The sequence below is a fragment of the Oncorhynchus masou genome, chromosome 18 (genome assembly GCF_036934945.1).
Source record: "Oncorhynchus masou masou isolate Uvic2021 chromosome 18, UVic_Omas_1.1, whole genome shotgun sequence".
NCBI classification, from domain to species: Eukaryota; Metazoa; Chordata; class Actinopteri; order Salmoniformes; family Salmonidae; genus Oncorhynchus; species Oncorhynchus masou.
This window is the reverse complement of record NC_088229.1, coordinates 39,537,412-39,675,901: the sequence shown is the minus strand read 5'-3', so window position 1 is coordinate 39,675,901 and position 138,490 is coordinate 39,537,412. Positions and strand designations below refer to the sequence as shown.

The window sequence follows — 138,490 nt, the reverse complement described above, 5'->3', positions numbered from 1 at the left end:
AATCCCCCAGTCCCTGTCGCTGAAAAACATACCCACAGCATGATGCTGCCACCACCATGCTTCACCGTAGGGATGGTATTGACCAGGTGATGAGTGGTTTCCGGTTTCCTCCAGATGTGACACTTGGCATTCAGGCCAAATAGTTCAATCTTGGTTTCATCAGACCAGAGAATCTTGTTTCTCATGGTCTGAGAGTATTTAGGTGCCTTTTGGCAAATTTCAAGCGGGCTGTCATGTGCCTTTTATTGGGAGTGGCTTCCGTCTGGTCACTCTATCATGAAGGCCTGATTGGTGGAGTGCTGCAGAGATGGTTGTCCTTCTGGAAGGTTCTCCCATCTCAACAGAGGAACTCTGGAGCTCTGTCAGTGACCATCTGGGTTTTGGTCACCTTCCTGACCAAGACCCTTCTCCCCCGATTGCTCAGTTTGTCTGGGCGGCCAGCTCTAGGAAGAGTCTTGGTGGTTCCAAACTTCTTCCATTTACGATTGATGGAGGCCACTGTGTTCTTGGGGACCTTCAATGCTGCAGAAATCTTTTGGTACCCTTCCCCAGATCTGTGCCCCGACACAATCCTGTCTCGGAGCTCTACGGACAATTCCTTCCACTTCATGACATGATCTTTGCTCTAACATGCACTGTCAACTGTGGGACCTTTTATCGACAGGTGTGCACCTTTCCAAATCAAGTCCAATCAATTGAATTTACCACAGGTGGAAACCAATCAAGTGGTAGAAACATCTCAATACACACCCGAGCCAACCCAGGTGTGTATTGACAGTAAATCAACTTTGGATTTGATTATTGTATCAGATCAAGAGAACGTCTGTCTGTCAGGAGTCTTAAATATTGGTTTATGTGATCATATGGTAACCTACTGTACCCTGAAATAAATCCAAAATGCTATTAGAGCCAGGTAATAAATACATGGTAGGTACGGTCTATGAAACAATACTCAAAAGGACATTTTGTAGAAGTACTTGGAATTTTGGATTGGCCTCATGTGCTAAACTGTGATGATATTGATCAAGCTTGTTGATCAAGATATGTTTTTGTCTGCACTCGACTCTCTGGCTCTGATGAAACAAAGTTGTATCAAACAGCGGTCAGGGAAATGGATCACTTCCGAGATCTTAGACCTCGTAAGGAAAAGGGAATAGCTACCTGGTCAGATTCAAAAGGACCTAATCAACAACAAGATTATGACGGTTATATTAACTGTAGAAACCAGGCCAGATACAAAATGGATAAGGTCAAATCCAAACACTATATAGGCGTCGTTAATGACAGCTTACATCGCCCTTGTGAACTGTGGAAAATGTTAAAGGACATTGGCTCAAAAACTCCCCCATAAGGTAAAATCCTGTAGTATTGGCCTGGATATTGAGGATGTTTTATGTTATGAACAGGCAAAGGTTGCAAATTATTTTACCACATTTTTTTTTACCACTATAGCCTCATCTCTGGTTAAGAAGTAACCCACCTGCTCTGGACACTATGGCCAGTCTTTCATTTACCATAGCAAAGGTATCACAAATGATTTGTTTGAGCTGTGCATGGTAACAGAGGACAATGTTTCCAGTCTACAATGCTTAAGGAGCAGAAACAAAGAAACTGGGCTGGATAACCTTCCTGCGAGATTCATAAAGGAATCTTGTGTGTCACTGCTAAAATGATAACGCGTATTGTAAACCTTTCTCTTAGTAGTGGTACATTTCCCAAGGATCTCAAAACAGCCCGGGTGGTTCCACTCAACAGGACGAGCAGTAAAACAAACGTAGGAAACTACAGGCCTGTGTCGATGCTCAGCACCTTATCCAAAGTTGTTGTAAGATTCCTTTTTTTTTAAATCAACTTGAGGGATACTTTCTCGAGCGAACACTTCTTTATGAACTACAATCTGGCTTTAGAACAGCTCATTCCACTGATACTTCCTTATCCACCATTTTGACCACATTAAGCAGGAAAGTGAGGAGGGGAACTGTACAGGTGTGGTCATGTTAGACTTGCAGAAAGCTTTTGACACTGTGGACCATGATATTCTCCTGATGAAACGGAAATGGATGGGTCTAAATTATATAGCAGTGAATTGGTTTAGGTCTCATCTGACCAACAGAACACAAGTACAGTTGAAGTCTGAAGTTTAAATAACACTTAGGTTGGAGTGATTAAAACTTGTTTTTCAACCACTTCAGAAATCTCGTGTTAACAAACTATAGTTTTGGCAAGTCGGTTAGGACATCTACTTTGTGCATGACACAAGTAATTTTTCCAACAATTGTTTACAGACAGATTATTTCACCTATAATTCACTGTATCACAATTCCAGTGGGTCAGAAGTTTACATACACTAAGTTGACTGTGCCATTAAACAGCTTGGAAAATGCCAGAAAATGATGTCTTGGCTTCTGATAGGCTAACTGACTTAATTTGAATCAAATGGAGGTGTACCTGTGGATGTATTTCAAGGCCTACCTTCAACCTCAGTGCCTCTTTGCTTGACATCATGGGAATATCAAAAGAAAGACCTCAGAAATATAATTGGAGACCTCCACAAGTCTGGGTCATCCTTGGGAGCAATTTCCAAACACCTGAAGGTACCACGTTCATCTGTACAAACAATAGTACGCAAGTATAAACACCATGGGACTACACAGCCGTCATACCGCTCAGGAAGGAGACACATTCTGTCTCCTAGAGATGAACGTGCTTTGGTGCGAAAAGTCAAATCAATCCTAGAACAACAGCAAAGGACCTTGTGATGATGCTGGAGGAAACAGGTACAAAATGATCAATATCCACAGTAAAACAAGTTCTATATCAACATAACCTGAAAGGCCGCTCAGCAAGGACTCAGTTACACCAGCTCTGTCAGGAGGAATGGGACAAAATTCACCCAACTTATTGTGGGAAGCTTGTGGAAGGCTTCCCGAAACGTTTGACCCAAGTTTAAAATTTTTTAAAGGCAATGCTACCAAATACTAATTGAGTGTATATAAACTTCTGACCCACTGGGAATGTGATGAAATAAATAAAAGCTGAAATAAATCATTCTCTCTACTATTATTCTGACATTTTTGCTGATTGCTGCTAAAATTCTACATTCACCCGATTGCTGCTAAAATTCTTTCTAAAATGGCAAATAAATTGAAATGTTTGTATTGTAACTCTAGATATTTTAACATTAATGTTAAGAAACTGCTTGTCTCAACCTTGATATAATGTTATCAGGTATATGCTGAATATCATACGGGTACAGGAGTTCCAGGAGATGGGCTTGCTGCCTTTGGAGTCCAGAGTGGACCAACTTAAACTTAATAATACGTTTAACATCTTAAATAATCATGCCCCAGGTTACATGAAAAACCACATTGACATGGTCTATAACCAACACAGTCACAATACCAGACCTGGTGTTATGTCTTGTAAAATCTCAAGAGTAAACAGTACTGCGAGGAACATGTTTTTCCCATACGGGCATTTGTCTGTGGAATTGTCTTTCCTTGGAGATCAAGCAAAGAAAAAAAGTAAAAATAGCTTTAAAAAGCAGGCAAATGTTTTCATTTGGACAAGGTTGTCTGAGTAAGAGAAACCACTCCACTGCCCCTTATACACCCTACTGCTTGGTCAGGTGTTTCATTTTTTATTATGATGTGAAATGAATAGATTGTTTTAATGTGAAATGAATATGGATGATTTTTAAGGTTAGGGAGAAGTGCAGCGAATAGTGCCACTTTATAGCATGTCAATATAAAATAATGTATTTATGGTTGTTTGTCATTTTGACTGGCCTTTTAAATCATTATATGTGTCATTGTTTTTACCATGGAGGACCACTTTAGAAACAAGCATTTTAATTAATACTTTCAAGTGATATCCTCTAGGTCCACATTATACATTTGTTGTATATGTCTGTTACCCAAAATAAATTCAATTCAATTCAATGGAAACAGGATACAATTTCGAGTCTCACAGCAAAAGATCCGAATACTTATGTAAATGGGGTAATTCTGTTTTATATTTGTAATAAATTTGCTAAACTTTCTAAAAACCTGTATTCACTTAGTCATTATGGGGTATTGTGTGTAGATTGATGAGGTTTTTATTTGTTTTATTTCATCCATTCTGGAATAAGGCTGTACCGTAAAAAAATAAATGTGGGAAAAGTGAAGGGGCCTGAATACTTTCCTAATGCACTGTCGGTCTACCACAGCCAATAGCTCATCAAAATAACTGTTGGTGTCTTGAAGACACAAGGACAAATACTCACTTATATGTGTATTAAAGTAGTCCAACGTGTATAATTAATGGACATTTTTGTAGGGGTTTAAATACACTACAAGTTTGCCTTTCCTGCTGTAAAGGGAAATTCTCAGAAGCAAAAGAATGATCAAATTATGATCCTACAGCTGCATAGCGGTACAGTGAGCTACAAAAGTATTGGGACAGTGACACATTATTTGTTGTTTTGGCTCCGTACTCCAGCACGTTGGATTTGAAATAATACATTACTATGAGGTTAAAGTGCAGATTGTTAGCATTAATTTGAGGATTGTTCATACTGGATGAAACCGTTTAGAAACTACAACACCTTTTATGGGTCCTGTGTGGCTCAGTCGGTAGAGCATGGCGCTTGCAACGCCAAGCGTCGTGGGTTCGATTCCCGCTGGGACCACCCATATGTAAAAGTAGTGGCCCCAGCCGACTTGTAAGTCGCTTTGGACAAAAGCGTCTGCTAAATGGGATATATATTATTTATACATAGTCCCCCCATTTTAAAGGACCACAAGTATTAAAGTAGTCCAAAGTGTAGTATTTGGTCCTATATTCCTAGCACACAATGATTGCATCAAGTTTGTGACTCTTTAAACTTGTTGGATGCATTTGCTGTTTTGGTTGTGTTTCAGATTATTTTATAAAAACGTATTGTGTTATTTTGGACACAAATAAGAATAGAATGTTTCTAAACACTACTACATTAATATGGATGCTACCATGATTGCGGATAGTTCTGGATGAATCGTGAAAAATGATGAGTGAAAAGGTTACAGACGCACAAATGTCATACCCCTTGTTATTGTAACGGTGAGAGGTTAACATGTTTTGGGAGTATGATATGTATGCGTCTGTAACTGTGCTGCCCTCTCATGACTACTATGGGTACAGCCTTGAGAATGTACACAGCGTCCATTTTCCCTTTACCTGTTTTGATATTATTACAAGGGAAATGTTTCAAAGTTAAATCAAGAAAACTGAAATGGCTTGACTTTTTGGGGGGTTGAGTTGGCGTCATCGTCTAGCAAGGGTGGTTGACTTGCTAGCATATCTATTTAAGATATTAATAGTATTGTTCATATGAATTACTTTATTAATGTGTAGAAAAGGCCCATGGAGTTGGTGGAATAAGCCTTTAATTCATTGCCATTTACTCAGCAGGGCCAGGGGCGCTTTAATTAGGTCAGGTGGAAATGTCCGACCGATCTCAACTCCATAAAAGGAGGAAATTGCCATCGCCTGATCTCGCTGCTTTCTCTTCCTTAACACCATCTGATCCAGAAGTTCTGTGCGTCCATGAATCCACGTAAGTCCACCGACTCTTACCTTTCATCTGAATTATCTGTGGCGATCGGGAGAGTGGGCCATTCAGTTATTGTTTATAGTTATCACCGCGGAGCGCGGCTTGGAGCGCACGCTTCAAACATATTTTGTAATGTGAATTGTCAATGATTACATCCCTACGGATCGTCATAGGCCAATTATGCAATCGATATGGTTCATGTGTATGGAAATTAATTATATGGACACATGAAGACAATTGAAAGAGTGAAATGAGAAACGTCATTGTTTGCTAACTGATTGACTTTGATAATGGGATTATATTTTGTATTGTATTCACTGTTTGTATTATTTCATGATTTATGATAAATAGTTACGAGCCTAAATGACTCGCGGATGATTACTATTGACTTCTTAATGAACTGGACTGTTGAATTCCCTAAATGATGTTAATAATGGATGATATGATTTGATCTTTGATTATGAATTTGATTGGATACATGTTATCTGTTTCCTTTGTGATGCAGCACAGACTACTCAGTAAATATACCACTTTATGGTTAAAGGAATTCCTGCCCCAGTCTCATCCATTCCTGACACGTGACCACCTGTTCACCTTCACTGTCAGTCATCCTACCTGTCCAGCTACCCACACAGATTCCACTAATCTTCATAATGAGTGTATTTTCCCCTGCTTAAATACTATTCGGTCATGATTTTCAATGATGTAACAGTAGGGCATGATGTAGAATGGATAGAACAATCTAAATACTATGTTCATGGTTTGCTGATGATGTCACAAAACATAATGCCATAGTTGTCATGGGGAAAGAACCTAAAGAATTAGAATGCAAGAGCTTTGATAGTGGGGAACAGACAGAGACAGACAGTTGAGTGGCGGATTTTGGTGAGTAGACAGTTATATTTATCAAAATTATCTGTGTGACCATAGACTGTAGAAGTGTCGTAATTGCAACTTTCTGACTCCAAAGTATAAATGCAATTGTAAAAAGACACTGGGTACGCCGCAAGTAAAAAAGAAGAGGTTCAAATGGGTGTTTTTATGAATAGGCCCATGGTCCTAGTAAATAATGGAAATTGGTAGAAGCGATCAGTGTGGGTGTGGCCATGAGGGTCAAGTTTTAGGATTAGAGGTGGCGGTAACCATGGAAATAGAACGAATAGAAAGGTCATCCCCATTCAAGTCAATGGCCATTTCTCAATTGAATTTGCTAAACTCCTGTGTCCTCTCTCCTCCATCCTCTCTTGCCTCCTTTTGAAAAAGGTCAAAGGCAATCTAGGAGAGGCGACGGGGAGAGGGAACGTGGATGAAAATTCCCTTGTGCGAAATGAGACTGTCCTCCACTCGCACATCATCAGGCAAATTAGGTTTACTGGGGTGGATCCCAAAATAAATGTGTAAAGTGATAAAAACAAATAGTTAGTTGTGCAAGACATTTTATACTATTCTTTTACGTAGCAAGAAGCACATTGTTTTTAAACATGTGCATGCATTTCTCCTCTGACAAAACAAAAGCTGAATCAAAGAGGGTGTGGCAGATTTAAAAACTCTTCCGCGAAGGACTCAGTCATGTGTAGGCTATCCTACCTATCTCAATGAATGTGGCTATCAAGAAGGGAAGGACACTCTTCCGTTCGCCTATGAACTGAACGAATTGACATTTCCTCTGAGATATAAAACACTATTTTCTATGAACAGAAATTGGATTTCTATGTTTTACAGAATTAAGAATGGCGGATAAAGTGAACGATCTTGACCCGTGGGTCAAAGGTCAAAATGTATTTAAGAACGGACCAGTAAGAACAAAGACCATCACTGCAAAGCTCAGGTGCAAGTGTAACAACTTGCTGCACAAAGAATTGGAGAGGTGTGAGTAGAGAGCGAGCGAGGTAGAGCGCTTGAGTGACGAACTCTGTCAAATGGAGGAGGAACGAGAAGGAGAGAGAGTGCAGGAGGCCAGGAGAAGCCTAACTGAAAGGTGCAAGTGAAGGATCCAGAGAGAGAGAGGGAGATGGCGAAAGAAAAGGAGACCCAGAGAAAAATGGCAAGGAAGATGGAGATAGTTCTAAGGAAGAAGATCGAGATTGGAGAAAGAGAAACGCTTCAGGGGAGACAGAGAGCAAGAAGGATGCAGAGATGGAATTCAAAACTCTTCTGCCGGGAAGACCAGAACATGAAAGGCTACGAATATCAGCTCAAAATGACTACGATGAACAAAGCCTCTAGAAAGAAACAGCAGCCGTTTGAGAGAATGAGACGGTCTCAGGTGAGGCAGATATTATGATAGGATTATCATTAGCAGCAGCAGTATTATAGTAGTAGTAGATGGTAGTTGTAGCATTGTGATCGTTAATAAAGTGTGTAAAACATATTTACAGAAACAGAGTGGGGTCATGAGAAGCCCTGAATCAGAGAGAGTTGCCGGTAGAGGATGGTGAGACGGGCCACGAGGACATGGAGAAACAGGCAGAGAAGGGAAGTCGTCAGATGCAATACTGCAGGCTTATTTCTTTGAATTGTGATGCTGTTATTATAGCTTGAGAATAATAGCTGAGTTAACAGCTCAGCTGTAGAGTCCAAGAGTGTCCTTGTGTAATTACTCAGTGTTCGCATTCAAAGGACAAAGAGAGGGAGAGAGAGAGAGAGAGCCGGAGAATGAAAGGGAGAGAAAGAAAAAGCTGGCTCAAAGAAGGAACGACAGGCAGAAGAGCTGAGGCTTTGGAGAAAGAGGCGGAGGAGGAGGAGGAGGAGAGAGAGGTAAGGAAGAGCAGAGGCATCATCAGGTGGAAAACCAGTGGGATGAGAGACTGAGGGAGACCGTTGTAATGACAGAGGGAGAGACCCACTTGGCCGTGAAACAGCAGGATAGATTGAGGGAGTTCAACAGACTCAGAGAGATGGAGAGTCTTACCAACCTGGACAAAAACAGGTTTGTATGTATTGTCTGTATATGTTTGGATTTGTCAGTGTGTATGCTTGATGATGATGTGTAATAAAGTCATTGTCTTGTCTAGCAGAAGATGGCAGAGGATAGAACGGTTGGAGAGGAAAGGCAACAGAGGAGGGAGGACCCCTGGGAAGGGATGTAATCTGGAGAAGGCGCAGAATAAGGTGCAGAATGAGAACAAGAAGTGGGAGCCGGCTGTGGCTGTTCCCATGTCCAGGTTCATTGTTTGCAAGGGAAGGTCTCAGGCCGACCTCACATCTGACTCTTGACTCCAGACCCAGAATGACCCAGATCTAGAGTCCAACCAAAATCCCGAGCCCAGCCAAGCTCCAGAGGCCACGATGGCTGCTGCTGAGGCTCAATGTTAAGTACGGGACATTGAGTTTGATGAGAGAGAAAGTGTCGATGTAGATGTGGTTTACAGGGGACGGATCATTCCCCTTGAAGAGCTCCGAGAGGCTAAGCAGCGGCTCCTCCAGGAGGCTGGGGACACTGAATTCCAGGCCGAGGCCAAACCCTACGAAACTCAATGCAGGAACTACATTGACCAGCTGAAGAGGAACTCAAAGTCCTTCCTAGTGATAGAGGAGGAAGAGAGAGTCCAGTGGCAGCGAGAGCTCCAGCCTCAGTGGTGAGACTAAGAAGATGGAGGCACGTGCCAATGAGGAGGAGGGGAAGGACCTCAGAGAGGAAGAAGGAAGTGAAGAGCCCAATAAGTAGAAGGGCAATGAAGGAAGGTGATTCGCAGGGTGAACGAAAAGGTTAAAGACCGCAACCAGAAGAGGTTTGAGCAAACCCATTACAACGAGGAGCAGAATGGGGTACTAGGGCATGACATCACCCACACAGAGCAGGAGCAAATTAACCGGGCAAGGCTGCTGAACATTACATTTTACATTTAAGTCATTTAGCAGACGCTCTTATCCAGAGCGACTTACAAATTGGTGGATTCACCTTCTGACATCCAGTGGAACAGCCACTTTACAATAGTGCATCTAAATCATTAAGGGGGGGGGGTGAGAAGGATTACTTGTCCTATCCTAGGTATTCCTTGAAGAGGTGGGGTTTCAGGTGTCTCCGGAAGGTGGTGATTGACTCCGCTGTCCTGGCGTCGTGAGGGAGTTTGTTCCACCATTGGGGGGCCAGAGCAGCGAACAGTTTTGACTGGGCTGAGCGGGAACTGTACTTCCTCAGTGGTAGGGAGGCGAGCAGGCCAGAGGTGGATGAACGCAGTGCCCTTGTTTGGGTGTAGGGCCTGATCAGAGCCTGGAGGTACTGCGGTGCCGTTCCCCTCACAGCTCCGTAGGCAAGCACCATGGTCTTGTAGCGGATGCGAGCTTCAACTGGAAGCCAGTGGAGAGAGCGGAGGAGCGGGGTGACGTGAGAGAACTTGGGAAGGTTGAACACCAGACGGGCTGCGGCGTTCTGGATGAGTTGTAGGGGTTTGATGGCACAGGCAGGGAGCCCAGCCAACAGCGAGTTGCAGTAATCCAGACGGGAGATGACAAGTGCCTGGATTAGGACCTGCGCCGCTTCCTGTGTGAGGCAGGGGCGTACTCTGCGGATGTTGTAGAGCATGAACCTACAGGAACGGGCCACCGCCTTGATGTTAGTTGAGAACGACAGGGTGTTGTCCAGGATCACGCCAAGGTTCTTAGCGCTCTGGGAGGAGGAAACAATGGAGTTGTCAACCGTGATGGCGAGATCATGGAACGGGCAGTCCTTCCCCGGGAGGAAGAGCAGCTCCGTCTTGCCGAGGTTCAGCTTGAGGTGGTGATCCGTCATCCACACTGATATGTCTGCCAGACATGCAGAGATGCGATTTGCCACCTGGTCATCAGAAGGGGGAAAGGAGAAGATTAATTGTGTGTCGTCTGCATAGCAATGATAGGAGAGACCATGTGAGGTTATGACAGAGCCAAGTGACTTGGTGTATAGCGAGAATAGGAGAGGGCCTAGAACAGAGCCCTGGGGGACACCAGTGGTGAGAGCGCGTGGCGAGGAGACAGATTCTCGCCACGCCACCTGGTAGGAGCGACCTGTCAGGTAGGACGCAATCCAAGCGTGGGCCGCGCCGGAGATGCCCAACTCGGAGAGGGTGGAGAGGAGGATCTGATGGTTCACAGTGTCGAAGGCAGCCGATAGGTCTAGAAGGATGAGAGCAGAGGAGAGAGAGTTAGCTTTAGCAGTGCGGAGCCTCCGTGATACAGAGAAGAGCAGTCTCAGTTGAATGACTAGTCTTGAAACCTGACTGATTTGGATCAAGAAGGTCATTCTGAGAGAGATAGCGGGAGAGCTGGCCAAGGACGGCACGTTCAAGAGTTTTGGAGAGAAAAGAAAGAAGGGATACTGGTCTGTAGTTGTTGACATCGGAGGGATCGAGTGTAGGTTTTTTCAGAAGGGGTGCAACTCTCGCTCTCTTGAAGACGGAAGGGACGTAGCCAGCGGTCAGGGATGAGTTGATGAGCGAGGTGAGGTAAGGGAGAAGGTCTCCGGAAATGGTCTGGAGAAGAGAGGAGGGGATAGGGTCAAGCGGGCAGGTTGTTGGGCGGCCGGCCGTCACAAGAAGCGAGATTTCATCTGGAGAGAGAGGGGAGAAAGAGGTCAGAGCACAGGGTAGGGCAGTGTGAGCAGAACCAGCGGTGTCGTTTGACTTAGCAAACGAGGATCGGATGTCGTCGACCTTCTTTTCAAAATGGTTGACAAAGTCATCTGCAGAGAGGGAGGAGGGGGGAGGGGGAGGAGGATTCAGGAGGGAGGAGAAGGTGGCAAAGAGCTTCCTAGGGTTAGAGGCAGATGCTTGGAATTTAGAGTGGAAGAAAGTGGCTTTAGCAGCAGAGACAGAGGAGGAAAATGTAGAGAGGAGGGAGTGAAAGGATGCCAGGTCCGCAGGGAGGCGAGTTTTCCTCCATTTCCGCTCGGCTGCCCGGAGCACTGTTCTGTGAGCTCGCAGTGAGTCGTCGAGCCACGGAGCGGGAGGGGAGGACCGAGCCGGCCTGGAGGATAGGGGACATAGAGAGTCAAAGGATGCAGAAAGGGAAGAGAGGAGGGTTGAGGAGGCAGAATCAGGAGATAGGTTGGAGAAGGTATGAGCAGAGGGAAGAGATGATAGGATGGAAGAGGAGAGAGTAGCGGGGGAGAGAGAGCGAAGGTTGGGACGGCGCGATACCATCCGAGTAGGGGCAGTGTGGGAAGTGTTGGATGAGAGCGAGAGGGAAAAGGATACAAGGTAGTGGTCGGAGACTTGGAGGGGAGTTGCAATGAGGTTAGTGGAAGAACAGCATCTAGTAAAGATGAGGTCGAGCGTATTGCCTGCCTTGTGAGTAGGGGGGAAGGTGAGAGGGTGAGGTCAAAAGAGGAGAGGAGTGGAAAGAAGGAGGCAGAGAGGAATGAGTCAAAGGTAGACGTGGGGAGGTTAAAGTCGCCCAGGACTGTGAGAGGTGAGCCGTCCTCAGGAAAGGAGCTTATCAAGGCATCAAGCTCATTGATGAACTCTCCGAGGGAACCTGGAGGGCGATAAATGATAAGGATGTTAAGCTTGAAAGGGCTGGTAACTGTGACAGCATGGAATTCAAAGGAGGCGATAGACAGATGGGTAAGGGGAGAAAGAGAGAATGACCACTTGGGAGAGATGAGGATCCCGGTACCACCACCCCGCTGACCAGAAGCTCTCGGGGTGTGCGAGAACACGTGGGCGGACGAAGAGAGAGCAGTAGGAGTAGCAGTGTTGTCTGTGGTGATCCATGTTTCCGTCAGTGCCAAGAAGTCGAGGGACTGGAGGGAGGCATAGGCTGAGATGAACTCTGCCTTGTTGGCCGCAGATCGGCAGTTCCAGAGGCTACCGGAGACCTGGAACTCCACGTGGGTCGTGCGCGCTGGGACCACCAGATTAGGGTGGCAAAGGCCACGCGGTGTGGAGCGTTTGTATGGTCTGTGCATAGAGGAGAGAACAGGGATAGATAGACACATAGTTGACAGGCTACAGAAGAGGCTACGCTAATGCAAAGGAGATTGGAATGACAAGTGGACTACACTTATCGAATGTTCAGAACGTTAAGCTTACGTAGCAAGAATCTTATTGACTAAAATGATTGAAATGATACAGTACTGCTGGAGTAGGCTAGCTGGCAGTGGCTACGTTGTTGACACTACACTAATCAAGTCGTTCCGTCGAGTGTAATAGTTTCTACAGTGCTGCTATTCGGGGGCTAGCTGGCTAGCTAGCAGTGTTGACTACGTAACGTTACGTTAAAAGAACGACAATAGCTGGCTAGCTAACCTAGAATATCGCTCCAGACTACACAATTGTCTTAGATACAAAGACAAATCAAAACCGTAGTACTGTAATGAAGTGAAATGAAAATGTGATACTACCTGTGGGGCGAGGCGGAATGTTGACCGGGTTGTTGAAGTTCAATTCGGAAGACGTTGGCTAGCTGTTGGCTAGCTAGCTAGCAGTGACTCCTACGTTAAGGACGACAAATAGCTGGCTAGCTAACCTCGGTAAATTAAGATAATCACCCAGAATGACCCACTCTAAGTCTACACACTCTAAGCTACACAATTACCTTGGATACGAAGACAGCAAAGACAACTATGTAGCTAGCTAACACTACACTAATCGAGTCATTGAGTGTAATAGTTTCTACAGTGCTAGTGGACGTTAGCTAGCTGCTGTGCTAGTGGACGTTAGCTAGCTGCTGGGCAGAAAGCAGTGTAGACTACGTTAGGACGACAAAATACGATCAGCAAAGACAACTATGTAGCTAGCTAACACTACACTAATCGAGTCGTTGAGTGTAATAGTTTCTACAGTGCTAGTGGACGTTAGCTAGCTGCTGGGCTAGTGGATGTTAGCTAGCTGCTGGGCAGAAAGCAGTGTAGACTACGTTAGGACGACGAAATACGATAATTACGCAATTATCTTTGATACAAAGACGGCTATGTAGCTAGCTAAGAAGAAATTGCTAAGATTAGACAAATCAAACCGTTGTACTATAATGAAATGTAATGAAAAGTTATACTACCTGCGGACCGAAGTGTAGATGCGACCGCTCGCTCCAACCCGGAACCGGAACTTGAACAGAAGAGGCAGACGCTGGAGGACCGCTGGACAGGGTGGGAGAAGGAGAGAGCGTAGAAGAAAGAGGCCAGGAAGCTCAAAAAGAGGGAGAAGGAAGGTTCCAATTCTAGAGACAACATCAGCACATTGAAAATGGCCAGGGTGGGCCTCCCGGGTGGCGCAGTGGTTAAGGGCGCTGTACTGCAGCGCCAGCTGTGCCATCAGAGACTCTGGCTTCGCGCCCAGGCTCTGTCGTAACCGGCCGCGACCGGGAGGTCCATGGGGCGACGCACAATTGGCCTAGCGTCGTCTGGGTTAGGGAGGGCTTGGCCAGGAGGGATGTCCTTGTCTCATCGCGCACCAGCGACTCCTGTGGAGGGCCGGGCGCAGTGCGTGCTAACCAAGGTTGCCAGGTGCACTGTGTTTCCTCCGGCTGGCTTCCGGGTTGGATGCACGCTGTGTTAAGAAGCAGTGCGGCTTGGTTGGGTTGTGTATCGGAGGACGCATGACTTTCAACCTTTGTCTCTCCCGAGCCTGTACGGGAGTTGTAGAGATGAGACAAGATAGTAGCTACTAAAACAATTGGATACCACGGAAAAGGGGTAAAATTAAAATATATATATTTAAAAAAAAGAAAATGGCCAGGGTAAATATTGAGCTGCGCTGAAAGGACATTGGGGACGAGTAAAATGAGGGGAGGTGTTTTAAGTATTTGAGATGAAGGTCAAAGTTTTCTGTACATCACTTATTTTGCTTTAATTCTTCCTCCCGGGGAAGGACTGCCCGTTCCATGATCTCGCCATCACGGTTGACAACTCCATTGTTTCCTCCTCCCAGAGCGCTAAGAACCTTGGCGTGATCCTGGACAACACCCTGTCATTCTCAACTAACATCAAGGCGGTGGCCCGTTCCTGTAGGTTCATGCTCTACAACATCCGCAGAGTACGCCCCTGCCTCACACAGGAAGCGGCGCAGGTCCTAATCCAGGCACTTGTCATCTCCCGTCTGGATTACTGCAACTCGCTGTTGGCTGGGCTCCCTGCCTGTGCCATTAAACCCCTACAACTCATCCAGAACGCCGCAGCCCGTCTGGTGTTCAACCTTCCCAAGTTCTCTCACGTCACCCCGCTCCTCCGCTCTCTCCACTGGCTTCCAGTTGAAGCTCGCATCCGCTACAAGACCATGGTGCTTGCCTACGGAGCTGTGAGGGGAACGGCACCGCAGTACCTCCAGGCTCTGATCAGGCCCTACACCCAAACAAGGGCACTGCGTTCATCCACCTCTGGCCTGCTCGCCTCCCTACCACTGAGGAAGTACAGTTCCCGCTCAGCCCAGTCAAAACTGTTCGCTGCTCTGGCCCCCCAATGGTGGAACAAACTCCCTCACGACGCCAGGACAGCGGAGTCAATCACCACCTTCCGGAGACACCTGAAACCCCACCTCTTCAAGGAATACCTAGGATAGGATAAAGCAATCCATCTCACCCCCCCCCCTAAATGATTTAGATGCACTATTGTAAAGTGGCTGTTCCACTGATGTCAGAAGGTGAATTCACCAAATTGTAAGTCGCTCTGGATAAGAGCGTCTGCTAAATGACTTAAATGTAAATGTTAATTAACTAGGCTAACACTCATTTGCCCTTTTCTGACCTGTTGTCCTTGTGCTTGGAGACTCTTATGGAATTCAACTCCAGACCACCTCCTCCACCACATGACCTTTCGTTTATTTCCTCGTTTGTTTCTCCTCTACTATCTTCTTCTTACTACATGGTAGTAGTAGTACTTCTAACTATGGTTTCTAATAAGTATTGCTCATTTGTGGCTGATGAAAGTCAATATAGCTAAGTCTATTGTTTCTTTGTCTCTTTGAGAAGCCAATTAACCAGACCTATTAATATTGTCTCTCCACGTCACATCTTACGGTAGAATAGCATACAATCAATCGCCAAATTGACCCCATGGTAAGGGCAGAAGGAATTATGCATTTTAAATGCCAGGCTTTTGGTTGTCGACTACGTATGTCCTTTTTCATAATCATAGGGCCTTGGCGCCACCATGTGGCTTAGACTCCCCAGTGGCCAACCCCATTTGAGCCAAAGTGCAACTAAATTAATTTACCGAAGGGCGTCGCTGTAAGACTGGAAGTGGAAAATAAGAAAAGCGTTTGCAGACCGTCCCAAAACCACCCCCTATTCGTGCACTCGTAGATAAAGAAATGGGTGACTGAACTAATTGTCTTGGGACTGGGCAGTGGGCACAGGATTTGCATTATCTTGGCTTCGTGGTTGCACGAGATTGGTGACAATAAGGGATCACTGTCTTTTACCCATGTCCCTCACCTGTGGAGTTCAAAATCATTTACAATAATAATAAGACATAACATGCTAATCGATCATAAACCATTCAAATGTACCTACTGATGGCAAATGTAATTTTGTCTTGTGCTGAACTTCATTTTGAAGCATTTGACATTTTAGTCGTTTCGCGGACGCTGTTATCCAGAGCGATTTACAGTAGTTATGCTTGTTACCTGTTACCTGCGCTGGTGGACAAAGGACAATTCAATGTCGAACAAGAATGTCGCACATCAAGGCCACGTCTTTATCTTTTTTCTTTACAGCCCTTTGGAATGGGTTATTGGAGAAACTTATCAGACTTGTAGGTAGTATGCGTTATAGGGCTAGGCCTACTACATTCTAGGAATGTGAAATGGAATTTGCAGAGGGATGATAGCACTAGGTCAACAGAACAACGCTCGAGTCAATTGTGTGTGAGATAGACTGTCTAGAATGCACACTGATGTGATGGGTTATCTGATCAATTGTTGCAATTTCTAATCTAGTTTTACTGTTATTATAGGGTGTAGCATATGTCAAGGCCAGAAAGAGCAACCTATTAGGTAAAAACAAGCCGAGACATCCGGATCCTTTTTTTTTTGTAACGGCTCTTCACTGAGTCATTTGTGGGTTGACAGATTGGAGGTGACTTCGATACACTGTGGGTACGGACCATCGTCTTGGCTTTCCAGAAGCAACAAAGTGTCATAAAAAATAGTTCAGACCAAAAAACCTGACCATGGGTATGGTGTTTTTCATCTGGGCGAGTCCCAAAACATTTTTGGCGCCGATGAATCACTGCAAAGCAATCCGTGTCGTTTCGGAAATATATTAAACACTGGGCAGGTCGAGCAGCCACTCACAGCAGATAGGCCTTACTCGTCGTTTAACCCGCCTCCAAACTACCCCTCCCCCTCATTGGGCGGCCCAGAGAAAGATGAGCTCATATTGGTTAAAAATAGTTTCACTCTTTGAGGCTAAAAATAGCCCGGTATATAAAGCCGCAGTTTGACTCTACAGTGCGCTACTACCAAGCTGGCCTCGGTCGGTGGAGGCTGAGATGAGAGAACAGACCGAGAATGACTAGGCGGCAACGGAGGCTTTTTCTGCTCGAGCCTCTTGGCCACGGCTCTTCTCAAGCCTTGCACAAGAAAGAGTGACGCTGTGCAATACATCAGCCTTTCTCGAGATGGGTGTTTGGGTGTAACCGGCTGAGAGTGGGGGCTCGGTGACGGGTTTCCTTCCTTTTTAGCAGCCGTGTCAGATTTTGCTGCCTCAAATGGTTATCCGTTGTTTTTTCAGTTGCAGTCTTGACAGCAGACAAATATTGAAGCTCCGCAAACAGAATGACTCGTCTCAAACCTGGCACGAAATATTTTGTGCCAGCTATGAAGTTGTAATTTATAAGCCAATTGTCACAATGTAAGGGGCTAGAAGCTTGACCTTCTTACAAACAGCATAATTGATTAATATTCGACAAGAATAATTGTATATATAAAAAAAATATATTTTAAAACTTGGAATCCTTATTGACCCCAAGCGTATGTCAAAAAGAATAGCCAACTCAGATTTGGACTGGTCACCACTGAATCTGGGCACTCCAGGTTTCTTCTTTCGAGGCTAGGGAGTATTTCCTGACCACTGTGCTTCTGCATGGATTGCTCTTATGGGTATATGTTAAGCGTTTTGTAACAACCACTGATCGAAAAGGGGTTTTGTCAAATAAATTAAGATTGTTGTCAGGTGGTTCTCAACCTTTAACATCCCAGAAAAACATCCTCACTAGTGCAGTCATTCAATTCTCACACCACAAAAAAAAAAAGGAAATGTGTTAAAGAATGTAATTTATTACACAATGTAACTAAGGCTAGTTTAAAAATACAGTTTCCAGTTATGTACGTGTGTACATATGAATATACCCATGCCTTATATTTACAGATTTGCATACATCATGTTTTCCTGTTTATTTGTTTCAACACTTACTTTACGGTTTCACATCCAAAAACTAAGAATGATTTGTACATAACAGAGACTACAATTTAAAGCAGTTATCAGCCCTGTTTGTGTTCCAAACAAACTGAAAGCAGCCAACAGAGTCCAGGCAGAGCACTTAACTGGCAGTCCCGAGGCCAGCCCTTCTCCCGACAGGCCCAACAACAGCATTTGGAAGGTGAAAGATTTCAAGGTAAAGCATTTTAAAACAAAAAGCAGTCCCAGGTTCTCCCCTCACCTCCAATTTAAATACTGATAAATGTTTTCCATGACTTTTTAAAAATGAGTAAAAATTAAAATAAAAAACTAGAAAAAAACCTACGTTCAGGGATCATCTCCCAAAGCAAGGAGACAAGCTCCAGCGGCCGGCGAGTGTGAGGGGGGTGGAGGAGGGGGGGGTCAGGGATTTGGTGGGATGTAAACGGGTGCTTCTCCAAACACACACTTGCCAGAGCCCCTGGTACATGGTCCTGTCATGCACTCTACAGCAGGAGACATTTATTGCTCTTCTTGCCCCTCCGGGCCTGTAGCGCCGCCCTGGTGGCCATCTCAAACACCTCCCGCACCCCATCCTTCGACTTGGCTGAGCACTCCATGTAGCCGAACGCTCCAATCCTGTTGGCCATGTCGCGGCCCTCCTCTGGCTTCACTGGCTCCTACAGAGAGAGTTAAGAGACACTGTCAGGACAACCTGACCATATAATGGGGAAAGAGTGATACAGTTGAATGGCATATGCCAGGGATGGAAAAGGCTGTCATTGTAAATAAGAATCGGTTCTAACTGACTTGCCTAGTTCCATAAAAAGGTAAAATAAAAAAGTATATAAAATAAACTGGCGGCCAGTGGGCCCTTTTTAAGGCATTCGTATCAATTTAAGGCCCTTGTCTGATTCTCTGTAATAATGGTATGGGAATAACAATGCATTTTATTTTGAAAGTGGTTTCTTGCATCAAACATTTTCAGTCACCTTGTCTGAAGGACAAGTGGATAAACAGGTTAATGTCAAGCCCTGCATAGTCTTTTCGAAAGTCTCATGGAATGTCGACCTACATTGAACACCACACATTGGCTGCTACTGTAGACAATGACTGAACAGCTATTCCCATGTTTAAATGTTATGGGTTGTATTTTCTTATATTGTTTTTTTTGCTGGAAGTTGCACTTCAATTTTTACAACGTTTAAGTTCGCACTCAGCAAACCAGTGCTGGAAAGAATTTGAGGGAACATTGACGGGGGCCCACATAGATTTCTTTAGTCTCACCCAGATATCATATTAAAAACTACAAACAATTCTTTCCACAATGTGGCAAAATGTGTAGAATTGTAGGAAATTGGCTCTAAAAAACAGACATTTTTCCACCTTCACCTCATGGCAAAACAAGCAGAATAAATTACATTTGTTATAAAATTGCTACGTCGTCTTCACCCCATGGCAAAGTTTCGAGTAACAGCAAACCTGCTTTAAAAACGGCAACAGTGTTCTCTACACCCCATGACAAAATGTGTAGAATTGCATGAAATTAACTTCAACAATGTCTCCCGCTGTCAAGAGGGAGAGGGGGGGCACTAATATGTTTTGCTCACAATGTGGGAGGGATGGATGTGGGTACGCAGACCCCCCAGGCAAATGCGGTCCCTCAAGATGAGTTCAGATTTTGTGGCCCCCACCCCCATCAAAGTTGCCCATCCCTGGTCTAGACCTCGGGCAAGTTCCCCAAAAGCTTTGTGGCCAATGTGGAACTTTATTTCTCAACCCAGTTTCTGAAGTCTGAAGAGTTGGTGCAGAGATGGAAAACAGTGGTGTTCTTTCTACGTGCCTGTTTCATCTTGGCCAGCTCGCGACGTGTGTGTTCATCATTGCGCAGGTCCTTCTTGTTGCCTACGAGGATGATGGGAACGTTGGGACAGAAGTGTTTGACCTCGGGAGTCCATTTCTCTGGAATGTTCTCTGTAAAAAAGCAAAAGGTTGGGGGGGGGGGGGGGGGGGGTCAGACAGGCGCACACGCGCCAATGCCCCAGTGCGCTAGGCCAGCTGTAGGTAGTGTACAGTACAGAAGGTTGGAGAGAAGAGCTATTGCTGTCTTATGCTTGTGTGTGAGTGAGAACTTCACTAGCCAGAATGGGTTGAACAAACCACCTCTATTCCAGCAATGGCAATGGACATAAAAGGAAACTGTGTGCTGATGATGGTAAGACAGAGGGCAAGTCTGAGTGTGTGTGTGTGACCTCACCCAAACTGTCTGGGCTGTCAATGGAGAAGCACATGAGGATGACGTCAGTGTCGGGGTAGGAGAGGGGGCGAAGCCTGTCGTAGTCCTCTTGGCCAGCTGTATCCCACAGAGCCAGCTCCACCTAGTACAGAGTAGACAACCACCACTGGTAATCCACATAGGGCTAGACGTGCAACAACAACAAACATCTCTATACCGTTGAGGATTGTGATACTTTAAGAACTTGCTATAAAATATACATATGGAACTACAATATGTATCAAACCGGGACCTTGTTTTGAAACCGGGGCCGTACTACCCACAATCCAATATATCTATTATTCATCTTATTTATTTCACCTTCTTAGAAGACTGTCCATTTCAAAACTATTTCCTATTTAGTCCCTACTGGACAAGGTGTACATGTGGATGGATGGCAGCTGCTAGTGTTCATGTGGATGGATGGCAGCTGTTCTAGTGACTTGGTTTATCAGCAAAAACCGGCCAACAGAAATAAACCATAGATGTGCCATCTATATAAAGAGTCAAATGTAAATTCAACAGTTAATGAGGTCTGCCTACTGCAGACTTTCGTGGACATACAGGACATTGTTTGGAAAAACTGGATATTGGTTTTAGAGGTAGGTCAACTTCAATGACTAATGAATAAGAGGACAATGTCAGAAAAACAACACATTGAAAATGGATAACTGGACATTTCATGAAGGCATTCATAACTGACACACTAAAGGGAAAAAATAAAATTCACTACCAAGGGAAAGTGGGGAAAGCAAATTAGAGCAAGACACTTCTACGAGTATGACACATGAAGTGGAATTAATTTAGCCAATAAAAACTAGGCTAGACGTCCCAGATTTCTGGTCAAAGCATATTAAGGACAGGACACCTGGGTTTATAACCCCCTCGGATCTCTATCTAATAAAGTGCCATAAGATCTTACATTACAGCTTTAGATTACATATGCATGACATTATTCAGGAGCATATGCTGCACCTAATATGTTTTTATTACTTGGTCAACTGAATAAACATGTGCCATGCCATTATACCCATCTGCCTCCTCCTAAATTCAGCTCAATCCTAACCAGCCGATACCACGACAGCCAAGACCAGCAATGCCACCGTTGAAACACGCCAACACTGAAGCCACCCCTGAAAACCTGCTAGCAATTAGGCCTATGTATTCCACCTAACCTGGTTTACACATTCAACTGAGAAATAGACAGCGTGTGGTAGCGTCTGTATGCATTACCTGCTTGCTGTCCACCTCGATGTCAGCCACATAGTTCTCAAAGACAGTGGGTACGTAGACCTCGGGGAACTGGTCTTTGCTGAAGACTATCAACAGACAGGTCTTCCCACAGGCACCATCTCCCACGATCACCAGCTTCTTACGAATCGCCGCCATGCCTGAGAAGAGTGAAGACGCATGAAGAAACACAAGAAAGATAACAGCCTCATATTGAACAGGTTTTCACAACGTCCGTGGCCTCATAGGATCAGTGGGATCGATTGACTGGACTCTTCAACACTATTGTGGGGAAAGCAAAGCTTACAGCCAAACTTGTATTCTTGAATGACCCCCCCAGAGGAAAAACACAGGGTTCAGCACCAGCAGAGGTTAAAGGATAGTTTACGTTGATATTTAACCCGCTGGCTGTCTGTCAGTGTCCTACAATTCCCTGCCTGGGCAGAGATCAACAACCAATGTTAACCAACCAGGCTGTTGATTCAGAACAAACTGCAGGTGTGGTGTATACCCTACACCGTAAGCTGGTAATCCCCACTAATAACCGTTGAGTGAGTTTCCTCATGTAGATATGTGTGCAAGGAGGAGGGAGAGAGAATGATGCCATCTATTTAGTTATTGGATTGATGCTCAGGTGAAACTAATTGTTGAATGTTAGGATCACAATTCAGGACCCTGAATGAATGGTCACTCAAAGTGGAAAACATGTCACTCAGTCTAAGATACATGGGACGTGTGGCCGACATGTATACACCACACAGAACTTAGTGCAACTGCCCCTGCAACTCAATGCTGCAAGGCAAATACAGTGTTCCATTGGAAATTAATGTACTTCTGGTGTACCAAAACGCAGTTACACTGTTGAGGCGTTAGCTTCAACCACGGCACGGTGTCCACAGGGAAGGTAGTCAAATGACGGCTTGACAGAAATGGTAGCAGAACGTTGAACTTTTCTTTCACCCGTATCCAGATACTGCTGCATAGCTACCATTTTGCGCAATAACACCGTTGCTGTGATCGAGGGGTAAGTATTTATGTCACGCAGTATCGTAGCGATCAGTGATGTCCCCATTAACCGCATGAGCAGTGCAATGAAGTTCCTCACATGCAAGACAGAATCAGAAACCGTAATGCAGATTTGAGTTTATTGGCTGACCAGACATCAACTCCGACTATTTAGGATGGACAATAATTTAAGTAGCTAACATTAGCTACTATAGCTAAGTACATTTGCCTATAGGGTGGGTCGTTAAAATGTTCAGTAAGATGGCGTCAAGACATCAACAGATCGTCACATTCCAAACAAACTCACTTGCTAGCTCTCCACCCGCTAAACAGACTCTGGTCACTGAAGTGAAAATTGTAAAACATGAAATACAAAAAGGAGGTCGTTAGAGACCAACACTAATACTTGCAATGTATGGGCCAAGCTGAGCCACCCAATCAGATCTGAACAAATGGGGTTTGATAGCTAACACAGTCAAATAACTAGCTAAGAAGAGTAGCTACCGTAGCTAGCCAATGTTAGAACCCGCTTACAGGATTGCACGTAAAAGAGAAGAAAAACACAAAAAACAGCCACAGTAGTTAACTACTTGGCAGAAGACAGTTAATATAGCTAACAGAATATGGTCGTGTTGATGATCGATAACGTTCGAGTTTGGCTAGTTTACCACTGGTCAAGTTAGTTAGCGAACGTAATTGTTACATTAACTAGCAACAAACTGACACGCCGGTTTGTTTGAAACACTGACTCGTTACTGCTCGCTGTACCAAGTTAACTTCCGTGCGTTAACTACATGGGCGCGATTCAATTCAGATGGGGATAAAAACTTTGTGATAAAACAATGGAGCTTAGTTGTCAACAGTGTTGGCTAACTAGCCAGTTGGCTGTCAGTGCGGAAACAATCGAGGACTCCTCCGCTCGATTGGAAAAGCGAGACAGACGACGGTAAGAGACAACTTTCTAACAATTTATCCGATAATTACACTCCACCAATGTTGTCATATGACACTTTTCTTTCGATAAGTGATTCAAAAGTAGTTTTACCTGTTGTTTAGATGGCTAGTAGTCGTTTTCCCAGAGCAATGCTGCTTCGTCGATAACCCTCGTTTCAATCCGATACAATGAATTACTTCGCGTGTACGCGCTAGGGGGGAGGGGTGGCGGAAACGAGCGTGAGCCACGCCTGCGCGTGCACGTTGCATGAGTAAAGTATTTCTGCCTTTAACGTATGTCCGTTTGAGATTCAGTTTCGATCAGCATCCAACAGTTTTTTTTGGGTTGTTGATATAAAAGCTAGCTAAGAGCATTCAGAAACATTTTCAAACCAAAAAGGATGCAAGAAAGGAACCAAGAAGTGACTAACTACTATTCTGCCAGCAGCACAAACGAGGACGTCAATTTTGTATGGTAATCACTAAACCTTCAAAATAAAAGCCCGCATTTCTAAACATTGCAATATTGATAACTAATTCAAATGATATAAATTTTACCAATGTCTACTTTTATTGTGCCAACAAGAAAATTCCATTAGTAATTTAAGAGAAAAAAACAATAATGAAACAAATACAATGTTGACACTGTATGTTGACAATATTGGGTTGTAGAGAGAACTGTTCGACCTGTCTCAGCTAAAGGGGGGTGGGAAATACTCAGTAGGGTATAACCAAATATGGTTAGTCTTGGAGGGGCACTGTTTTATATTATACTAATTCCAAAACAATAAATTAATGTACTGTTGTTGTGTTGAATATCAGTTATTTGTTTTGCTTGCCTTGTTGCTTCCGGTATGAAATTAAATGTAAACAAAGACACAATGTAAACAGTGATGTACTGGCATACCTGTTAACGACCTAGATTAACCTAATTGTGATGGTAATAGCTGCACCTTTACACATTTAAATCAGTCTAAGGCCAGCCTTCACAAATCAAATCCATTTTGATTGGTCACATACATGTGTTTAGCAGATGTTATTGCGGGTGTAGTGAAATGCTTGTGCTTCTAGCTCCGACGGTGCAGTAATATCTAACAAGTGATATCTAACACCTTCACAACATATACCCAATACACACAAATCAAATTAAGGAATGGAACTAAACATATACACATACAATATATATGGATGAGCAATGTCAGAGCGGCATAGACTTAAGATACAGTAGAATAGTATAGAATACAGTATATACATATGAGATGAGTAATGCAAGATATGTAAACATTATTAAAGTGACTAGTGTTCCATTTATTAAAGTGGCCAGTGATTTTAAGTCTACAGTTGAAGTCGGAAGTTTACATACACCTTAGCCAAATACATTTGAATAATTCCTGACATTTAATCTGAGTAATAATTTATTTCAGCTTTTATTTCTTTCATCACATTCCCAGTGGGTCAGACGTTTACATACACTCAATTTGTATTTGGTAGCATTTGCCTTTAAATTGTTTAACTTGGTTCAAAAACTTTGGGTAGCCTTCCACAAGCTTCCCACAATAAGTTTGGTGAATTTTGGCCCATTCCTCCTGACAGAGCTGGTGTAACTGAGTCAGGTTTGTAGGCCTCCTTGCTCACACATGCTTTTTCAGTTCTGCCCACACATTTTCTATAGTATTGAGGTCAGGGCTTTGTGATGGCCACTCCAATACCTTGACTTTGTTGTCCTTAAGCCGTTTTGCCACAACATTGGAAGTATGTTTGGGGTCATTGTCCATTTGGAAGACCAATTTTCGACCAAGCTTTAACTTCCTGACTGATATCTTGAGATGTTGCTTCAATATATCCACATAATTTTCCTGACTCATGATGCCATCTATTTTGTGAAGTGCACCAGTCCCTCCTGCAGCAAAGCACCCCCACAACATGATGCTGCCACCCCGTGCCTCTCGGTTAGGATAGTGTTCTTTGGCTTGCAAGCCTCCCCTTTTTCCTCCAAACAAAAGGATGGTCATTATGGCCAAAAAGTTCTCATTTAATTTCATCAGACCAGAGGACATTTCTACAAAAAGTACGATCTTTCTCCCTATGTGCAGTTGCAAACCGTAGTCTGGCATTTGTATGACAGTTTGGAGCAGTGGCTTCTTTCTTGCTGAGCGGCCATTCATATAGGACTCGTTTTACTGTGGATATAGATACTTTTGTACCTGTTTCCTCCAGCATCTTCACAAGGTCCTTTGCTGTCGTTCTTGATTCACACTTTTCGAACCAAAGTACGTTAATCTCTAGGAGACAGAACAAGTCTACTTCATGAGCGGTATGACGGCTGCGTGGTCCCATGGTGTTAAAATATTTATGTACTATTGTTTGTACAGATGAACGTGGTACCTTCAGGTGTCTGGAAATTGCTCCCAAGGATGAACCAGACTCGTGGAGGTCTACAATTTTTTTTCTGAGTTCTTGGCTGATTTCTTTTGATTTTACCATGATGTCAATCAAAGAGGTACTGAGTTTGAAGGTATGCCTTGAAATACATCCACAGGTACACCTCCAATTGACCCAAATTATGTCAGTTAGCCTATCAGAATTTCATTTCCTTTCATTTCCTGGAATTTTCCAAGCTGTTTAAAGGCACAGTCAACTTAGTGTATGTAAACTTCTGACCCACTGGAATTGTGATACAGTGAGTTATAAGTGAAATAATCTGTCTGTAAACAATTGTTGGAAAAAATACTTGTGTCATGCACAAAGTAGATGTCCTGACCGACTTGCCAAAACTATAGTTTGTTAAAAAGAAATGTGTGGAGTGGTTGAAACACTTAGGTTGGAGTCATTAAAACTAGTTTATGTAAACTTCTGACTTCAACTGTATGTATATAGGCAGCGGCCTCTCTGTGCTAGTGATGGCTATTTAACAGTCTGATTGCCTTGTGATAGAAGCTGTTTTTCAGTCTCTCGCTCCCAGCTTTGATGCACCTGTACTGTCCTTACCTTCTGGATGGTAGCAGGGTGAACAGGCAATGGCTCGGGTGGTTGTTGTCCTTGATAATCTGTTTGGCCTTCCTGTGACATCGGGTGCTGTAGGTGTCCTGGAGGGCAGGTAGTTTGCTCCCGGTGATGCGTTGTGCAGACTGCACCACCCTCTGGAGAGCCCTGCGGATGCGGGCGGTGCAGTTGCCGTATCAAGCGGTGATACAGCCTGACAGGATGCTCTCAATTGTGCATCTGTAAAAGTTTTAGGTGTCATGACATTTCTTCAGCCTCCTGAGGTTGAAGAGGTGCTGTTGTGTGGGTGAACCATTTCAATTAGTCAGTGATGTGTATGCAGAGGAACTTGAAGTTTTCAACCTTCGCCACTGCGGTCTCGTCGATGTGAATAGGGGGGTGCTCCCTTTGCTGTTTCCTGAAGTCCACAATCATCTTTGTTTTGTTGACGTTGAGTGAGAGGTTATTTTCCTGGCACCACACTCTTAAGAGCCCTCACCTCCTCCCTGTAGGCTGTCTCGTCAATGTTGGTAATCAAGCCTACTACTGTTGTGTCGTCTGCAAACTTGATGATTTGAGTTGGAGGCATGCGAGGCCACGCAGTCATGGGTGGGCAGGGAGTACAGGAGGGGGCTGAGCACGCACCCTTGTGGGGCCCCAGTGTTGAGGATCAGCGAAGTGGAGGTGTTGTTTCCTACCTTCACCACCTGGGGGTGGCCAGTCAGGAAGTCCAGGACCCAGTTGCACAGGGCAGGGTTCAGACCCAGGGCCTCAAGCTTAATGATGAGTTTGGAGGGTACTATGGTGCTAATGCTGAGCTATAGTCAATGAACAGCATTCTTACATAGGTATTCCTCATGTCCAGATGGGATGGGCAGTGTGCAGAGTGATGACGATTGCATCGTCTGTGGATCTATTGGGGCGGTAAGCAAATTGAAGTGAGTCTAGGGTGACAGGTAAGGTAGAGGTGATATGTTCCTTGACTCGTCTCTCAAAGCACTTCATGATGACAGAAGTGAATAGTCATTTAGTTCAGTTACCTTTGCTTTCTTGGGTACAGGAACAATGGTGGCCAGCTTGAAGGATGTGGGGACAGCAGACTGGGATAGGGAGAGATTGAATATGTCCGTAAACACACCAGCCAGTTGGTCTGCATATTCTCTAAGGACAGGGCTAGGGATGCCGTCTGAGCAGGCAGCCCTGCGAGGGTTAACACGCTTAAATATCTTACTCACGTCAGCCACGGAGAAGGAGAGCATCAGATCAATTGCTTGGCCTGACAAATAAAATATCCTGCATATATAACATACACCTCTTATCTAGTATTATAGCATTTTCAGATAATAACCCATTTGGGGAATAGTACACATTACATGGCAAACTCAAGTATCAATATATACCTTAGAGAATGTCCAATAATTCCTGAAGCAAGCTGTGTTCTATCTGGTATCGTACGAAAAGTAACATAGTGAAAAAGTGCAAAGTTTTCTTCAGAAAGACAAAAGTCATCTATCTGTGTTCTGATAAATGACTCATCTGGGTCTAAATGTCAAATCCCAGAGACCGTCTTCCATCTCCACTTGCTAAAGAGGATTATAACATATTAAGCAGTGACAACAAGTGGTTCAATTACCAAATAATTGATGGGTTCAATGATCTTTTGAATTCAAATCTGAAGGAGCAATTTGTGTTAATGTCTTTTGTGAGTCAGGAATTACAGAGTCTGTTTTGTGACAGCAAAGAGGCTATGCCAAATGTGCCTGGAACGGTGCACAATTGGTAACATTTTGAGCGCGTAATAGTGCCTGTCAACTTAAAGTCACATTGGACAGTCATAGCCATAGATTTGCAGCATATAGTTAGTAGCAGTAATTGCATTACATTAAATCTTAAAATGATGGATTCCTAAATCAGTATGAATGTGAATTAAAGGACACACTACTTCCACTTCAGAAATACATGGCATTACAGTATCTGGCAATGCATGGATTTGTAGTGGATGTGACACTAAACTATGATTTTTCTCATTCGTCCTACCAGTTTAGAAAACAGTCAGATGCTAGTAGTTGGGGTGTTTATTTGTGCTTATTCTGTAAAGCAGTCTTATAAGACGGCAGTGTGAATATGCGTTGTCACAATGGCACGCAAGTGCATGTTTAACATTTTAAACTCTACAGAAAAAGCCTTTGTTGACCTTGATAGATAATCCAATACAGAAACGGGATTATCTTTCAATCTCGTCTCTGTTATTGGTTTAGAACTTGGTTGATAGGCATTTACAGTATACTGCTAAAGCAACACATTAGAGGCCTCTAAAACGTGTAACTGTTCTCCATTGTTGCTCTGAAAGCTTGATTGTACTGTTTACTGTCAGCCTTGTCTTCCGTAGTACATTGTAAACGCTACAAAAAGTGCCTTTGCTGCCCTATAGCTTGACCATATAGCTTGTAAATAATCCACGTTTTTTTGTTGTTGTTGCTGAAACTAGTTAATAGGCCTTCACTGTATACTGCTAACCTTGATAGATCAAGAAGCACATATCGGCCTACAACTTGTAAATATTTTTTCTCCATTGCTGTTCAGAAAGTGTGATTATACTGTGTCCTAGTAGCCTGGTTAATCATTACATTTAATTTGAAAATAAATTTGATTTATTTTCGATTAAAAAAAGAAGTTATTTTGTTGTTGTTGTGTATTCATTTCAGGGCTATATTTGCTTAGTAGAGACCCTGCTGAGTATTTCCCACCTCACTTTAGCTAGGTCAGGTAGTAAAGTGTTCTCTACAAGCCAATATGCATCTCATGTACAGTCTATTACAGTGTATTGAATGAAGTAAGTAGCGTAATGAGTCACCATCACTCTTTATTAAATTTATTGCCCAGCACCAGAGACCCAGTTAACTTTGAGACTCTGTTGAGTAATTCCAATAACATATATTTGTATTTTATTAAGTGTATTTCTTTAAATATAGCCTAAGCAATAGCTTTCAACATACCAGTATTGGTGTAAACTTTCAAAATAAATGCTGGTGTAAATAATACAATGTTAAGAATAAAGTAGAATAAAGTTCAAAGGTGGTTGCAATGCTGTGAAAACAATATGTACTGCAAAAAAAAAATAAATAAATATTCCCAAAGTTTAACATGTCTTTTGCAAGGGCGACTCTTATTTTGAAAAAAATGTATCTGCCAACATAATATCCTGCTGCCAGGAGAACGATAATCAAGGAGTGGACCGGTTATGCTTCCTTCCTTCGTTTAACAAATTCAACTACCCTTATCACGGTTGTTAGTGTTAGTCACACATATCAGAAGTCAAGCTAGATATATTCTTAACGTTACTATTAGGCCTTTTAAAGTAAGTCAAAGTCACCTAAATAAGGCTAGGAGTAATCAACGGAAAAGCTTGTCACTTCAAAGCGCATGTCATGACATACAGCGCATTGGGAAAGTTCAGACCCCTAGACTTTTTCCACATTTTGTTACATTACAGCCTCATTAAAAAATGTATTAAATTGCACCCCCCTCCCCTCCCCCCAAAAGAAAATTTACATGCAATTCAGACCCTTTACTCTACTTTGTTGAAGCACCTTTGGCAGCCATTACAGACTCAAGTCTTCCTGGGTATGAAAAGCTACAAGCTTGGCACTCCTGTATTTGGGGAGTTTCTACCATTTTTCTCTGCAGATTCTCTCAAGCTCTGTCAGGATGGATGTGGAGTGTCACTGCACAGCTATTTTCAGGTCTCTCCAGAGATGTTCCATTGGGTTCAAGTTCGGTCTCTGGCTGGGCAACTCAAGGACATTCAGAGACTTGTCCCGAAGCCACTCCTGCGTTGTCTAGGCTGTGTGCGTAGGGCCGTTGTCCTGTTGGAAAGTGAACCTTCGCCGCAGTCTGAGGTCCTGGGCGCTCCGGAGCAAGTTCACATCAAGGATCTCTCTGTACTTTGCTCTGTTCATCTTTCTCTCAATCCTGAATAGTCTCCCAGTCCCTGCTGCTGAATAAATCCCCACAGCATGATGCTGCTACCACCATGCTTCACCATAGGGATGGTGCCAGGTTCCCTTCAGATGTGATGCTTGGCATTCAGGCCAAATAATTCAATCTTGGTTTCATCAGACCAGAGAATCTGGTTTCCCATGGTCTGAGAGTCCTTTAGGTGTCTTTTGGCAAACTCCAAGCGGGCTGTCATGTGCCTTTAACTGATGAGTGGCTTCCGCCTGGTCACTCTACCATAAAGGCCTGATTGGTGGAGTGTTGTAGAGATGGTTGTCTTTCTGGAAGGTTCTTGAACTCTGGAGCGGTCAGTGACCATCGGGTTCTTGGTCACCTCCCTGACCAAGGCCCTTCTCTCCCTATTGCTCAGTTTGGCCAGGCAGCCAGCTCTAGGAAGAGTCTTGGTGGTTCCAAACTTCTTCCATTTAAGAATGAGGGAGGCCACTGTGTTCTTGGGGACCTTCAATGCTGCAGAAATGTTTAGGTACCCTTCCCCAGATCTGTACCTCGATACAATCCTGTCTTGGAGCTCTACGGACAAATCCTTTGACCTCGTGGCTTGGTTTTTGCTCTGACATGCACTGTCAGCTGTGGGACTTTATATAGACAGGTCCAATGAATTGAATTGACCACAGGCGGACTCCAATCAAGTTGTAGAAACGTCTCAAAGATGATCAATGGAAACAGGATGCACCTGAGCTCAATTTTGAGTCTCATAGCAGAGGGTCTGAATCCTTATGTAAATAAGGTATTTCCGTTTTTTTAATGCGCAAACAGTTCTGAAAAACAAATTTCACTTTGTCATTATGGGGTATTGTGTGTAGATTGGTGAGGGCAGCTGTTTCTGTTGTCAGAAGAGTATCAGCGACTGTGTTAACTGCTCCATCTAGTGGCACATTTGCGGGGCAAGCAAGCAGCACCCTAAATAAATATCCTATACTACTACCTACCTACCCAGTGTTGCAAAAAGACGATTCACTGTTACATTTCATACAATCGTATTTTATTTCATATAGAGACAGAGAAATATCTGAAACTAAATAGGAGTCTGCGCAACGGTCACAGTACAAAGAGAAACAACATCGTTAGTGGAAACCTGTCTGGTGCATGGAAAATCTGTGAAAACCAAGCTTCGAGACACCTTCCCCAACAAATTAAACAGAACTGCATCAGAACCAATCCTTGGGCCACCTTCACCAACAAATTAAACAGAACTGCATCAGAACCAATCCTTGGGCCACCTTCACCAACAAATTAAACAGAACTGCATCAGAACCAATCCTTGGGCCACCTTCACCAACAAATTAAACAGAACTGCATCCGCATTGGCATCCTTCACCACACCTTAACATTTCAAACCTCGTAAATAAGTTATTTGATTTAAAGACTCAAGAGTGCAGATCTTATCTTAACCAACATTCAGAGACGTTACACAGATAGTGGGAAAAAATGAGAAACTAGAAAGAAACAAAGAGCAAGAGATTTCGACAAGATGTTCCCTGGGGAGAAGAGAGCCTGCATCAGTGGCTGTATTGTTCCGTCATTGTCAAAAGCTGCTGAACTTTGTCAGGCCAAAACCATTCAGAAATGACAGGAAACCACTGTGTACAACATCTAGTCTTCTAGCTCTCCCTGTTACACTCATTCAGGTAAAAAGAAACAAAATAAAACTGGCTGGCCAGAAAAACTAAAGATTCTGACAGAACACAAATCAACAGTATGACCAAAAAGGAAGATAGACCCACCCACCTTCAACCTATTATGGCCATGGTTCCCCTTCGAGTAATCCAACTCCAGAGCAAAAATAAACAATAAACAACCACATCATCATCATCCACAGAGCAACTTGTCCAATTATCAGGTGCCCCATAAATGTTGGAAACATTTGAAAACAGGAGATCTAGCAGTGGTAAAGTAGCTGGGGGTAAATCAAGACCTACAGTTGTTGCCAAATATATTGACACCCTTCTAAAATAAGTTGAAATAGTAAAGTTTGGTCTCCACACATTGTTATTGGATTTTCCACATTGCAGAACCAGTTTTATTTTTGCAAACTTCAGTTGACAATTTTAATTTAGAAAATAAATACAAATGACATGAACAAAATCATTGGCACCCGGGAGCTAGTACTCAGTCAAGAAATTCCAACAAATGCTTCCTGTAGCCATCAATAAGTTTTCTGTACCTTTTCTTCTGGCAATTTGGCCCACTCTTCAGCAACAAACTGCTCTTATTCTTCAATGTTTGAGAAGTGTCCTGTCTCGCCATAGATGGATCGTCACAGATGTGATTCAGATCTGGACCCTTCACTGACTATTAGAACAGTCCAGGGTTCTTTTTATGCGTGTTTTTGGTTGTTGTCCTACTGGAAGATCCACAACCTTTGACAAAGACACCTGGTTGAACATTGCACTCCAAAGCACCTTGATAATCTGCAATTCTTTGAATGCCTAATTTGGTTGTTAGTAAACATAGGAAGACCCCACTGCTGGAGACAAAAAAAAGCCTGTTTGAACTTCTCAAAAACCCACCTAAACAAGCCTAAATCCCAGGGAAAAGGTTCTGTGGACCAATGAATCAAAATCGGAACTCTTTGGCAATACAGATCTGGGTTGACTGACAAATTATTTATTATTTCAATGAAATAACACCCTCCCTACAATCAAAGATGGGGGAGGTTTGGTAATGCTGTGGGTTTGCTTGAAATTAGCAGATTATCAGGTGCTTTGGAGTCCAGTGTTCAACCCAGTGTCCAAAAAATGTGTCTCCACTGAAGGCTGTGGGTCTTCCAGCAGGACAACATCAAGCTCAAGATCAAGATCAAGCTCATTGATGGAGCGTTTATCTGCAGTTATCTTGGCCAAAGGTTGCCAATTATTTTGTCCATGTCATTGGTCTTTACTTTCTAAATTAAAATGATAAGCTAAATTGGTTCTGCAATGTCGAAAATCCAGTATGTGGTTACTGTTTGTTTGTTTTTCCATTTCAATTTATTTTAGAAGTAATAGGGAATTAGTTAAGAAAAGTGCAAGTGTGTCAATATATATTTGGCCGTAACTGTCTTTCAGTCTTTCAGTGATGGAGAAGAGAGAATAGATGTAAAAGACATTGAAGACTAAACACCAATCAGCACAAAAGGATGAGCTAGAAAACCTTTGAGAATATGCATCCGTCTGCTGAAAGCTTGCTCTGGGACAATAGCAACACACAGCAACAGATGGAGAGTTTGCCAAGAGTCTCAGACACAAGGTCTGGGAGTCAGACGAGAGCAGCAGGTGTGGAGCAGGTGTCTCGGGTCAAAAGAGCTGTAATTAAAAAAACATTTTGTACAACCATTCAATAGTTTATTCAGGAGAGACGTGACAAACTCGGGAGAGTCCAATGTGTTTGTACATTGCATTCATGTTTCAATGGACATATGCGGGTGGGGCCAGGAGAGCAATCTGTGTACAACTTCGGCGAGTCAGAGCGAAAAACTGATAAGCCTGACAATGTGTCAAAAACTGCTAGAGCTAGTGTGTGTGTGTGTGTGTGGGGGGGGGTGGGTGTAGTCACTGTAGTGTGTGTGCTACTCAAAACTTAGTATAGCTGAGTGTGTATCAGTGTGTCTGTTATGAGCTGGAGGGAGCGTCCTCAAAGCTGATGATGCTGGACTCCTGTCCCGTGGTGTTCTGGGAACCATTAGACCCCCCTAATGGCGAGGTTCTCTCATGTCCAGAGAGCAGCGGGGTGTCGGCCCGAACCTCGTCCTCATCGTCGTCCTCTTCATCGTCCATGCTCGGCCAGGCTGACTGGTCCTCCACTTTCTTCAGTCGCTCGTTCAGGGCCTTCAGCGCCAACTGCCTGTAAGACGATCAGACAGAGTCCATTTTAAAATAAACCGTGTCTGCCCATTACCAAGCAAAGCCGAGCAAATGTTTGCCATACATCATGGCACAGCAGGTGTCTCTGAGTCCCTTTCAAACAGCCACTGATCCTCTCCAGGTGCAGAGCGAGGTGATATCTAGGCCTAACTGTCGTCTATGTAACCGAGGACACATTGTGTATGCGTGACAGCTTGCAAGTGTGTCAGCCACATAATGAAGGTAAACAAATATTGGGCTGTGTGCTGTAATGGATCCCTGTGTGAGTGTGTGTGTGTTTATTTGGGCCTCTACAGCACTCACCTCCTCCTCTCTGTGTCCTGGGGATCCACCCCCGGCAGACTGATGGTGATGGAGGAAGGTGCCCCGACGTCATAGCGTTTCACCATCTTCCTGCACACCTTGATCTTCACCAGGGCTGCGTGCACCAGGCCAGCCAGCAGCCCCACCACTGGCTGCACCACTTCAGGGAAGAAGGAGGCAAAGGCAAAGTGGTCTGACATGTCCCCACGGCCCCGGCTGTGCCTCTGGTAGAAGCGCAGGTAGACCCAGCCTGCCAGGGCGCCAAAGCTGTAGGCTGCCAGTGGTGCGGCATTCTCCAGCAGGCCAGAGAGGCGTAGCAGGGCCAGGCAGAGGAGGACCAACGCCGGGGACGCTTTGAGCCTCACCTGTGGAACCCGCAGCACAGTTGTGTCCCCCATGGTCTGCTTGAGGGCCACCAACACCCCCCCGAGGAAAGCTGGTGCCCCATGGACTCGCACAGCAAACAAGTAGTCCAGGTCAAAGGTGGCGACATACGTGAGCAAGTAGCAGAGGCCCGCCAGGAGGCCTGCAGAGATGTTGACCACGGCAAAAAAGATTAGCAGCTCCAAGGCGCCCCACAGAGGCTCCAACAGCCTGCCACAGGCCATGACAGTCCCAACATTGGCCACCAATCCCCACACATGCTGCTCTACCACAGCATGGGTCACCAGGGTCCAGATCCAGAAGTTAGGGGGGAAGAGGTAGCCAGGCGTCACACCCAGGGCGTATGGAGTGTCAACTGCCCACGAGAGCAGATACAGAAGTAGCACTATGGCACTTATGGACTTCACCACAACGCTAGTGTTGGTTAATGCACCCAAGAAGTGCTGTCGTGCAACTGGCAGATAGCGATTCATTGTGTCGTTTGAAAGTATCGCGCAAGGGCCGATCAGTAAGTTTGTATGACCTGCAGCTGCTCACGTGTTGGCCGTTAATCAGCAGTGCCAAGAAAAACAAACGTAATCTGCTGATACAGACAACATCCACTCTCGACAGTGATGCTTCATATGGGAAAGAATCTGACTGATCAATGCAAATGGGTGGTTTAAATGAACCTTTAATGGTATTGCTGTTCAAAAACACTTGATGGGGAAACTTTGCTACCTCGCTATAACCCGTTATAGTTGCCGAACTGAACTTACTGGTGTGATTAGATATTAAGAATAGGTAACTGGGCTAATTTACTAAGCTAACATATGTAGCAACCTGTGAATTACTCTCAATTGACACCAAACGGTGTCATACTCAAAGCTTACACACATCACAAATATTAAATAGTTACTGTACTTTAGAAATCATACCAAGAACTTCAACCAGCTAGCTAGCTGGCTAAGTTAATACTTTAGCATTAGCTGGCTGGCTAGCAAGCGCTGGAATAAGTAGCTAATAAGCTAAGTTAGTTAGCTTATTGCTAAATTGCTATTAAATGGCTAGGAAAAGAAGTCTGACAAGTTTGTTACGATGCCTTATATCCACCATTCGAATTCATAAGACGACCAGTCAACATTTGATTAAAGGGTTTGAGTAGTAGAACTCCAAAAACGACAACAATTAGCACCAGCGCCTCACTTGTTTTCCTCGGCCCAGGTTTCACCGCTAGCTAGCCACAGTAGCTCGAGTTTTTCCCTGTAACGTTAGTTAGCAGTAGCTACAGGCCTTCAAAACAATGTTGTCGAGGTGATCAAAAATCGGAGATTCACGCGAAATCCATGACGTCTTCACAATGTCAGAGAGCCTATTCGATTACGTCAACGTTATTCCGAAATAAAATCACAGATGACTGGCAATCCAGCACTTCACACACACTGACAAAAAAACGGAGTCTTGGGCTCACTGCCATCGTCACCAACACACAAAGCGTCAAGTCACGCCAGCGTGGTGCACTGGAGCACTATGGGAAACAGTTATTATGATTATTTTTTTACTTCTTCATTATGGAGGGCCGCAAATAAATATTATAGGTGCATGCCACCACCTACTGTATTGACTCTGCATCAGCCTACTATCATGTAGTATGAATTCATTACAATATGTGAAAAAATTGCCCTACCAACTAATCCTACACCCATTAAAACCTCACCACTATTCCACTACTTTGGCCCCATTTGATCCTGCACCAGGCAAGCAGCCTAAGAGGACGGGACACTATCGTTTAACACTATCGTTTAAATCACCTTGTAACTTCTACAGTAAAATCTCAGTACACCCAAGTACTTCTCTACAGCTGCCACCACAACATCTATCCTCTGTGATTTTCATTCCATTCCTGCGGTACAGTTGATCACCATGGCTATGAATGCCCCCAAAAACAAACCTACTAAAACACATGCTATTCCTACCACTCTACTGATTTCAGAGGGGTTGGGTTAAATGCGTAAGTCACATTTCAGTTGAATACATTCAGTTGGACAACTGACTAGGTATCCCCCTTTCCTTTTTTTTGGTCCAGGATCCCTCATCCTGGACCCATCTTCCTCTACTATTCTCTTCCCTGCCTCAGCATACTACACCTTCTGTACTACTCTGATGCTGGCAACCTCAACCTGCCTTTCTCTCCCTGGACACCTCTGATCTCCAGCACCAAGTGGGTACCCCTACAGTTAAACATACAACGTTTTCCAAAGATACTACACATTCCTATGTCTCAAGTCCTCCTGCACACTTCTCACATCTAGGATTCTCCCTCCTACACACTGCTGCCACATAAGCTTGACACCTAAAACACCATAATGGGTTTGGGACAAAAGATCTCACGGGATAACTGACAAATTCTAACTTGACTTTAGACTCTGCATCAAAACCCAATAGTACAGACAGTGTCTTCTCTGTTTCACCACGCTCTTCACCGGGTCTGCATCGCACCAAACATTGGGTGTCACAGACAACAGGAATCTTCAACTTCAGTTGACCCTGCTCAACACTTAACACCTCTCCAGTTATCAGTCCTTTCAACAGGGCCCTGCTCCGGAGAGGAAATCAAAACACAGGTATTGTCCTCAGGCGTGTGGTGCGGAGCGCAGCGCACGCTCCCTCAATGGCAGAAACGCAAAAAAACGACACGATTCCACTTCTAGTCATTTTCACGACCCAACATTCCCCAACCTCTTTTTTTCCCACCCAATCTGACACCATATATGGACCAGCCAGAAGGCAAGGATCCATTCCGTCCAAAAATCTCACTCCCACTGGGCAAATATCATATTTATCACCATCTGGATGAGGCTCAAACTCAGCGGTCTTGAACCGCACCTGCCGCCACAGTTAATTCATCCTCACTCTCATCATGTTCAATTTCCTTCTACAGCACTCGATATTTACTCTTAATGTGTTCCACTTTCTTCTTTTCCCCCCTGCCCGTCTTCTTGCCGACCTCTATGGGTTCCCCTGACTCCATCTCCATGTCTGACAACCATTCCGGTGTACCAGCCAACTTGTTCCACTCGCCAGATACCCGTTCACCCTCATTTCGCTCCACATGGTAGGGCAGCCTATAGATGGGTTCGCTGACAAACAGAAGTCTGTGAGATGCTGTGATTTTGGCTGGCCAGATAGTTACCAACAATGACAAGAAACGGCCCTGTGGGGAATCGGGACTCGTTGCAGCTCGTTTAATCTGGTTTTTGATACCATGTCTTGATTTGAGGTGTTTTGACTGACCTAATGTCAATGCTAGTATGCTTCAAATACAGTAGCTAGCTAACCAACAGCTGTAATGATGCGTTTGAGAGACTAGTGCTCATTGTGCAAATGTATGCATTTTCAATAAACATTGGAAGCAAAATATTGTTTAAATGTTGCCAACCCTGTTTGTTTTGCACCATAGTTTGTTGCTAAACAACCAACCCGTTTATGGGTCATGGATAGCTTTTTTACTTGGATTATGATCTAGGCTAGGCTGCTCTTCAGAGACTAGATTTATTTCAAATTCAGCACAATTTTGTGTCAGCCCCACCCCCACCACACAGCAGTCAAGGGATGCTCCAGTCTCGGTGCCTGCCTGTCAGTCTCCAGCTCTTTATGCATAGCCGGATTCCCAACATTTATTTGCTTTGAGTATTCTCTTGCAATCTGTTTTTTTTGTGATAAAATAATAAGGATTGGCCTGTGTGTTTACGTCATCCCTGGTCCATCTCTCCGCCCACCTGGAATACTTACCTCAAATATCATCATGATGTTATTTTTTTGCCAGAGATCTTATTACATTTGAGGGATTCTATATGGAATTCTATAGATTTTTCCTGGACTGGCTACAAATGGAGTGTTAGCTGTCTGAGTAGTGAGAAGCTAATCTGACTACTAAAACGTAAATGTATTCAAACTGACATGTTTGGAGATGGACAGCAGCACCCTGCATTCCACTGCTGGCCTGCCTTTGAAGCTAAGCAGCATTGGTTGTGGTCAGTCCCTGGATGGGAGACCAGATGCTACCGGAAGTGGTGTTGGGAGGCCCAGTTAGAGGCACTCTTTCCTCATGTTTTTAGACCAAACTCAATGCCCCAGGACAGTGATTGGGGACCTTGCTCAGTGTATGCAGTCTTTTGGATGGGACATTAAAACAGGTGTCCTGACTCTCTGTGGTCACGAAAGATCCCATGGCACTTATTGTAAGTGTAGGGGTGTAAAAACCTGGTGTCCTTGCTAAATTATAATCTGTCCCTCAAGGCCACATAATCATCCCCAGCTTCCATCTGGCTCATTCATCCCTCCTATTCCCCAGGTAACTTACCTGGTAAAATAAGGTTGAACATGCATTGATTAAAGAGACAGAAATGACTGGGATAAACTGCATACACATTCATTTTATTCAGTAATTAATTGCCATAAAAAATATTACACTAAAGAATTCACATTTCTCAGGTGTAAAAAAAAGACAAAGCCCTCTGCCAGCAGAACTCTATGAGAATCAAACATCACAGATAGAGAGAGAGAGCACAGCAAAATCTGATCTGATATCAAACCAAGATAAGGTGAATAGCTCACTGGCAGGAAATGCAGTGGATAATGGCTGGCTACCAAAAAAAAACATTTGAGGGACCTTTGACTGGCAAAGAACAAATGGTGCGTTTGCACGTTGTCCTCTGAAGACAGGCATACAAATGGACACGGCCGCAAACAAACCCAAACAATGTGTAAAGTAAGCAGAGTTATAATGCGCTTGTTCACTTACAGTGATAAAAACACGAGACAAAGGCTGTTTTATCGAGACTCAGATGAGACATGCTTGGATCTGGGATGCCTCAGTGGAACTTTTCTTATGGAGAACAAGAACCACAACACTGGACGCAATTGTACTGCTCGGATAGTGTTTCAAATGTCAAATGTCAGCATTTTGGAATGTTGATGCATCTCTCTGAATAACAGTTCTGCTTTTACAGAATCAAAAAGACAAACCACCGGTACTGCGAGGTTACATTGTGAGCGTGCGATGGCGGTGAGGGAGACAATTTGCATGACCCAAATCCCTGTGAACGTTCGACTTACGTAAAGGGTTGGTTTATGTAAAAGATCAAGGTGAAGCAACCCAAACAGAGTCTTCAATTCAAAAACACACAAATGTCCACGCATCTTGGTCATGTAAGAGGACCCATACGGGGGAGAGAAAACCACAGCAGTGTGACAGTCCCAGATCTCTGCCCGCATCTCCCATTCCCAAGCCGGTACAACTTTACATTATAGATCAGGCGGCAACACAGAGCTCACAACATCAAAGAGAGGTAAACACGTCAAGTGACATCTTGTCCACCGTGGCCAAGCTTCCTGGAAAAAGCAGACATCGTGGAATCCCTTTTTTTTATATATATATATACAATGTTACGACACGTAAAAGCTTGTTCCCAGATACAACTGGACAGAATCTGCTTGCATAGCTGATGATGAAAATCTAAGGCTTCTAAGTAATTTAAGATATACACTGGCGAAGTCGACGGACAGAACTTCCGTTTCATAGTCACAACATGTCAACATGATCAACTTGAAGGCTGGCAGACAGCTCATTTCACCCAAGCTGTTGTAAACACTAAAAGCACGCACCAGACAACAACTATAAATTCATTCTACGCACAAAACAGTAAACCTGTCTCCGTGTAAAGATAACAGTTTTGATCGAACGTGTTTGTTTCTACTTTAAAAAAAAAATGCATTGTCATCTAGGCTGACAGCTATTCTCAATTTTGCCCTCTTTATCTGATTTTAGGTCATGTCATCTGATGCATATGACTCTGGACAGGTCTCTAGACAATGCTCAGTCCCCTCCAAAAGTTAAGCGAAAGAGTTACTTATGTTCAGATAGTGCTTGAGGATCTGTGCGTAAGATAAGATGGAGTGTGATTAAACATTTGCGTTTTTATCAAAGTAAATGAACTTGAAATGCCATTCAAACATTATTTTATTTACAAAAGATCTTAAAGCCATCCATTGTTACATGTCCATTCACAAACTATGTACTGTACAGGCTTTGCTAACCATGCTAGCACATACTCATAGACTTCCTGTCATTGTGCCAACGCTAGTTAGCATTGGCGCGCAAAAACTACCTCTAACTTCCCGAAGTATCCCTTTTAACTAAATGGAATTTACTGGACAGTCAGTTGGTGGCTGACTGAATCGATTTATAAATAAATACTGAAATTCAAGTAGAAAGCTATGAAAAAGATTGAGTGGTACAACAACTGAAAACATTAAACTGAGGGAACTAGCTTTCATTTGCCATTAGGATATATAGATTCAAATGAACATCTGGATGATATGAACAAAAAACAAAAGCACTGGGTGACATTTTCTCTCTGCTAATGAGTGGTTTGACCGCCCGTGACTGGTTGGTCCTGAAACTCACACACTGAGTCAGATATCTAATAAATCACATTTCTCAAGTTATGGAACACAATAATTGCCGTGTTCCAGTAAATGAACATAAAAACAAAAAAATCCCCTTACAAACAAAAACAGAACAAAAAAAGTACAAACATTTAAAATAAGAATGAATAAATATGCACTGTCATAAATACATGAATTTGGTAAATTCAAACGTTGAAAAAAGAAAAGCACATTAAGTGTGGTATGAATGAAAAGAAGAACAAGTCTGATGATACGAGGGTATCGTAGTAAATGCAAGAATTGGAGTTTAAAGCTCTTGCTGAAGAGACTCAAGGCTAGGGACTTGGTGGAGGTGGGCTGGCCTTCCCTCTTCCCAAAGTGGGTTGGATTGAGACAGTAAGTCTATGTAAGTAATGAGAGGGGCAGTAACAGTCAGAAGTAACGAAAATTAAAAGTGCTGTTTATTAAACAGAACCAGGTCTCACACACTTACACCCCCCCCCCTTTACAATGAGCTCACAACAAAGTCAGTAATAACATTCTGTGACCAAATTTAAAAGACACCCTCTTCTTTAGGCCAATAGCAGTTGGTGACATTTGGTCGCGTCAGAGAATAATCCTCTCTGGAGAGTGCTTGAAGTTTTTTTTGGCACAGCTATTTTTGAATTTGCTCAAATTATTTTGGTTTGACAATGACCCCTTGAACCCTGGTTTGTTTTTCCAGTTGAAATCACATATGCCAGAGATGAGACAAAGGAGCAGAAAACAAGTGTTCAAGCTATCCACCAAGACAGAGCGAGCCATTATGAGACAAGTTCTCTACTCTAGAACACTTGGGTACCCAGTGCAGAAACAGACAGGGAAGGGGACACACACACACACAGAGGTGTCACAGGTCATATTTGCATCATTTAGAGAAGCTACAGTAAGACTATGGGTGAGATCCAGGTCCCTAGGACTGCCCGTCTCGCTGTTTCTCTACTCCCACTGGGTAACATTCAGAGACAGAGGCAAGGCATTTTCAATTCACCGTCCCTTTGGACAGTTGGCCCTTCGCAAGAGCACCGTTCTCACATCATCACCGGTAGACAAGGCAATCAAATCAGAAAAATGCCCAAGATGACATAAAATGTGGAAATCAGATCTTCCCAAAAGTGACGCCTGTCCCAAAGATCTGCATTAAAGGCGGAAATAAGCGTACATTCTTTGAGTTGAAGGTTCTTACTTTTTAGATTTTCACCCAACAAAGAGCCTAACGGTTTCTTTGACTTCAGTCTCGACTCGCCCATTTTCGGATTGTCATCCAATTTCTCAAAAAAGCTCAACACTTCTGTCCTGGCAGTTAATTCAAGAGCAAATCAAATTGATTTTGAAAACAGTTTTAGAGTAGGACTACCATATAAAATAATATTCAGTAGAAAATAATGACAATCAAGAACAATATCATCTAACAGATATTTTGTGCCATACCATAATTACTACCAACTATGTCTCTCAATTTGATTTATTAACTCTAGTCTACTGTCAGTTAGTTATTAACCTGGTCTATCATCAACTGTTGGAAAAATGCAAAAGGTTTTAGAAGACAACCAAGCGAATTAGTCAGTCTTCTGAACAAACAGTACACCCTGGTGGCGATTCAGGGTCACTGCAGGTTCAAACCCAGCTGTCGCTTCAGTGATTTGAATATGGACAGGACAGAACATTTTGGAAGCCCCAAGTCCGTTTCCTTTTCATCTACGTTCTCTCTGGTGCTCAGTTCTTCTATTTGCTTCTTTTTAAATGAGATATTCAGCATAAGGATTTGTTGCTTTGTCCAGTTTGTGTTATATTCCAATACAGACTCATTTTCTGAACTGCGTGCATGTTGCACTTGGGATGGGAAAAAGGGCTAGTGGGGGTGGATGGGACTTGATTGTCCCTTCCCTTCCTCTCCAGATCTAGCACCAACAATCCACTAACTGTCCCCTACAACCCACATGCCTCCTCCCTACGGTTGGAGGCTCTCATTGTCCAGTCACCTCAATGACATCATCATCATCGCTGTCTGAGCTACTACCAGCGTTCTCTGCCGAGCCGTGGGCGTCAGAGCAACCCAGCCCCGCCCCCATCAGGCCAGAGGAGGGGAAGTGGGAGAGGAAGCTGGAGCCAGCGGGGCCTGGGGTGGCGGCCGGGAGCCCCCCAGGGAGCAGCGAGCTAGGGTACATGCCCACGGACTGGCCGTAGGACATGGAGAAATCTGGGGGCAGCATGCCAGCCATACCAGCACCCAGCATGAAGGGAGCCAGGGAGGCCGAGTCAGAGGCAGCCGAGGAGGAGCTGGTAGTGGTGGAGGAGGAAGACCTGGAGGAGGAGCTAGTTAGGGTGCCGTCACCCAGGCCGAAGGGGTCAGAGGTCATGGGGAACATGAGACAGGGGTCACCCATCTGGCCGTGGGGCTGGAAGTAGGGCGAGCCAGCTCCCATGAAAAGGGGTTGCTCAATGGAACCCAGCATGGCCGGGTTGAGGCCCATGGGCGGGAGGCCGTAACCCCTGGTGAAGGGAAAGCCCCGGGGGGGCAATGGGGCCGAGGTGCGCTTGCCGGGGGCCAGCTGCTTGTTGTTGGCCCATTCGTCGGCAGACGGGGTGCAGGCTTTGCGCTTGGTGCCCTTCAGGTCCAGGGCGGCCGTGGAGTCTGTGTTGGGCTGGGCAGCGGTCTCTCCCCAGGGATTGGCATGGCTGGTCACACTGCTGCCATTGGTGCTCTCTGCCAGCGCCGTCTCCAAGGATCCTGCAGACAGAGCCTTGGAGGCCTGCTGCTGCTGGATCTTGTTTCCGGCTGCAGCTGTGTATCTCTGGAGCTCGCTCAGGATCTCGGGGCTGTCAGGGGAGAGCGGGCGAGTCACACAGCCGCTGGTGCCGTTCGCCGAGTCCTCCGATGCCTTCTGGGTGTCTGAGGGAGGGAAGACAGACTGGTCAGATACTGCTCTCTGGTCTAGATTAACAGATACCATCAGCACTCAAAAACAGATCCATATGGACCAAACGGGTAGAATTTATACTGACTAAGAGTTGAGTTGGGATTGCTACTTTTGGGTGCAACGGCTGAGTTCTCCTCCCCTGCCTTGAGCTTGCTTGCAGCGCGGATGGCAAAGATCCTCCCGTCACAGGTTCTGATGTAGGTCCCTTTAGTTCCTCTGATGACGTGGATGCTCTCTCCTGCACTGATCCTGGCCTTGACATCAGTTGAACTGTTGGTTCCTGGTATCACGATATCTGTGGTGGTGACGATCTTCTGGACGAAGACGCCTGCCTTCTGCAGGTAGTTGACGGGAAAGCCCGTGCTGGAGTCGGAGTCTGCCGTGGAGGCGGAGGCATGAGACGCCTGACGAGGCAACATGGGAATTGGAGTTGACTGAACGGGGCGGACGCTGGCCACGGGCTTCTCATCTTGGCGAGGGGGTGGGCGCCTGAAAGGGGGGGGGGGGGGTCAAGGGAGAGGAAAGATGAGAAGGTGGTGAATTGGCAGTCCAAATTGAGGGTGGAGGGTTAAAAGAACAGTTTAAAGGAATTAAAAACTTGGTATCACATTGACTAAGCAACTGTAGTATTGTACAGTATGTTACTGAGAAAATAGATTGTTCGGGTGAAAACAGGAACTAAGAGAATGTCTGTCTTTGGGGGACCATCTCACCAGTTGCGCTGGCTGAAGGCAGGGATGTTGGTGAGGCTCTGGTCGCTGGCGGGGTAGTAGTGGGCGTAAGAGGGCCGCGTGTAGGGCACCGATGCACGCTTCTCATCCTCGTAGCTCTTTTTGGCAGCCTTCTTCTCTGCTTTGGTGAGCTTCATCTCCCGCCGGTCCACCAGGAGAGAATCGTGGTGGAAGGGTTGCTAGAGAGACCGGCATGGAGAGTAGTTTGAGTAAAATGATAATTATATCCTGAGTGTACAAAACATTAGGAACACCTTCCTAATTGTGAGTTGCAACCCACTTTGCCCTCAGAACAGCCTCAATTTGTCGGGGCATGGACTCTACAAAGTGTTGAAAGCAATCCACAGGGATACTGGCTCCAATGCTTCCCACAGTTGTGTCAAGTTGGATGGATGTCCCTTGGGTGGTGGACCATTCTTGCGACACACAGGAAACTGTTGAGCGCAATTTTTTTTTTAGCAGTGTTGCAATTCTTGACACACTAAAACCAGTGCGTCTGGTACCTAATACCATACCCCGTTCGAAGGCACTTAAATATTTTGTCTTGCCCATTCGCCCTCGGAATGGCACGTACACACAATCCACGTCTCAATCGTCTCAAGGCTCAAAAATCCTGTTTTAACCGGTCTCCTCCCCTTCATCTACACCAGGGGTCGGCAACCTTTCGTGTGTGGAGTGCCAATTCACAATTGATCCTACCATTTCTAACGCCCTGCGTGCCAGTTATGATTGTCATACGGTGCATTACAACTAAGTGTCTATTGAATATCTAATTGCCCACAAAAACGGAAGAATTCCACAGCTCGCTAAACAGAGGCACTGTCCATTAGCACCACAGGCTTGATCTTAGAACACAGATTCTCTTGATACAGTGACACGGGGGTGGCCAAGCTCATCTTCAAAATCAGCTCTGCAAAATCTTTTGGTTCCCCACCATAGCGGGGGCACCGGCAGTTGTAATAGCGAATATGTTTTTAAGAAAAGCGACACCGTTCTCCTCAAAATGATCTGTTAAGGCTTTTGCTACATCTTCCCCTTTAGTAGTATCAGGCCCGAGACAAAGCAGCTCCTCGCGTACCTGCTCTGAATCACAGTATCTTGCAACAACTGCCAGACGTGGAATGTTATTCACATCCACTCTCATCAAGAGCCACATAGGTGCATTTGTTCTTGTTTTTAAAGCAACAGTTTGCTGCTCCTATACATTTTTCAACAGTCTCTGTAACGCGCCTTTCAACAGTTCTGACAGACGCAGGCATGTCTTTGATCTGTGAGATGATTGTGTCTTCGTGAGGCAATCCGTCAAACAACGCCTGCGAACTGCTGAGGAAAGCCTCCACGGCCCTGCATTCCTTCAGCCGTGTCCCCCTCACCCGTGACGTTTTTCTCATGTCTCGTTTCAAAATGACGTCGTACACTTGATGTCCGACAAACAACAGTTTTACAACACAGGGGCGCAAACAGACCTGTCCTTCAGTAAAAGTTATCCATATTCCTTAGTCCAAGAGGCAATAAATGAGCAGACATCTGATCTGCCTTATTTTTCTTTGCCGAGGACATTTTGCGCCCTGAACTTTTTTAAATAACAAAAGAAGGCTTGCTAGCTGATAGCCACGTGAAAACTAATCTCTCGTCTTCAGTGCTGACTTGGTTTTGAATTTGGCGGGAGAGGCGAGGCGGGTCATCTTGCACTGAACTAATAATATGAAACTCCTGCAAAATCATGAAAGCCCATTGGCTTCCCATCTTCTCCAGTTTATAAAAAAATGTAATTAGTGAGATAATAAACGTCAAGCCAAGGCTTAGCAAGCAACGTAGAATAAAACAATATATCCATTTATTTATTTTTATTTTTGGGGGTGGCCAAAGCAAATACCCTCACGTGCCAAGGCTGGCACGCGTGCCTTAGGTTGCCAACCCCTGATCTACAGTGATTGAATTGGATTTAAGAGGTGACATCAATAAGGGATCATAGTGTTAGACTGACTGACAGGTTGTCATGGAAAGAGCATGTTTTGTACGTTCATTATAAATGATACAGAGGTTATTTAACAGTTGGGCACCAAACCCATCCCATATGAAATAGTGAAATCTATTGTAGTTCTTACCTTGGTGACCAGGTGTGGGTAGAGTGTTTAATAGGGTATGGTGTTTATAGATATGTACAGCGCCATCAGAAAGTATTCAGGCCCTTTGACTTTTTCCACATTTTGCTAGGTTACAGCCTTATTCTAAAATGGATTCAATAGTTGTTTTTTATCTCGTCAATCTACACACAATACCCCATAATGACAGAGCAAAAACAGGTTTAGACTTTTTTGTTAATTTATATATATTTTTAAATATTACATTCACATAAGTTTTGAATACCTATGTAAATAAGGTAGTTCTGTTCATTTTTAATACATTTGCAAACATTTCTAAAAACCTGTTTTCACTTTGTCATTATGGGGTATGTGTGTATAGATTGCTGAGGATTTGTATTTATTTAATCCATTTTAGAATAAGGCTGGAATGTAACAAAATGGGGAAAAGGTCAAGGCGTCTGAATAGTTTCCAAAGGCACTGAACACACACACACACACACACACACACACACACACACCTAAAGTAACAGGGTTGACGATTTCATCTCAAATTAGCCATTCATCTCCTTGTGACAAGGGGAATAAAAGTTTGTCATGTGTAACAGGGAGGGGCAATTGAATGCAAGATTCACAAAAAAAGAGCAAATTGATTTTAAAAATGCTACATATCTACGGGTAACGTGGTTGCTGTGTAATGCTAGACCCATTCAGTTTCCACCACAAAACCCCATAAACCCCATATCTGTTACCATGGTGACTAAGTGAGGGTAGAGCTGGCATGCCTGTCTGATGTAGTGTGTGTACATAGATGATCTGTTACCTTGGTGACTAAGTGAGGGTAGAGCTGGCAGGCCTGTCTGATGTAGTGTGTGTACATAGATGATCTGTTACCTTGGTGACTAAGTGAGGGTAGAGGTGGCAGGCCTGTCTGATGTAGTGTGTGTACATAGATGATCTGTTACCTTGGTGACTAAGTGAGGGTAGAGGTGGCAGGCCTGTCTGATGTAGTGTGTGTACATAGATGATCTGTTACCATGGTGACTAAGTGAGGGTAGAGGTGGCAGGCCTGTCTGATGTAGTGTGTGTACATAGATGATCTGTTACCTTGGTGACTAAGAGAGGGTAGAGCTGGCAGGCCTGTCTGATGTAGTGTGTGTACATAGATGATCTGTTACCTTGGTGACTAAGTGAGGGTAGAGGTGGCAGGCCTGTCTGATGTAGTGTGTGTACATAGATGATCTGTTACCTTGGTGACTAAGTGAGGGTAGAGCTGGCAGGCCTGTCTGATGTAGTGTGTGTACATAGATAATCTGTTACCTTGGTGACTAAGTGAGGGTAGAGCTGGCAGGCCTGTCTGATGTAGTGTGTGTACATAGATGATATGTTACCTTGGTGACTAAGTGAGGGTAGAGCTGGCAGGCCTGTCTGATGTAGTGTGTGTACATAGATGATCTGTTACCTTGGTGACTAAGTGAGGGTAGAGCTGGCAGGCCTGTTTGATGTAGTGTGTGTACATAGATGATCTGTTACCTTGGTGACTAAGTGAGGGTAGAGCTGGCAGGCCTGTCTGATGTAGTGTGTGTACATAGATAATCTGTTACCTTGGTGACTAAGTGAGGGTAGAGCTGGCAGGCCTGTCTGATGTAGTGTGTGTACATAGATGATCTGTTACCTTGGTGACTAAGTGAGGGTAGAGCTGGCAGGCCTGTCTGATGCTCGCCTCCATCTCCTGGCGGGACTGCAGCTGCACCTGTGACACGTCAGGCTCCTCCTCCACAAAGTGCAGCAGAGACTCCACCTCACGCCGTGTGAACGACAGCATGGGGTTCAGGTCATCCACCACTCGGTCTGCAGAGAAGAGGGATTGAGGGAAGGAATCAGTCTACTACACCAATACAGAGAAGAAGATAGTGCGCCTTCAGACCCTCCCTGTGTGCATAGGACCATCAGCAGCTAAATGAAAAGGCATCGGCGTGCCACATGAAACGTGGCATACAGCAAACCCTGGCTGTGTAAACAAATGGAATAAACCTGATGTTATTTTTCAACTAAAATTCTAAGAGCGTGGGCCTTTTCTGTTTGTGTGTACAGCAGAGCTGAAATTGGAGAGGACCGATGCATCGTGTTTTTAAAAAACAATTGCGTCAAAGCACTTTGGCCGTGGTGCACGTGAAGTAGAGTAGGGATGCAATGGAGTGCACTTAGCCTGAGAGGAGTCATGACTTCGCAGAGCCCGACAGAGCTCAGAGGACTGCTGTGCATCACACACAATGCAGTGTGTGCGAGTGAAGTGGACTGGCTGGATGAAGTGCAACTAGCAGGGGGGGCTTGGGGTAAGCGTAGACTCTGCAGTACCGATAGAGGTTCACGCAATAGTAAGCCTAGTAGACTCAGCAGGCCAGTGTGTAGTCCGTATGTAGTCAGTATCTATTCTATTCCATTCTATACGTTTGTTTGGTTAGCTGGTTACTTACCAGACATGCCCTGCTTGGAGATCTGTCGGTCGTAGATCTTCTTCTCCAGGGTGAAGTCACAGACCAGGCGGAAGATGTGGCAGGGTTTCTTCTGGCCGTAGCGGTACACTCTACACACAGCCTGGGCGTCGTGACAGGGGTTCCAGGAGGCATCGAAAACCACCACGCGGTTAGCCCCGATCAGGTTTACCCCCAGGCAGCCAGCCCTGGGGATGGGGAGAAGCACACGTCACTGACCTGAGGTGTGTATGTTTTGTGTGTGTACGACTGTGTGTGTGTGAGACTGTGTGTGTGTGTGTGTGTGTGTGTGAGAGAGTGTGTGTATATGAGGGACTGTGTTTGTAACGAACGTGGTTTCTAGTGTGACTGTACAGAAGCAGGATTATAAACAAATGATAATTATTTCTACCAGTGTGTTCCTGAGGTCTATTACCTGGTGGAAAGCAGAAAGACCAAAGTGGAGGTGTTGGACGGGTCGTTGAACTGGTTGATGAGTCTCTCTCTCTCGGAGGCAGACGTGCTCCCATCCAGTCCTAAAGCAAGGAACCATAGAAAGAGTCATTCCCCGGTCTCCAACACGCAGGCACCAAGAACAATGGAGAGATACCAAGATAACCAGCAGGTGGCGATAGCCAATGTAAGTCAATAGGAGAATCGGCAGCATGGGTTGGAGAGGCTGAATAACACGTGTATAGCTACAGTAAAAGATATCACTGGATAAATGGGAGTCAGGGAGATGTGAAGACAGCAGTGGTTGAGACATTTTAGAAACTGTATTAAAGATTTTAAAAACGGAAATATCACATATACATAAGCATTCAGACCCCTCTACTCAGTACTTTGTTGAAGCACCTTTGGCAGTTATTACAGGCTCCAGTATTCATGGGGAGGACGCTACAAGCTTGGCACCTATATTTAGTGAGTTTCTCCCATTTTTCTTTGCAGATCCTCTCAAGCTCTGTCAGGTTGGATAGGAAGCATCGCTGCACAGCTATTTTCAGGTCTCTCCAGAGATGTTCGATCGGGTTCAAGTCCAGGGTTCAACATGGAGCAGGTTTTCATCAAGGATCTCTGTCATTTTCTCTGTTCATCTATCCCTCAATCCTGACTGGTATCCCAGTCCCTGCCGCTGAAAAACATCCCCACAGCATGATGCTGCCACCACCATGCTTCACCGTAGGGATGGTATTGGCCAGGTGATGAGCGGTGCCTGGTTTCCCCCAGATGTGACGCTTGGCATTCAGGCCAAAGAGTTCAATATTGGTTTCATCAGACCAGAGAATCTTGTTTCTCATGGTCTTTGAGTACTTTAGGTGCCTTTTGGCAAACTCCAAGCAGGCAGTTGTGTGCCTTTTACCGAGGAGTGGCTTCCATCTGGCCACTCTACCATAAAGGCCTGATTGGTGGAGTGCTGCAGAGATGGTTGTCCTTCTGGAAGATTCTCCCATGTAACCAGAGGAACTCTGGAGCTCAGTTTGCTCAGTTTGCCCAGGCGGCCAGCTCTAGGGAGAGTTTTGGTGGTTCCAGACTTCTTCCATTTAAGAATGATGGAGGTCCCTGTGTGCTTGGGGACCTTCAATGCTGCAGAAATGTGTTGGTACCCTTCCCCAGATCTGTGCCTTGACACGATCCTGTCTCGGAGCTCTACAGACAATTCCTTCAACCTCATGGCTTGGTTTTTGCTCTAACATGCACTGTCAACTGAGGGACCTTATATAGACAGGTGTGCACCTTTCCAAATCACGTCCAATCAATTGAATTCACCACAGGTGGACTACAATTAGTGGTGTAAGGGACCGTAGTTACTCCGTGGTCCGTACGGTTCGGACGCGGTTCGGCACGCACGGGAACCCAAAGTTGAACCATCATAGTGTGAAATACTGTTTTACTGCCGCTGCTACCTTTTAAAGGAATAATTCCCGAAATCTCGATGCAGAGTTGCAGTGAAAAGACAAAGACAAGACAGATGCCGTGTTTCACTCTGAAGACTGAAGGTTGAGTTGATATATATATATTTTTTAAAGGCAGTTGCGTGTACTGTTCACGTTAACGAGGCATGTTGAATCCCAACGAATCAATCCTGGATGCTCGCGTTGCAAAAGGTCACGTGGAAAAAAAAGCGCAATGACAGCCATGGCTAGCGGAGGAGCTGAAGAACTGGCTTCATTTAAGTCTCATGTATGGGAGAATTTTGGCTTCCCTGTCAAATATGACGACGGAAGAAGGGTGAGTGTGTAGGCATTGTGCCACAAGAAAGCCGTATGATCATGTAAATACATCGGGCGTGGCCACACATTTAAAGCGTTATCACCCTGGTGTGTCAGTGACGGGAGCCAACTCAGCCAAGAAGACAACAACTTCTCACCGTGGCATTTAAGCAGCCCTTTGCTGCAGACTCAGACCGGGCTGAAGCCATCACCAAATCTATTGGGATGTTTGTCGCTGCAGACATGAGGCCATACGCTGTTGTGGAAAACAAAAGGGATCCAAAATATGATGAAAGTGCTTGAGCCACGCTACGAAATCCCCTCGCGCCCCCACTTCAGTGGCACAAATCCTGCGCAGGTACTGCTAAGGAGCAGTAGCAGAGTGCAAGCTAGAGAGGCCCGATAGCAATATCCCAACCACCAAATAAATGCAGTGATAGAGGCTGGACTGGGGCCACACATAGCTTGCTTTGCACATGTGATCAATGTAGCATCCCAAAGGGGAATGTCAGTGAACCAGATGGACGCCTCCTTGGGAGGATCAGGAAGGTGGTTTCCTCTTTCCACCGAAGCACAACAGCCGCTCATGTGCTTGAGACCAAGCAGGAAATGTTACAGCTACAGACCCACAAGCTCAGACACCACGTCACAACAAGATGGACCTCCACTTATGACATGTTGGAGAGCTATCTTGAGCGGCAGTGACAGGCAAGACCCTGAAAAAAAACGTTAAGACATCGTCACCTTGTCTGATGATGACGTGAACGTGGCAGAGGAGGTCCTCCAGGAGCTCAAACCCCTCAAAACTCAACCCTATTGAGCACAGAAACAGTCTGTGTCCATGATCCTACCTCTGAAAACAAGGATTCTACAATCCGTGGCCCTAGTGAGGAATGGCGGCACAGTCACTAGAGATGTCAAGGCTGCCATTTGAGCGGACCTGAATGCCAGATACCCACCCACCCAAAACCGCGATCCGAACCGGGAGTTTTGTGATCTGTTGCACCACTAACTCCTAATCAAGTTGTAGAAACAGGAGGCACCTGAGCTCCAGTTTGAGTCCCATAGCAAAGGATCTGAATACTTATGTAAATAAGGTATGTCTTTTCTTCAATTTGCAAACATTTCTAAAAACCTGTTTTCCCGCTTGGTTATTATGGGTTAGTGTGTGTAGATTGATGAGGAACATATCTTAAAAAAAATAATCAATTTTAGAACAAGGCTGTATGTATAACGTAACAAAAAGGGGTCTGAATACTTTACGAATGCACTGTATGTATGCATGTATATGTACACACACACAAATACAGTCATGGGAAGCACAAATAAAACATACTGTAGTAGTTGTGGTTGCGGAGCCAGTTTTGGTTGTGGCCCTCTCTGGCACTGCCCGCCGGTATGGGCCTCTTGGCCAAGAACTCCTCGATGACCGAGAGGGTGGACAAACTCTGGCTGCAGGAGACATAGAGGAGAGGGCGATACGGTGAGGAAGGGTCCCAGGAAATTACAGTCAAACTAATTAAACCAGTCTATATATGCTGCCAATTTACATTTACGTCATTTGGCAGACACTCTTTTCCAGAGCAACATACAGGAGCAATTAGGGTTAAGTGCCTTGCTCAAGGGCACAGAGGCTCGGCTACCTGCCGCCGGTTAAGATTTTACATGGCTAAAAGAAAAACGTGTAAAAACTTAAGATCAAAACAGTAAACAAAATAGTCAAACGTGAGGTCTTGTTTTTGTGCCGACCTGAAGACCAAGATCTTGTCTCCCTTCCTGACGCTCTCGTCAATCAGGTGGAACAGCAGGACCATCTTAGCAGAGTTCTCCAAAATCCCTGGCTTATAGTCAGACATGATCTCCCTCGCCTGCAACAGAGAGAGCGCGAGAGAGATAAGTCAGTACAGTGTAATTGTAGTGCACAGGTAATAACCAGTTTTCACTGAAACCTATGCTAAATGAGCAGTCCTCAAATTGTTTCCCAAGCGGCATAAATCCACGATGACAACCAACTGCCACTTAAACGGAGTGGAAAACCAAAGGCTTGGCAGTGAAGTGTGGCTGCGTACCCATTCGTAGGTGATGACCTGATTGGCCTTCTCCTGCAGAGCGTTGAGACTCAGCCCTCCGATGCTGTTGGGGTCCTCCGGAGTCTTGCCCTTCTGGTTGGGGGCGGGGCAGCGGGCATGGCTGTTGGTGATGTCATCCAGGTCCAGGTCCTGCTCATTGGCCAGATTCTCCTTCTGCAGTGCCTCGTACAGCACGTCTGTGTGGTTCCAGATCTGGTGCAGGCAAACATTACTACAATATTAGGATGACGTCTGAATGAAAATGTGGACATGTATACAGAATATGATATACATGTACTTCACAACGGTTTTTAATTCCTGTGCATGCCAAAACAGAGAGCCACACACACACACACACACACACACACACACACACACACACACACACACACACACACACACACACCTTGCAGCAGACGCAGAAGGCCTTGAGTGGGTTGAGGCTGAGCCAGCCGCTGTTGCCTGCCTCTCTGAAGCGGTTCATAAACTCTGTGTAGAGGGCCCTCTGCAGGGGCGACAGTCGCACCAGTATCACGTGCTCATCCTTGGAGGGGAGCTGGTCTCTCAACACGTCGTGACCACGCCTGGGAACAAACACAACCCGAGTTAGACCACAAATATCTCTGCCGTATACTGTGGGTCTCCACGTTCACGAACAAACACAACCAGACTACAACTAGAATCTCTATTTGAAAGTGCTTTTTAGTCCAGGAACAGACTTCATCTGGGAAACTGGCCTATAAAGTGTCCCTGAAAAGAGATACTGCACTAGTATCAGTTCATCTGGGTTCTAACCAGCTGTACCAAGCCAGAGATCTCTCAGTCTCACCTCTGGACAAAGCCCTCCAGCAGGCTATGTAGGACATGACTTCGGTATCTCATCAGTTGGACGTCCTGCGGCGTGCTGTCCACACACTGCCCGTTCAGAATGGGCCTCTCAAACATGTTACTGAACTCCTGCCTGGTGCCCAGGAAGTCAGGCCTGACAAAGTCCACCATGCACCAGTACTCTATCAGGTTGTTCTGGAGGGGGTATCCCGTGAGGACCACACGCCGCCGGGTACGGATGTTCTTCAGGGCCTGCGAGGTGCTGGCGTGGCAGTTCTTAATGCGGTGGCCCTCGTCACAGATCACCAAGTCCGGGCCGGGGCGAGACAGGGCCTTCTCTATGCCTACAGGAGGGTAGAGGAAGAGAGAGAGAGAGAGAGAGAGAGAGAGAGAGAGAGAGAGAGAGCGAGAGTGGGGGGGGTGTCAAGTTAAGAGCCATTTCAGGTACAATGGTAGCCCTGAAGATGTGTATGTAGGAGTACGATCCAAGCAATTACTTTATGTTCAAATTCATCTGTGTGACTCATGTTATCTGAGTCACTCATAAATGGCAGCTGTGAGTCATGCTAAAGTGACGGAGCTACTGTGTGACTGTTATCTACAGTAACATGGGTTCTAACAAAGGGTGACGCATTAGATCGAGAAAAAGCCTTGTGTGCAGATGGCCTTGCGTTGATGTAAGAAAAGCTGCCATGGTCTGAAAAGTGCAGACCGTGCCCTTTGACCTACTGACCTTTGAGGAGCTCCTGATGCCGGTCCTCTTCGTCCAGGTCGATGACCACCGGTCCTTGGGCCTTCTTGGACTTCTTCCGGCCCGCCACAAAGCTCTTCTTCAGGGACAGCAGGCGATACATCTCATATCCCATCAGGAGCACGCCGCCGTCCCGCGACCAGTCAGAGATCACCTTCGCTCTGGTGGTCGTGGTTCTGGGAAAAGAAGAAGAAGACAGAACGCACACAGAAAGAAAGAGAGCGCAGAGAGAAAGAGCAGAGAGAGAAAGAGCAGAGAGAACAGAGGAAAAGAGATAGCACATCAGTGACAATGTTCGACACATAACAGCACAGCCATTTAGACACATTTAAGTAGACTGGAAGTAGTGACACACTTTTTTAAACAAACATTTCCCTGGTTCCTGTACAGTCGGGATCATTGACTGATAACTCTGCAACACTGTGTGGTTTGTCTGATGAGCACGGCCAGGCTTACAGAGAGACTTATTAACACATGGAAAAAATGATAGAGCCAGCTGCCAAAGACTCGGCTTCACTTCACTCACAGAGAGGGAGGGAGCGAGGGAGGGAGGGGTCGATAGAGGACAGGATGAGGAACAGCAAGAAAGGGAGAGAAAGAGAGGGATGGAGCAGAGGAAGCGATTAGGTCACTGGGTCAACTGCTATGGCAAGTCTGCAGGAGAGCAGTAGTGTGTGTGTGCCAAGCTGTGTGCGATGGAAAGCCACACACTTGATACACAGCAGTGGAGAGCTAGAGCCATATCTTAGACAGTTGTGTGACGCAGAACACTTAAGCAGAAGCAGAGCGAGGGCTATGAGTGAATCATCTCTAGTCTCGCACAAACACAAAACCATGATCAAGCCTAAGGCGGCTTCAGCTTTTAAAGAGGAGGGAATGGGATATCTCCGTTCCCAGAGAGGACGGGAAACTCACTTGTGCTCGTCGTTCAGGATGTGGACCTTGAAGGTGCGCGGGGAGACCTGGGTGGGGTCCACGTCCATGGGTAGCGCATCAAAGGTCGGGACCCAGAGGTTAAATTCGGCCAGCCAGTTCTGTAGCGTGTTGACCTATATAAAAATATACATATAGAGAGAGAAAGAGTGTGCGGAAGAGTAAATTCTCAGTCAAGAGACCACAAGCTACATCCGGTATGTACGCAAGTAGGCATTTCACTGTTAGTCCACCCCTGTTGTTTACAACGCATGTGACGAATAACATTTGATTTGATTACAAAGGGAACACCGAACGCAGAGAGAGAACAGAGTACAGGAAGTCACTCACAGGCACGATGGCGAGCACAGTGTGGGCCTGGGTGTGTCTGAGCACAACGTCTATGAAGGAGATGACCTGCAGGGTCTTGCCCAGGCCCATGCTGTGGGCCAGGATACAGCCGAAGCCACCGCTGCTCTCATAGCGCTCCAGAGACTCAACCAGATTGTCATAGAGGAAACGGATCCCACCGATCTGACAGAGAAAAGAGAGAGAGAGAGAGAGAAGAAGTGGGATCATTAGAATCAACTCATTAAAATTGTTGCATTTGTTTGACTGCATTGTATACAATGGTTCGTCTCTATGGGGTTTCCCCAGAGACAGACGAACTTCATTGAAAGTGCTTTTTAGGCTTAATATGGATCAGGGAAACGGTCCCTATACTAACTGCTAGGCTGCCTGTGTTAACGAGAAAATCCATGTCTGTACTGAGTCAGTTGTACCTGATGAGGTTTGACGACCCGGGCCAGCTGAGGGGAGAGGAACAGGTCTGCCTCCTCGGTTGGGTGGTTCAGGTTGACCAAGACACGCCCCTGGGCGTCCGGTTGGTTCACAGCGTCGTTTGCGTGGGCGCCGGTCGCCTCGGGTGCCGCCGACCGGTCCTCCTCCTCCTCATTGGTGGACTCGCTGCTGATCTGTAGGGCGTCGTCCTCGTCGGAGCTCAGCTCGATCACGTCTACGGTTGACAAAGGGAAAAGAAAAAGAGGGACACAGTGTTTTTGTTAGTATTGTAGATGGAAATGGAGAAACAGTTAATATATATCTACATCAGGGATAGGCAACTTGGCAACCGGGGTGGGGCCCATTGATCATCAGTTATATTAAAAACGGCACCCGATGGAAAAACGTGTAGAATTGCAGGAAATGATCTTTACAATGTCAGGAGGGGGGCCGCTAAAATGTTTTGCTGGTGAGCCTCTGCGGTCCCCTCATGATGAGTTCCGTTTTTTTGTGGCCCCCACCCACATCAAAGTTGCCCATCCCTGATGCATATAATACCCCGTTTCCATTGCATTGTGCAGTTGTCTTTTGATCAAAACAGTCATTTTGACCATTATGTTACACAATACTGCCTAACATACGGGGTGGCAGGGTAGCCTAGTAGTTAGAGCGTTGGACTAGCAGCCGAAAGGTTGCAAGTTCAAATTCCCGAGTTGACAAGGTACAAATCTGTCGTTCTGCCCCTGAACAGGCAGTTAACCCACTGTTCCTAGGCCGTCATTGAAAATAAGAATTTGTTCTTAACTGACTTGCCTAGTTAAATAAAGGTTAAAAAAATACAAATAAACTAAATATTATATTCGATTCAACAATTAGTGTTTCAATAACACCATTTCTCCAAAAGATGGCATGTGTTTTCACAAACTCTATGAAATGAAAGTAAAAAAATAATAATTCTGCCATTATATTTGTCTTCGTATCTTTAGGTAAGCAAATCTTTAAAAAAAAAAGTTCCCACCTGACCTGTCCTCGTCTCAAATAGCCACGTCAAAATCGGTTTGCCCCAAAAAATAAAGATTATATCCATAGCTTCTAAATGGCTCTCCACGTCATCTATATTAGGTGATAAGTAACGTTTGTTAGACATAGGCCATCCTCCATGCCACATCTGAAGTCTAACAAACGTTACTTATCACTTAATATAGATGACGTGGAGAGCCATTGATAGAGGGCTTATATAAATCTGGTGAATAGGTGGTTATACAAGTTAGATTATCGTAGTGGAGGACGGTTTATATAACCCTGGGCAGAAATGTCACCTTGCTGCCTGGGCTGAGGCTGGCTGGCGCTGGCTGGGGCTGGCTGGCGCTGGCATTAACCAGGATTAACCAGCTATTTGCTCCATAAACCAACTTCCATTTCTGACATTGTCACCTTATCCTGCCTTCCCTCATACACAGGACCCAGCAACACCAGGCCGGTCTCTGATGAACCCCCTTCCACCCCGCTGGCTTTAATTGGGAACGGATCTGTTCGGTGTGGATCTATACCCACAAGCAGACTGGTGTGTGTGTGTGTGTCTGTGTGAATAAGTGTCTGTCAGCAGGGGAAAACGATGCCCACCGGAGCTTACATAGTTCTATACTATAGCGACTCTCCTTTTCTAGCCAGCTAATCCATCTAAGACTGCTCAGAACCGGTCCCAGTCGATAACTAACCCATGCTATCTTGAGCTAATTTCATGAAGCACTTTCAGAAAAGGTACACTCTACAGCGAGACCATTTCCATTACTTGACACACAGTACGTATCTGACCCACACAAGGTCATTTCTGTTTATAAGGTATAATGAGTGACATTGAAAACCTAGAGAAACGGGTCATAACATTACCAAGCATATCAAACTATGGAAATCTGTCCACCTGGCGCAGGACGACCACAGTCAGTCTCCATTTTAATGAGCGATACTATGTGTGTCTCATAGTGACTGGGGTCTCACCTTGTTTTGGGGCGTGTGCTTCTGTGATCAGAGCCTTGGAGTCGTCCTCGCTGACATTAGTGGTGCTGTAACTGGTGCTCAGGCATATCACATGGTCCCGTTCGGCCACGCTAGCAGACACACTCTGATCTCCTGGAGGGGACAGAGGCAGATATGCAGTGGTTAGTTACCGGAGTGGGTTAAGTATCAAGTCAGTACATTGAAATTATGATATTTTATATTTCAATACAAATACATTTCTGATTTGACACAAACATTTCTGATTTCACCCTCCAGCTATCAATCATGTGTGTGTGTGTCCTACCTGGAGTGTACTCGGGTAGCAGGGGAACGGGGAAGTGCCCTTCCTTCCTCTGCTGCTCCAGCCTCTGCCGCCTCTCTAGCTCCTCCTGCTGGGCAGCTTTGGTCACCGCCTCCAACTGGTGCTCCCTCAACAGCATTCTATATCCCAGAGAGTGAGGGAGAGTAGAGATCTCAGAATAGGCCTCAGGCATCCATCTCTGTTATAGGGCCAACAGACTGACTAGAGTGTGCCAGATTGCATGGGGATACAGTACATTACTAATGCTGTATGTGTTTAGTGCAAACTCGGTCCTCAGGACAAAAAAAGGTTTAATTTAATTATTATTATTTTTTTTTAAATGTGGGGGTCTGGAGGACAGAGTTTGGGAAACGCTGGTTTAGAGTGTATTTGTGTGCATGTCTGTTTATCGCCATATGGGTGTTTGTGAGTATATCTGTCTGTGTGTGAGAGAGAGCTTTAATAATGTAATAAACACTTGGGAAATAATCCCACTCATGGCAGCGTGGTTGACTTGTTGCCAGACTGAGTAATACAGAGATCTTCTTCATTCACGAGAGAAAACCAGCGAGACAGGCTAGAGAACACTGGAGAACACAGCATTAGATGCACTACGTGTACAGTAGGGATGATTAAGATCACAAGTTAGGGAATTAATGGTTGAGTATCACTGTTCATTGTTCATCTTTGAAGTTGGTTAAGGGCCTATATTGGATGTTGCTCTCTGTATATGTGCGAGTTTGGATGTTGTAAGAGGTCATACCTGATGTTCCTCCTCATGTGTGCGGGTTTGTTGGAGTAGGAGAGGGAGCTCTTTTTGGTTTCCCTCAGGGATCGCGTGGGGGTTTGGCTCTCGGGCCGTGAGGACGGTCGAGAGGGGTGGGTCGGCGTCTCCCCCGAGGGTGAGGTAGATGGGGCGGTGCACTGCCATCTCGCAGAGTCCCCTCCCTGCGCTTCATTCTCCGAGCTGAAGGGAGCGCTATGAGGCTGGTCTGTGGAGAGAGAAAGAGGGAGGAGATCACGATATGCAAGACGTAAAATCAAGGAAAATGTTTGTCGATTGAACACCTAGAAAGTCATGCTGTATAACAGGGCATGGATTTCTCCATCACTGAAGGAGAGGTATAGACTGATTCAAGAACAGTTTAAAAAAAAGACCCAGAACGATTTATATTTAAGATCCATTGAGACAGTAGTACTTTGTGTTTAGGAAGGAGTAACTTGGCCAGAGCTGGATACGACTCTGTCTGGCCCTCCTTCCCTGCAGACAGGAGGCACTCTGGACTAGATCTGAGGTGCTTATGTAAGTGCTCATAAACATGAAGCACTTATGAAACACTGAGCGCTGGTGCTGGGGTTATGGGCAGGGGGGCTTTTGGTGCTTCATGGACAGACCGCTTTAAATCACCAGCTTTGTCAGTCAAAGATACTGCCCACATAAACAGCCCCCCCCCTCCCCTCTCAATATGAACCACATACATCTCAACTGTCTCATTGTAGCCAACATTGACAGGCCCAATCCAACCCAATACAGCTCAACCCAGACCCACCTAACCAAGAGCAAAATAGACAAAGCAAATACAGTGCCTTCAGAAAGTATTCACACCCCGTGACTTTTTTCATTTTGTTTTGTGTTACAACCTGATTTTGAGGAGGTAGGAACACCTGGAGCTTGTTGTTTCATTGAGGTTGCATCCAAAACAGCACCCTATACACTGCACCCTGGTCAAAACAGCACCCTATACACTGCACACTGGTCAAGACAGCACCCTATACACTGCACCCTGGTCAAAACAGCACCCTATACACTGCACCCTGGTCAAAACAGCACCCTATACACTGCACCCTGGTCAAAACAGCACCCTATACACTGCACCCTGGTCAAGACAGCACCCTATACACTGCACCCTGGTCAAAACAGTACCCTATATACTGCACCCTGGTCAAAACAGCATCATATACACTGCACCATGGTCAAAACAGTACCCTATATACTGCACTCTGGTCAAAAAAGTACCCTATATACTGCACCCTGGGAACATTTAAGGAGTAAAAAGTACATTATTTTCTTTAGGAATACAGTGAAGTAAAAGTTGTCAAAAAATATAAACAGTAAAGTAAAGTACAGATACCCCAAAAACTACTTAAGTAGTACTTTAAAGTATAGTTACTTAAGCACTTTAACCCAATGACAAAAACCGGTGCACCTGGCATCTACTAACATGCCCTGTTCAAAGGCACATTCATATTTTGTCTTGCCCATTCACCCTCTGAATGGCACACAATCCATGTCTCAATTGTCTCAAGGCTTAAAAATCCTTCATTAACTTGTCTCCTCTCCTTCATCTACACTGATTGATGTGGATTTAACAGGGGACATCAAAGGATCATAGCTTTCACCTGGATTCACCTGGTCAGTCGATGTCATGGAAAGAGCTGGTGTTCCTAATGTTTTGTACACTCAGTGTACATAGAGGTTACTGAATGGTTGGGCACCAAACCCTTCCCATATGAAATAGGTAATTAAACCATTTAGGGATACGCAATGTAATCCAGAAGATTGTTTAAAGTTTGTGTAAGTCTACTTGTTGTATATCTGGGCTTTGTCCCTCCGTTACAGCCCTTGTAAAATTACAGACGTCAAAATTCTCTCTGGGACGGATCATAGCTTAAAATGACCTGTAGGAAGCAAATCCTTTGTCGATTGCCAGGCATTTTATCAGTCCTTGCTCTACATCACCAGTAACTCCCCCCTCCCTGCACTGGGTCAAAGGTTGAAAAAAGGGAAGAAAACAGACTGAAACAGAGAATTCAGAAAACAAATGTTTTCTGTAGCATGCCTTAATGAACATGACCCTGGTGTTAGGGCCAGGGCCAAACCCATGCAAAAGGAGACTTACAAAAAAAACTATCTTTCAAAAATTCATGAAGGGTGAGACAAAGGTGTGGAGTGGTTAGCGTCTTCCAAAATCAAGCATCGACTTGCTAACAGCAGAGCCTTGCTGTTTAATATTTATTTTGTGCATGCAGCAAACGGTGAGTGGCATTTTTGAGTTACTTGTATAACTTTATGAGCTGGTAGGTCTGTCCTGCAAATAGTTTAGGCCAGAGACTGTATAACATGTTAACCCTGCCCTCGTTAGCATTTTTTTTAAATGGGGATTTGTCATGTACTTGTTAGCATTGCTAACCTTCAGATTACAGATGCTCAGTGGGGTTTGAAAATTGTGCCCCTAGTGTTCAGTGCCGGTATTAACAAATATCCCAGGATGGCACAAGGTCGGTATGAAGGTATGACAATCTGGATACCTCCCAAGCCTAATGTGCGTGACCGGTGTAGTAAGCATGTTTATGCAATAGCCGGCACTAAGCCTATTAATAGCTAGGTCAGCTTTGATGATCAAGATCCTCAATTACCCCAACCCTCCTGCCATCAAGACAAAACCCATTGGCACCAGGGGGGTGGTGTGGGATGGTAGGTTATGTTAAGGCTTTACCATGTAGACCAAAGCCTCATCAGGCCAAGTTAAACTAGCCGGCATCCAAACATGAATTAACAGCGTCACTCTATATCGTTAAGCGATTCTGGATTAGTATTGCTATAGGAGCCTCTGACCAGGTGAGTTGCCAGTGGACGCACACACACCTTGAGGAGAACGTCAGCACTGTCCAACCAAACAGTGGGGACACGATGTTACAGTACACAACCCACCGTTACATAACCAAAATAAGTTCCATTCTCCCAACACAGGACCCAGGAAACCAAAAAAATAAACTTTCTGAATGGTACTGAACAAATCATGGCAATATACAATGTCCCCTGGTTTCTGTGAGCAGGGACGGAGTGGCAATGACACCACACACATTGAGCCGTGGCAGTCGTCCAATCATAATAGCCAGTGAGTTAAAAGGGGCGGTGGCGTCGCGTGACACTGTAGCACGACAGACTATTACTACACAAGGTTGGGGAACATAATACAGGGATATGGGTTAAATCAAACCCCGCCCCCCCAAACTCAGCCGTCCAACCCGAGTAATCCTATTATAGGGAGGGGTGGTCTGACAAAGGACTGCTGGGATATCAAATAGTAAAACAGGCATGGAGTGAAATGAACCGAGGCAAGGAAATGAACCAGTTATTAAAGTCAAATGCCGTAGAATAGGCCTCAGGACCCGACACCACCGACCCCCAACACGGTTTCCTTCCTGGGGACCGGGAGGGGGACAAAGGGCATTCTGAGGGAAACAGTGGACAGCGCTCCCCCTTCAGTACGCCACTAAGCCGTATGTTTGTTTGCTCTTGTGGTGTTATTTTGTGTGGAAAATTCTGCCGTGCCTAGTTGGAGATGAACAATGCAGTGTACCAAAACAGCATCTCTGGTCTCTCTAAACCCACTAGCTAGTAATCCTCTTCAGAGAATACACTGAATACAGAGAATTCACACTCATTCATAATTCTCCTGCCTGGCTCCATTCCACAACCACAGAAAACAGTTACAGTACAAATGGGAGAGGGGATACATTAGTCCTCTGACTGAAGAGACTGTCTCTTATCTATAGACATCACTGGACCTGGGGGCAGGGGTCTACTTTGGGGGGAGGGGAAGGGAGGCAGCCGCAACTGGGGTAGTGGGAGGGGGGTCATATTGGAGGCATTTGAGGCAAAAAACGTCCCCAAAAAACTGACTAACACACAAAAGGTCACCACAGTGACGACAGACTGCCATTCAACTTCCTGCCATAATTCAGCCCAGAAGCATGGAGAATGCAGACAATTTTTTCCACTTCACGCTCTTTCACATTCATTTGACTTGTATGCATACTGTGCTTCTTAAAGGAGCGTCGCATTTACACATGCAGCAGACCTTCCCTGACTCCCTCCCTCTCTCTCTCTCTCTCTCTCCTGTTTCCCCTGTGGCTGACTGACTGACCCCTCCTTCGTATGGAGGGGCTGGGGTTTCTGGGATGGGAGGGGCTGGGGTTTCTGGGATGGGAGGGGTGTAAAGTAGGGGCGTCTTCAAAAAAGCCACAGGGTTACACAACCGTGATACACTGGCTTGGCTGTTTATGTAACACTGGCAGCTCTACAGGCAGCTCTGGCTAGCGTCACGCGGCGCCGACAACAGAGGAGCAGCATGTGCGTAGTACCGAGTACCAAAGACAGACAATTATCAACCCAGAGTGGCAGTGTGCCCTGGAGAATCCCAGGGGGTGCCATGACGACAACAGTGGCTCAAGGTTGTCATGATCTCCCTTGTATGTGCCACTCAGACAATGATTGGTCTCGAAAGAGTAACACTTTCTCTTCACCAATCACTTTTTAACCCAGCGTTTCTCAACCCAGTCATTTCACAAAGTCTATTTGATCTATTCTACCACACTTGACTCAACTTCGGCAACTAATCAAAACATCAAGCCCCTGAAAGTAGGTGTTGGTACACAGTAGAACTTCAAATCGCCACCTTTGCCATTTAACAGCCGGGCATCATTCCAGCAAAGAAACACCCGTTTCAAATAAACACTGGATCTAAATGTAATTGTTTACAAGGTTACCATGGACACATCTTTGATATTCCCACAGTCATCTGCATAAAATTTAAAAAACAACAACATTGGAATCCATCATCGTTGCTAGCCATGGTGACATCAAACGCAAGCTAGCAGTGATCAAATTCGCAGAGCAAAATTCTGGCAAGGCAACAGCCAGGCATTTTGGAATTGATCCAAAACGAGTGAGATAATGACGTCTTCAACGTTTGTCTGAGGTGGACCAGAAAAAGGCAAGTAAATAAATACATGCCTGGCTCAAATAGAAGCCTGTCTTTAATAAGCGCCAGTTGTAGTCAGTGATTTTTTTTATTAACTGAAGTTTTACGGTAGATCAAATATGTGTTGCCATCGATAAAACATGTGAGGAGTTGAGAAACAGTTGAAACTAGGGCTGGGAACTTCCAGGGACCTAACGATACGATATTATCAAGACACTTAGGTGCCCGTACTATATGCATTGTGATTCTCAATATTTATTCTATATGTATTGCGATTCGATACTGTGATTTTGATGTTCCAAACATATTGCTCACTATATGTCTGCTCTAGAGAGACAAGAGGAAATTTGTTTTGATCAGTCATGGAAATAAAAGTGCTGAAAACATGTTCACTATTTAAAAAGATGGAGAACAATATATAGGATGAAAAATAAGCGACTAGCACTACCTAGCAATTTATTTTTTATTTTTTACAAATCAATACTTGGGAGTCAATGCAACTATCGATACACCCCCCCCCCCCCATTTACCAGAGCGAGAACACGCCGCAGAATATAAATGACTAACACTGCAGGTCCCACAAACCACCAAACCAGAATTAGATAAACTAACACAGTGCTTCTGACTGGAGGACGCCTTTTGGTCTACTAGGAACCGAAAAGAACAAGACCAGGTCTGATTAGGGAAAAGATACAAATGGAGAGTCATTTGTTTTTACACTGAGAATTTAATTCACACACACACACATTTTTAAAAAGGGTGAGTGAACTGACCCACTGAGAAAGGAGGAGAAAAAAAAATGGCCCTACGAGAGCGGTCTCCCTCTCTCCATCTACGTCAGTTAAAAGAGATTATAGATTACTCTCAATCCAGCGCACGAGTGAGTTTTACTACAAAAACCAGAGAGAAGACCCTGTGCGCAGCATCACAGCAGCAACACATATTCCCTGAGCGACTACAGGGCACAGAGCAGGAAGACGGCTGGAAGCGTCAATACAGGCCAACTTTTCAGGAGGTCGTCATCAGTTACACATCTGGCCAAAGGTTTTACCAGACAGGCACTAACCAAGAAATTGCAATACGCTTGATTAACTCTCAAGTGGGTATAAATTACACACGGACCATGTGAGCCGGAGGAGATTATTCACAAAAGACACAAATCAGTATCAACCTAATAGAAGGCTTCCTGTGTAAGTTCGACGTGAGAAAGGTCAAGATGTGCCAACTTGGAAGATCTCGGAGTACTGCAGCTGTGAACAAAGGAGGGCTAAGAAAGTGGTCAATAGGCTGTATTGAAATCTATGAGCTCAACGGGTTCTGCCCCTCTCCCTGCGCTTACCACCCCGTGGCAAGGAAGCACAGGAGGATGACCCATTTTCTGTCTCCATTTCTTACTCCTGTTGACACACACACACACACAGGCCACCAGTGCAATGATCATGGACGAAGGTAGAGGGAAGCTTATGTAACGGCAGCCTCTGGCTGTTACATAATCCCAAGAACTGCGCGTCCCGTACACACAAACCCACCTCATCATTCACCTAATCATGTACACACCCAATCATAAACCACCGACAAAACAGGCTGATTTGTACAATTTAGATTCGGTGTTCACAAACAAAACCATATGTTCTATTGCCATCAACAAGGTATGACAGCCCTTCCCCTAAAACAGGGTGTGTGTGTGTGTGTGTGTGTGTGAGTGCAGCAATTTCAACAACAATTGCTTCCATAGGAAACAACCCTCAGAGACCGAACGTTTCTCATCTTCCTATGAGCCAGTTGCTATTAAATGAATGTTTTCCGACAGAAAACCTGCGGCTAGGATAGGATTCTAGGCAAATCTGGGCTGGCTCCTCTGTTCCAAGATCGTCAGGAAAAGTCGGAAGTGGAGGGGGCTGTGGCGCCATTATCCTAGTGGTGCTTGTGGAAGGGTGGGCAGGCTCTGCACTCGTCGCTGCTGGGCTTGGCGGTGGCCTCGGGCAGTTTGGTGCTGCTGCTCATTGCTCTCCTTTCCTTTGGCTTGGTTTGGGTGCTTGACGAAGCCAATTTCTGATATCCATCTTGGCAGTGGCAGATTAGCTGGTTCGAGCTAGCTAAATAAGCTAAGGCAAATACCCCTAATGTTTTTTACAGGTAGCTAAGAAGCTAACTAAACACCGTAGTGATGGGTCGTGAGGCAGAGTTGAGTGAAGCAGCTTCAACGGTAAACTTGACCCGCCCTTATAAATCAAAATCAAATTTTACAAGCTGAGGCGCATCACGTTATTCACTTAGCATATCACAGATCAGAAGTGTTTTTCCTCACTTTAATGGAAACCCAAATTAAATCACACCTAACCACCCCAGTGACTTTCCATAGCCCCCCTACACACCACAGCACGCTCTGCCCATTGCACCAACTGGGTCACCCAATCATTTGAACATTTTGGACATTAGACCAGTGGAAATCTGTCCTTTGGTCTGATGAGTCCAAATTTGAGATTTTTGGTTCCAACCGCAGTGTCTTTGTGAGACACAGAGTGAGTGAACGGATGATGTCCGCATGTGTGGTTCCCACCGTGAAGCATGGAGGAGGTGTGATGGTGCTATTTATTCAAGGTGAAACAGTAAATTTATTCAAGGAATGCTTAACCAGCATGGCTACCACAGCATTCCGCAGCAACATCCCATCTGTTTTGCGCTTAGTGGGACTATCATTTGCTTTTCAACAGGACAATGACCCAACACACCTCCAGGCCGTTTAAGGGCTATTTGACCAAGGAGGAGAGTGATGAGTGCTGTATCAGATGACCTGGCCTCCACAATCACCTAACCTCAACCCAAATGAGATGGTTTGGGATGAGTTGGACTGCAGAGTGAAGGAAAAGCAGCCAACAAGTGCTCAGCATATGTGGGAACTCCTTCAAGACTGTTGGAAAAAGCATTCCAGGAGAAGCTGGTTGAGAGAATGCCAAGCCTGTACAAAGCTGTCAACAAGGCAAAGGGTGGCTACTTTAAAGAATCGCAAATATATTTTGATTTGTTTAACACGTTTTTGGTTACTACATGATTCCATATATGTTATTTCACTGTTTATGTCTTTGCTATTATTCTACGACATAGAAAAAGAAAAACCCTGGAATGAGTAGGCGTCTCCAAACTTTTGACTGGTACTGTATATTTTTCAGTCAGGGATTTATCCCATTTTCGTTTAAAATGTTCATACCCTAATGGAAAATTCCCCCATGACCATCTAGAGGTGGCCCCACTGGGATCACAACACAACTGTCCATCCAATCAACTACCAAAACCAGAGGAATGGACAGAAAGAAGAGGATAACGAGACCGAACCACAGGCTACCAGTAATCCCAATCGTATAGAAACAACGTGGCCACATCCCTGTATGATGTGGGCTGTCATGTATAAAAACATGGTTGTTGTAGTTGACCATGTGTTGCTCCTAATGCTGCACCCAGCCAGACTACTACCAGTTTAATCTAACACCAATCCTCCCACTTGTTTAGGTTACCATAGAAACAGTCAATCAAATAGCCCCCAGATCAAACAAACGAAGTGCTCCCCAACAGGGAACAATATGAGAGTGAAAAGAAAGAGAATGAAAGGCTAGCGGGTGTCAAACTAATGCATAAGTAGGGAGCGTTACACAACGCTGGTGCGCACACTTACAAAACAACTCGAATTCACAGACAGTAACCACAATGTAAAAACACCCTTGTTAAATCATCACCATTTCTCACTCACAACAAATAATCCATTCACACCTCTTTTTCCGGGTCATCATTTATTCATTCGAAGTGTCCTCCTCAGACATCACCCCGACTTGCTGCGGTCATAAGGGTCAGTCACGCTCGCACAGAGAAGGGTCAGTGTGGCAGCGGGGTTCAGGGGATCGCCTACCTGTAAAGGTCTCCGACTCTTCCAGCAGCAGCATGCTTCGTCTCCGTGAGGGGTGTGAGGGGTGTCCAGAGAACGTGTAGTGGGCGTGCAGTTTGCCCCTCTCTGAGTAGTCTCCCTCTCCGTTCTCCTGCTCTGATGGTGAGGAAATAGGTGGTCTGAGTCCAAGTACTGCTGTCTGCTCCCGAACTCACTAACACACTTCCTCTAGTTGAAAAAGTCCGCCTCAAAGCTGTAAGGCAGAACCGATCTTCTTGTTTACCTTTGTCTCTGTCGCTATCTGTTTATCTGATGAGATGTTTTTCCTACTGACTTACAGACTGACTTACTGAACCTGTGAGCGGCTGGCAATGTGAGTTGTGAGTCAGGCTCACAGCAATCAGGAAACTACTAAAAACTCCTTACATAAGCAGTCATGCTGGAGCCGGGCCCCTAGTGGGGGGTGGGGGTGGGGGTGTGTCTATGCACACATATATAGACTATTGAAGGTTGGAAAGAAAGTCCAAAAGATGCTCAAGCATAGAGAAACTCTCAAAGACTAAGTGGAAAACATAAAACGTATACCAAAACCTGACAATATGATAAAACCTCTCCACTGCCATTCAGCTCTTGCTCGAGCCAGACTCCCCCTTACTCAGAATGTAGATACTTACCCATCATCTCTGTATGAACGATGATATACTCCTACTCTGGAATGGGTTTCATGTCTGTCCTCTTGTCAAGCCAGAGTATCCGTGTCAGCTCGACTCTGCCTCTGCCATGCTGCCCCAGTCTCACAAAGAATAGAGAGCATGGTTCTGTAACCAGGGCCACCGCCACAAAGGACAGAAGGCTATTGGGACCATTATAAAACGATGAGGCGCTGAAAGCAGCCCGGCCCTGCCTGCCAGTCACAAACCCCCCTTCCACCGGTAGTGTCAGTATGTCGTCAGCAGACACCTCCCCCTTAGCAAGGCTGCCTTAGGTAACAGAGGTAAGAGAGTTCATTCAGACAGGGGGAACGAGGGAATAAGGAAGGAAAAGGGGAAGTTCAAAACAATGCAGCGGACTTCAATCACGGGACCCTTTCAAACACACAAACCCATCCAGCTTACCCAGATCAATTTCCAACACACACACACACACACACACACACGTGGAGGCTGCAAACAGTAACCCACATCTTTACACTCCAGTCCCCACCTTGTGGAAGAAAGAGCTAGAAACAAGAGAGGAAGGAGGAGAGGAAAGAAAAGGTAGAACCAGCCCTGTGAAGGTTGCTAGCTTGATAATATATCACCCAAAAACTATCTTTTGTTATTTTCATATGATGTGGGCTGGTGACATCTTTCATCTTGAAAGTCCAATATCTTGAAAACTTGACCGCTGACATGCAAAACATGTTGGGACTGTATCAACAGTGGACTAATGACAAAAAAAATACCCAAACATTGTTTTTGAGTGTATTTCCTCACGTCCCAAAGAGTAGCAACACTAACACACATTTCCATAGACACGCCTTGACTTTGCGCAAGTCTTTTAGCTCACATTTCCCTCTGTTTACACAATCAGTCTCAGCAAATGAAAGGGAGGCATGGACTGAGTAATTGACACTTATAAACAACATTTCAATCCAAGTCAGAATGTACCCGTTGAGTGACATAGCAAAAGGAAAGCAGGGACAAAACAATGTGCTGGATTTGTTTACTGCTGTACAAAACAGACTTCCCTACTATTTCCTCCCAACAGACACATTAAAGAACCACACACACACACGTGTGTAACAGGGCTCTAATGTGGGACCATTTTGGATTGCATTTGCACCTCAATATTTTGCTCTACAACCTGGATGTTTCATATAGGAGCACGAGATAATAATAGTAACGATTCGACTTCAGTGCTTTAGAGATTTTTGTTGTTGTTGCGCACAGTCATTAGCATCATGGTTGTGCCATTACTACAGCGACAACGGCTTGTTTCTAACACAAACAGTTCAAAAGAGATGACCCGTATTACAGACGCAACATTTGTTCTTTCTACGGCAGATTGGCTGGCCATATTACATTTTTTCCGAAATGGGCCATTTGTTTACGCCTTGTTCAGTCACGTTAGCTAGCTAGTTAACGACCTGGTAACTTTGCTCGGAGGCCACATCGGAACGTTTGGGGGCACAGGAAGAAAGGAAAAGGGATAGCTTCTTCAGGAGATCAATGATCATAGCAATGAATGAATAACAGATGTCTCGCATGTCTTCACCTACTAATGATGTTCTTAAATAGACTTAACATTTTTATGGAAGATTGTGCTTTTCACTATGTAGAAACCTAATAGTACACAAACGACTGGTATTTGCGTCAACATATATATATTTACAGGGTCACATACTAGTTTCGAGAGCACAACATGTGCCTCAGAAGTAGCTATAGCACCAATTAGGATATTCCTCAATCGATTAAAACAATATTTTCTGGTGCTGCTAAATGTTATGTCGTCCTCCTAACTTTTATAAATTGGGAGAACCACTGCTACCAATGACAATGTTTAATATAGAGCCCTGATGACAAGTGCAAAACATTGAGCACACGCACATAAAACAGCCATATTTATTGATGGGGAGCAGCTATTTCGTGACAGTGACAGCGTGACACAGCCTTTGTAGTACCTGCCCTGCCAGTCTGTGTCTCCAGTCCCCCATCCCTCCTGTTTCCATCTGCTCACCCAGTATCCAGGGCTCTCACACACACACACACCAAAAACAGGAGCTGCTGCTGGGCCGAGGAACCAGCTCTGGGTGTGCTTTCTGCAATTATGAAAAGCCCAACTAGTGCTTGTGAAAGAGTCTTTTGGGGCGTTTAAATGAAACAAATCTGCCACCGAATAATGCAGAGGACTTACACGCGTGTGCGCTTGTCTGAACAATTTGCACATCCATGGCCTCACAATATATAAACACCTTGTACAGAGCCTCCACCTGGTCTCGTCAACAGGATATTTTCAGCTGCTCTCAGCCACCCTCGACTATTTGTTTCAAAGTCAAATGTTTAACCAATGGCTCCTGTTGTTCACTGGACTGTGGTGCATCTGCTGCAGCTCCGTGCTGCTCCACGGGAACCAGGGGGTGGGGATGCCTGTACACTCTGCTCGTTTGCTCCTCTCCCTCCATGCCTGCAAGCCTGTCCCCCTGCTTCACACAGCCAGTCACTCTATACTTTGTTTCTGGCAAACCTTTTGTGTCTGTCTGACCTCCGCTGCCACCCTACCTGTACATTTCCACTGCCTCAACGTGTGGCTGTTGGTGTTGTTTTGAACGGTATGTCTCAGCTGGGTGAGTAGGTAGTGAAACAAATTTAAAACTATGGATCTGGGCCCGGGCCTGGTTGCATAAAACATTCTGGGGGACTGGGTTCAGGGTACACAGACAGGGAAGGAGGGCCACAGCACAGGGGGAAATGGGCACACCTCACAGAGCTGAGCACTCACACCAACACAAGGGAACTAAAAGGCAGACGGGGAGAGGGATGGGAGCAAAGAAAGAGGAGAGAAGTTTGAACGGAACTTCCCGTGGGAGCGTTGTGAAGGTATCGTAGCAAAAGGGTTGGTCAGGAAGACAAAACAGGTATACAGAGAGAGGGAGAAAAACAAGTATGCTCACGGCTTTGAGAAAGAGAAAGGGGGAGAGAGACAGAGAGAGAGAGCGTCCAGGCTCTGGTTGTTATGGCGACAGTAACAGCACAGAGAGCGGGTGGCATGGGTGACGGTGCTCTGTGACTATTACCCGAGAGAGAGAGGAGAGGAAGGAGGGAGAAAGAGCACAAAATACACTTCAGAGCCCAGATTAAATATGCTCATTCAAGTAACATAGGAGAACGAACAGTTAATTGGCCAGCATGCATGAGTCAAATGCTAACATAGACTGTTGCTGCCCCAATTATGACAAAAACATGCACTAAGCTCCCTCTCTCTCTCCATGTGTGTGTGTGTGTGCGCAGTGTTGGCACAAAAAGAACATAACAGGAAATCTGTCACGTCAGTTACATGGCCCCAAAAGACACCATGTTCTCTGTGATGCTCCACCTTCCATGGTCTAAGATAGATATCATCAACACATGTTGGACTGCTTGTAAGTGGTGTACTTGTAAGTGGTGTACTTGTAAGTGGTGTACTTGTAAGCGACGCTTTGCTTTTTTTTTGACACCACACCAAAAAGCAAGTTCTGCAGGCTCTCGTTTTGTCTAATCTTCATTATTCTCCAGTCATGTGGTCCAGTGCGGCAAGGAAAGACCTAGTTAAGCTACAGCTGGCCCAGAACAGAGTGGCATGTCTTGTTCTTCATTGTAATCAGAGGGCTGATGTAAATTCTATGCATGCCAGTCTCTCTTGGATAAGAGTTGAAGAGAGACTGACTGTGTTACTTTTTATAAGAAACATGAACGTGTTAAATCCCAAATTATTTGCGTAGTCAACTTACACACAGCTCTGACACACACACACACACACACACACACACACACACACACTTACCCCAACAGACATGCCACCAGGGGTCTTTTCACAGTCCAAAAATACAGAACAATTTCAAGAAAGCATACAGTATTATTTAGAGCCATTATTGCATGGAACGACCTTCCATCTTATATTGCTCAAATAAGCAGCAAAGAAACAGATAAAGCAACACCTCGCGACACAACGCCTCTCCCCTATTTCACCTAGATCATTTGTGTGCATGTATTGATATGTAGGCTGTGTGTGCCTTCAATAACAAATCTTCTGTTTTTCTGTCCAATTCTGAGCTATTCTTGTCTATTAATGTTGAGTATTGTGTCATGTTTCATGTTCTGTGTGGACCCCAGGAAGAGTAGCTGCTGCTTTTGCAACAGCTAATAGTTATCCTAATAAAATAACAAATGCCAAGGATGGTGTGGAATTGTATTTGACTTGATGGGAAAAATAGGCCCAATTCCCAGGCTCATACAACTACAGGTGAATGGCAACATGATAGTTGATACATATATCATGTGGCTCAGAATACTATTTTGAGAGCGTTTTCATGTTTAGTTAAAGAAAGAGACTGTGCCGACCTGAGGGTACATGATATGTTATGAACGAGGTCAAGAACCTTGCTCTGCAGCTTGGAGACCTTTACGGTATACCAGTGATTTTTCCAGGAAATGTTTTAAACGTTTAAACACAAGCAATTCTGTTTTCAAAATGGCTCCAATCACTTTTTAAGGTGTGTCCTGAAAGTGTATTTCTGCACCACGCTGACTGGAAGCCACAATAAAACTACTCGACCTAATCATGTTTTAGGGTTCGAAAGTTCTGGTTAACTTTCCCAAAATTCCGATTGGAAGATTCCCAGCATCAAGAAGGAATAAGCAGGAAATCTGGAATCATCCAACCAGGATTTCAGAAAAAACAGAAGGAATTTGGGGAATGTAAGTAGAATTACACAACCCTAAGCACGTTAAATGCCACGTTGTCGTGTTGAAGCTGATGGATCAGTGCAGCACCTGCTTGCGGCTATATGGATAGATATCTGGTAACCAAAAGACAGGAATAGGAAGAAATTAGACAGATATAGAAATAGTATGGAGGTGGCAGAGGGAGGAAGTGATCCTCACTTCCCCGGGCCTGCCGTTGGTACTAGTGACCTTAATCCTACAGCAATATGTTAATATCCAGACAGGCCGGGGCATAGAGCACAGACGGGGAGTAGGATTACGTAATGTGTACATATGTCTGACTTATGTGTGTGTGTGTGTGTGTCAGAGTAAGTAGGAGTGTGAGAGTGCACAAGTCCTGACACTGAGCAGAGTTAAAGTACAGTAGCTAGCCTACATGTTGAGTAGTAATGCATATTTTTTCTTTTTTTAATAGTTACTTATTGGGATATAATTTTTGCGCTAGTTGGGTGGTACCTGCACCGAACCTCCAGTATATTCCCTTCATAGATTGTTCTCGGTCTTCCTTTTTTTTTTTTTTAAATAGGGAGCCAATTTGTTTTCAGCCCTTTTAATTTCCCTGACTGATCAAAACTCGTTCTCTCATGTTCTCGTCTCTCTGCAGCAGAAATATGGTAAGCGATAGGTTTACTACATCGAATCGCAATAAAATCACTGTAACAAATGGCAATGCACATCGTATCGGCACCTAAGTATCGTATCGTGAGGTCCCTGGAAATTCCCAGTCCTAATATTGAGGGTAATCCCTTTTCCTGACTGTGAACCAACTATTTCTATAACAAAACATGACAAAGAACCGAACACACAGACAAACTCTATTATTAAACCCAACTCTGATGCTTAAGGTCGCTGTGCATGTGTGAGCGCCCGCGTGCTGCAGTAGAGCTGTACGGCTGAATGAGGCATTGTTGCGCAGACACAAAGAGAACCGGAGGAGGCGAGGGGAAGAGGGCTGTCTCTCATAACGCAGTGTCACAGTGACATAGACAAAAACGGCTGTGTGAATGTCACCACAACCCAGGGAGTGAGCAGCACAGAGAGGGTAGGAGAGGGAAATAACTGCCCAGAGTGGGTGAAATTGCGCTTTGGTGATGAAATTCAACTTACTGATGTTTAAAATGCATTTTAAACAAGACAAATATGATTATTCACGTTCTGAAACTTTAAGTGGGGACTTTCTACCATTGCATTACCAGTATATCCAAAAAGTCCGATTTCGTAACCTAATACATGTGATAATAAGCACCGAGCTCTGTTGACAGAGCAGTGCAGCTTTCTCGCAGCAACTTTTACGATTGGACATGTTGAGCCTGTAAAGTAGCTTTTATTCTCGCACAGCATCCAGCCAAGCTGACGCGATGCTGAGCAATTTTCCTTCATTTGAACTACTTTTTCTCTCTGGACTCCATTGATTTAGTCACCTGAATTTTAGCCATCATACAAGGGTAAAAACTCCAATAACATTTGAACGGATTATGACAAAGACATGAGGTTTGGACCATTGGTTTTTTACCCATTGGTCAAAATATGAATGTTTCATTGGACACCCTACCCTCTCTCTCATAGGTATGAGCACGGCTAATTCGTTAAGAGAATATGCGAATGTAGACGTTAGTCTAAGGCTTTTCCTGAATTAAATAAACGTGACATTGCTACATACAGCGCATTCAGACCCCTTGCCCTTTTCCACATTGTTACGTGACAGTTACAGTTACGTTACAGCCTTATTCGAAAATGGATTAAATGACATTTTCCCTCATCAATTTACAACCAAAAACAGGTTTTTGGAAATAAAAAAAATCAGAAATGCTTTATTTACATAAGTATTCAGACCCTTTGCTATGAGACTCGAAATTGAGCTCAGGTGCATCCTGTTTCCATTGATCATCCTTGAGATGCTTCTACAACTTCATTAGAGTCCAACTGTGGTATATTCAATTGATTGGACATGATTTGGAAAGGCACACACCTGACTATATAAGGTCCCACAGTTGACAGTGCATGTCAGAGCAAAAACCAAGCCATGAGGTTGAAGGAATTGTCCATAGAGCTCCGAGACAGGATTCTGTTCAGGCACCGTTCTAGGGAAAGGTACCAAAACATTAGTGCAGCAGTGAAGGTCCAACACCACAGTGGTCTCCATTCTTAAATGGAAGAAGTCATGTCCAAATCAATTGAATTTACCACAGGTGGACTCCAATCAAGTTCTAGAAACATCTCAAGGATGATCAATGGAAACATGATGCACCTGAGCTCAATTTCGAGTATCATAGCAGTGTCTGAATACTTATGAAAACAAGGTAATTATTTTAATTTTATTTTTTTAAATACATTTGCCAAAAATTCTAAACCTGTTTTCACTTTGTCATTATGGGTTATTGTGTGTAGATATATTTGTATTTATTTAATCCATTGTAGACTAAGGCTGTAACGTAACAAAACGTGGAAAAGGCCAAGGGGTCCGACTACTTTCCGAATGCACTGTAGCTTGTAAAACTGGGAATTTGTTAATTTGATATTCACATTTGTTTTATTACCTATTGAACTGCCTCATTCAAGACACAAGTGTGTCCCGAAGTTGGAGGATTTATAGATCCCCTCGTCACTTTCTGGGAGTCACCCTCTGAGTTTCGTTAGCAACACGTGCCAACGGTGGGCCCTCCGAGTGAGTTGGTAGGGGCGAGGGAGGGGGGGGGTGAGTTTTTTGGGGATGCACTGTTGGGGATGCACTGTTGGGGATGCACTGTTTCGCTACAAGGACTCAGTCTGGTGAAGATCGGAAGATGCAAGGCTAGAGCCCACTACGTTTCGTCAAACCAACCAGGGTGGTTTTGTTGATTACAAGCACAAAGCACTGTTGTTGACAGGCTTCAGTTCAGTTGGCATTTCTTTATTCAAGCCAAGGCAGTTAGTAGCAAGCAGTGATCCAATCGCTTTTTAATTTGTTTTGTGCAATGCCTCTCGGGCAGACTGATAGCCTTGTAATTACCAGATTGCTGCTGCGCTAAGGGAGCGCACCAAATAGCCAAAAAGGCTATTTTGGGCTATCGTAACTAGCTTCTTTACATGGATTTGATGCAGTCAAGTCAGCCACTACCAGATGGTAAGACAACTTATGAAACAGTAACACGTTTGCCTAATCCCCCCCCGACCCCTCCTGAAGCAGAACAGAGTTCAGACAGGATTCATCTCATGTAAAGTCATGCTACCAAAGACTACCCCGAACATCTGTGTAAATGCTGCCAGGTACAGACAATAAGAAAGGGGAACACACAGATGCACACCACTGAGAAGATATGACTGTAGGTTTTCAAACCACTTTCATGACATCAGTTCAATATCACTCCTGCACCTCCCCAATGACAAGTATTTTCTTCCCATTAAAACCTGTTGTATAGGCATCTTAGTTGACGCTTTACATGCCCAACATAATATCATTGGACCGTAGCCCACGGAATCACATCATCTCTACTCATGGAATTTCTTTATACAACATTTAAATCAGGATGCGTGTGTGTCTTTCAGTTTCCACCTACCGGGGACGTCATCTTCATCATCGCCATCATTCTCATCCTCCTCCTCACTGTTGAGGCAGTGGGGCTCCATGTGTCTCCCCGAGGTCTCCTCGTCAGACATGGTGTCCCCTCAGTCACGCCGGGGGCATTACCTAGGCATCCTCACACACACAGGCCATCTGCAACACACATACACACACTTATTTGGACACTGCTTTGGCATAAAAATGTAGCCTACACAGTTATTTAATTTTTGTTCTGTCTTGCAGTGCAAAAAAAATAAAAAATAAGTAATTGAACACACACACACACACACACACACTACATTGACAATCTCACAGAGCGACAACTGACAACATACAGAATTGCCAATGCATAACTCAAAGCTGTCTAGCAATACCATTGAAACTAGAGCCCGACCGATGCATCATTTCACTGGTACTATCTGCCGATAACCGATATTCAATAAAAGGATAAAAAATGGAATCTCATGCCACCTGAAAACTTTTTGTCACAATGTAAGAAATCCACATTTGAAGCATACAGTGGCTTGCGAAAGTATTCACCCCCTTGGCGTTTTTCCTATTTTGTTGCCTTACAACCTGGAATTAAAATGGCTTTTTTGGGGGAGTTTGTATCATTTGATTTACACAACATGCCTACCACTTTGAAGATGCAAAATATTTTTTTGTGTGAAAAACTAGAAATATCACAAAAAAACAGAACTTGAGCGTGCATAACTATTCACCCCCCCAAAGTCAATACTTTGTAGAGCCACCTTTTGCAGCAATTACAGCTGCAAGTCTCTTGGGGTATGTCTCTATAAGCTTGGCACATCTAGCCACCGGGGTTCCGCTGGTGTATCTTTAAGTCATACCACAGATTCTCAACTGGATTGAGGTCTGGGCTTTGACTAGGCCATTCCAAGAGACTTAAATGTTTCCCCTTAAGAAGTTAAGTCTAGGGTGCAGTATTCGGAAGTTTGGATGAATGAGGTGTAATGAACATACTATTCGCCGTCTTAAATTTGATAGTTTATTTATATTAGGGTACCTGACAATTGATTATAAACGTTGTTTGACTTGTTTGGATGAAGTCTCGGGATTCATTTGTATGCATTTTGAAAGAGGGAAACCGGTGGATTACTGAGTCAAGCGCGCCAACTAAACTGACTTTTTTGGGATATAAAGAAGGACTTCTATCGCTATTTCTGACTTTCGTGATGCCTCTGCTTGGTTGGAAAATGTATGTAATGCTTTTGTACGTGCGGCGCTATCCTCAGATAAACCACTCAAGTGTTGCTTTAGCAGTATGCTTGGGGTCATTTGTCCCGCTGGAAGGTGAACCTCCGTCCCAGTCTCAAATCTCTCCCTCAAGTATTTCCATGTATTTAGCGCCATCCATCATTCCTTCAATTCTGACCAGTTCCCCAGTCCCTGCCAATGAAAAACATCCCCACAGCATGATGCTGGGATGATGTTCTCGGGGTGAAGTGGTGTTGGATTTGCACCAGACATAGCGTTTTCCTTGATGGCCAAAAAGCTCAATTTTATTCTCATCTGACCAGAGTACCTTCTTCCATATGTTTGGGGAGTCTCCCACATACCTTTTGGTGAACACCAAATGTGTTTGCTTATTTTTTTTCTTTAAGCAATTACTTTTTTATGGCCTCTCTTCTGTAAAGCCCAACTCTGTGGAGTGTATGGCTTAAAGTGGTCCTATGGACAGACACTCCAATCGTCGCTCTGATGCGTTGCAGCTCCTTCAGGGTTATCTTTGGTCTCTTTGTTGCCTCTCTGATTAATGCCCTCCTAGCCTGGTCTGTGAGTTTTGGTGGGCAGCCCTCGCTTGACAAGTTTGTTGTGCCATATTCTTTCCATTTTTTAATAATGGATTTAATGGTGCTCCGTGGGGTGTTCAAAGTTTTTGATCTTTTTTATAACCCAACCCTGATCTGTACTTCTCCATAACTTTGTCCCTGACCAGTTTGGAGAGCTCCTTTTGTCTTCATGGTGCCACTTGCTTGGTGGTGCCCCTTAGTGGTGCAGCCTCCAGTATTTATGCTGCAGTAGTTTGTGTCGGGGGGCTAGGGTCAGTTTGTTTTATCTGGGGTACTTCTCCTGTCCTATCCGGTGTCCTGTGTGAATTTAAGTATGCTCTCTCTACTTCTCACTTTCTCTCTTTCTTTCTCTCTCTCGGAGGACCTGAGCCCTAGGACCATGCCTCAGGACTACCTAACATGATGACTCCTTGCTGTCCTCAGTCCACCTGGCCGTGCTGCTGCTCCAGTTAACTGTTCTGCCTGTGATTATTATTATTTGACCATGCTGGTCATATATGAACATCTGAACATCTTGGCCATGTTCTGTTATAATCTCCACCTGGCACAGCCAGAGGAGAACTGGCCACCCCTCCTAGCCTGGTTCCTCTAGGTTTCTTCCTAGGTTTTGGCCTTTCTATGGAGTTTTTCCTAGCCTCCGTGCTTCTACACCTGCGTTGCTTGCAGTTTGGGGATTTAGGCTGGGTTTCTGCACTTTTGAGATATCAGCTGATGTACGAAGGGCTATATAAATAAATTAATACTATAAATAAATATTTTCCACCATAATTTGCAAATAAATTCATTAAAAATCCTACAATGTGATTTTCTGGATTTTTTTTCTTCTCATTTTGTCTGTCATAGTTCAAGTGTACCTATGATGAAAATTACAGGCGTCTCATCTTTTTAAGTGGGAGAACTTGCACAATTGGTGGCTGACTAAATACTTTTTTTGCCCCAACTGTATGCATGCACCACTTTTCCATTTTTGTAAAGAAAATTGAAACTTTATTTTTTTCATTTCACTTCATCAATTTGGCTTATTTTGTGTATGTTCTTTACATGAAATCCAAATAAAAATCCATTTAAATTACAGGTTGTAATGCAACAAAATAGGAAAACCGCCAAGGGGGGTGAATACTTTTGCAAGGCACTGTATTTCTTGGAAAATTGCTTGTGTATTGGCAATTTGAGAATTTGTGGAAAAATTACACTTCCATTTCCCCCACTGTAAAACAGTATATCGGCAGATATATTGGTATCTGTAAGTTGTTCCCACCCAAAAAAATAGAATTGGACCCAGTGCTTGACTTTGGCAGGAGAGCTCACCGGAACGGAGTACCGGCACATCAAATTTTCTACTGATCGAGTTCCTGGACCTCTCATAATATTTATCTCAAAAGTATTGTGCAGTTACTGCACCAAAATATAAAACAGTACCAGCATCCAAAATGAGTACCGGCACCTATTTTAGACCAAGTCAAGCACTGATCGGACCCCCACCAAAAAACCTATAGACCGGGCTCTACATAAAACATTGACTTCATTATCACACATGCCTATATCAACAACCAAACATCTCCTCCCATCTTCAATGTTTCCAATACAACAGTCACTGAGGATTCCCTGGGTTTCATCAGGGTAACATGGTGGACTTTCCAAGAGGGTGGATCAGAAGGTGCAGAGGATCATCATCATTCATACCCCAACCCTGTTCTCTTTATTTTTTCTCCATCTCCCCCCCTTCTCTCCTCCAACACCTCTTCGCATCCTCCATCTTTCCCTCTCTCATTCCACCCCCTTTTCTCTCACCAGGGGTTCGGAGGACCCTCCGGTGATCAGCCACCCCCACTCTCCTCTGAACTTAATCTCCAGCACCACTGATTCCTCCTGATTCTAATTTCCCCCTCTTCAGTCTCAGTACTACCAGTCTCTCTGGCTGCCTCCTTGCTGCTTACATAATTTAATTTGCTGTTTTTAAGAATTAAGCCTTCAGATAGCTCTTTGTTGACTGTTGCTGGGTGTTATCATCCACTATCAGCACCGGCCTGTACCATAGCTGCCCTAAGCTCTCTCCTGGCCTCTTACACTAAGTCTGAATTTGTCCTGCTAGGTGACCTATACTGGGACTCCTTAAATCTCTCTGATTATTATCAGTCCCACAATAATCCTGATAGGCATCAGTCCGGTGTTTTCTGTAATGACCTTAGTGATCACTGTTTCTTGACTGGCTTTTGTTCAGGCAAAATGAGAAATAAGTGCACTCAGGCTATCTGGAAGGCCAAAGTGTGTTACTTTAAGGAGCAGTTCTCTCTCTTGTGGGTCTAACGCCAAGAAGCTCTGGAAAATGTTGAAAGACCTGTAGAATAAACCCTCCTCCTCACAGCTGCCCATATCCCTTAATGTTGATGATTTGTTGTTATTGACAAGGAGCGTATGGCTGAGCTCTTTAATTAACACTTCATTAAGTCAGGATAACAGACACAGACATGCCTCCTTGCCAGCAACATTTCCTCAACTCCCAGCCCTTCTAATGCAACTAACCCTGATGCTCCTCCCTCTTTCCCCCTTCCCTGCTCCACAGTTTCTTCCTGCTGGTGGTCACTGATTCTGAGGTGCTAAAAGAGCTACTTAAACTTGGCCCTCCAAAAATAGCTAGGTCAGATAGTTTAGTTTAGGGATGTACGATATATCGGTGTTGGCCAATATTAACTAAAAACGTAACACAGAACTAAAGCAGAAAAATACTAAGTCAACAACGAAACAAGTTGAAGTCGAACAGTCATCATTTGAAAGAGCAAGAACATTTCAGCGAGAACTCACAGGCGAAAAACATTAAACGCCAAGATAATGGAATTCGTTGCCCTTGACAATCAACCGTTTTCTGTCGTGGATGATGTTCGCTTTTGCCGCTTTTGGTCGAGCACAGGTACACTCTACCAAGTAGACTGTATTTTTCAGATGTTGCCCTACCGGAGTTACACAGTGTTGTTGAAACGCACATCCATGAGCTACATGCTATGGGTGTCACTGCATTTAGCTTCATGACTGATATTTGGACCAGTGATGTCAGCCCCATGAGCATGCAGAGTCTGACAGCACAGTGGGTCGCTGAGTATTTCGTACTGAGGAAAGCTCGATTGCACGCTCAGGAATGTGCTGGTTCTCATACCGCTGCTGCCATTTCAATGACATTTGAGAACATGTTTGAAACATGAACACACTCCTAGCTCCATTCGAGCAACTGACTGGAGAAATAAGCTACATCAACTGCGTTTGCAGCAGATGTGATACCCTCTGTCATGGCTAGGGTTGAACATTTGGGGGAATATTCAGAGGTGGAAACTTTCCGTGGGAATTAACAGAAACATATGCAAATTAACAGTAATACCATTTAAAATGTTGATGTTTTTTGCATTGTATATATTTGCCATATATGGAGATATGATTAGGTAAAAGGTTTCTGTTTCTAAGTAGACAATTGCAAATTATTAAATCCTTCCAATAGAAAAAAATGTAGTTACAAATTGAACTTTAATTAAATGAGTTCTCTTCACATGGAATGATTTCACTGAACAACAACAGGGAATATTGAATAATCCCCAATGATCCATCGCATTTCAGAACTGCAGTTTCCTCTGCTTGGAGCAACAGTGAAGAGGGCAGGACAGTACAGGTTTCTTCTCTTACATCTGCAAGCAGAGTCTGAACATCAGACAGGATGGCATTGTCCCCCTCTATGTGCAATGGCTACTGCTATAGGTTTCAGGAGTTTCAGGCTGCTTACCATTCTCTCCCAAAATACATCATCCAGGAGGATCTTTTTGATGGCGCTGTCCATATCAGGAGACTGTGATATGGCCATTTCTTGGAGACTCCTTCCCCTCCATGAGACTGTCAAACATGATGACAACACCATCCCAACAGGTGTTGCTGGGGCAGCTTCAATGTGGTGCTCTTATTCTTCTCACTTTGCTTGGTGAGGTAGATTGCTACTATAACTTGATGACCCATCACATACCTAACCATTTCCTTGGCTCTCTTGTAGAGTATATCCATTGCTTTCAGTGACATGATGTCCTTGAGGAGCAGATTCAATGCATGAGCAGCACAGCCAATGGGTGTGATGTGAGGGTAGGACTTCTCCACTTTAGACCAAGCAGCCTTCATGTTCGCAGCATTGTCTGTCACCAGTGCAAATACATTCTGTGGTCCAAGGTCATTGATGACTGCAGCTCATCTGCAATGTAGAGACCGGTGTGTCTGTTGTCCCTTGTGTCTGTGCTCTTGTAGAATACTGGTTGAGGGGTGGAGATGATGTAGTTAATTATTCCTTGCCCACAAACAGTCGACCAACCATCAGAGATGATTGCAATACAGTCTGCTTTCTCTATGATTTGCTGGAAATTCACATATGATTTGGCACAGTATTTGCAAATTTACACAGCTTTTCCTTCTGCATTAGCTGCAGTAAAATGTCTCCACACATCAGATAGTGCCCGTGGAATTTTCCTATAAAGATCAGAAGAAAATGAGTAAAACAAATACAATTCCATGTACAGATAAATAGTTAAGCAGTTAGATGAAACAACTCCTTTGTAAGGGGCGGCAGGTAGCCTAGTCGTTAGTGTTGGACTAGTAACTGGAAGGTTGACAGATCAAATCCCCGAGCTGACAAGGTATAAATCTGTCGTTCTGGCCCTGAACAAGAAAGTTAACCCGCTGTTCGTTGGCCTTCATTGAAAATAAGAATTTGTTCTTAACTGACTTGCCAAGTTAAATAAGGGTAAAATAAAACAAGATTTTTAAAATAAGATGAAACATGTATGACAACAGGTGAATTAAAACTCAGCAGGCTCAGGCAAGCCAAAACCCACATGGTAGCAAAAACTAACTAGCATAAATTGTTAACAAGTTAGAAATGATTTAATACACCTTGCTGTTGTGCGCACCGACGAAGAGCGGCATGGACAGACAGAACTAAAACTTTACTGATTGACATGTATGAAAACCTGGTTGAGACTAAAGAAATGAACAATGAAACAGCACAGCAAGTAAGCGATTGAATTATGCTTTACTGGTAATGGGGACATACGTAAATGCCAAAAATATATATTTTTGATCCGTGTGTGTGTGTGTAACTATAACTGTACTAGATTGCTTAAAAGTCAGCAAAAGTTTTAAATATTGCTTATTGGTATCGTTTTTTTGAGGGCATGGAAAATATCGGATATCAGCCAAAAATCTACTTTTTTATTTTATTTCTTATTATTTCTTTTTTTAATCAACCCAAAGAGGTCATTCAATTCAATATTCATCAATAATATATAAAAAAGAAGTTTCTGGCTAAAGAGACAAGACCAACAAGGGAAAGCCATGAACTAATAGTACAGGAAGATTGCAATAAAAACGATACTACAGAGATACAAAATAAGTTAATTTTTCCTCTAAGAACTTGAGGAACTTATTCAAGAATAATCTAATGTAATCTATTACAAAAATAAAGCAAACTGATGGAATATGGAGAAATATGCACAAAATTCTTCCTGACTCTCCAATACAGGAATGCTAACAATTTTCTTTTGCAGAAAATTTACTGAAGATGGAGTCGTCTATGATTCGCCGAATGATATTTTAAAAAGAGGAGGCTAATTATTTTAGGCAGATGTTATCTTTTCCGTCTCATCCTCTCCCACTGAATGAAGATTACGGTAAGGAGTTTTTTCCAAATAATATAAAAATGGAAGATTAACAAAAATGTACAGAGAGATCCATGTGAAGGTCAAATTACAGAAGAATAACTTTGAGGCTATTAAATCCTTTCAGTCTGGAAAAACCCCAGGGCTTGATGGCATACCGGTAGAGGTATATCAAGCTTTTTTGATATACTAAAAGCTCCATTGTTAGATTTCTATAGCAGTAGTTAAAACAATGGTAGTCTGCCAGATACTCAGCAGGAAGGTCTGATTTCTCTATTAAAACGAGACCCAGATAGCAAATCTAAAAAACTGGAGGCCCCTTACACTTCCATGTTGTGAACTTGTGACTCAAAAATACTAGCGAATTACATAGCACTCAGAATTAAAAGGGTTTTACCAGGTATTGTTCATCCTGATCAGACAGGTTTTTTACATGGACGATACATTGGAGGAAATATACGACAACTACTAGAAATAATAGAACATCATGAAACATCTAAGAAGCCAGGCCTGGTATTTATATGTGATTTTGAAAAGACATTTGATAAAGTACGACTGGATTTTATTTATAAAATGGCTGGATTTTTTCACATTTCGGTAATTCTCTTATAAAATGGGTAAAAATAATGTATCGCAACCCCAGGTGTAAAATAGTAAATAACGACTACTTCTCAGAGTTTTGAATTGTCAAGAGGATTTAAACAAGGGTGTCCACTGTCACCATATCTATGTGTTATGGCCATTGAAATGCTAGCTATGAATCAGATACAATATCAACATAGTATTAGAAATCCAAGGCTTAAAAACAAAGGTGTCCATATATGCCGATGACTCAAGTTTTATATTAAGTCCGCAAGCTAGAACCCTGCAATGTCCCATTGAAGATATGGATAACTTTTCTGTATTCTCTGGACTAAAACCTAATTATGATAAGTGTACAATATTACGTATTGAATCTTTTAAAAAATACAACTTGTACATTACCCTGCAGTTTACCTATAAATGGGCTGATGGTGAAGTAGACATACTTGGTATTCATGTTGCAAAATATATAAATAAGCTCTCCACAATGAATTTCAATAGACAACTTGTAAAAATAGACAATATCCTGCAACCATGGAGGTAAATACAGTGGGGCAAAAAAGTATTGTATGGCTCGAGCCCTCACCCTCCGATCCAACAGGTCCCAGACGTGCTCAATGGGATTGAGATCCGGCCTCTTTGCTGGCAATGGCAGAACACTGACATTCCTGTCTTGCAGGAAATCAACCATACTGCTCGTCCTGTGCGTGGTGGCATTGTCATGCTGGAGGATCATCTCAAGATGAGCCTGCAAGAAGGGTACCACATGAGGGAGGAGGATGTCTTCACTGTAACGCACAGCGTTGAGATGGCCTGCAATGCTGTGACACACCGCCCCAGGCCAGGACTGACCCTCCACCTCGAAATTGATCCCGCTCCAGAGTGCAGGCCTCGGTGTAACGCTCATTCCTTCGACGATAAACGCAAATCCGACCATCACCCATGGTGAGACAAAACCGCGACTTGCCAGTCCTGTCTGGTCCAGTGATGGTGGGTTTGTGCTCATAGGCGACATTGTTGCCGGTGATGTAAGGCAGATCCTCAACAGACAACAGGCCTACAAGCCCTCAGTCCAACCTCTCTCTGCCTATTGTGGACAGTCTGTGCACTGATGGAGGGATTGTGCATTCCTGGTGTAACTCTGGCAGTTGTTATTGCCATTCTGTACCGGTTTTGCAGGTGTGATGTTCGGCTGTACCAATCCTGCGCAGGTGTTGTTACACGTGGTCTGCCACTGCGGTGACAGTATGGACATTGCAATTTATTGCCCTGGCCACATCTGCAGTCCTCATGCCTCCTTGCAGCATGCCTAAGGCATGTTCACGCAGATGAGCAGAGACCTGGGCATCTTTCTTTTGGTGTTTTTCCATAGTCAGTGGAAAGGCCTGTAGTGTCCTAAGTTTTCATAATTGTGACCTTAATTGCCTACTGTCTGTAAGCTGTTAGTGTCTTAACGACCGTTCCCCAGGTGCATGTTCATTAATTGTTAATGGTTTATTGAACAAGCATGAAAACCGTGTTTAAACCCTTTACAATGAAGATCTGTGAGGTTAATTCGTAAAAATCTAAATATCTTTGAAAGACAGGGTCCTGAAAAAGGGACGTTTCTTTTTTTGCTAAATTTATATAATGGATATGAATTGGGTGGGTTGAGATTATTAAATATAAAAGCACTAAACCTCTAAAAGTTTCACTTATTCAAAGGTTTTACTTGAAACCTAAATGGTTCTCAAGTAGATTACTAAGAAAAGCTCATCCACTGTTTAAAATGTGCCTTTTTGCAGATGGCCGTGTCTCATTTTCAATTAATTGAAAATTATACTTTTTTCAAAGTATCTCTTTTTCAAACAAGAATTGCAGAGCTGGTTACAATTTCAATTTCATCCCCCTGAAAAGATATAGAACAAATATTATGGCTGAACTCAAATGTGCTGGTTGATAAAATACCTGTATTTATTTATGCATATCGGTGCATCCCTAGTTTAGATTCTTTCTTTGTCTTTAAGGCTGCAGCACCTATCTATCATCCTCATCTACCACCTTTTTAACCTGTCTCTCCTTTTTGACCTGTTCCCAACCTGTTCCCATCGCTTGAAAGGCAGTTATGTTGCATCCTTTATTTAAAGGCCAATTTCTATCTTACCCTGTTTATCAAGTGTTGGAAAAACTTGACAATCAACTGACTGGCTTTCTTGAGGTCTATAGTATTCTCTCTGGTTTGCAATCTGGTTAATGCTCAGTTTATGGACGTGTCACCTCAACCCTAGCATCAAAAACATAGCTCAGGCAGTAGGAAGCTCTCTCCATGTATATGCAGATGATACAGTCTTGTACTCAGCTGGCCTCTCTCCGGATTTTGTGTTAGATGCTCTACAACAAAGCTTTGACTGTCACAACTTTCTCTGCCCTTTACCTTGGTTTTTGCGGTGTTCAAAACAAGGTTATGTGATTTGGTAAGAAGAATGCCCCTCTCCCCACTGGTGTGATTACTACTTCTGAGGGTTTAGAGCCTGAGGAGCAAGTTACATCATACAAGTATTTGGGAGTATGGCTAGACGTTACACTGTCCTATTGTCAGCACATATCCAAGCTGCAGGCCAACTTTAAAATCTAGACTTTCATCTATGGTAATCGCTCCTCTTTCACCCCAGCTGATAAACTAACCCTGATTCAGTTGACCCTCCTACCCATGCTAGATTACGGAGATCAGCAGGTAAGGGTGCACTGGAGCTGCTTGATGCACTTCACCATTCGGCAATCCGATTTTCCACCAATGCTCCTTTTTATTTATTTATTTTTATACCTTTATTTTACTAGGCAAGTCAGTTAAGAACAAATGCTTATTTTCAATGACGGCCTAGGAACAGTGGGTTATTTTTTTAAATTTTATTTTACCTTTATTTAACCAGGCAAGTCAGTTAAGAACATATTCTTATTTTCAATGACGGCCTGGGAACAATGGGTTAACTGCCTGTTCAGGGGCAGAACGACAGATTTTGTACCTTGTCAGCTCGGGGATTTGAACTTGCAACCTTTCGGTTACTAGTCCAATGCTCTAACCACTAGGCTACACTGCTGCCCCTTATAGGATACATCACTGCACTTTATAATCCTCTGTAAACTGGCCATCTCTGTAAACCTGACGCAAGACCCACTGGTTAATGCTTATTTATAAAAGCACTCCTAGGCCTCACTCTCCCCAGTCTGAGATTACTACTGCATGTCTCATCCTCACACACACACACACACACACACACACACACACACACACACACACACACACCCAAAGCGCACACATCCCTGGGCCACTCCTCTTTTCAGTTTGCTGCAGCTAGAACAAGCTGCAAAAAACACTCCAACTGGACAGTTTTATCTCCATCTCTTCAGTCAGAGACTCAAATCATGGACACTCTTACTGACACTTGGGAGTATTTTGCATGATGTATTGTTGTCTCTACCTTTTTTGCTCTTTGTGTTGTCTGTGTCTAACAATGTTTGAACTGTTTGTGCTGCTACCATGCTATGTTGTAATCTTAGGTCTCTCTTTATATAGTGTTGTGGTGTCTCGTCATGATGTGTTCTGACCTACGTATTTTTTTATCCCAGACCTATCCCCACAGGAGGCCTTTTGCCTCTTGGTAGGCTGTCACTGTAAATAATACATTTGTTCTTAACTTCTCTAGGGTAGGGGGCAGCATTTGCAATTTTGGATGAAAAGCATGCCCACATTAAACTGCCTTCTACTCAGGCCCAGAAGATAGGACGTGCATATAATTAGTAGATTTGGATAGAAAACACACTAAAGTTTCCAAAACTGTTAAAATAATGTCTGTGAGTATAACAGAACTGATTTCGCAGGGAAAAACCTGAGAAAAATTCATTCAGGAAGTAGAATTATTTTGTTTGTTGTAGTTTTCTATTCAATGCCATTACAGTATCCATTGACTTAGGACTCAAATTACAGTTCCTATGCCTTCCACTAGATGTCAACAGTCTTTAGAAATGGTTTCAGGCTTGTATTTTGAAAAATGAGGGAGTAAGAGCAGTCTGAATGAGTGGACCCTGCCATGTCAGAGCTTTTTCATACGCGCGGCTGAGAGTGCCTTTCTTGTTTACCTTTTATATTGACGACGTTATTGTCCGGTTGAAATATTATAAATTATTGAGGCTAAAAACAACCTGAGGATTGAATATTAACTGTTTGACACGTTTCTATGAATTTTACAAAAACAAATTTGATTTTTTTTTCTGCCTGTTGTGATTGCGTTTGAGCCTGTGGATTACTGAAGAAAACGCACGAAAGAAACTGAGGTTTTTGGATATAAAGAGACTTTTTTCAAACAAAAGGAACATTTATTGAATAAATGAATGTCTTCTGAGTGCAAACATATGAATATCAAAGGTAAGTGATTCATTTTATCTCTATTTCTGACTTGTGTTACTCTTCTACTTGGCTGGTTACTGTTTCTCATGACTTGTCTGCTGGGCTATGTTCTCGAATAATTGTAAAGGTATGCTTTTGCCGTAAAGCATTTTTGAAATCTGACAGTGGTTGGATTCACAAGAAGTTCATCTTTAAACCTATGTAAAATAGTTGTATATTTTCTGAATTTTTAAAATGAGTATTTCTGTATTTGAATTTGGCGCTCTGCAATCTCACTGGATGTTGGCCAGGTGGGACGCTAGCGTCCCACATACCCTGGAGAGGTTAACGGACTTGCCTAGATAAATGAAAAAAGGTGCAGAGAGGACCCCTCCTTCCCTTCCACTATTCAGTGTTGCCAACTTAGCGACTTTGTTGCTATATTTAGCGAGTATTCAGACCCCTCTAGCAACACATTTTCAAAAAAGCGACTAGCGACAAATATAGTGACTTTTTCTGGTGTTATTGGAGACTGACGTGAAAGCACTATCGTTCTTACTATTCTCAACGAGCAGCAGGTGCTGCTGTGGGCCCCACCCCTGTCCCAAAGCCCTCACAGGCGGCCCAGTCCTCACGCAGCAGTCCCTCCCAGCTGCAGTCAGAGCAGGAGATGTTCACCCCTCCGCGTCCAGACTGCAAATGATTTGCGTATGCGGGAAGCCGCCGCTGGCTGATCCCACCCTGGTTTACTTACATTTTTTTTTAAACCTGAATTAGGGCCAGACTAGTTACCATCATTTTCTCACATTGCCATTGACAGTTTTTTTCTATTGTCTCTTTTTGGTCCAAATGCTATGGTTAAAAATGTTCATGTTTTACTGTGACTTGTTGTAGGCTCTTACGTGGACCATAAGGTTAAAAAACAAACCAAATTAAGAAAACTAAACTAAGTAACTCCGCCAGAGTGTCTCTTTTGGATCACTTTTGCCGGTCCCAAGCCTGGATAAAGGAGGAGGGTTGGAATTGTGACATAAAAAAAACAACAACAAGAATGCCGAAAGTTCATTTGTAGTTCTAAACATATTTAGGGTGTTTTTACTCACTTTTTGTCTCTCTCACGACGTTATTCCTCTCCTACAGCGTCCATCACAATTACATGGCCAATTATGCAAATTAGACGATGGCGTCATTTAGCGACTTTTAGGACAGCCAATAGCTACTTTCTTTACTGAGGAGTTGGCAACACTGCACTATTCAAAGCACACACACACACACCAGGGAGCCGGCCAATTGTCCGGGAGAAGAAAGAAAATCCCTTTGTAAAATATATATTTTTTTTGCCTAGTCATTGATGGAAATACCAGTCAATGGAAATACACTTGACCGGTCATGCTTATAAACGGCTTGTAAACGGAAAATCTGTCAGATGGCGCAAGAGAGCTGTTGCCAGAGCTTCTCAAACTGCTCATTTGTTGCTGCTGGAATGAAGCGTGCTTTTATAATCATTGCGTAACAATTCTAAGCGCAACCGCGTGTTAACTGTTTAAGGCCACGATTAAAAATAGCTACCATTTTAATTTCAACTGGTAATTGAAGCGCGATCCCATTCGCTATTCAAGTGCATATAGGCAACGGTAGGCAGGCTTCAGCGCTTCACACACACCACTTTACAATGAGCTGGAGGCAGTACGTATTTTCAAACGTATACTTAACTGTTTGAAACCTAAAAGTTTTACATTACGAGGCATGTCTTACCTTGCGTCAAATTAAAATCCATGGAAACATAAAGGCAATTTTATAAAGAGACTTACTTCCATATGACATTAAAACCAGTAGCCTATTTCTCTCTGGTTCTAAAATCAACTATCTTTCATTGTCTAGTAGCCAAAGGCACAATCCCAGTCATATTAGCAACCTATGCTAGTTGTTGCATCTGTACATATCCCCTCAACATTTTTAACAGATATTTTAATCTCTGTCACAAGAAACCACTTTTTACAACAGTGTTTCCCGCTAATTGCATTGTGGAGCAAACATTTGCGCGTAGTTTACTGCCTTGTGTGCATTACTGCGCTTATAATGTGAAGAAATAGTATATCAACATTTTAAGCTAAACGTTCTGATCCGATGCATAAGACTCATTGCTTTTTAAAGCGTATTTTTTATGCAGCCTGTTGGCCTACTGGTTGTATTATTTTGGGATATCACCCCACAACTGTCCCAGAGTCTGTTTGGAATAGGCTATTTTTTTCCTCGCAAAAAAACGACAAACTGACCAATAGAATAACGTTGTTGCTATGAAAGTGAACTGTGTCTACGCGTGATAAGGGGTGTATTCATTCCGCCGATTCTGTTGAAAAAAAAGTTTTTTTAGATGGACGCAAAACAGAACAAAAACGTGGATAAACATCTGAATTTGTCCAATAGAAACTCTTTGTTTGCAACTGTTGGACTAATGATTACACCCTATATCAAGCTAGATGAAGGCAAGAGTATGTAAGGTGGTATTGAATGTCACTGTCTGTCGCCTGAAATGTGTCTCCACCTGTGTCCACCTACATTGTAAACTTTCATTCATAGGCTTGGTTGTTGAAACCTCATGATGGGTATAGGGAAAATTTGAGAATCATGTAGTAGCCTAAACCTATCACTGTTACATTGAGCTGGGTGAATGGAATATGAATGAGTCATCCAATATGCTGTAATAGAAATAAGGCCAAACATACAAAGAAAAAAATAAACTGTCCTCCCTCATCTTAAACAGCACTGACTTGGCCTTATGTAATGGAAAAACAATACATCACTCCTTGTGATGTAATGCAATTAACAGTCTTTGCATAACTGGGCAGCAGAGAGAGGCAGAGCTAGAAGTATATGCCAAGGCTAACAATGTGTCAGGGTTGAATTACGATACACTGTTTACTGACAGGACCAGACCTGTAGACACAGTGAGTCCAATCATGTCTAAGGGCATTCCTACCTCACAGAAACACTGGGATACATACAGTACAACCCCAGTTACATTAAAGGGGTATGTGTACGGTTTTTATAGGGCTCTCAAATCTCACTTATTTTTTTATATAGGACATCCAATTTTGTTGTTTTTCTAAGTCCGCAATAATGTTTAAACCACATCAGGAGACAATTTTTTAAGCCTGGGAAAAATTGAAGAATTTTCCATTTTTGGATGTAGTCACCCGGTGTTGCTGTAGCGCTCGTGTGATTGCAAAGTTTGCAAAAAAATGGCCACTGGATTGATGCAAATAATCATGATTTCATTCTGCCAGCTACTTTGTAGTTAACATTACATAGAGAATATTTCTGGGAAAGCCTTTCCACCTCTACCAGAAGGTTACTATTAGCATAATCGCTACCAGCTACACAAAGTGTAGACCTGCGTGTGCGCCGCCCACATACACAGAGACAGGGCTATTCCTGTGCAGTTACAGAAAGTTGCATGAAAATACGAAACACTAACGCATTTTGTTCATGTCTTATGATTCTCTTGGGCAAACAATTACATTTTCTAATAAGGTCAATGATTTAATAAAAATGTCCTATTAAGTTCAATGCATATTTTTATATTCAACAGAAACAAAGTAAAAATGGTTCAACTTTGTTTCCATTGGACATGCCATACAGATAATGGGATTTTAATTCATTATATGAAGAGTGCCTTGGTCCTCCTTTCTTTTTGATGACCAATTTACTCCTTTTACCAAAGAGCACCTTCTGTCTACCAAAATCTACTATTGTGTACCTTAGCAGCGCTTCCCCATTTCCTTTTTTTCTACATATTTTTTATATCGTTGAATTCTGTTAAATGTCTTTATTCCGGATTTTATAGGGCCCTATGTTTATCCATGTACACTGTGTATACCAGGGATAGCCAACCTTTTCTAGCATGAAAGCTAGTCATTTGTTTTTTAGATTTCAAATAGGAATATTCTGCTCTTCACCACTCCCCTGCAACTCTTTGCCGCAACTCTTCCCCAGGTCCTTAGCGTACAAGAGAAAGTAGTGCCCTACATTTTCTGCCAATACACATGTTAAAAATAATGGTTCATAAACTCTAAAGGGGGCCCTGTAAAATGTGATCTTTTCCCCCGAATTCTGGTTGATATTTTCCCAAATGATATTCTCACTTTTAGATATTTTTTTTGGGGGGGGGTGAGGTTCACTCTCAAAATTACAATTGTTCATAGAGGAACTAAATTCCCCTTTAATTGTGCATCTAGCGAGTGAGGTATGTGCCATATTAGCTATGGTTCTGAAGGCTAAAATTGAATGTACTTTCCGATTTGTTTGGCGAGCTACTCATAGGTGGGCTGGTAACTCACGATCGACCTGTTATAGACCCCAGGTGTACACTATAGTGCAGGAGTTAGTCTTCAATTGACATCTTAATGATACCAGAGGGCCTGGATGAGAAACATTGCACTAACTTCAGTTATAGTTAGTCAAAAACCTATTTGTGATTTAGCCAACTCTGTTGTATTTGTTGTCATGCTAGATCACATAGGCTATCCTAATGGCTAGCATCAACACATGTTTTTCATTTAGGACTTAGCTAAAGCATACAGGTCTGGCAATCAGGCTAGCAGATTTTGCTTTAGGCTCCTTTTGATAAAAACAACTATAGAGAGGGAAAGAAACCCTCATCTTTCTTCCTTTCCACAACTCCTCCTGTGGGGTTTTCACTGATGAATCGTACTGCTGTTTTGTCAAAGAAATACTGTAGACAAAGAAGCGGCCCGAACACACACACAAAAGATGTAAAACACAAACAGACTAGAGGGAAGACTTGTCAGAGTTGTGGATCCCTGGGAAGAGTCAAACAGCAGAATGAAAGACGCTGGCAGCAGCTTATTCCTGAAAGGCAAAGGTCTCATGATGCATTTTCGAGCTCATCACTCAGCTTGGTGAAATTAAATTCACATCACTCACAGCCTTTTTCTGTGCCAATGCAGTGCATACCATCGTGATCCAACCCAGCTTCAATGTCAGGTTAGCCGACACAACCGTGAGCAAAGAGCTTTTAAGGAACTTTCTAAAACACAGACGCTAGGTAGCTCATAGAACACAACTTCCAGCTATAGAGACTTGAATTCAAGGAAGAAAATTATGGTTGGTGGGAAGAGGATAGCAATGGAGGAATTATCCGTAACAAAAGAGCAAGCTAATTGGAAGGTTAACAATGACCTTGTTAGCTTCCCAGGAAGGGATTGGGTCACTGTTTCAATTCTACAGGGAGAGGGGCTGCCTTTTCAGACAAGACACAACAAGCCCTATTCACCGGTACATGACCTTGGTTTGTGAAACGATTGTATAGAAATATATGGTTTGTGTATAATATAAGTGTCTCTTTCTCCATGTAGAGTATGGGGGAAAAACTGCACTACCCCTCACGAAGATCAACGGGGGAAACCAGTCAATGTAGTGACCACATGCCTGGGAATTGAGAAACTGAAATTCAAAGAAAACACGACAACAGAGAATGTTCTTTTTGCACAACCTGAACAAGGTTTGGGCATTATACTGTATCCCGGGGTATTTTGGAAAAAAAACACACAAAAAACAGAATGGTTTTCAATACTGTCAAGCTTTTATAAATACATTTGAATATTTGCATCTACTTTTTAAGTAAATACCTGTAGTCAACTTGTGCAATACGGTGGAAGATAAAGTAGATCGCTGTCTTCATTTTACATGTCACAATTTTTCATTATGAAGCTTACTGGTAGTGCCCAGTCATGTGGCGTTTGTTTCCAAGCACACAATGAGACCGGAGACTTGTGAGTAGCTCACTGTTGTGCAGCTCGCACCAGGTGATCTAGTTACCGTATGGAATTAACAACTAAATGTTTGACAGGTAGATTTTTATAAATATTAACTGTTTAAAATGTGCTAAATGTTCTGCAGTTGCACAATTGGTTTGCTAATTCAGTAGCTTGTTAGCTATCTGGCTAAGTGGTTAGCTTCTTCCAAAATCCAGCTTTGCTTGTTAACAGCAGAGAATCCCCTTCGGGATCAAGAGCCTTGCTGTCAAATGTTTGTTTTGTGCATGCAGAAAACTGAGTAGCATTTTTAGGCCAGAGCTTCGTTAGCATTCTCTATGGGGACTCTCCATGTACTTGTTAGCAATGCTAACCTTCAGATTACAAAAGCTCAGTGGGATTTGAAAATAGCGCCCGTTGTGTTCAGTGTCAGTATGACCAAATATCCCGCTATAGCACAATGTCATTATGATGGCAATACATCATCATGGATACCGCCCATGCCTAAACTGATCTATTGCAATGTTGATCGCCATATCTTGCAGATGTTTTACAAATCTGTCCTGGAGAGTATCATTTGGCCTGTTATGTGCAAGACCAAACTGCAGCAACACATAAAAACAGTGGGCAAGATAAATGGTATAGGCCAAGAGTCGGCCAACAGCCAGTACACAAATCTCATACTCCAAAAACATGACAAACATACTACGGAAGTATAAATCTAAAAAGGACAGTGCCGACTTCCTCTTAAATTCACCCAAAGCAGCCGCAGCCTGACTGGGGGGAAAATACTTATTGAAAAGAAACAAATAGATACAGGGACTTTCAGCCATTAGGCTGTATAATGGAAAGACTTAGCAAAGACTATTGATTGGTTTGAAGGGAGTGTTGATTGAACATCCACTGTAAATATGTAACCCATTGCACTTTTCATATCAATTTTATTGTGTACCATTCTGTGTTTGTCTTTTAAGCACATGACCAAACAAATTTCCCCCTGGTGGGATAATAAAGTAATAAAGTTAATCTAATCTAAGGAGTTATGACATTTCAAACATGCATTGTATCCTCGTCCTGAATGAATCCCCGGCAGCAATGGAGACCATCTGGGACGGGTTGGGGGAGGGGTTGAGGTCTGGTTGTCTCGTGTCCTCAAAACCCACATGCCAAACGAGGGAGGGAGTACATAGACTAAACCCTGCTAAAATAGGGCCACACAACATCATCTAGATTCTAGATGAGGTAACGCAGGGTCAAGGGACACCACAGACATGGTCAGAAGGATATGAGCCAAGCCCCCAGCACCCTCAGGACAGCGCCAGAGTCCAGGCCAGACCGCAGCACCCTCAGGACAGAGCCAAACAGCCGGACTGGAGGTCATGGGGGACAAGGCCACCAGGCTGGAAACAGGAAGCGAGAGGAGTCGCATAGGGCTGCAGTTGGGACTCCTTAAAAACACGACACTTTGATACAGCTACGCACAGAAGTTTATTTTCGTAGCAGGTTAGGAGAGCATTTTCTCGAACCTTAACCAAATTCTCCTAACATGCTACATTAATTCTCCTAACCTGCGAAAAAGTCCCTTCCGGTTATGCTGTCTCAAAACACGAAGCGGCGTTGACTTCTTTCGGAAAATTAGCCTCAGTGTTGGAAACAAACATTATGTTGTCATTCAGAATTACATGTATTTACACTGAGTGTACAAATCATTAGGAACACCTTCCTAATTTTGAATTGCACCCCCTTTTGCTCTTAGAACAGCATCAATTAGTCGGGGCATGGACTCTACAAGGTGTCAAAAGTATTCCACAGTTGTGTCAAGTTGGCTAGATGTCCTTTGGGCAGTGGACCATTCATGATACACACGGGAACTGTTCAGCGTTAAAAACCCAGCAGCATTGCAGTTCTTGACACACTCAAAACAGTGCACCTGGCACCTATTTCCATACTCCGTTCAAAGGCACTTAAATATTTTGTCTTGCCCATTCACCCTCTGAATGGCACACATGCACCATGCAGATTTCAATTTCTATAGGCTTAACATGTGTCCTCCCTTTCATCTACACTGTTTTTAGTGGATTTAACAAGTGACATCAATAAGGGACCATAGCTTTCACCTGGATTCACCTGTTCAGTCTAATGGAAAGAGCAGGTGTTCCTAATGTTTTGTACACTCAGTGTATTTTACAAGCTAGAGCACACAATATTTTACAAATGCATGTTTTTGAAAAGGACCAAAGAGTTTGATCTGCCTCATGTTTTCATTTTCGCCTTGGAAAAAAAAGATAGAGATACTGGTATTGTCCCCGCCATAGAATCTCGCTACAGTTTCCTCGTCACTTCCTCACACATATAAACACACACGTTGAGATAAAGGCACACACACACATAATGTGAGATGTCACACACCTCTGTGTGTCTACCATGTCCCTTAGGGTGGTGGTGGTGGTGGTGGTCGGGGGGGGGGGGGGCAGGGTTTGTCGAGTTAATTTTGTACGTGTCGTGTTGCCTAAGCCACTTCAACACAATGGTTGCAACTCTCTTCCACCAAAAGAGAAAGAGGGAGTGAAAGGCATTTTTTCATCTGCGAAGGCAAGAAAAGTGAAGGGGGGTGGGGGGTGGAGAATGCTTAAGGAGGCCACTGAAACGAAAGACAGCTGCTTATATAAGCTGACTTACATAAGAGCTGGCTAATGCCTCTGTTATTTACAAGTAAAGTTTTACGAGATATGCTTAAACAAAGATGCACACACAGTTAGGCATGCACGTCAGTGTAGGTTGAATGCCCTGTTCCTGCTTGTCCTTATAAAATCACAAAAAGGAAATCCAGCAGTGAACATTGAAATGGGCCTAGTTCCATACTACAGTACAGTATACAGTCCAGGGCACAGTGGGAAGTCCCCTCTGATGTCCAGAGACCTGTCTGTCTCCCAGGGCACAGAGCCTCAGTCGGGCACTTTGATGAACACCTAAAGGGCATGCATCAAAAGGGACACATAGGGGGAAGTGGGCAGTGTAGCCCTTCTGATGTATAGCTAAATATGGATGTGAGTCTGACCCTTTGATACAGTCGGTCTACAATGTGGTGTACCTCCAAAACTCTTTGTATCAGTAACCTCTACCATTTCATCACTAAGTAAAGATTGAAAAAATTACTTTGACAAGCTCAACTTAAGCTGATCAATTTGTTTGTATAAACAAAAAAGGCATGTTGGGTAAGACTAAACTATCTACAGAGAGAGAAAAAATATATAAAAGTAATGTCATCAAACAATTGTTTTGCTTTGGTGGTTCATAACGTAAATAGATTTAACAACACCCCCCCCCCCTCCCCAAATACACATAATAGCCAGTAGAGCTGGCCGATACAGAGAAAAATCCATAACAATAAACTGCCTGAATTTATGTGATAATGATCAATAGAACATGTGACCAGATTCAGAAAACTAGGCGTATGTCACAAGTCACTACTTCACAGGGGAGCCGTTTGAACGTAATTGTTTTTTTTTTAAATCAAAATGTGTTTTTTGGGCAGAAATGCCTTCTTGAACATGTGAACTTTCATGTGCCTTAATAACAAACTTGTACGCCATCTGTAAATACGAATACAATTGTTAAATTATGAGCCTTGTTGGTTAAGCCACAGAAAAAGTGAGCAACCTTCCCACTAGCCATGATTGACTGAGATAATGAGTGGGCTGGACATGCCGACAGAGGAGTTTGGATTGGTTTGCCATAGAAGCTCATCAGTCTGTGTTGGTAATCCTGTCGAAAACGGTAAAAAAAAAAACATATTGTGTAGTGGAGCTGCATAAAAGTGTGGCTCACGTTTTGATATCAGTGGAATTAGAGTATGATCGCTAAAGAGATGGAGGAAACACCTGTCTCCGGATTACATCTTCAAATGCACAATGATGTATACATTTAAGATAAACATGTAACGCTAGACAAATTGACAGAAAGTGGTTTCATTTCAAGCTAGCGTACTGTTCGCTAGCTAGCTAACCTTAGCTGGCTGGCTCCCTAGCTGACGTTATCATTTGTTTCCCAGAGTCTTGTGCTGTTCTAATAAGAGCCTAATGTTATCTAGCTAACATTGAACATGGTTGGTTTGCTCTCAGCACTGTGGCATTGTTGGCACTGTTTATTGTTTAACTTGTTAACGTTGGTTGGCTGGCTCGTTAGCTAAAGTTACGAGACGTGTGTACAACACCCATCAGTAAATGTCTGCAAACAAGCGTATTGCAATTGTTGCCAGCAGAGCTTCAAGTGTGTGTGCTTCGAGAGAGCGAAACGAGATAGGTGGAGCTAAAGCTTAGGGTGTGAACGATGCTGAATGGGCATAGACAAAGAAGCGCTCTTCACTAGATAGCAAAACATTCAAAGGTGTTTTTCTGAAAAGTGAGTTTACAAGTTGATCAACTTTCGAAGCAGGATTACTTTCCCATTGTTCTACAAATGCAGTGTATGATATACCAATTTCTAGCTCAGAGTCGCTACTTTCATAATGTAATAAACACCATTTCAAAATATTGTTACATAAGACCAAATCCAGGTGTCGAGTCACATATGTTTATAACGTTAAAGAGATTATCTGGTACTTTTGTATACTCTTTAGCCAGAAGTTCTGAAAGTAGCCCTCATGGGCCAAGAGTGGTCCCAGGAAATTGCGGAACACGTCACATGTGCAGATATGTGCACCACGTCATTGCGCGCTCGCTCGCTCTGCTGTGTGCACCTTGCTAGCGATCACTAAAATGGCGACGGGTTGAAGCTCATTCGCTAGAACTCGAAATGCTAGGGGGCTGGCCCACGTGGGAGAAAATGTAGGGGAAAAGGCTCGGTAGGGCTTCCAGAAAAACAGTCACTTTCAAATGTTGTGGCTAATTAAGGTAAGACAGTAATTCTGTTCATAGATTATGCAGGTATGAACTACATATTGACACATCCAGCCCCAAAGCAAGAGGTTTAAAAAAAATACTTGGTAGTTGCCAAAGTACCTGAGCAGGTCTTTAATGTGCACCACAGTTTTATCTTTTAAACTACTACTACTAGTAGTTTGATGGTTGTGGTCATCAATTGTCCCATTAACAATCACCCATGTTAGCAAACATTTCATTTCAAACGTCACATTTCTCTATTATAGGCTACTTATCGTAATGAACGATATCAGCAAAACTACTGCGATCGGTGTCAATAATGTTCCGTTTGTCGTGCCAGTTCTAGTACCCAGATAGATCATTAGCTTACATTCAGCCTAGTGGCGAGGCAGGCAGACGGGGGCAGATTGAAAATAGCTCCCTGATGACTCTATTAAAAGCTTCTCCGTTTGTGACCCGCTGCGGTGAACAATGCTGACCCCGGGTCCCCAAGGTATTTTTAGGAGATAAACCCAATGCCAACAGAGGATTTTCTAAAACAGGAAGCCTAATCCCCTCCCACGTACCTGAGGAACAGACACACGTCACCAAACTCCAGAGATATGTAAGGCCACACAATTCTATTGTGTCATTTTTTTTGTTTTTTTTTTAAATAGGTTGTACAACATGACTATCTTCTCTACACCAATAAACTATAGTGGATGTGAAAAAAACTATGATCTGAGTGAGCAGAGAAGAAGTACCATCAATCGGGTTTTAGCAAAGGGTCACTTGGACACAACAGACGGATTCGGTAAGGAAGGAGAACTAAAAGGAGTGGTCTGGGAGGGGATTGTATATCCCTGTGTGGGTTGGTGGGGACAAACAGGGTTTCTGTTGAACAATCCCTTGCTCACTGGTACATCATCAACAGTGGTGCTGTCGCCTAGGTTCGGACAGACACCCTACCTTCCCTTACCATTCAAACAGACTGCTTGTATACACTCAGCAGACAGACGGACACCATATCCAGCGACCCACATGTACCCAAAGAGATGGGCATACACACATGCACAACCCCTTCCCATCTTCTATTCAACGCACAAACGTGCACACACACACACACACTATACGAAGTAAAAACAAAGATATCTTAAGTTGTTTTTAAGTTGTGAATGTTGAGCAGTTATAGAGATAGGGAGATGACCTAAAAACATTTAAATCAGCAGCCTTAAAAGTGCCAGAACGACAGGCTATTATATCAATGACCTTAGCCTCTAAATATTTTAGACTGTTCCATCAAGAAACAGGCAAAAACAGTGGTCTTATTTATTTGGTTTCAGAAAGCGCTCAAAAAGAGCTCTTCAACGGACTCGGCGGTCAACTGGCGTCTTGACAAAGGACCCCTGTGGATCTTAGAACAGTTAGCCAATAAAATGACAAGATTGTGCACATAAAACATGCATTTAACAATATCCTGAGTGAATTAGCTAGTGACTAGTAATTGAAAAACTAAAAAATGGTCACTATAAAAATGTATTTGTTGGAAAATGAATCAATCAACGAAGCATCGCGGTCAAAAGAGAACCTATCTCCAAAAGTAAACATTTTCAGGAAATGGAAAACATGGACAAATTTGACCTCGAACATACACACAAAACAGTTAAGTGTTATAAAATCCCAGTCTTACTGGCAGCTACTCAATTACATAAACCAGAACATTCCAAGTATAAGAATCATGGTGATCCCCGTCTATGGACTGTCTGCTGGGATCTCATATAGGCCATGTGAGTGATATGCCTATATCTGTTCTGCTGGGCTCTCTTTTTGACCTCTACTTACTCTTCAGAGAAGCCTTTACCCAGGCGGAAAGATACCCCTCCACCTAGTACAGAACAGTACGTACCACGTACAGACCATTTGGACATAAATAATGGAGCTAGGGCGGATGAGGTTCAGCAAGAAGAGCAGAGATGGTGCAGCTCTAGAGCCATTTAGTGTATATTTCTACATGTGTCTTTACACCTGTATCAGGGACTTAGCCTGTTGGGTGTACGAGGGAGGGGACAGTGCACAAACCTCATGATTAAGAGGAGACAAGGAAGGGACAGAGTTTGGGGAGTTTGAGGGTGGAGATAAACAGGAGGAGGAGTGCTGCTCCTCTTTTCAGGCAGACAGGGAGTGAGGCGAGTGCGTAGGAGAGACAGTTGGGCTAGGTGTCATGTCACCCTCCCTCGCCCGCGGTCTCCCGCTGTGCTTGTTAGCAGGAACAGAGTGAGTGAGCGAGCGCCGGCAGCAGCCACCCTCGGACGCTCTAAAAGGAGAGGGCCTTTTAAAAATGTTCCCGACAGATCACATCTGGTATCCGTGTGTTGAACTGAGGGGAGAAAAGGCAGAGGGTATAGACATACTCTGAGCACATCGTTGTCTTGTGTTGGTCAAGACTTTTCAGCATGCACCAAGTGGGGTAAGAAAAGACACTTACGGCAATCACAAAGCTAATGGGGTGGTTGATTAAAGGTAAAGAAATCAACTGCTGCAGAAATCATCATGGCTGGTCAACATGACAATGGACATGGAGCTGATGTGGCAGCTTGAACACAAATTGACCAAAAAAAAATAGATTACAAGAGAAAAGGAGAAAGAAGAAGTGTGATGGACTAAAAAGACAGAACAGACAGTTTCTTCTTCACAGAACACGCAATGTTGTGCCTGGGACAGAACTGGGTTCAAATACTATTTAGGGTATTTCAATTACTTTCAAATACATCTGGGACTGGTAGATAGAGTTCATTACATACATGATCTAAAAGGGAGATTAAGCAAATGTACTGGAATTCCTTTCAACCAAATAAACTGTTAAAACCAGGGGATCAGGGCAGGGCAAAGAGCCTAATCACTCAGCACAACACACCTTTCAATCCCATTAACACCACATTTAGATAGTTGAATCTCTGGTAGGACTAAATCCCAATTCTTATTCTCGCAAAATATGGTTATTCAACAAAAAAAAATGGAGGTAAGATGTTGAGGCAGATAGACTAAATTACCTAAACAAAATGTACACAATATAACATAAGTTATATACGTTCTTGTGTCACATCAAAACAACACCGCCAAAACCACAGGTTAAACTAGTTTTGAATTTCAGATCTCACTGTTAGTATGCCATAATTATTATAACTCACTATTGGAAGTTAATTGTTATTTTGTCTGTTGTAGAATTGCAACAATAAACCATCCTCCATGACCAATGCTTTGCCCCCCCCGACTCGACTCCGGAACACGCTGACTGTCGTTACGAAAACCCACGCGTTTCATAACACGCGCTCACCCCAATGGCAATGCAGTCTGAACACCAGCGATGTGCACAAGGCTCCCATTGCCCAGTTGACACAGACAGCCAAAACACGACCCAATGTCCCCACAATGAAACCCCCACAATTAAATTAGGCATGTAAACGAAAAAAGTATGCTCACCTTTCGTATTCACTGCGTGAAAGGTCTTGAATAATTTACATTCAATTTTCAATAAATGTTCAGTTACATGCAGGTTGAAATTTCTTTAATCAGTTTTTTGAGGAACAGCGATGCTATCGGTCCCCTTCAGGAATACAAACAACAACAAAAAAACCAATACGAGAGTTCCGGAAACGCACTGCCAAAATGTTTAAACATTTCGACGAGGGGGAACAAATTGAGTGAGACACAGGGTCGAGTTTGCGTAACACATTAATATGAATAAAGTTAAATAATACATTAATTGTGCAAACTGGTTATTATTATGTTGATTCAAGTATGGTTTTGCTTTTGCTACACGTTGAGCTAAACTGCACTTTAAAAACAAACATGTAATATCCAATTGCTATACCATATAAATGAGGCAATATGATTAATTCGGCCTAAATATCAAACAGCCAAGAAGCATGGCCAAAGTCATAAAATGAACCAATTTTAAATTGTTGTCCAATTACTATGGGTTTTCAAGTTATGAAATGGAAGCTTTTACAATCTGATATGCTCTTCATTCCGACAAGCCCACATTTCCTCTATTCCTAAACAGTAACACATTTCATTCTAGGTTAATTGATCGAGGGAATTATATATATTTTTGCCATTATATTTGCAAGAGATTTCACCCAGTAGGTTAGTAGTCTACTGAGTAATGATCCGAAAAAAGTCTGCTGCCTAATTGAGAAATTGTCTCGTTCTTACGGCGCCCCCTACTGACCAATTATGTGAAGCGCCCCTTGATTTAGTTAAGGGCAATTCCAGGATAGAAGACTGACGCTGAGGCCCAGATTTTTTTACTTTTAAATGTATGCCAAACAAAAACCAGTCCTTCTACATATGCATTGCTTGCTGTTTGGGGTTTTAGACTGAGTTTCTGTACAGCACTTTGTGACATCTGCTGATGTATTTATAAAGCCCTTTTTACATTTGATTGATTGCAAAGTCAAACCAACCATACAACTTTATGCATTAGGATGACTTTAACAATTTAAACAGAACATTTCACAGAAACACATTTACTTGAAAACAGTCCAGATGCAAAGTTTGTTCACAGAATGACGGCACAAACGTCACGAACGCTTCATGCACTTCTTGTTCATTGCAGTTTGTCTTCTTTCTCTGTGAGTGACATTATACATACGGCCATATTAGTTTGAGCAACAAAAAAACAAACACGTTTTTCGACTGTGTGACTAATATTGTAACTATATACTAGTTTATTGATCACTAATACAATTGAAGTCAAAAGTTTACATACACCTTAGCCAAATACATTTAAACTCCAGTTTTTCACAATTCCTGACATTTAATCCAAGTAAAACTTCCCTGTCTTAGTTCAGTTAGGATCACCACTTTGTTTTAATAATGTGAAATGTCAGAATAATAGTAGAGTGATTTATTTCAGCTTTTATTTCTTTCATCACATTCCCAGTGGGTCAGAAGTTTACATACACTCAATTAGTATTTGGTAGCATTGCCTTTAAATTGTTGAACTTTGGTCCCAAAAATTTTGGGTAGCCTTCCACAAGCTTCTCACAATAAGTTGGGTAAATTTTGTCCCATTCCTCCTGACAGAGCTGGTGTAACTGAGTCAGATTTGTAGGCCTCCTTGCTCGCTCACACTTTTTCAGTTCTGCCCACAAATATTCTATAGGATTGAGGTCTTTGTGATGGCCATTCCAATACCTTGACTTTGTTGTCCTTTTTCTTTGAAAGACTTGTGGATGTCTTGAAGATTTGCAGCCAAGTTGTCTTGAGATGTTGCTTCAATATATCCACATAATTTTAGTCTCTCATAATGATATCTATTTTGTGTAGTGCAACTGTCCCTCCTGCAGCAAAGCACACCCACAACATGATGTTGCCACCCCAGTGCTTCACGGTTGGGATGGTGTTCTTCGGTTTGCAAGCCCCCCCTTTTTTTCCCTCCAAACATAAATGGTCATTATGGTCAAACAGTTCCATTTTTGTTTCATCAGACAAGAGGACATTTCTCCAAAAAGTACAATCTTTGTCTCCATGTGCAGTTGCAAACTGTAGTCTGGCTTTTTATGGTGGTTTTGGAGCAGTGGCTTCTTCCTTGCTGAGCGGCCTTTCAGGTTATGTCGATATAGGACTCGTTTTACTGTGGATATAGATACTTTTGTAGCAGTTTCCTCCAGCATCTTCACAAGGTCCTTTGCTGTTGTTCTGGGATTGATTTGCACTTCGCACCAAAGTACGTTCATCTCTAGGAGACAGAACGTGTCTCCTTTCTGAGTGGTAGGACAGCTGCATGGTCCATGGTGTTTATACTTATACATAGTATTGTTTGTACAGATGAATGTGGTACCTTCAGGCGTTTGCAAATTGCTCCCAGGGATGAACCAGACTTGTTGGAGGCCTACAATTTGTTTTCTGAGGTTTTGGCTGATTTCTTTTGATTATCCAAATATGTCAAGCAAAGAGGCACTGAGTTTGAAGGTAGGCCTTGAAATACATCCACTGGTACACCTCCAATTGACTCAAATTATGTCAATTAGCCTATCAGAAGCTTCTAAAGCCACAACATAATTATCTGGAATTTTCCAAGCTGTTTAAAGGCACAGTCAACTTAGTGTATGTAAACTTCTGACCCACTGGAGTTGTGATACAGTGAATTATAAGTGAAATAATCTGTCTGTAAACGATTGTTGGAAAAATTACTTGTGTCATGCACAAAGTAATGTCCTAACCGACTTGCCAAAACTATAGTTTGTTAACAAGTATTTTGTGGAGTGGTTGAAAAACGAGTTTTAATGACTTTTAATGACTTTTAATGAACCTAATGACTCCAACCTAAGTGTAAACTTCTGACTTCAACTGTATGTAACCACAATCTTTTGGTCACTCTGTCTCAATACAATTGGTCACCAATCACATTATGTTTTGTATTCCCATTATGACTGGTCCCTGAACACATAGGAGGCCATTTTGAAATGTATAAAAAGCTCCTTCAATGTTCATTCTAAAACCACTATAGAGCCCCACAGTGGAGGTGTAGTAATACCCATAAAACCTAGCGGTAAAACAGGGAAATGGTTCCAATTGTTTTTCCACTATTAATTTTTCCCATAGAAAATTTTAGAAACACTTAATATAAGGGCTGTTATTCGTGTAGGCTTACCCTGGCGAGACTTTTTGATAACCATGTAAATCTCTCTCGGACAAGGGTCTTTTATCAATATATTTGCCTCTACTTAATCTCAGATTTGAAAATGCTAATTAGCATCAATGTAGACTTCATACAAGACTACAAATCCCAGCTTGCTCCTGCATGTCATCTCTAGCAGACACCTTTGTGAACAGGTATTGTGTCAATTTAAAACTTGCAAAAGATAGTTCACAGAATTTTCAATTTGAAGAAATGTTGGCAATTTATGAATTACTAAATTTAGCAAACATAATCCAGAGATTATTACCTTTGCCTCCATTTGGTAGTCTCATCCATTTTTAGGTCTTTATGATAGCCACATTAGCAGCTAATTAGCATTTCATTTTTAGGGGATGAATACAGGCGAATATTGATACAGTGCTTTCGGAAAGTATTCAGACATCTTGACTTTTTCCATATTTTTTATGTTAGTCTTATTCTAAAATGGTTTAAATAAAATAAAACATCTCAGCAATCTACACACAATAACCCATAATGACAAAGTGGAACCGGGTTTTTAGACATTTTTGCAAATGTATTAAAAATAAAAAAACAGAAATACCTTATTTACATAAGTTCTCAGACCCTGTCCTAGAGGGATAAACACAGTTCTCAAAACATCACGCCAGGGTAAGCATACACAAAACAAAGTCTTTATTTTAAGTGTTTCTATATTCCCTTATGAAGAAAAATTAATGGTGGAAAAATGATTGGAACCATTTCCTTGTTTGACTGTTAGGTTTTATGGGTATTATGACTCATTCCGTGGCACTCTATTCTAGAAGATACAAAAAAGCTCTGAAAAATATATATCTTTTTGGGACACATTTAACCCCTTATTTTTGTTGCAATTTCTATTCATTTGTATAGGTTACCTTCAGACAAGTCCCGTGACACTCCGCAAAACAATGAACACCTTCATGTTTGTGAGTCATCTTTCCATAGAGTGGTGAAATAGACATTTGTGAGAAGACCGATTTTCAGAATGTTCTAATAACTGCTGTAGCTCGGTCACTTTCCACCACAGTTGCGGAAGGCCGACATAGGCGGATGCGGTGGACCATATATCTCTTAGTTAAACTAACTGATTTTGATGGAGATTTTATTATGCTACTTGGATTGAAGAATGGGTTTGAAAGCCCGAGCTGACGAGGTGAAATAAATCTCTGTTCCCTTGAGCAAGGCACTTAACCCCAGTCGCTAAACCAAGTTTAGTAATTTACTAAGATGTATAGCTGTATTTCAATAGCCACAACCATAGAAGCCATCAGTCCCGAGAAACCATCAGCATCACCACACTGGAAAGTAAAAAAAAAAATATCAATTTCCACTGCCCTCCCGAGTTGCCAAACCTTCACTTTGCGCGTCAATTCATGCACCTGGTTGGAGAGTGAAGTAGCAGCAGTGTTCATTTCCGTTCTAACAAGCAGACAGAATTGATCTGTGAAAAGCATTAATTAGCCAATCAACAGCTAAATTAAATCAATGTAATCATTTCTTCTTCTTAACTTGCAACGATTGCTTTGTTTCTCCGCAACAGCGCTTCGATAATGTTACGTGTTTGGAGTGCAATCGGAACACGTTTAGTAAAGGGCGTGGAAGCTACTGAAGAAAGTGAGATAATTGGAAAAAGATGAGTCATGACGAGTTTCATGACTCTGGAACTCATGATGAGGTTTGTGAGTGGAGCCTTTTGTAGCTCCATATGGCTCCTCTACAAACTGTACCTTCACTAGCATTCAGACCAGTGCCTTATTCCACATTTGTTTGTGTTACTGCCTGAATTAAAAATGGATTAGATATATTTTTCTCACCCATCTACACACAATACTCCACTTTTTTGTTTGTTGACAAATTGACAAAGTGAAAACATGTTTTTAGAAATGTTAGCAAATTTATAGAAAATGAAATACAGAAATATATCATTTACGTAAGTATTCACACCCCTGAGTTAAATGTTAGAATCACCTTTGGCAGCGATTACAGCTGGGAGTCTTTCTGAGTAAGTCTCTAAGAGCTTAATACACCTGAATTGAACAATATTTGCCCATTATTCTTTAAAAAATCTTCAACCTCTGTCAAGTTGGTTGTTGGTCATTGCTAGACAGCCATTTTCAAGTCTTGCCATAGATTTTCAAGCCGATTTAAGTCAAAACTGTAAGTAGGCCAGTCAGGAACATTCAATGTTGTCTTGGTAAGCAACTCCAGTGTATATTTGGCTTTGTGTTTTAGGTTATTGTCCAGCTGAAAAGCAAATTAATCTCCTAGTGTCTGGTGGAAAGCAGACTGAACAAGATTTTGCCTGTGCTTAGCTCCATTCCATTAATTTTTTCTTAAACTCCCCAGTCCTTAAGGATTCCAAGCATACCCATAACATGATGCAGCCACCACTATGCTTGAAAATATGGAGAGTGGTACTCAGTAATATGTTGTTTTGGACTTGCCCCAAACATAACACTTTGTATTGAGGACAAAAAGTGAATTGTTTTGCCACATTTTTTGCAGAATTGCTTTTATGCCTTATTCTGTATAGGCTTCCTTCTTTTCACTCTGTCAACTAGGTTAGTATTGTGGAGTAACTACAATGTTGTTGATCCATCCTCAGTTTTCTCCAATCACAGCCATTAAACTCTGTAACTGTTTTAAAGTCACCATTGGCCTAATGTGAAATCCCTGAATGGTTTCCTTCCTCTCCGGCAACTGAGTTAGGAAGGATGCCTGTATGTTTGTAGTGACTGGGTGTATTGATACACCATCTAAAGTGTAATTAATAAGTTCACCATTCTCAAAGAGATATTCAATGTCTGCTTTTTTTTACCCATCTACCAATAGATGCCCTTTGCAAGGCATTGGAAAACCTCCTTGGTCTTTGTGGATGAATTTGCATTTGAAATTCACTGTTTGACTAAGGGACCTTACAGATAATTGTATGTTTGGGGTACAGTGATGAGGTATTCATTCAAAACTCATGTTAAACACACTTACTGCACAAATAGTGAGTTCATGCAACTTATTATGTTAAGCACATTTCTACTCCTGAACTTATTTAGGCTTTCCATTACAAAGGGGTTGAATACTTATTGACTCAATACATTTCTGTGAGGAGCAACGCTGTTAGAGACAAGAAGCAGGTACATGGAGGGAACATTTGATTATCAACGGACATGGAACAGGACAGCGTCTGGACACGAACACATAACGACATTAATGCAGACACAGGGAACAAACGGGGGAGCAGACAGTTACAGACGGGGCAATCAACAAAGGGAAGGAGTCCAGGTGAGTCCAATGAACACTGCTGCGCGTAATGATGGTGACAGGTGTGCGTAATGAAGGGCAGCCTGGCGCCATCGAGCGCCAGAGAGGGAGAGTGGGAGCAGGCGTGACAATTTCAGCTTTTCATATTTGCATTAATTCGTAAAAAATGTAATTAAAACATAATTTCACTTTGCTATTTAATCAATGTTAAATTCAGGCTGTAACACAACAAAATGTGGACAAAGTCAACGGGGGTGAATAATTTCCGTGGGCAGTGCACGTCAAATGCAAATGGCCTTTTCACATCGACTCTTTTCCCCCTCTGTTTATTCTTTCCCAATATTCTGTTCTATGTTATGATGGCACATTATCTGTCTATCATCTGCAATAACTCTTCTATCAGCTCAAATGCAGTCAGTCAACCCTCTGTCTGTCTCCCACTACCTCGACAGGAATCTGAGGGGTTGTGAATGTAGCGGCAGATTGAGACCAAAATATGTAGCCAGAGAGCTAAAGGCCCTGAGCTATGGAACTTGTTCCAATTTCCTGAGGAGCCTTCGGTTCTCCTTCCCTCACTGCTCCGCTGATCCCCCTACATCAATCACAACGAGCCCTGGCTGGCAGTCAGTCAGGCATACAAGCTCTGCAATGTAAAGTCAGCAGCATTGCAGCACCAGGGCCTAAAATTACCCCAAACCCAGCCCACCCCAGTCTAGGTTATCCTCGGAGATGCTGTCGTTCTTCCATTTCAAGCCTCTGTCAGTTTTCTGTGGCTTATCATGTTTTGTTTTTAAATCCTCTGCTGTGATACAGAGCAAAGCAGGGCCCATTCTGACAGTGGTCTCACTGCACCCAGATCTGAAAGAGAGGCATCATACCCTACTGCCATTGCAGGATGATTGTATTATTTTGGTAGGCCTAAACAGGGCCACCTTTCCTTATTACATATTGATTCAGGTGATAAGCTTATGTTCAAGAATGCAACCAAATCACAGACACTCATAAGAATGGTTCTTATATTGATTACTGTGGTATTTCTAAAGGAGTATGATACATGTCGACTGGTTGTGCAGGCTTTTGCTCCATCCCTATGTGAATACAACTAATTGCAGGATCGGTTGTGTTAGATTAGGAATAGAACGAAATCCTGCAGGAGGGTAGAGCTCCAGGAAGAGGGTGGGCCAACCTTGTCCTACACCAGCTGATCACATTACTGATGATGCTGCTGCTGTTTGCAGCTATTAGTGCAATGACGGTATTCATCCACTAGATGGAGTAACTCACCATGGACATTTTCCAAGTGCAAATCTGAGCACCAAACGCTCTCATGCATAGGAGGTTGGTGGCACCTTAATTAGGGAGGACTGGGCTGGTGGTAATGGCTGGAGCGGAATCAGTGGAATGGTATCAAATACATCAAACACGTGGTTCCCATGTGTTTCGTGCCATTCCAATCGCTCCGTTCCAGACATTATGATGAGCCATCCTGCCTTCAGCAGCCTCCACTGCTTTCATCTAAGCATAGACCGCGTTGCTTTTAAGTTGGGTCATTATAACAAATCCCTTTTGGAGCACAGCTGGAAATAATAAACCTATAGGAAGCAAACAGAGCATTTTACCCTTGATAATTCCGTGTGCTTGTCTTCTGTAAGTAGACCCCAAATGAGTCACTGCTTATTTATCAGTGGTGCCATATGCTGTTTTACATAAAGCAACTCTTGAAAAATGAAAGGAGAGCCGCACACTTTAGGAGCTCAGATGCAATAACCTAATGACCAACGCTTCGACAGACACGCTGACTTCATCAGGGTATAAAGCCACAGTCTTATGGCGTGTTGGAGTTTCTATAGGGCTGAAAATGACATAAGTACCACATGGCTGTTTTATATGTTGTTTTGCGTGATGCCATATTACCACGTTTGCCATTGTTTTCTGTCTCAGATCATCGGCTGTTGATCATCTGGACAGATTTCAGAAATGAGGACGTGGTAATATTGGTCTTCGCCTCAGTTGACCAAACAGACATTGACCTAACAGACATTGCCAAATCCCTCCTCCCTCCCAAGTCTCTTCTCACACTACCCTTGTAGTTTCAGAGTGTGTCTTGAAGTCAGAACTCACTCTGAAATGCCACAAACGTCATCAAATGTCGAATAGCTTTCAACACAGTGCCCACCGAGCCTCTGAAAAGTTACAAGGCCAACGTTTTAGAAACGGTTCTCTCTCTCTCTCTCTCTCTCTCTCTCTCTCTCTCTCTCTCTCTCTCTCTCTCTCTCTCTCTCTCTCTCTCTCTCTCTCTCTCTCTCTCTCTCTCTCTCTCTCTCTCTCTCTCTCTCTCTCTCTCTCTCTCTCTCTCTCTCTAATATTCAATTCGCTTTATTGGCATGGGAAACATGTGTTAACATTGCCAAAGCAAGTGAGGTAGATAGTATACAACAGTAAACATTACACATACAGAAATTTCAAAACAATAAAGACATTACAAATGTCATATTATATATATATATATATATATATATATATATATATATATATATACAGTGTTGTAACGATGTACAAATGGTTAAAGAACACAACGGAAAATAAATAAGCATAAATATGGGTTGTATTTACAATGGTGTTTGTTCTTCACTGGTTGCCCTTTTCTTGTGGCAACAGGTCACAAATCTTGCTGCTGTGATGTCACACTGTGGAATTTCCCCCAGTAGATATGGGAGTTTCTCAAAATTGGATTTGTTTTCAAATTCTTCGTGGCTCTGTGTAATCTGAGGGAAATATGTCTCTCTAATATGGTTATACATTGGGCAGGAGGTTAGGAAGTGCAGCTCAGTTTCCACCTCATTTTGTGGGCAGTGTGCACATAGCCTGTCTTCTCTTGAGAGCCAGGTCTGTCTACGGCGGCCTTTCTCAATAGCAAGGCTATGCTCACTAAGTCTGTACATAGTCAAAGCTTTCCTTAAGTTTGGGTCAGTCACAGTGGACAGGTATTCTGCCACTGTGTACTCTCTGTTTAGGGCCAAATAGCATTCTAGTTTGCTATGTTTTTTTGTTAATTCTTTCCAATGTGTCAAGTAATTATCTTTGTGTTTTCTCATGATTTGGTTGGGTCTAATTGTGCTGCTGTCCTGGGAGAGAGCCCCAGGACCAGCTTGCTTAGGGGACTCTTCTCTCTGTAGGTGATGGCTTTGTTATGGAAGGTTTGGGAATCACTTCCTTTAAGGTGGTTGTAGAATTTAACACCTCTTTTCTGGATTTTGATAATTAGTGGGTATCGGCCTAATTCTGCTCTGCCTGCATTATTTGGTGTTTTACGTTGTACACGGAGGATATTTTTGCAGAATTCTGTATGCAAAGTCTCAATTTGGTGTTTGTCCCATTTTGTGAAGTCTTGGTTGGTGAGCGGACCCCAGACCTCACAACCGTAAAAGGTCAATGGGCTCTATGACTGATTCAAGTATTTTTAGCCAGATCCTAATTGATATGTTGAAATATATGTTCCTTTTGATGGCATAGAATGCTCTTCTTGCCTTGTCTCTCAGATCGTTCACAGCTTTGTGGATGTTACCTGTGGCGCTGATGTTTAGGCCAAGGTATGTATAGTTTTTTGTGTGCTCTAGGGCAACAGTGTCTAGATGTAATTTGTATTTGTGGTCCTGGCAACTGGACCTTTTTTGGAACACCATTATTTTGGTCTTACTGAGATTTACTGTCAGGGCCCAGGTCTGACAGAATCTGTGCAGAAGATCTAGGTGCTGCTGTAGGCCCTCATTGGTTGGTGACAGAAGCACCAGATCATCAGCAAGCAGTAGACATTTGACTTCAGATTCTAGCAGGGTGAGGCCGGGTGCTGCAGAATTTTCTAGTGCCCGTGCCAATTCGTTGTTATATATGTTGAAGAGGGTGGGGCTTAAGCTGCATCCCTGTCTAACCCCACGACCCGGTGTAAAGAAATGTGTGTGTTGTTTGCCAATTTTAACCGCACACTTGTTGTTTCTGTACATGGATTTTATAATGTCGTATGTTTTACCCCCAAAACCACTTTCCATCAATTTGTATAGAAGACCCTCATGCCAAATTGAGTCGAAGGCTTTTTTGAAATCAACAAAGCATGTGAAGACTTTGCCTTTGTTTTTGGTTTGTTTGGTTGGTTGTCAATTAGGGTGTGTAGGGTGAATACATGGTCTGTTGTACGGTAATTTGGTAAAAAGCCTATTTGACATTTGCTCAGTACATTGTTTTCATTGAGGAAATGTACGAGTCTGCTATTAATGATAATGCAGAGGATTTTCCCAAGGTTACTGTTGACGCATATTCCACGGTAGTTATTGGGGTCAAATTTGTCTCCACTTTTGTGGATTGGGGTGATCAGTCCTTGGTTCCAAATATTGGGGAAGATGCCAGAGCTAAGGATGATGTTAAAGAGTTTTAGTATAGCCAATTGGAATTTGTTGTCTGTATATTTGATCATTTCATTAAGGATACCATCAACACCACAGGCCTTTTTGGGTTGGAGGGTTTTTATTTTGTCCTGTAACTCGTTCAAGTTAATTGGAGAATCCAGTGGGTTCTGGTAGTCTTTAATAGTTGATTCTAAGATTTGTAATTGATCATGTATATGTTTTTGCTCTTTATTCTTTGTTATAGAGCCAAAAAGATTGGAGAAGTGGTTTACCCATACATCTCCATTTTGGATAGATAATTCTTTGTGTTGTTGTTTGTTTAGTGTTTTCCAATTTTCCCAGAAGTGGTTAGTCTATCGATTCCTCAATTACATTGAGCTGATTTCTGACGTGCTGTTCCTTCTTTTTCCGTAGTGTATTTCTGTATTGTTTTAGTGATTCACCATAGTGAAGGCGTAGACTCAGGTTTTCCGGGTCTCTATGTTTTTGGTTGGACAGGTTTCTCAATTTCTTTCTTAGATTTTTGTATTCTTCATCAAACCATTTGTCATTGTTGTTCATTTTCTTCGGTTTTCTATTTGAGATTTTTAGATTTGATAGGGAAGCTGAGAGGTCAAATATGCTGTTAAGATTTTCTACTGCCAAGTTTACACCTTCACTATTGTAGTGAAACATTTTACCCAGGAAATTGTCTAAAAGGGATTGAATTTGTTGTTGCCTAATTGTTTTTTGGTAGGTTTCCAAACTCCATTCCTTCCATCTATAGCATTTCTTAATGTTACTCAGTTCCTTTGGCTTTGATGCCTTGTGATTGGGTATTGCTCTGTTCAAGTAGACTGTGATTTTGCTGTGGTCTGATAGGGGTGTTAGTGGGCTGACTGTGAACGCTCTGAGAGACTCTGGGTTGAGGTCAGTGATAAAGTAGTCTACAGTACTACTGCCAAGAGATGAGCTATAGGTGTACCTACCATAGGAGTCCCCTCGAAGCCTACCATTGACTATGTACATACCCGGCGTGCGACAGAGCTGCAGGAGTTGTGACCCGTTTTCTGGAGTTGTGACCCGCATTCTCTGTCTCTCTCTCTCTCTCTCTCTCTATTCAATGTCTCTCTCTCTCTCTCTCTCTCAATTCAATGTCTCTCTCTCTCTCTCTCAATTCAATGTCTCTCTCTCTCAATTCAATGTCTCTCTCTCTCTCTCTCTCTCTCAATTCAATGTCTCTCTCTCTCTCTCTCTCTCTCTCTCAATTCAATGTCTCTCTCTCTCTCTCAATTCTCAATTCAATGTCTCTCTCTCTCTCTCTCTCTCTCTCTCTCTTTCAATTCAATTCAATTCAAGGGGCTTTATTGGCATGGGAAACATGTGTTAACATTGCTAAAGCAAGTGAGGTAGATAATACACAAAAGTGAAATAAACAATAAAAATTTACAGTAAACATTACACATACAGAAGCTGCAAAACAATAAACACATTACAAATGTCATATTATATATATATTTAGTCATTTAGGTCAACATGGGATCATTCAGAGATCCTCACTGAACTTCTGGAGAGAGTTTGCTGCATTGAAAGTAAAGGGGCTGAATAATTTTGCACTCCCAATTTTTCAGTTTTTGATTTTGTTAAAAAAGTTTGAAATATCCAATAAATGTCGTTCCACTTCATGATTGTGTCCCACTTGTTGTTGATTCTTCACAAAAAAATACAGTTTTATATCTTTATGTTTGAAGCCTGAAATGTGGCAAAAGGTCGCAAAGTTCAAGGGGGCCGAATACTTTCGCAAGGCACTGTATATGTGTTTTAACAATGTACAAATGGTTAAAGGACACAAGATAAAATAAATAGGCATATATATGGGTTGTATTTACAATGGTGTTTGTTCTTCACTGGTTGCCCTTTTCTCTCTCTCTCTCTCTCTCTCTCTCTCTCTCTCTCTCTCTCTCTCTCTCTCTCTCTGTCTCTCTCTCTCTCTGTGTCTCTCTCTCTCTCAGCCATCTGTCTTTCATATTTCCCCTGTGTTTCTTTATACAGCATCGGCACGCCAGCAACGTGTTCCGTTCTGACAGCAAAGAGAGAGTGTCGGGAGAAAGGAGAGGTGGAGGGTGAGGACAGGGGGAGAGAGGGAAAGGTAGCAGGAGGGATTGAGGGGTGGAGAGAGGGGAGAGAGGGAAAGGTAGGGGAGTGAGAGAGAGGTCTAGAGGGACTTTCGAGACCTCAATTTAGGGAAAGTAGTGAATTAACCCATTCATGACAGGGAGAGGGAGGGGTTTATGTGTCCTTTACATTTCAGGTGGATTAGGCCTGGCTATATGCCATAGCCTACATGGCTATAATGCCTATAGGCAGGCATTGTCACAGGGCTTATTCTGAGGCATATTTAATTCTATACAGTGTATCTATGGCTCTGTTCTGGATATGGACTGGGTGTTCTGTGGTTAAAGGGCCTATGTGGCAATGTATTGATAAACACAACTGCCTCATTGTATTGTAGTGAAGGTGGTCCAGTCATTTGGAGTTTCGGACAAGTAGATTCCAGTGATAGGCCTACACTGAGGTCCATTGGGACCTGTACAAATGAAAATGCCAACAGAGAGAGAATCTTTAGCTTAGCTCATTTCTAGCATCACAGGAGGGATCTGTTCATTTAGAGACAAAGCTGTCTCGCTGTAGTCTAGTCTGACTGTGATGGAATGGGGAGAGGGGGATGAGATAAGCGACTGGCAGACTGGCACTGCCCAGCCTCTGCTCTTCTCTGTGGTCCAGGAAACAGGTGGGCAGCCAAAGTGCTGATCAAGGCTAGCACACTGCCAATCAATCATCCCAGCCCAGCCAATGGGATTCATCCGTCCGTGCCGCCTGAGGTGGAGTGTTGGCACATGCCTAATTTTAATCTCCTTAAGTATGCGCCATTGCCTCCATATCGTCAACGCAACGGGCTAGGCTGCCTGTCAGAGTGACTGATAACGTGGGTTTTCTATCCAAGACGCATTGGTGGCCATGCAAATTATTTGTTTGGTTTGGATCAGAATAGCAGCTCTGATGGTGGCTGGAAGGACGTTTAGGAAAAAAGTTATTGTCTTGTTTTTTTTAGCTACTAAGGGATTTGATCAGCCTTGAACTGGGACTGTAACCTGTCAGGATGTATTCATCTGTATTATTGAGGGCTTGGTGTCACAACAGAAAATGTTGCTCTCACCCTGCAGAAGTGGTGGAATGCGCACTAATAACCTGGACCAGAGCGAGTCCTGCAGTATAAGTCAGATAAGAACAAATTATTATTTACAATGACGGCCTACCGCGGCCAAACCCTAATGACGCTGGGCCAATTGTGAAACCACCCTATGGGACTCTCAATCATAGCCGGTTGTGATACAGCCTGGAATTGAACCAAGGTCTGTAGTGACACCTCTAGCACTGAGATGCATTGCCTGAGACCGCTTAGACTGCCGCGCCAGTTCGAGAGAGTTGTGTCCAGTTTTTTGAGTAGGAAAGGTGTATGGAGATACTTTTTGCCATTAATGTCAAGCAGAGCTTCTGAAATCAAGAAACAAAATTCTTAGTATTGCAAATTAAAAGAATGGCATTGAAAGCAAAACAAAACCTCAAAGAGCAAGGATATTATTTTATGGGAGAACAAATGAATTGTAAAGAAATGTAAAACAAAAGCTTTTGGCGAAACATGTTTAATTATAAACAATTGAGATCAAACGCCTCCCTTTTTGCCTGCATTCTTTTTAAATTTTATGTTGGTTACATCATCACCCTGGCTTGTGCTTTCACTGCCTTCTCCAAACATTCCAGCAGGATACCACCTGGCAACCCACTGCTGGTTTGCCTCTGAAGCAAAGCAGGGTCGGTCACTGGATGGGAGACCAGATGTTGCTGGAAGTGGTGTTGGAGGGCCAGTAGGGCACACTCTTCCCTCTGGTGTTAATATCAAATCCCAATGCCCCAGGGCAGTGACGGGGACATTGCCCTGCCAAGGCTGCTGTCTTTCAGATGGGACGTTAAAAAGGATGTCCTGATTCTATGTGGTCAGAAATATCCCTTGGCACTTATTGTAACATGAGGCTGAACCATTACTCCAAAACTGATTGACCAATGGAGATGCTTCCTCTAAACCCGCCTACACAGAATGGATTGATTGATTGGATTTATACATCACCTTTCTAATCAGGTAATCAAAGAGTGTTTACACAGTAAAGGGAAACCTCACCTCATCCACAACCAATGTGTGGCAACTATTTTTTGCCGGAATGCTCACCACGCAACAGCTAGCATGGTTGAGAGGTGAGGAGTGATATATACAAATGAGGTGGCTATGATGGAATGGGGCCAGTTTGCCAATTTAGCCAGGACACTGGGGCTAGCACCGCTACTTTTACCATAAGCGCCACGGGATTTTTAATGACCACCGAGGGTCAGGACTTCTGTTTCACATCACATTTGAAAGACGGCACCCTATGCAGGGTAATGTCCCCATCACTAGTCTGAGGCAATGGGGTTTGACCAGCAACATCTGATCTCCCTCCCAGGGACTAACCAGGACCAACCCTGCATAGGTTCAGTGGCAAAACCACAGTGGGATTTATGGTGGAGTACTGCTGGAATGAATCAAAAAACGTGCAAGTGCAAAAATACATAGCCGAAGATAGGGAACATTGAAGAAAAATGTTTAACTGAAAACGAATTGTCTTGCATTCATTTACAATTCATTTGTTCTCGCATTTCTTAACAATTTTCTTTGCAATTTGTTTGTTGTTGATCTCTGCACTTCTGGGTTTATGTTTTGCTTTCAATATCATTATTTTTGTTTGCAATACTAATACTTTTGTTCTCGACGTCATAAGTTCGGCTTGATGTTAAAATGCCACGAAAGTAACTCTAGACATCTGCATCCTACAACAGATCATCCCCCCAAGATATCCTCTAGGCAGTCTCTCTCCTCCAAGAACCGGGAGATACTTCTGATATAAGAACGCGCACGGCAACCTCGGCGTCAGCAGCAGAGCTCGTGCCCTGGCTGTTTCTCGCCTCCGTATGTGCGCGTGCCCCATGCAGGTCTCTGGATCGGAGGTGATGATGGCGTTGGAGGAGCAGCATCGCTGAGTTCGCTCCTCTGAGCCTTTGATATTATTATAATTATAACAACGGTCGAAATACAATTACTCGCCTCGATCTCCTAACCAGAAAGGATGGGGAACGAAGGGAGCATCGAGGGAGGCGGACAACCCGGGGAACCGGGCTCCATCTCTATGGCGGGAGCGCCTGGTTCCATTTCAGCACCACTGGGCTCTGGACAGCTCATCAAGCCCGCCAATGGTACTGCTGCCGGGGGAGGAATGGGTGGCGGACCGGGAATTAATAGGTAAGACCTGTCATTAGCAACGGTGCAGTTGATGCCGAGTATTTGACAAATTATAGATTTGATATCCTTATACACTTGACATTGTAAATGATACTTTACATCATTTATATCGTCAAATACTCGTGTTGTGTTGTAGTCAGGGAAACGATGCTGTTAGGCTTTGGCACTTGGTTTTGTGATGCTTTTACGATTTAATTGGCTTTTGCCTAGCTGTTGGGACCTGTCATGGGTAGCGTTACCCCTTCATCAACTGCAAAGTCACTGGTAAAGAAAAAAGTATGTAGCATTAAAAGAAATGACCACTGAATTGTGGCTTATTTTGAGGTTGTCATGAAGGATGCTCAAGCTCATTCGTTTCTGCATGGGTGCTTGCAGAGGAGGATGCTTTTGCTGCTGCTTTGTGTGTGTGTGTGTGTGTGTGTGTGTGTGTGTGTGTGTGTGTGTGTGTGTGTGTGTGTGTGTGTGTGTGTGTGTGTGTGTGTGTGTGTGTGTGTGTGTGTGAGAGTGTGTTGTTTAGCCTAGTAGTATGTAGGCTATCGTAAGACATTGAAGTACGTGTCGCCACTCTCTCGATAATGATGTGCAAACAACCCCATCTTCAGATTCTGGATGTTGTATGAACCAGCTCGCATCAGTGTTGGGATGGCTGGCAGAATGACTTTCATTGGTAATGCATAGCCTAACACATATTTAATTGAACATGCATCGAATGATCAGTCCTTTATATTATTTAGATTTTTACATTGTGTTGTAGAAAGACAGACATATTAATGGCTTGATAATAACGTGTAGCTTAACACAGCATATCCGTCATTATATAATAGGTTAGATAGCTTCGAAAGGATGACAGCTCGTAGCTGCTGCAGGAAAAGTGACATTTCTGCATTTGAAATGAAATAAATTCCAAGTATTGACACACAAGAATGTTATTATGTAAAGTCCCAGTTGATCATAACGGTGGCGGGTTGGTATAACGGCATAATAACAGTCCATGTGAACCTATCTAGTCACGTGCAGCGTGAATTTGCTCGTCACCCTTTTGCGCGATTATCGCTCTATTGGTGGTTGTATAGTTAGAGGAGCTGTGTTAGGCTTGTCCCCTGCTAGGACATTTGGACACGAGTGTGACTGTGATATGACAACACAGCATATTACTTTTCCCCCTATTTTGTCACCTTCGTCTAGTGTTGTCATCACATATTACAAACTACAAATCACAGTGACTAACTGTTCTGGGTAATAAGTAGGCCTACTTGGTCTGTGTTGAGATGAGGTGTGAAAGAGCTAATCATGCTACTGTGTGTGTGTATGTGTTAGGATGTGGGCCTACGTGCGCTCCCCGGAGGGAATGGGCCCCAATTTTCATGTTCATTATGACTGACACATAGACCAAGTGTGTGTGTGTGTGTGTGGCCCCAGGGTGTCCACTAAACATAGTAAATGTACATTTGATTCCCTCCACATAGTATGATATGTTACATTCGGTATGATATGTATGAATTTGTGGATGTCCGTCATCCATTTCATAAGATATGCTACATCCTGCAATTGGTATGATACGTTCCAAACTCTAATTCATACAATATGTTACAAATTGGAAAGAGGTATGATATGTTACGAATTCAAATTTGTTGTGGCTAATGGCTAGGTGGCTAATGTTAGCTAGGCTAGAGGTGAAGGTTAGGGGTAAGGGTGAGCTAACAAGTTAAGAAGTTGCAAAGTTGCTAATTAGCTAAAATACCAGAGTTGTCCATGACTTGATTCAAAAGTGCAACTTTTGGGCTGCTAGACGTTCAGTTAAACAAGGCATTTGGAAAGTATTCAGACCCCTCGACTTTCTCCACATTCTGTTACGTTAACAGCCTTGTTCTAAAATTGATCAATAGTTTTTTTCCCTCATCAATCTACACACAATACCCCATAATGACAAAGGAAAAACAGGTTTTTAGAAATGTATAAGAAAAAACAACAACTGAAATATCACATTTACATAAGTATTCAGACCCTTTACTCAGTACTTTGTTGACTCACTTTTGGCAGCGATTACAGCCTTGAGTGTTCTTGGGTATGATGCTACAAGCTTAGCACACGTGTATTCATGGAATTTCTGCAGATCCTCTCAAACTCTGTCAGGTTGGATCGGGAGTGTCGCTGCACAGCTATTTTCAGGTCTCTCCAGAGATGTTTGACCGGGTTCAAGTCTGGGCTCTGGCTGGGCCACTAAAGGACATTCAGAGACTTGTCCCGAAGCCACTCCTACGTTTTCTTGACTGTGTGCTTAGGGTCGTTGTCCTGTTGGAAGGTGAACCTTTGCCCCAGTCTAAGGTCCTGAGCGCTCTCTCTGTACTTTGCTCTGTTCATCTTTCTCTCAATCCTGACTAATCTCCCAATCCCTGCTGCTGAAAAACATCCCCACAGCATGATGCTGCCAACACCATTCTTCACCGTTGGGATGATATTGGCCAGGTGATGAGCGGTCCCTGGTTTCCTCCAGACGTGACGCTTGACATTCAGGCCAAAGAGTTCATTGTTAGTTTCATCAGACCTGAGAATCTTGTTTCTCATGGTCTGAGAGTCCTTTAGGTGCCTTATGGCAAACTCCAAGCGGGCTGTCATGTGCCTTTTACTGAGGAGTGGCTTCCATCTGGCCACTACCATAAACGTCTGATTGGTGGAGTGATGCAAAGATGGTTGTCCTTATGGAAGTTTATTCTATCTCTACAGAGGAACTCTGGAGCTCTGTCAGAGTGATCGTCGTGTTCTTGGTCACCTCCATGACCAAGGCCCTTTTCCCCCGATTGCTCAGTTTGGCCGGGTGGTTTGCTCTCGGAAGAGTTTGGGTGGTTCTAAACTTCTTCCATTTAAAAATGATGGAGGACACTGTGTTCTTGGGGACCTTCAATGCGCAGACATTTTATGGTACCCGTGCCCAGATCTGTGCCTCAACACAATCCTGTCTCAGAGCTCTACGGACAATTCCTTCGACCTCATGGCTTGGTTTTTGCTCTGACATGCACTGTCAACTGTGGGACCTTACATAGACAGATTTGTGCCTTACCAAATCATGTCCAATCAATTGAGTTTACCACAGGTGGACTCCAATCAAGTTGTAGAAGGATCTCAAGGATGATCAATGGAAACAGGATGCACCTGAGCTCAATTTCGAGTCTCATAGCAACAGGTCTGAATACTTATGTAAATAAAGTATTTCTGTTAAAAAAAAGATATATAAATTTGCAAACATTAAAAAAAACTGTTTTCACTTTGTCATTATGGAGTATTTTAGAATAAGGCTGTAACATAACAAAATGTGGAAAAAGGGAAGGGGTCTGAATACTTTCCGAATGCACTGTAATCCTACCCATCCTCCCCAATCAACCAGACTCTGGGTTTAGGATATTTACTAGCTCATACCAGTGACACACGTAGCTAGCTATTTTATTGATATGGCAGTACACAAACAAAATCCAGAGATCCTAAGATCACAAAATAACATTTCCCATTGAGAAAAATCCGCAATCCACCTCTCCATAGAAAGCATGGCTTTGGGGGCTTCTCTGAAATGCCCCCAGATCCGAGATCGGATCCATGGCTGAAGCGTTGCATAAACCCACACTCGGCAGGCTGAATAGAAAACTCTCCCGGAGCCACCGAATAGCCGGATTACCGCAACTATACAGTAAGTGACCTCCGTTGCTGTCAAAACTGCTCTTTCACATAGGTTTGTATGATCTATAACACGACAGCATGAGCAGTTAGCTACCAACAGCTTGCAGACATGTTTACATTTGGTTAGTTTTATTAGTGTTATTTAGATGGAAGTAAATGCACTATAGCTAGCTAACTTTAGCATGGAGGTAGCCAGCTAGCTCTTTCACTGACCTGCTCATTTCCATTCTCACGGTATTTGCTGGTGCTGCTGGCTGTTTGAGATGCTTTAGAAGCCCCATTGACGCTAAGGGGCAGCATCCACGTTGAGAAGCAACTTCTAGCTGAAGCCCTCCTTCCTTTTTTGATAGTTGTAGAAGTTTTAAGTAATGAAATGTGCCACACATATTGACGAGTCGACTCCCAATTCTCCCGCTTCGTTCTCACAAATGTATCCCACTTTTTGCAAAGTTTTTCATTGATCGTGTAACGCTGGCCGCAGGATGGTGTGGGATTATTTCCAAAATTAGAGCTGATTTGAAGTTAACCTCAAACCCAACTTTTAGAACAACATTATAAGATTATAACAATTGATTTAAGAGTTTGTAATTTGGCAATGTGTTCTTGGGGTGCTCTAAATTACAGTATAGTTACTGTCTCATGTAACCATACCAAACATAACATATCATACAGCAAATTTGCAAGTGTTCAAATCTCAGTGTTAAGGTCAAAAGTGTTGTGAGTGTTATATCTGAGTGTAGATTCTAGTGGGCTTAACACCTGTGGGATTGAAATTGACAAAACATGCAGTGAATAAATGAAGTCTTATTTGAATCACAGTGGAATCAACACTGCCTGGTGTTGTTCTTACTCCACTGTGTCGAATTCATTTCCATTAACTCCATTAACTGAAAAGGATATGGGAGGGGCATTATCATTCTTCCCAGAATGTGTTGTTGCAAGTAACCCCCCCCCCCAAATACTGTAACACAACATGTGTTATTCCCTAACACTCAAAAGGTGTAACAGCAACAGTATTTAAGTTGCAATTTGCAACACCCATGGTGTTAGGGACTGACACTCTAGGGGAGTTAGTTTGTGAACACGTTGAAAAGTGTTCGTTTAAAGATTCCAAACGGTGAAAATCATGTTTTTCATCAAATAGGACGATATATGGATGAATCCAGTTCAAAGCATGAAAAATAACTGTAGCTGGTACATTCCTAAAGTTACTGGTCCCCTCCCCACATCTCAAACGCTTGGATTCAGGAGGTAGGCGTTACCAAGGAAACGTAATACACCAATGGTAGCGTCTAATCATCTTAACTCATTTAAATATGTTCCGCCTTAAAACCGCCATCACATATGCGCCTGCGCCTTGCCTTGGCTTTGTTTACAAACCGTAAGATAGCTACTGGTAAGCTAGCTCAAGCAGAAAGTATGATCAAAGATACCGGCGACCTTTCATCTGTGGCGGGACTGCTAGCTAGCAAGCTACTTATGCCGGCAAGAGCACACTGTGTTGTGATTGGATGCCATACTGTGGAAGAAGAATGAAGACATCCGACAGCAGTGGCTGATTTTCATTTCAGGTGGACAGGCTCCACAGAAAATGATGATCGTGTGCAGTGAATGTTTCAAGGGATGTTGCTTTATCAGTTGGGGAGAACATTCAATGGGTCTTGCCAGGAAGCTAATCCTGAGGACGGAGGCTGTACCATCATTGACAGTGGATCTTGCAAGCGCTGACCATGATGTAAGTATCCGAGTTGGATGAGTCTGACACGGTAGCCAACATTTTGAGGGGATCGGGGGTCTAACATTAGGTAATGCAACGGTGGCTGCTTTGACTTGTGAATGGTACATTTTCTGTAACACACCTGATAGTCACTATATGGTTTTTGTTCTTCCATCCCTAAACCCTAAGTGTCTGAGAACTGCCAGCGCACACAGCTGACACGAAGGAATGTTGTCCACAAAAGGAGTTGCGGGTATGTATAGTATTTGCAATTTACCCCTGAAAATCGTATTTTTTTCATTCTATTGTATTTGTATTTATTAGGGATCCCCATTCAGCAGCTACTCTTCCTGGCGCTCCAAACACATGATCGCACAAAAATTTTACAAAAATTAAACAGTACATCATAAAACAACATTACATCACTATATATCTACAATACAAAATGTGTAATATGTAGCTCGTATCATTGGGGCTAATCATGATGATTGGGAGGGATGGTATTATTATTTCACTTTCCATCTCCTTGTTGTCTCTCCACTATCATCAAGCTGTAATGATAGACATTTTAGAAAATGCAACAACTACTCTGTCTGCACAGCTTCCCAGGCAACCACCACAGCAGGAATGATGTGAAATAAAATTAGCTTTCCAAGGCAAAGAAGGGGGGGGGGTGTATATGCTGTGAAGCCTGTAACGACAGACCCAACAAAACTGTAAGTCATAGTTATTCATTTCAAATCTGCATCATAAGAGCATTTCAGGCACACAAACATTCCAAATACAAACATTAAAAAGTTTCACCAAAAAGTGCACAACCAAATATTGAATATTTGAAATTGAGTACTTCAAAAACACCAGAAAACACATTGTAGAATGAGTAGATCACCACGTCAATGAATTGGTAGCATCGTAACTCAGAACACTAAGTAAAAGGAAATGTAATTCACTAGCCGTTTAACAAACATTTCCCTTTTCATAAACATTACAGTCTATGTAGACAGGCTCCTGGATCCCCTCTTCAATGATGTCCTCCTTGATTCAGAGCCAATATGTGGGGAACCTGTGTGAACTGTCCATTCCAGGAACCCTTTCTGCCCAGTGTGAGGTCTGACAAGGAGGGAGTCATAGCTGGATTTGTCCCCCTCCTCTCCCTCTCCCCATCAGTCTCTGTAGTTGGTTGCATTTCCTAAAGCCTAAGTAATTCACTTTTACGCGATATGATATCGTTAGTTACTTCTCAAAGTTGTTTTTCATGCATTCGGACAGGGGATGAGTGTTATAAATTGTATGAATCAATGGGTCCTGCACAATGTAGGGCAGCCGGGGGGACTATGTTACACTTTCTCTAATTATATATATTTTTTTGTCAAATGATGTCTCTGCATTATTTTGTCACCTTTATGTGTTCATGTTGATCAATATTAAATGTCTGATCAATACTTACAGTTCTGAACATATTGTCGTTTATAATGGGAATACATTGTCCAGTTCACTTATTGTATGCAGTTTTTTATATATGCATTCACGTATGTCTAAGCTTCTAAGGTGACTCTGGCTTTACTCATCCTTGTGAAGAAGTGTATCAGTGAACTGTATTCTGTAATTAGTCACAAAACAATAGAAATGCAATTGTGTATTGATTCTGTTTGTCTGATATCCTCCAGGCCATGTTCAGCTCTGTTGACCATGAGAGCATTTTGCAGAGAAAATGGGTTGAGGCCTACTATTTAGGCTCAGAATCTCAGAATGACATGCAGCACATTGTTTACCTTGTTACCTGGCAACAACCACAAGGGTGTTTCAAAGAGCTGTCAGTCAAGGAAAGCTCATGAATATAAGCTCCACTGCCCACTCAGCCTGTTCTTTCAGGCTTCCTGATAGTTTGAGATGAGAGTAAAGGTACAATATCTTCAATTCTGAACATTTTAATAGTGAACAAATATGACAGATTATGTTTTGGTCAATCAAAGGATAATTTTACTTGGGAGATGGGATGACTGTAATGGGGACATTTAACACTATTTCGGTGGTTCACATACAGTGCCTTGCGAAAGTATTCGCCCCCTTGAACTTTGCGACCTTTTGCCACATTTCAGGCTTCAAACATAAAGATATAAAACTGTATTTTTTTGTGAAGAATCAACAACAAGTGGGACACAATCATGAAGTGGAACGACATTTATTGGATATTTCAAACTTTTTTAACAAATCAAAAACTGAAAAATTGGGCGTGCAAAATTATTCAGCCCCTTTACTTTCAGTGCAGCAAACTCTCTCCAGAAGTTCAGTGAGGATCTCTGAATGATCCAATGTTGACCTAAATGACTAATGATGATAAATACAATCCACCTGTGTGTAATCAAGTCTCCATATAAATGTGATAGTCTCAGAGGTCCGTTAAAAGCGCAGAGAGCATCATGAAGAACAAGGAACACACCAGGCAGGTCCGAGATACTGTTGTGAAGAAGTTTAAAGCCGGATTTGGATACAAAAAGATTTCCCAAGCTTTAAACATCCCAAGGAGCACTGTGCAAGCGATAATATTGAAATGGAAGGAGTATCAGACCACTGCAAATCTACCAAGACCTGGCCGTCCCTCTAAACTTTCAGCTCATACAAGGAGAAGACTGATCAGAGATGCAGCCAAGAGGCCCATGATCACTCTGGATGAACTGCAGAGATCTACAGCTGAGGTGGGAGACTCTGTCCATAGGACAACAATCAGTCGTATATTGCACAAATCTGGCCTTTATGGAAGAGTGGCAAGAAGAAAGCCATTTCTTAAAGATATCCATAAAAAGTGTTGTTTAAAGTTTGTCACAAGCCACCTGGGAGACACACCAAACATGTGGAAGAAGGTGCTCTGGTCAGATGAAACCAAAATTGAACTTTTTGGCAACAATGCAAAACGTTATGTTTGGCGTAAAAGCAACACAGCTCATCACCATGAACACACCATCCCCACTGTCAAACATGGTGGTGGCAGCATCATGGTTTGGGCCTGCTTTTCTTCAGCAGGGACAGGGAAGATGTTTAAAATTGATGGGAAGATGGATGGAGCCAAATACAGGACCATTCTGGAAGAAAACCTGATGGAGTCTGCAAAAGACCCGAGACTGGGACAGAGATTTGTCTTCCAACAAGACAATGATCCAAAACATAAAGCAAAATCTACAATGGAATGGTTCAAAAATAAACATCTCCAGGTGTTAGAATGGCCAAGTCAAAGTCCAGACCTGAATCCAATCGAGAATCTGTGGAAAGAACTGAAAACTGCTGTTCACAAATGCTCGCCATCCAACCTCACTGACTCGAGCTGTTTTGCAAGGAGGAATGGGAAATAATTTCAGTCTCTCGATGTGCAAAACTGATAGAGACATACCCCAAGCGACTTACAGCTGTAATCGCAGCAAAAGGTGGCGCTACAAAGTATTAACTTAAGGGGGCTGAATAATTTTGCACGCCCAATTTTTCAGTTTTTGATTTGTTAAAAAAGTTTGAAATATCCAATAAATGTCGTTCCACTTCATGATTGTGTCCCACTTGTTGTTGATTCTTCACAAAAAAATACAGTTTTATATCTTTATGTCTGAAGCCTGAAATGTGGCAAAAGGTCGCAAAGTTCAAGGGGGCCGAATACTTTCGCAAGGCACTGTAATTTCTTAGAAACTGTTACATTTAACACTGCGGGTGTTAAGATTCTCATGTCAGATTTGCTGTGTACGTTTGCTATGTTAGTTCTAGTCTGAGAGGCCAGGCTGGTGTGTCCAGGTCTTTTCCAATTTATCAAAAAAATCCCTCCCTTACAATAGCGTCATACTAGGGTACTGTAGTAGGCTACAGCATCCACTCCACTGCTCTATAAAAGGCCTAGTGGCTCCAAGGGGTTGAGTTGGTCTACAGTTTTTACATGCTTGGTCCTTGTCTTTGTCATTGAAAAGGGTTTGAAAATAGTTTTGTGTGTGTGTGTCTGTGAGCCTGTGTCTCTGTGACTTTAAATGCTACAACTACCTGCATTGAAACAGCAACCTGCATGGAGTGGTCAATGGTAAAGATTGTCTATGACCAGACTCCCTACTCATGGCTGTAGTGAATCCTGGCTACCAGTATCCATATGCAGAGGCCAGAGGGGTTGCAGACACATACTCCGACTGCCAAAGATTCCAACTTCTACCATTTTCTGACCCAGTCAGGGCAGCAGCATTTAAAGTGCAGAGATTTTCCTTAACATGACTCCTAAGTTAACTTCCTCTGGGTCGGTGTCCCTTCCATGGGACGGTTGAGCTAGCATAGGCTAATGCGATTAGCATGAGGTTGTAAGTAACAAGAACATTTCCCAGGACATAGACATATCTGACATTGGCAGAAAGCTTAAATTCTTGTTAATCTAACTGCACTCTCCCAATTTACAGTAGCTATTACAGTGAAATAATAACATGCTATTGTTTGAGGAGAGTGTACAATTTTGAACATGAAAAATGATTAATAAACAAATTAGGCACATTTGGATAGTCTTTATACCACATTTTGAACAAATATATAATGGTTCATTGGATCAGTCTAAAACTTTGCACATACACTGCTGTCATCTAGTGGCTAAAATCTAAATTGCACTTGGGCTGGAATAAAACATTATGGCCTTTCTCTTGCATTTCAAAGATGATGGTACAAAAAAATACAAAATAAGTTGTTTTTTTCTTTATTATCTTTTCCAGATATTTTGTGTTATATTCTCCTACATTCCTTTCACATTTCCACAAACTTCAAAGTGTTTCCATTCAAATGGTACCAAGAATATGAATATCCTTGCTTCAGGGCCTGAGCTACAGGCAGTTTGATTTGGGTATGTCATTTAAGGCGCTGCGATGTCCAATTGGTTTCACTGTGGTTCACTGCCCAAGAACAGCCTCTACTTTTTATTCAAACTTTTTCTACATTGACTGAAAGATGTGTGGTCACAACCCACTTTACTTGGCTTATTTTTTCTAAGCATTGCACTGCACCCATTGCAATTTGGAGTCTGCAGAGCTTTGCCAAGCATAAAACAAAAAAGTAGGCCTACTGTTTTACCACCATGAAAATAAGTAACTGGATTTTCCATTTAGGTCTGTTGATTGATGATTCCAAAGGTTTGGTCATATTTTGTCTGCTTTCTGATTGGCTGGTTTAATTGGCTCAAATCGCTCCCTCTTCCATCACACAAATCATGATTCCTTCACTCCCATAATCCATCTGTGTACTCCAGAACTGTGGGCTGTTGTAGGAAGCGAAAGATGGATTCAAATCTTCTGACTCAATGTCGGTCTTAGAGGGCTGAAACACTTGTGTTTTGAATCCTCTCCTAATTAATGGACTAATTCAGACCTGGGACACCAGATGAGTGCAATTAACACCCAGGTAGAAACAAAAACCAGAAGTGTTTTGGCCCTCCCAAGACCGGAATTGAACAGCGACGCTCTAACACAGGTTTTCCCAAACTCGGTCCTGGGGCCAAACCTTAATCCTGAGTTGGTTATTTGAGTCAGCTGTGTAGTGCTTGGGCAAAAATCTAAACGTGCACCCGTGGGAGGCAGGACTGAGTTTGGAAAACCCTGCTCTACTGTAGCTGCTTCCCTTCCCTCTGCCCTTGTTGTTTTTCCCTCTCATATCTACAAAGGATAGATAGATGTAAACAGTATGGTAATACCTTCACTTTCCCTCGGGTTGCACTAATTACGTCAGTAAGATCCTTTTTCCTGCATAGTTATCAACACATTTTGATTGGTGTCTTCAGAAGTCTAGTCAACAATGGCAGAGCGAACCCAGATAGCACATTTGGTTCCTTGGAAGTTGTGGGAATTTAAGTTTTGGGTCTCCCTTGATTCTGGGAACGAAGCCATATGTTTCCTGGTAAAACTGCCTGTTTTTTTAAAAATGTTCTGAGAACGGATGTGAAAATGTTGCCTGTTCTGGGAATGTATAATTTTTAGGTTGCAGGGAGGTTCTGAGAATGTTTTACTATGGTCCCTGAATGATTTCCTGGGAGGTTCTATAATTATAGGTATTTGAAGGTGTTCTGAGAACATTCTCTAAATGTTGTGAATGTTTTGAAGAACATTTTAAAGGTCACTTGCAGGTTTTTGAATAACTTCCTTAAAACGTTCGCTGAATGTTTCAATAAGACTTTTATTAACACTGCTAGCGTAACTGTTTTGAAATCCAAGCACAGATAGGACACATTGACATTTATTTGCTTAGGCATTAATCATGCAAACATATTTTGTTTTGATTGTGGCATGCCGTCAGTGAGATTCAAACCTATGTTCTTCCGCTCTCTATCCATTGAGTTAGTCCACTGCACTCCACGATAGAACTAGCATGCCATGTGGTTTTTAATTCATACGAAGTTGTTCATTTTAGTCTATTCAAAAATACCCATTTTCAAAAGGAAACCAGCACTCATTAAGATCAGTTGTGGCTAAAATAGTGGGTGTGGCCAACACACCTGACCACACTTAACAAGATAGAGGATCGTTTTGTGACAATGAGAACTGAATGTATATGTTTTTAAATAACTTTCTTAGAACACTCTTTGAACATTACTGATGTTTTCTTGTGGTTATTATGGAATGTTTTCTTAATATTCTGACTGCAGAAAAACGTTATACTGAAGTACTAAAATTCCCAAGGAAGAAGGTTGTTTCTTAACATTCTCTGAACGTTCTGAGAACATTACTTTAAATAGAACCATGTGTTGTGTTCAGCACTGATTGTTTAGTATAGCACCCATGATTTGTATCATCGATTGGACAGTGTTTTGTTGATATGTTTTTATCGGAAATCACTAGGTGATTTGGTGGTTCAATTTCCGTTGTATTTTAGATGCTACTCATTGAGATAAATGTCAGTCTTACCTGAGAACAAGTGCTTGTTTGGTTCTTTTTAAACATAAACAAAACATAACAAACTGGCACAGAGAGATTGAAAACCCCAGGATAAATACACCAGGGAAAATAAGTGACACCTGGAGGGGGTGGAGACAATCACAAGGACAGGTGAAACAGATCAGGGTGTGACAGGGAGTAAATCGTTAGACTACTGTAGGTGGCAAGACAAATGTCGCCGTGTCTAAGGGTAGTACATGTTAAATAAAGGATACATAAATGATGGGGTGGATTATAGCAAATGATTAATGAGTGGAGGGAGGACAGTGGCATCCCTGTAAACAAAACTTATCTGACTGTAATTTAAAACTTTTCTAAGTAACGTTAGATGGAAAGACAAAGGTAGAGTATAGTAGAGATTTTAGAGGGAAAGTGTTAGAGTGGAAGGGAAGTGTACTGGGTGATTGTGATTAAGATGGCTTCATGAGTTAAAGGAGACAGAGATGTAGACTAGTGAAGGTAACAAAGGAAATGGGAAGTACGAATTTCAAATTGTTATTGTTTGGACTGATTAAGATATAGCAACATGAAAACTAACAAAATGTTTATTATTCTCTGCCTTTGAATGTTTGCAGTGGGAGAGTAGTTAGTGAAATTCTGCAGTTTTATATAGTATAAAGGTATCCGGATTCGGGAGTAAAGGGAGCTCCCAAATAAGTAAGGCCTGGCCCATTATTTGTTTTGCCTTACGTTTTCCACGAACACCAACACGCACACAACACTCAATTGTTATGAATATTTGTTAAGTGGTATTAATAACATGTTTGATTTATTGTGTGGGGTCTTTTTTTTTATTTGGTTGTAAACTGGGTACGCAGAATGAGGGAAATGTCTGAAATGTTTTTAAATAGTTTCTGAGGGAAAGAAAAGGGATAGAAAACAATGGGGTTGAGATTTAAATGGGCTATGTAAACACTAATAATTAGGAAGAAGTTTATAATTTAGCAATAGTCCTATGTGTGATTTAGAACACGAGAAGGAGAGAGAGAGTGCTGGCCCTGAATGAGGGACACCTGTCTCTATTCTATTTTATCATTACCTTACGGGATACAACTATTTCCTTATGGAGTTTTAATTTGATTTGTTATTCTAATTAGCTTATTTTTGATTTAACAGGCAGTGTTGTTGTTTTTTAATTACCGGTCCCCTGGGGCCTTTGGTAAATATGCACATTTATTTCTTCACAAGTCTGCCTATAAAAGAAAGAAAAGTTTTTCCCATCTCTAGTTTATATGAACAAGTGTATTGCTGTTATTGTGTTTGTTTTTGCCTTGTTTTGAAACAAATCTCACCAGATTGGGTCTGCTGTACGGTCGGGATTTTTCCCTAAGGGGTAACTCTGCGGGGAGGTCGCCAGTATGATAAGGGAATATAAGCAAATTTGCAAAATGGTTTCAACAAGTGTGTTGTTATGCTCTTTGAGATTTGTCTTAGAAATGTTGGTATTAAGTAAATTGGGAAAGTAATAATTGTCATGGGGTGAATGTCTTAAAATTTTGTTTTGGTCTGTCCTCTTTCGAAGTTATGGCGATAGTGACTACAGATGGTATCTTGTGATGCATGGAAAGAATACATAGATGATAACAGTGTGAAATTCACCCCCCTCCCTAACCAACTGAAGAAATTGCGTTCACTATGACCTTGTCCTTCACCACTCCTACCGTGAGACCTGCGTCCGAGCCAGCAACCAGTACACAGCATCCAGTCGAAGCTATCAACTGCCTTTTCTCTCAGGAGTGTGACATGAGTCCACGTGGAGTGATCATGGAAAGAGATCCTGTCAAACCTTAATTAATTCTGTTGGTGTACTGGTAGGAAAATGGACAAGACATAATGGACTGTAAAAGACAGAGCGGGTCAGGTGAGAGACATTATCAAGGGCCATCCATTTTGAATATGTGCCATTGGGAGGATGAACTGAAACACTATCTGAAGCAGAACATGAAGAAACACCAGAAGAAGAGTGCTGTGAAGGAGGGGGACAGTCAACTGTGCCTACTGTTGCATACTGTGCATACTGTTTGTAAATGTACATTCTAACCGTGTCTGTGTGTGCTAAGTTGAGGGTCTTGAATTTGAATGACTCGACGTGAAGCACTAAGGACTGTCATTCTAAATTTGGGTTGAATAACCATGATGGGGACATTGATAATAGGGGTTTTGTTTTACCATGCTATTATAATTAAAATGTTAATGCGAATCAATACACATGGCTTTCTGGATTATGCAGTACAATTGACTTGAGCATGTTGAGTATGTTTATATCTATAGAAGTGGACTAGAAGTAGTGACTAACATGTTATGGGTAAGGGGTAAGATGGAATGATTTATGTACTTGTAACCGGAGGCTAAGTACGTATGGGGCATGTATTTGAGACTAAATGTTTGCATAAGGGTGTTATTTGCAGATTATAGCAGAGATAGTCTTGTCATTTCATACACTATTGTCAACTTTCAGTGAGGGGTTTGTTAAAGAAGGTACAACACTTGAAATTATAGCCACAGATCCCTGTATACAATAGGCCACCTCAAACTGAAGGGAAGTTTGCTGTAGTAGTAGCATCACATCTCCTGCAGAGTGTGCCAAATGATAGGTGACCATTGCTCTACATTCATACCCCAGGGTGAGGGTAACATGACTATTGTAGTGGAACATCTGAAAGAGCTCAGCAGTGATCTCGCAAACAAACACCAAGTGATTTCCTTGTCTGTGGTGATGAAGTGTGTACTGATGTTTAATTCAAATGTTCCTTTCCCCTTCTAAGAATGAATTGTACTATGTGAAGGTTTGAAACTCTGACAGGTAATTTACCATTTTTATGAACTAAGTGTAAGAATGTCTTTCCTTTTCACTCTTTCCAAATTATGTTCATGCTTGCTTGATGAAAATACTTGTTAGTCATTTTCCATTAGTTTGGGACTTAGTCTCAAAAGGGAGGAAATGTTGTGGAGAATTACAACATTAGACATACTATGCTGTTTTTACCTCGAATTGTCCATTGTTATATTCTAGTTTTTTTTGCTGATGCAGTCTTGTCTTGTGTGACTTAGCCATACATCTGGGCATACAGATAAGAGCCGGATGCAACCTCAGTATGTGACATCCTGTTTGTACTATCTGTAGGAACTCCTCTGTGTGGAAATTTGCAGGAAGGAACAGACAATGGTGGCAATGTCAGCTATCTTAATCTGCACATACAAGCTAAACACCTTTTATACACTATGTTCCCCACCCCTGTTTGCACACATCTGCTTTCTGCCAAATAGACAAAGAGGTTGGACTTCTCTATAAAAGCTGAGAGCCAACTCTGTTCATGGAGCTTTCAACTCTGACTTCATTTCTGCAAATTTTATATTAAAATTGTTTGAAAGAATCTGCAGTCTCTCTTCCTATACAATTTCTCTGACACATACAGTGGGGAGAACAAGTATTTGATACACTGCCGATTTCGCAGGTTTTCCTACTTACAAAGCATGTAGAGGTCTGTAATTTTTAGCATAGGTACACTTCAACTATGAGAGACGGAATCTAAAATAAAAATCCAGAAAATCACATTGTATGATTTTTAAGTAATTAATTTGCATTTTATTGCATGACATAAGTATTTGATCACCTACCAACCAGTAAGAATTCCGGCTCTCACAGACCTGTTAGTTTTTCTTTAAGAAGCCCTCCTGTTCACCACTCATTACCTGTATTAACTCCACCTGTTTGAACTCGTTACCTGTATAAAAGACACCTGTCCACACACTCAATCAAACAGACTCCAACCTCTCCACAATGGCCAAGACCAGAGAGCTGTGTAAGGCCATCAGGGATAAAATTGTAGACCTGCAAAATGCAGGGATGGGCTACAGGACAATAGGCAAACAACTGTTGGCGCAATTATTAGAAAATGGAAGAAGTTCAAGATGACGGTCAATCACCCTCGGTCTGGGGCTCCATGCAAGATCTCACCTTGTGGGGCATCAATGATCATGAGGAAGGTGAGGGATCAGCCCAGAACTACACGGCAGGACCTGGTCAATGACCTGAAGAGAGCTGGGACCACAGTCTCAAAGAAAACCATTAGTAACACACTACGCCGTCATGGATTAAAATCCTGCAGCACACACAAGGTCCCCCTGCTCAAGCCAGTGCATGCCCAGGCCCGTCTAAAGTTTGCCAATGACCATCTGGATGATCCAGAGGGGGAATGGGAGAAGGTCATGTGGTCTGATGAGACAAAAATAGAGCTTTTTCGTCTAAACTCCACTCGCCGTGTTTGGAGGAAGAAGAAGGATGAGTACAACCCCAAGAACATCATCCCAACCGTGAAACATGGAGGTGGAAACATCATTCTTTGGGGATGCTTTTCTGCAAAGGGGACAGGACGACTGCACCGTATTAGGGGAGGATGGATGGGGCCATGTATCGCAAGATCTTGGCCAACAACCTCCTTCCCTCAGTAAGAGCATTGAAGATGGGTCGTGGCTGGGTCTTCCAGCATGACAACGACCTGAAACACACAGCCAGGACAACTAAGGAGTGGCTCCGTAAGAAGCATCTCAAGGTCCTGAATTGGCCTAGCCAGTCTCCAGACCTGAACCCAATAGACACAAAGCATGTGCTCCTGACTGCCCTGCCCTGCTCGTGGACAGACAAGTAGACAATGTCAGATACAAACCATTTTTCAAAGTGGTGTAGGTCAGCTCCATCCCAGGACCCTGTGCTCCAACGCTCATGCCCCATGGACACACCCCCTGCTGTCATTCACACTGTTGGCTCAAACCCGAGTGGGTTTTCCACTTGCGCTGTATACCTGGGTGACTCCTGCATTCCTCTCTTGCTCCTCAACAATGCCACCTACAAGCAGTTCTTGTCCCACCTGCGCCTCCAGCCGCCCAGCTTTAGCCTGTACGGATATAGGCACTCAGTGATTGATGTCATCGGCTTTACACCCTCACCTGTGCAGAATGGAAACAGGGTCCTCACTCAGTTCCCCTTCCACATCAGGGCACTAATATCTTAGGCCTGGACCTGTTCACCAGCCTGGGGTTCTCTCTGAGGGACAACAGTGGCTTAACAATAGTGCACGTGGCCTCCCCATGGAGGCCCTCTTCAACGGCGTAGGTGCCCTGACAACAATCACACATAAGCCCCTCCTCGACCCTATGGTGACTCCAGTCATTCATCCTCTACGCCGTATTCCACTGGCTTTATGCAAGGAGGTCACTAAGGAGCTACACAATGGGTGTCCAACTCGCTTTCCCTTCCACTCTGTGTCAGCTATTGAAATAGGAGGTGTACTGGGCCTCTCAAAGAACTGCTGGCCACTTCAACCATCCTGGCCTACTTTAACCTCACCAGGCCAACTCTGG

General features: G+C 43.2%; 4 protein-coding genes across 6 annotated transcripts in view; 1 reads left to right on the top strand and 3 right to left on the bottom strand.

The window, feature by feature from the left end:
- Positions 1 to 17,750: 17,750 nt before the first annotated feature.
- On the bottom strand, positions 17,751 to 23,566 carry rhoab (ras homolog gene family, member Ab). Its single transcript, XM_064923275.1, has 5 exons — positions 23,443 to 23,566; positions 21,396 to 21,553; positions 20,145 to 20,265; positions 19,731 to 19,861; positions 17,751 to 18,567 (listed from the first exon to the last, which is right to left on the bottom strand). Exons 2-5 carry the CDS (start codon positions 21,549 to 21,551, stop codon positions 18,394 to 18,396), a joined length of 582 nt encoding a protein of 193 aa, XP_064779347.1. The 5' UTR covers positions 21,552 to 21,553; positions 23,443 to 23,566; the 3' UTR covers positions 17,751 to 18,393.
- A 7,723-nt stretch (positions 23,567 to 31,289) lies between these two features.
- On the bottom strand, positions 31,290 to 36,338 carry tmem115 (transmembrane protein 115). Its single transcript, XM_064923274.1, has 2 exons — positions 34,475 to 36,338; positions 31,290 to 34,151 (listed from the first exon to the last, which is right to left on the bottom strand). The coding sequence occupies exons 1-2, from the start codon at positions 35,329 to 35,331 to the stop codon at positions 33,920 to 33,922; spliced, it is 1,089 nt and encodes a 362-aa protein (XP_064779346.1). The 5' UTR covers positions 35,332 to 36,338; the 3' UTR covers positions 31,290 to 33,919.
- Positions 36,339 to 39,253: 2,915 nt separating this feature from the next.
- On the bottom strand, positions 39,254 to 104,771 carry LOC135504566 (helicase ARIP4-like). 3 transcript variants are annotated; one of them, XM_064923271.1, is made up of 20 exons: positions 104,587 to 104,771; positions 78,029 to 78,186; positions 60,149 to 60,377; positions 59,389 to 59,525; positions 59,085 to 59,216; positions 57,089 to 57,321; positions 56,658 to 56,840; positions 56,310 to 56,443; positions 55,377 to 55,570; positions 54,645 to 54,987; positions 54,222 to 54,399; positions 53,816 to 54,028; positions 53,496 to 53,614; positions 53,083 to 53,198; positions 49,973 to 50,072; positions 49,540 to 49,745; positions 48,738 to 48,913; positions 44,961 to 45,157; positions 44,333 to 44,736; positions 39,254 to 44,219 (listed from the first exon to the last, which is right to left on the bottom strand). In XM_064923271.1, exons 2-20 carry the CDS (start codon positions 78,126 to 78,128, stop codon positions 43,294 to 43,296), a joined length of 4,320 nt encoding a protein of 1,439 aa, XP_064779343.1. In that variant the 5' UTR covers positions 78,129 to 78,186; positions 104,587 to 104,771; the 3' UTR covers positions 39,254 to 43,293. The 3 variants fall into 3 exon arrangements, with proteins under 3 accessions (XP_064779343.1, XP_064779344.1, XP_064779345.1); XM_064923272.1 differs by having other exon boundaries at positions 44,357 to 44,736; XM_064923273.1 differs by lacking the exons at positions 78,029 to 78,186; positions 104,587 to 104,771 and adding an exon at positions 69,055 to 69,424.
- Positions 104,772 to 120,499: 15,728 nt separating this feature from the next.
- Positions 120,500 to 138,490, top strand: part of LOC135504564 (protein bassoon-like) — a 228,213-nt gene continuing 210,222 nt past the window's right edge. Inside the window, 1 exon segment of the mRNA XM_064923270.1 lies at positions 120,500 to 120,817. Coding sequence (XP_064779342.1) covers positions 120,645 to 120,817 — 173 coding nt within the window. The 5' untranslated portion in view covers positions 120,500 to 120,644.

Bases quoted from the DNA above. Each gene is read 5' to 3' on its own strand.
- rhoab (XM_064923275.1), bottom strand. From the start codon at position 21,551: ATGGCGGCGATTCGTAAGAAGCTGGTGATCGTGGGAGATGGTGCCTGT. The intron at 20,266-21,395 runs GTAATGCATACA...ACTCTGTACTAG, and splicing joins TCGAGGTGGACAGCAAGCAG to GTGGAGCTGGCTCTGTGGGA. The intron at 19,862-20,144 runs GTGAGGTCACAC...GCTTTTTTACAG, and splicing joins TGACAGCCCAGACAGTTTGG to AGAACATTCCAGAGAAATGG.
- tmem115 (XM_064923274.1), bottom strand. From the start codon at position 35,331: ATGAATCGCTATCTGCCAGTTGCACGACAGCACTTCTTGGGTGCATTA. The intron at 34,152-34,474 runs GTGAGTGCTGTA...ATCGTCTTACAG, and splicing joins CAGGACACAGAGAGGAGGAG to GCAGTTGGCGCTGAAGGCCC.
- LOC135504566 (XM_064923271.1), bottom strand. From the start codon at position 78,128: ATGTCTGACGAGGAGACCTCGGGGAGACACATGGAGCCCCACTGCCTC. The intron at 56,841-57,088 runs GTACAACTGACT...TTTCTCTGTCAG, and splicing joins GGGTCGTCAAACCTCATCAG to ATCGGTGGGATCCGTTTCCT. The intron at 54,400-54,644 runs GTGAGACTGAGA...GTTTGTTCCCAG, and splicing joins CTGGAGGGCTTTGTCCAGAG to GCGTGGTCACGACGTGTTGA.